Raw genomic sequence first — 138,437 nt, 5'->3', positions numbered from 1 at the left:
ACAGATACGTCACGGTGGGCCCACCTACAGAACTGCCCGCTATACACGGCGTGCAGACTGCAGCATGTCATGCACGAAAGTTCCTCCATTGCTGCGATTATGTTAGGTGGGTCTTATCATAGAACGTGTGTTATATCCAAACCGTCCATCCATTTGGCGAGGTAGTTTTAAGGCCTGAGACAAAAAAATAAGGTAGATCTAACCATCAAGTGGACCACACTGAAAAAAGCAGTGGGGATTTAACGTCTACCATTGAAAGCTTTTTTGGGGTCAGAAGCCTCACAGAAGTTTGAAATAAAAATACAATAAAATAAAGGGTGATGTTTGGTTCATAATACAACTAAACTCAAATCCATGACGTGGACAGTTAGTTTGAACTACTTATGTGCCAGATGATGTTGTATTTTGTTTTAAAATAGCATTAAAATTTGAATTTTCAAATTTTCAATAATTTCCTTCCAATTTTGAAAAGTTGTAGTACTTTTGTGTTGTGGGTTTTGTCCCACATCGGATTTGAAAAAGTAAACTATCTTGTTTATAAGATAGTCTTTTTGCCTAGGGCTTGAGCCCCTTTCAGGGGGCATGTGACTTTGGGAGTGGGGCTATGCCAATAACTCTAATATATGCCATTGACCACGCGGGCCGAGCCGAGTCCGAGTCCGAGTCCGAGTCCGTGCGCGCTGCGCGACGGACGGACGGACGGGCCGCGGACGGGCTGGCGCGTGTGCAAAGTGCGGTGTGTGTATACTGCGTGGGTATGTGTATGGGTACTCGCAGGATCAGTATGTGCGGGAGTGTACTCGCACTTGCGCCTTTTCGTTTTAAACCAGAGATGCGTCCCTTCCGGTTGGTCGCACCTGTTGAGTTTAAACCCAACGGACCTAACCTTTTGTAAAGGGTGCTTATGCACCACTTCGGAGTCTATATAAAGACTACCGATTCTAGTTTTAAAATACGAAAAAAATTCTTCTCTTAGAAAACGCTCTCTGATATTCGGTTTTAAGCATTTTCTACTGAGTTCATCGCTGAGTCAACTCAGCACTTTCGGATTAAACTGCAAGTGGTTCGAGCCCGTGTACAGTGAGTGCACCGCTGGGACCGGGTCATAGTCGTTGTATCCTGGAGGTCGATTGCTCTGGAAACCTGTTGCACTTGGGACGCTGTCCAAGGGGAGCAAATTCGATTTCAAGCCGAGTGACTCAGTCACGCCTCGACTCAATTCAATAAGTTCTTCTTTCTCAAAATTTATTTTCCTTTTTTGGTTCTCGATTTTTAATAGTCTATTTAATTCAACCAAATATTCCAACAATCTTGAAATCGAAATTGTTGAATTACATAGACTATGGCTACAGTAACAGTAAATGCTTCTACTGAGTTAGCCAAAATCGAACCGTTCGCTGGACAATCATTTAAACGGTGGAAACAGAAACTGATGTTCGCTCTGACCACCCTGAAAGTTTCATACATTTTATCTGAATCATTTACTATAGATCCAGCAAATCAAACTGAAGTAACAGATGAAAATAATTGTAAAAATTATATTCTAAATTCTTTATCCAACGAACTATATGACGTGCATGCTTCTTACGTGTCTGCTAAAGATATATGGACTGCTTGGGAAAAGAAATACAGATTAGTAGATGCAGCGCTAAGAAACATGCAATTGCTAATTTCCTTCATTATGAAATGACAGACGATATAACTGTCACAAATCAAATTCATGATTTTCAAAGTTTAGTTCATGAACTATCGTAAGGAATTAAGTTGGATGAAGTGTTTATATTAGGAGCGCTAATAGAAAAGTTACCACCTTCCCGGAAAGAATATAAGAATAGAATGAAACATAAAAAGAACGGTGTTTCTTTGAAACCACTATCGTACACATACGAATCGAGGAGGCAATAGAATCAGTGACCAAAAAGAAAATAAAATGAGATAGATTCAAAGGCGAATCTTGTGGAATCAAGTCGCAAATAATAAGAAAAAGGGCAATCAAATCCAATCAGGCAAACCTGGACATTATGCAAATGAATGCAGCTCAAAAAGAAGAATACAAACAATCAATTCAAGAAAAAGGGAAACTATTACAATTGCGGAAAACCTGAGCATCATGTCAAAACCTGCAGGCTTAAGAAAAATAAAGATAAGCCGCAGACTAATCTTACAGAAAACAGGCAATGAGTCTAACATGATAGTAGCTGTGGTGTCGAAGTCTTCCTTTTAAACAACTTGAAGTGGATGCTAGACACTGGTACAACTAGGCACGTGTGCAAGGATCGTAACATGTGTACCTCCTACCAAGTATCAGAAGATGATGAATGGGTGTTCATGGGTAATGGTAGCACGTCTCCAGTTGTAGGGAAAGGAAAAGTACTTATGAAACTTACTTTTGGAAAGACTCTAATGTTGAATGATGTCCTACATGTGCCTGACATTAGAAGAAACGTGGTCTCTGGTTCACTCCTTAGTAAGGCTGGTTTTAAGTTAGTATTTGATTCAGATAAGCTTGTAATGACTAAGAATGGAACCTTTGTTGGTAAGGGGTACTGTAGCGATGGTTTATTCATTATAAATGTATCCAATGATAATAATAAGAAGACATTCAGTTCTGTTTATATCGTTAAACCTTTTTATCTATGGCATAGTAGATTAGGTCATGTGAATGTAGTATCTTTAAAGAAAATGAAAAGATTAGGTTTATTACCTAATATATCTAATGAAGGATTCGATAAATGTGAAACATGTGTAGAATCAAAATTCATTAGAAAACCCTTTAAACGAATAGAAAGATCATCTGTTCTATTAGAGTTGATACATAATGACTTATGTGATTTTAGAAATCACATGTCTAGAGGTGGAAAAAGATATTACATAACTTTTGTAGATGACTACTCTAGGTTCACTAGAGTTTATCTGTTAAGGAACAAAGATGACGCTTTAGATGCTTTTTCTAAATACAAAATTGAAGTTGAAAATTAGTTAAATATAAAAATTAAAAGACTTAGAATAGATAGATGAGGTGAATATGAATCTTCTCAATTTAGAGAATTATGTAAAAAGAATGGAATAGTTCACGAAACTACAGCTCCTTATACACCAGAACAGAATGGAATAGCAGAACGTAAGAATAGAACTCTAAAAGAGATGATGAATGCTATGTTAAATAGTTCTGGCTTACCCTCAAATATGTGGGGAGAAGCAATTCTATCTGCTTGTTATATTCTAAATAGGATTCCTTCTAAATCTTCTGAACAAACACCATATGAACTATGGAAGAATCATATTCCTAGTTACAAATATATTAAAGTGTGGGGGTGTCTTGCTAAAGTAGGATTACCTGAAACTAAGAAAAGAAAGTTAGGTCCTAAAACAACTGACTGTGCATTTATAGGTTACGCACAAAATAGTGCGGCCTATAGGTTTCTAGTTTTAAAAACTAAGGATAATATTCTAGATCCTAATACAATTATAGAAGCTAGGGATGCAGAGTTCTTTGAGAACATATTCCCTATGAAATCTAAATCTATAGGAATAGAGAAAGTCAATGAATCAGATATTGCATCTACTAGTAAAAATGCATACGAGAAAGTAGTAGAAGAGATACAACCAAGAAAAAGTACTAGGGTTAGAAGAGAAACTAACCTAGGAGATGATTTTTTCACTTTCTTAGTAGAAGATGATCCTACAACCTATATAGAAGCAATTAACTCTCCAGATGCAACCTTTTGGAAGGAAGCAATAAATGATGAGTTAGAATCTATTATATCTAATAACACTTGGAAAATTGTAGACCTACCACCTGGAAATAAACCAATAGGTTGTAAATGGGTGTTTAGAAAGAAACTAAAACCAGATGGGACTATTGATAAGTTTAAGGCTAGGTTGGTAGCGAAAGGCTTTAAACAAAAAGAAGGAATAGATTACTTTGATACATACTCTCCTGTAACTAGAATTACAACTATCAGGGTCTTAATAGCGATAGCCTCCATATATAAACTGGTGGTACACCAGATGGACGTTAAGACAACTTTCCTAAATGGAGACTTAGAAGAAAAAATATATATGGAACAATCTGAGGGTTATAAGATATCAGGAAAAGAAAAAATAAATTATGTAAACTAATTAAATCATTATATGGTTTAAAACAGACTCCTAAACAATGGCATGAAAATTTTAATGGTGTTTTAAAATCAAATGGTTATCATATAAATGATGTAGATAAATGTGTATATAGTAAAAGTTCTGGAAATGAATATGTTATTATATGTCTTTATGTTGATGACATGCTTATTTTTGGAACTAATATTAAATTAGTTAATACAACTAAGAAATTCTTGTCATCTAAGTTTGACATGAAAGACTTAGGAGAGGCTAGTGTACTCTTGGGTATTGAAGTAACCAGAAAAAATGGTGTTATTATATTATCTCAATCTCATTACATTGAGAAGATATTGAGAAAGTTTAACCATTTTGATTGTGTCAGGACTCCTTATGATTATAGTGTGACTCTCATGAAGAATACGAAAAAATAGTGTGTCTCAATTGGAGTATTCTAATAATTGGTAGCCTTATGTATCTAACAAACTGCACTAGACCAGACATTGCTTTTGCAGTAAGTAGGCTAAGTAGATATACACATAACCCTGGAAAAGAGCATTGGAATGCTTTGTCTAGGATTTTGAGATACCTAAAAGGCAGTATAGCCTATGGTTTACATTATAATGGTTTTCCTGCTGTATTAGAAGGATACAGTGATGCTAACTGGATTAGTGATTCAGATGAGACAAAGTCCACGAGTGGATATGTCTTCACTTTAGGTGGAGGAGCAGTCTCTTGGAAGTCTACCAAGCAGACATGTATCGCTCGGTCTACTATGGAATCCGAGTTTATTGCCTTAAAAAAGGCTGGATCAGAAGATGAGTGGCTTAGAAATCTCTTAGTCTACCTTGTTTAGACCTTCAAGTATGTTGGAATATTTAGTTGAATTAAATAGACTATTAAAAATCGAGAACCAAAAAAGGAAAATAAAATTTTTGAGAAAGAGGATTTCTTGAATTGAGTCGAGGCGTGACTAAGTCACTCGGCTTGAAATCGAATTTGCTCCCTTTGAACAACATCCTAAGTGCAACAGGTTTCCAGAGCAATCGACCTCCAGGATACAACGACTATGACCCGGTCCCAGCGGTGCACTCACTGTACACGGGCTCGAACCACTTGCAATTTAATCCGAAAGTGCTGAGTTGACTCAGCGATGAACTCAGTAGAAAATACTTAAAACCGAATATCAGAGAGCGTTTTATAAGAGAAGAATTTTCGTATGTTTAAAACTGGAATCGGTTGTCTTTATATAGACTCCGAAGTGGTGCATAAGCACCCTTTTCAAAAGGTTAGGTCCGTTGGGTTTAAACCCAACAGAGGCAACCAACCGGAAGGGACGCATCTCTCTGGTTTAAAACGAAAAGGCGCAAATGCGAGTACACTCCCGCACATACAGTCCTGCGAGTACCCATACACACACCCACGCGAGTATACACACACCGCACCCGCGCCCACGCCCAGCCCAGCCTGTCCCGTCCCGTCCCGTCGCGTCGCGCACGCGGACACGGACTCAGACTCGAACTCGGCTCGGCTCGGCTCGGCTCGGCACGGCACGACACGGGTCGGCTCGGCTCGGCGCGCGCCCGCGTGTGGTCAATGACATAGATTAGAGCTATTGACATAGCCCCCCCACAGGACCAAATTCACATGCCCCCTGAAAGGGGCTCAAGCCCTAAGCAAAAATACTATCTTATATACAAGATAGTTAACTTTGTCAAATCCGATGTGGGACAAAACCCCCAACTCAAAAGTACTACAACTTTTCAAAAATGGAGGAAAATTACCGAAAATTTGAAAATTCAAATTTTAATACTATTTTAAAACAAAATATAACAATCCCCCACATGTTTTAAAATAAAACCCTTTCGGATTAAAGCGTAATAGTTGTGCAATGGTACCGGTGTCACCATAGACTTGAACCGACATTAGAGTAAGCAAGACAGGTCTACAGGAATCAGGTGACACCATAGTCTTGAACCTGAATCCTTTTAATGTAGATCGCAAGTACATGCTACTCACACAACTCTTCCTTTGCAAGTGATTCTGCGGTTCAGTACGTTTCGGCCATATACCATTACCCGGATTTCATGAGTGCTCTAGAGAATTCGCCTAGATTCTCATAGGAAGCGGCCTCCACCTCCACACCCATATAGGTGAATTCCATCAAATGTATGCAACAACTGTATACACCACTAAATATATGGCTATGGATTCATTAAGAGTTCTAACAACTCATCCTTCTGCGTTGCTGCTCGTACTGTACATCATAGAAGGGGCTCATACAACTCAATGCAATCGTCTACCTCATGTCTTGTTGTTTACCTATTGAACCTATCTCATGGGATCTCCACTTGTATAGGTTGGGTTGCCGACACTGGCAGCTCATATATTAGGCTCAGCCTCATTCCCTTCGATATATCACTGACTAATCTTTTAGATAGTCCTTTAGTCAAGGGATCTGCTAGATTCTTTTCTGACCTCACACATTAAATAGATATGACTCCATCACGCAACATGTGTTTCACTATGTTGTGTCTAAGTCTAATATGTCTGCTCTTTCCATTATATATTTTACTCTTTGCTTTCACTATAGCTACTTGACAATCACAATGAATAGACACGGCCGATACAGGCTTTGGCCACAATGGTATATCAGCTATAAGATTTTTAAGTCACTCGACTTCTGATCCAGCCTTTTCTAAGGTAATAAACTCGGATTTCATAATAGACCGAGTGATACATGTCTGTTTGGTAGACTTCCAAGAGACTGCTCCTCCACCCAAAGTGAAAACATATCTACTCGTGAATTTTGTCTCATCTAAATCACTAATCCAGTTAGCATCACTGTATCCTTCTAATACAGCAGAAAAATATTATAATGTAAACCATAGGCTATATTGCCTTTTAGGTATTTCAAAATCCTAGACAAAGCATTCCAATGCTCTTTTTCAGGGATATGTGTATATCTACTTAGCCTTCCTACTGCAAAAGCTATGTCTGGTTTAGTGCAGTTTGTTAGATACATGAGGCTACCAATTATTCTGGAATACTCCAATAGAGACACTATTTTCTGTATTCTTCATGAGAATCACACTATAATCATAAGGAGTACTGATAGGTAAACAGTCAAAATGGTTAAACTTTATCAATATCTTCTCAATGTAATGAGATTGTAATAATATAATAACACCATTTTTCCTAGTTACTTCAATACCTAAGATTACACTAGCATATCCTAAGTCTTTCATGTCAAACTTAGATGACAAGAAATTCTTAGTTGTATTGACTAATTTAATATTTGTTCCAAAAATAAGTATGTCATCAACATAAAGGCATATAATAACATAATCAATTTTAGAAATTTTACTATATACACATCTATTTACATCATTTATATGATAACCATTTGATTTTAAAACACCATCAAATTTTTCATGCCATTGTTTAGGAGCCTGTTTTAAACCATATAATGATTTAATTAGTCTACATACTTTATTTTCTTTTCCTGATATCTTATAACCCTCCGGTTGTTCCATATATATTTCTTCTTCTAAGTCTCCATTTAGGAAAGCTGTCTTTACGTCCATCTGATGTACCACCAGTTTATATATGGAGGCTATCGCTATTAAGACCCTGATAGTTGTAATTCTAGTTACAGGAGAGTAAGTATCAAAGTAATCTATTCCTTCTTTTTGTTTAAAGCCTTTCGCTACCAACCTAGCCTTAAACTTATCAATAGTCCCATTTGATTTTAGTTTCTTTCTAAACACCCATTTACAACCTATTGGTTTATTTCCAGGTGGTAGGTCTACAATTTTCCATGTGTTATTAGATATAATAGATTCTAACTCATCATTTATTGCTTCCTTCCAAAAAGTTGCATCTGGAGAGTTAATTACTTCTATATAAGTTGTAGGATCATCTTCTACTAAGAAAGTGAAAAACCATCTCCTAGGTTAGTTTCTCTTCTAACCCTAGTACTTTTTCTTGGTTGTATCTCTTCTACTACTTTCTCGTATGCATTTTTACTAGTAGACGCAATATCTGATTCTTTGACTTCCTCTATTCCTATAGATTTAAATTTCATAGGGAATACATTCTCAAAGAACTCTGCATCCCGAGCTTCTATAATTGTATTAGGATCTAGAATATTATCCTTAGTTTTTAAAACTAAAAATCTATAGGCCGCACTATTTTGTGCGTAACCTATAAATACACAGTCGGTTGTTTTAGGACCTAACTTTCTTTTCTTAGTTTCAGGTAATCCTACTTTAGCAAGACACCCCCACACTTTAATATATTTGTAACTAGGAACATGATTCTTCCAAAGTTCATATGGTGTTTGTTCAAAAGATTTAGAAGGAATTCTATTTAGAATATAACAGGCAGATAGAATTGCTTCTCCCCACATATTTGAGGGTAAGCCTGAACTATTTAACATAGCATTCATCATTTCTTTTAAAGTTCTATTCTTACGTTCTGTTATTCCATTCTGTTTTGGTGTATAAGGAGCTGTAGTTTCGTGAACTATTCCATTCTTTTCACATAATTCTCTAAATTGAGAAGATTCATATTCACCTCCTCTATCTGTTCTAAGTCTTTTAATTTTTATATTTAACTGATTTTTAACTTTAATTTTGTATTTAGAAAAAACATCTGAAGCTTCATCTTTGTTTCTTAGTAGGTATACTTTATTGTATCTAGAGTAATCATTTACAAACGTTACATAATACCTTTTACTGCCTTTATATATGTGATTTCTAAAATCACCTAAGTCACTTCATATTAATACTAGAACAGATGATCTTTCTATTTGTTTAAAGGGTTTTCTAATGAATTTTGATTCGACACATGTTTCACATTTGTTAAATTCTTCATTAGATATATTAGGTAATAAACCTAATCTTTTCATTTTCTTTAAAGATGCTATATTCACATGACCTAATCTACTATGCCATAGATAAAAAGGTTCAACGATATAAACAGAACTGAATGTCTTCTTATTATTATCATTGGATACATTTATAATGAATAAACCATCGCTACAGTACCCCTTACCAACAAAGGTTCCATTCTTAGTCATTACAAGCTTATCTGAATCAAATACTAACTTAATACCAGCCTTATTGAGGAGTGAACCAGAGACCAAGTTTCTTCTAATGTCGGGCACATGTAGGACATCATTCAACATCAGAGTCTTTCCAGAAGTGAGTTTCAGAAGTACTTTCCCTTTCCCTACAACTGGAGACGTTCTAGCATTACCCATGAACACCTGTTCATCATCTCCTGATACTTGATAGGAGGTAAACATGCTACGATCCTTGCATACGTGCCTAGTTGCACCAGTGTCTAGTACCCACTCCAAGTTGTTTACAAGGAAGACTTCTGACACCACAGCTACTATCATGTCAGACTCATTGCCTGTTTCTGTAAGATTAGCCTGCGGCTTATCTTTGTTTTTCTTAAGCCTGCAGGTTTTGACATGATGCCCAGGCTTTCCACAGTTGTAGCAGTTTCCCTTTTTCTTGAATTGATTGTTTGTATTCTTCTTTTTGAGCCTGCATTCATTTGCATAATGTCCAGGTTTGCCACAGTTATGACAGTTGCCCTTTTTCTTATTATTTGCCCGACTTGATTCCACAAGATTCGCCTTTGAATCTATCTCATTTTTATTTTCTTTTTGGTCCCTGATTCTATTGGCCTCCTCTATTCGTATGTGTACGATAGTGGTTTCCAAAGAAATACCGTTCTTTTTATGTTTCATTCTATTCTTATATTCTTTCCAGGAGGGCGGTAACTTTTCTATTAGTGCTCCTGACAGAAACACTTCATCCAACTTAATTCCTTCTGTCGATAGTTCATGAACTAGACTTTGAAAATCATGAATCTGATTTGTGACAGGTATATCGTCTGTCATTTCATAATGAAGGAAATTAGCAATTGCATGTTTCTTAGCGCTTGCATCTTCTAATATGTATTTCTTTTCTAAAGCAGTCCATATGTTTTTAGCAGACACGTAAGAAACATACACGTCATATAGTTCGTTGGATAAAGAGTTTAGAATATAATTTTTACAATTATTTTCATCTGTTACTTCAGTTTGATTTGCTGGATCTATAGTAAATGATTCAGATAAAATGTATGAAACTTTCAGGGTGGTCAGAGCGAACATCAGTTTCTGTTTCCACCGTTTAAATGATTGTCCAGCGAACGGTTCGATTTTGGCTAACTCAGTAGAAGCATTTACTGTTACTGTAGCCATAGTCTATGTAATTCAACAATTTTCGATTTCAAGATTGTTGGAATATTTAGTTGAATTAAATAGACTATAAAAAATCGAGAACCAAAAAAGGAAAATAATTTTGAGAAAGAAGAACTTATTGAATGAGTCGAGGGAGGCACTCGGCTTGAAATCGAATTTGCTCCCCTTGCACAGCGTCCCAAGGCAAGTTTCCAGAGCAATCGACCTCCAGATACAACGACTATGACCGGTCCCAGCAGTTGTGAACCTCGAACCACTTGCAATTTAATCCGAAAGTGTTGATGAACTAAGTAGGAAAATGCTTAAAACCGAATATCCGAGAGCGTTTTATAAGAGAAGAATTTTTTTCGTATTTTAAAATTGGAATCGGTAGTCTTTATATAGACTCAAGTGGTGCATAAGCACCCTTTACAAAGGTTTAAGTCCGTTGGGTTTAAACACAACGAACCAAAACCTCTCTCTGGTTTAAAACGAAAGGCGCAAGTGCGAGTACCCCACATAAAGTCCCGCGAGTACCCATATACACACCCACGCGAGTATACACACACCGCACCCGCACTCCCTTCCCGTCCCGTCCCGTCGCCTCGCGTCGCGTCGCGTCGCGTCGCGTCGCGTCGCGCACATGGACACAGACTCGGACTCGACTCGGACTCGACTCGACGTGTGCACGTGTGTGGTCAATGGCATAAATTATAGCTATTGGTATAGCCCCCACAAGACCAAATTCACATGCCCCCTAAATGGGGCTTAAGTCCAAGGCAAAAAGCCTATCTAATATACAAGAGGATTTACTTTGTCAAGTCTGATGTGGGACAAAACCCACAATTCAAAAATACTACAACTTTTCAAAATTGGAGGAAAATTACCGAAAATTTGAAAATTCAAATTTTAATGCTATGTATCGGCCGTATCTATTCATTGTGACTGTCAAGCAGCTATAGCGAAAGCAAAGAGTAAAATATATAATGGAAAGAGCAGGCATATTAGACTCAGACACAACATAGTGAAACATATGTTGCGTGATAGAGTCATATCTGTTGACTATATGAGGTCAGAAAAGAATTTAGCAGATCCTCTGACCAAAGGACTATCTAAAAGGTTAGTCAATGATACATCGAAGGGAATGGGGCTGAGCCTAATATATGAGCTGCCAGTGTCGGCAACCCAACCTATACAAGTGGAGATCCCATGAGATAGGTTCAATGGGTAAACAACAAGACACGAGGTAGACGATTGCACTGAGTTGTATGAGCCCCTTCTATGGTGTACAGTGCGAGCAGCAACGCAGAAGGATGAGTTGTTAGAACTCTTAATGAATCCATAGCCATATATTTGGTGGTGTATACAGTTGCTGCATACACTTGATGAAATTTACCTATATGGGTGCGGAGGTGGAGGCCACTTCATATAAGAATTTAGGCGAATTCTCTACAACACTCATGAAATTCAGGTATTTGTATATGGTCGAAACGCACCAAACCGCAGAATCACTTGTAGAGGAAGAGTTGTATGAGTAGCATGTACTTGCAATCTACATTAAAAGGATTCAGGTTCAAGACTATGGTGTCACCTGATTCCTGTAGACCTGTCTTGCTTACTCTAATGTTGGTTCAAGTCTATGGTGACACCGGCACCATTGCACAACTATTACGCTTTAATCCGAAAGGGTTTATTTTAAAACATGTGAGGGATTGTTGTATTTTGTTTTAAAATAGCATTAAAATTTGAATTTTTAAATTTTCGATAATTTTCCTCCAATTTTAAAAAGTTGTAGTACTTTTGAGTTGTGGATTTTATCCCACATCGAATTTAACATAGTAAACTATCTTGTATATAAGATAATTTTTTTGCCTAGGGCTTGAGCCCCTTTTAGGGGGCATGTGAATTTGTTCCTGTGGGGGGGCTATGCCAATAGCTCTAATCTATGCCATTGACCACACGCGCAGTCGGCCGAGCCGAGCCGAGCCGTGCCGTGCCCGAGCCAAGCCGAGTCCGAGTCCGAGTCCGAGTCCGAGTCCGTGTCCGTGCGCGACGCGACGCGCGACGGGCTGGGCTGGGCTGTGCGCGGGTGCGGTGCGGGTGCGGTGTGTGTATACTCGCGTGGGTGTGTGTATGGGTACTCGCAGGATCAGTATGTGCGGGAGTGTACTCGCACTTGCGCCTTTTCGTTTTAAACCAGAGAGATCCCTTTCGGTTGGCCACACCTGTGGGTTTAAACCCAACGGACCTAACCTTTTGTAAAGGGTGCTTATGCACCACTTGAGTCTATATAAAGACTACCGATTCCAATTTTAAAATACGAAAAATTCTTCTCTTATAAAACGCCCTCTGATATTCGGTTTAAGCATTTTCTACTGAGTTCATCGCGAGTCAACTCAGCACTTTGATTAAACCGCAAGTGGTTCGAGCCCGTGCATAGACCACTGGGACCGGTCATAGTCGTTGTATCCTGGAGGTCGATTGCTCTGGAAACTGTTGCACTTGGGACGCCGTCCAAGGGGAGCAATTCGATTTCAAGCCGAGTGACTCACCTCCCCGACTCAATTCAATAAGTTCTTCTTTCTCAAAATTTATTTTCTTTTTTGGTTCTCGATTTTTAATAGTCTATTTAATTCAACCAAATATTCCAACATTCTTGAAATCGAATTGTTGAATTAAGCTCTAAAATGGCCTCGAAAATTGGATGAACGGTGTGGATATGATAAATACGTTATTGTGGGGCCATGTGACTTTGTTCTCCTTTGAGCCGTTCGTACAACGGGGAGCTCGTGGAGCGTGAGCGCTCGTCTTCGCATGACACGTAACCACACTGGCTATATCGCTGGTGTGTGGTACACCAGCCAATCCGCTTCCGTCGATTGACTGGAGAGGAGTTTGTACCAGATCCAGGTCCAAATCGCTCGTGATGCCAGTCGCTTCTTCTAATCACCGTCAGGTGGCCGACACCAACGACCTATTTCAGTCAACTGACTTATATCCTCTACGATTCCTGACCCCACCATGCAGCGTGTTGACGTAGAAATCTGGCTCACCCCATTGAGCTCCAGGCACTTGTCCTGGATCCCGTAAGTGTGCACAGGAGGACAAGAAAGCATACTCTGGCTATAGAGCAAGAGACCTTGTGATGCAGATTAGAAATGTAGGTTTGGGTAGTGTAAATAGGTTTTGGATGAGAAATCTTACATATATGTTTCCATAGATAAGTCTCTTATTTATGCCATTTGATTGGAGTGAATGTGTCCGTCATTTTCGGCACGATCTCTTTCATTAAGTAAGAACTACGCGTGTATTAATGTCGTCGGTTACTCTATGATCGTGGTGCATCAATTAATGCCATCATGAGTTACTAGATAAAGCTTGGCTCAACAGTACTATTTCGATTGGTCATTTGGACTCAAGCAGGACAGACGAGCTGAGCACTGCTAACCCTGTCAATGCTTGGATCATGCCAGACCAATTGCAGACGAGCATGCCCCAACCACTGGCAATCAATTCGACCTAGATAGTCTGAGCCCATATCCCGCCGCGGGTGGGAACTTTTTAGCTTCACTATCTTATCTAATGAAGTATTTGATACGGCCGCTCGTTTGGCTGAGCAAACCTTGAATGAAGCTTGGTTGAACCATCCAAAGATATGACCGAGACAAGTTGACTTCAATTGGGGTTGGCTCAGATTTTCCGTAATCATGCACATGCAACCAAACTCATGTCCTGTAACCACAAAAACATTTCTTGTAGATATTCCTTTGGATGGGGGGTCCATGCCCAATGTCACGATACCATTGGGTCCTATCAGTTTTTTTTATTCAATTCTCATTGGCCATGATAAATCATCTAGCTGCAGCTTCCATTAAAGCCTGTTTTTTTCACCAATCACGTCTTTAAACTAAACAAAATGAGTAAAGATTATTAAATTGCTTTACTTATTTAGTGATATTAGTGGCATTCTATTACAATTACGGTATTGCTTACTTTATTTATTTTATTTAAATAAAATTATAAAGAATAAATTCTTTCATCAGTTTTCTGTTGCATTTTTATATGACCATTGATTTATATACCAAAATGCTTAAACAAGCATAGTAATATGGTAATGATGGCTTATTTACTTCATGTTACCATAGAAGTCGGCTAAAAAGACAGTCCTTAGATGATGTCCCTTTTACTGGCCTATACTGCTGCGTCCAAGTAGGCAACAGGCTCACACACTATCATAACCACAGAAATTTTTAGGCACAATGCAGCTTACATCAAATGCATGGTCCTCAGGGTTGCATATGACAGTTCATGTTATTAATCCGTACAGTCTCATCCTGTGATTTTGTGATCCAAGATGCTTACGAGTGGCTCATGTATAATTCACCCAATGCTCCCCAAAATCAGAAGATGACTATCAAAGGAGGCCCGGGGTCCACATCAAAGGTAGGGCCTATATGGCGCATGGACGATCCACACATCAAAGGTGGGACCCACACTATGGATGGTCCACATCAAAAGTGGGCCTCACATTATGGATAACCCCACACCCATGTGAGCCCACGTAATGGATTATCCCTGTCAAAGGTAAGCTCCTGATGATGAATGGTCTACATCCAAAGTAGGCTTTACATGATGGATGACCTTTCGCATCAAACGTTGGCCCCTAATTATGAATGGCTCATAACCAAGTGGGCCCCTCATGATGGATGGCCCACACAATGGACACTCGGCATCAAATATCATGATGGATGACCCACATAATGAACGGTCCACATCAAAGGTGTCAACAATGAATGGCTCTTGTCTAGAGGTGGGCATATTGGACCCGATCCGGTGGATCTGACCCGACTCGGTACTGTTCCGAACAGAACCGACGGCCTAGATCGGCCTTGATCGAGTTTGCCAATTCAGATCCGATCATTTTCGGGTCAGGTTTGGATAGAGGTGTATTCGGACAGAACCGATCCGAAAACTCGAACCGAAATGGTAAAAGATGACCCATATCAAGGTGGGCCCTTTCATGAGGACATTAATATCAGTGGTCGCCCTATGAAGATGGATGACCCACATCCAAGGCAAGCCCCTCTTCGAACTTGGGTCCTACATGATTGATGATCCTCGTTAAAGGTTGGTCCACATGATGGATAACTCACATCCAAGGTGTCCCATATGATGGATAGCCCACATCAAAGGTGGGCCTTGCAAGGTAGATGGTATATGTTGAAGGTAGGCCCCACACGATGACTAGGTCAAATTGAAGACATCGCTAAGGTGGGCCCAACATAATGAATGGTCCACATCAAAGGTTGGGGCACATGATGGATGATAGATATTAAGGGTGGATGAAATAAACTTGAGAAATAAGTACTTATGTAATGTTAGAAATTAAACATATGTTTCTACTTTTTGACAAGTAATTACATTGTTTAGCAAATATACTTATCTACTAGTTAAATATAAACTTTTAATAAGTTACTTAAGGCATAAGTAGCCAATGTAAAGCAGTTAGGCATCTTCATTAATAAAGAGCTTATTTGCTTATTTTAATAAAATAAGCTCTATGTATAAAATAAATTATTTGGTAAAACTCTAACTATACACAGATTTTAAGTAAATAGTCAAAAGATATTATATTTTAAGTAACTAGTCAAATGGTTCTTAAAAATTAAGTGATGGAGATCCACTTATTTTTTAAGGGCTTACTTGGTTTAGTATCATTTAGATGGGAGTAAATGAAGATAAATGGTAATTGATATGTGTTTTGATGGAAGTAAATATATGTAAATGAAATGAAATCGTTTCCAGAGACGAAATTTGAAATTAAATGGGATTAATTGCATTCTTGAGCTCCTTGGAGGGACACACGTGTAAACAAATGTGCTATTACGCACATGTCCACTACACATGTGTGGTGCTAGTAATAGTGAGAAATAATTCAATGATCAAGTACATCACCAAAATCACATTAAAAAAAATGATCCAAACCATTGAAAGGATAACCATATAAGTGAACAGTAAAAAAGTTGGTAAGTTGCTTGTTTGTGATCCTTATATTTGTAGTTTACTCGGGGCTTGAAATTTGCCATATGTAGCTTACCTAGACTTATTACAATCATCTTATTAATTATTGTACATGTACATTGATATTAAAATTGATTGGGGATGTTGAATATATTCCTACAAATATGTTAAAAAATTCTTATATATTTCAATTCCTCCTACTTGCTTCTATTCAAACTCAATTTTTGGATTTCAAATGCATTTCATTTACCACCATTCAAACATAACTCATATAAAAACATTTACTCCTAATTAATTTACCTCAAAATTTATTTCCCATCTGATTCAAATTACAAGTTCCCAAACAAGCTCAACTGGGTCGATATTTTTGACTAATTTTTAAATAAATTTGTCCGTAAACTTTTTAAATAATTACCGCTATGCTTTTAAAAAAAAAAAAAAAAACAACTTTTAAGGCGTATCCAAACCAGCCGTATCCAAACAGCAATTTGTTTGACAGAACACTTGCGTATTTTCATGATAGAACACGTGCGAGGTCCAGCCCGAGCCCGAACCCGAACCCGAGCCGGCGACCGAGCACGCGGGTTGCCACCCCTTTAACGATCCATTCAAAAGGGAAACCCTAACAAGGCGAACGCCTGAGTTGAGCTGCAGCACACCTTTCTTTGTCAAAGGAAAGAAAGAGGTGAAGATGGTGTGGTTTCAGTGCGAGGACTGTGGAGAGAACTTGAAGAAGCCAAAGCTGCAAGGCCATTTCAGGATTTGCTCTGCTTACAAGGTCTCATGCCATTCTCTCTCTCTCTCTCTTCTCTCTCTCTCTCTCTCCCTACATCAGGCTGCTTCGTTTGGATGCCATATCGAATCGCATTGCAATAACTAGTCTAATGAAGTGGAACATAACCAAGTTTTGGTTGAATTGCAAATCAATTCAGTTGTGCTTCTGCATTCATTTCTTTCTAATAGAATTATCTTATTTCTCCTTTTAACTCTCCATTTCTCTCTTTCCTCCTCTTTCATCATCTCCTGGCCATGTTAGCATCTCTGTTAAAATCTTATTTCTAGGTGCTTAGTTTGAGATTTATTTATGGTGTTCGTTTCTCATGGTGTTTTGTTTTACAGAGTCAACTGATAGAATTCTTTTCCATCTTGTAGCTATCGTGCATTGACTGCGGAGAAACATTCAACCAACAAAGTGTTCAAGGCCACACACAGTGCATCTCGGAAGCGGTTTGTTATTCAGACTAATACAAATCATACTGCACCCTTTCTGTATATTTGTGTTTTCACTAGTAAACAACTTCTCAAAGCTTATGATTATTTCATCATCGAATTGGATTCTTTCTTTCGTTGAATTTGATTTATTAGCTAATATTGCTTGCAAAAATGAATGCATGTTTAGGCAATAACGGAACTTCTTTCACCACTAAATCTTCTTCCAAATGTTTACTGCGAGGACCAGTATCATATCTATTAAACAACCAGTTACTCTAAAAGCTTGAGCCGTTAGAGGATGGTGTATCAATGTATATCAAGGGACTTTAACACTCCTGTGGGAGAATATATTAGGGAGACATGTTTGCTGCTTCCGAGATTCAATTGCAAGACCTTCCTCTCTAATACCATGTATCTACACCGTCCATCAGTTTTTTCAGATCATTTAAGGAGTTGATACTAAATTTTAAGTGAATTCAATAATCAAATAGATCGTACCATACAAAACATTAATATAATGATTTTCATGTCGTTGGAAAAAATGAATGATTCAAGCTTTCCCCAATCTGATCCGACTCGGTTTTCTTGACCGGGTCGGACCCGGATCGATTCAGGTCAAAAGACGTTTGAATCTGTTCGAATTAGATGATCCAGACTCAGTCCCTGATCGGAACGAGTTCGGATCAGGTTCTACAAATTTCGAATCTGGTCAGGTTGGGCCGAATCCGATCCGACTCAGTCCGATGCCCACCTTTACTCTTGTCCAATGTGGGCCCCACATGATGGATGACTCATGTCATGGTGGGCCCCACACAATGGATGGTACACATCAAAAGTGTTGATGATGAATGACCCACATCTAAGGTGGGCCCCACATGATGGATGGCTCACATCGAAGGTGGATCTACATGATAGATGGTCCACATCAAAGGTGGGTTTTATATGATGGGTGGTGGATATTAAAGTTGGGGCCCATATGATGGACAATAACATAGATGGTAAAAGATGACCCATATTAAGGTGGGCCCCTTGTGAGGACATTAATATCAATGGTTGCCCTTTGAAGATGGATGACCCACATCCAAGGCACGCCCCACTTCAAACTTGGGTCCTACATGATGGATGATCCTCATTAAAGGTTGGCCCGCATGATGGATAACCCACATCCAAGGTGTCCCACATGATGGATAGCCCACATCAAAGGTAGGCGCCGCAAGGTAGATGGTATATATTGAAGGTAGGCCCCACATGATGAATTGGGTCAAATTGAATACATGGCTAAGGTGGGCCCAACATAATGAACAGTTCACTTCAAAGGCTGGGGCACATGATGGATGATAGATATTAAGGGTGGATGAAACAAACTTGAGAAATAAGTACTTATGTAATGTTGGAAATTAAACATATGTGTCTACTTTTTGACAAGCAATTACATTGTTTTCTAAACATACTTATCTACTGGTTAAGTATAAACTTTTAATAAGTTACTTAAGGCATAAGTAACCAGTGTAAAGAGTGGTTAGGCATCTTCATTAATAAAGAGCTTATTTGCTCATTTTAATAAAATAAGCTCTATGTTTAAAATAAATTATTTGGTAAAACTCTAACTATACACAAATTTTAAGTAAATAGTCAAAAAACTATTATATATTAAGTAACTAGTCAAATGGTTTTTGAAAATTAAGTGGTAGAGATCCACTTATTTTTTAAGAGCTTACTTGGCTTAGTGTCATTTAGATGGGAGTAAATGAAGGTAAATGGTAATTGATACGTGTATTAATGGAAGTAAATATATGTAAATGGAATGAAATGTGAATAAATGTGCATGCAAATGAAATCCTCTCTAATGGACGGAATTTGAAATTAAATGGGGTGAAATGCATCCGTGAGCTCCTTGGAGGGTTGCACATGTAAACAAATGTGCTATTACGCACATGTCCACTACACATGTGTGGTGCTAGTAATACTTCGATATAATTCAATGATCGGGTACATCACCAAAATCACATAAAAAAAAATGATGTAAACCATTGAAAGGATAACCATATAAATGAAAAAAAAGTTGGTGAGTTGCTTCATCGTGATCCTTATATTTATAGCTTACTCGAGGCTTGAAATTTCGCATATGTATCTTACCTAGACTTATTACAATCATCCTATTAATTATTGTATATGTACACTGATATTAAAATTGATTTGGGATGTTGAATATATTCCTACCAAATATGTTAAAAAATTCCTATATATTTCATTTCCTCCTACTTGCTTCTATTCAAACTCATTTTTTGGATTTCAAATGCATTTCATTTACCACCATTCAAACATAACTCATATAAAAACATTTACTCCTAATTAATTAACCTCTAATTTTATTTCCCATCTTATTCAAATTACAAGTTCCCAAACAAGCTCAACTGGGTCGATATTTTTGGCTAATTTTAAAATAAATTTGTCCATAAACTTTTTAAATAATTACCGCTATGCTATTAAAAAAAAAAAAAAACACTGCTTATAAGGCGTATCCAAACCAGCCGTATCCAAACGGCAATTTGTTTGAGAGAACACGTGCGTATTTGCATGATAGAACACGTGCGTGGGAATTGCCGTTGGGTCGGACGAAACTAGCCCGAGCCCGAACCCGAGCCGGCGCCCGAACCCGCGGTTTGCCACCCCTTTAACGATGATCCATTCAAAAGGGAAGCCCTAACAAGGCGAACGCCTGAGTTGAGCTGCAGCACATCTCTCTTTGTTAAAGGAAAGAAAGAGGCGAAGATGGTGTGGTTTCAGTGCGAGGACTGTGGAGAGAACTTGAAGAAGCCAAAGCTGCAAGGCCATTTCAGGATTTGCTCTGCTTACAAGGTCTCATGCCATTCTCTCTCTCTCTCTCTCTCCCTACATCAGTCTCTCTCTCTCTCTCTCTCTCTCTCCCTACATCAGTCTCTCTCTCTCTCTCTCTCTCTCTCTCTCTCTCTCTCTCCCTACATCAGGCTGCTTCGTTTGGATGCCATATCGAATCGCATTGCAATAACTAGTCTAATGAAGTGGAAAATAACCAAGTTTTGGTTGAATTGCAAATCAATTCAGTTGTGCTTCTGCATTCATTTCTCTCTAATAGAATTATCTTATTTCTCCTTTTAACTCTCCATTTCTCTCTTTCCTCCTCTTCCATCATCTCCTAGCCATGTTAGCATCTCCGTTAAAATCTTATTTCTAGGTGCTTAGTTTGAGATTTATTTATAGTGCTCGTTTCTCATGGTGTTTTGTTTTACAGAGTCAACTGATACAATTCTTTTCCCTCTTGTAGCTATCGTGCATTGACTGCGGAGAAACATTCAACCAACAAAGTGTTCAAGGCCACACACAGTGCATCTCGGAAGCGGTTTGTTATTCAGACTAATACAAATCATACTGCACCCTTTCTGTATATTTGTGTTTTCACTAGTAAACAACTTCTCAAAGCTTATGATTATTTCATCATCGAATTGGATTCTTTCTTTCGTTGAATTTGATTTATTAGTTAATATTGCTTGCAAAAATGAATGCATGTATAGGCAATAACGGAACTTCTTTCACCGCTAAATCTTCTTCCAAATGTTTACTGCAAGGACCAGTATCATATTCATATCTATTAAACAACCAGTTACTCTAAAAGCTTGAGCCGTTAGAGGATGGTGTATCAATGTATATCAAGGGACTTTAACACTCTTGTGGGAGAATATATTAGGGAGACATGTTTGCTGCCTCTGAGATTCAAACGCAAGACCTTCCTCTCTAATACCATGTCAAACAACCAATTACTCTAAAAGCTCGAACTGTTAGAGGATGGTGTATCAATGTATATCAAGGGACTTTAACAATATCTTTAACTTGATGAAATGTTCTTTTCAGGAGAAATATGGTCCCAAAGGTCAAGGGAAGACTTCAAATGCTACACCAGCTAAGCCCAAAAACGAGTCTAAGAAAAATTTAGATATTGATATAAATGTTGGGTTATCTTCACATCCCCCCTGGTTCTGTAGGTGAGTTATAATTTGACCACTTGTGAGTTCTGTTACTATGTTCATTTTCATTTTTTGTTTATTTAAGCAAGTACACCAGTTGTTCATGAGCCACCAGTTGTCTATAAGGGTTAGGGACAAAAGATATTGCCCTAAAGATTTTGTGTAGCATCTGTGGTAGCTCAACCATTGATTTGAGCGTTTACTATTTCTACAGTGTAAAAGTTAAACAGAATCATCAAAATCTTAAGCCTTCCACCTAGCTGTTTTGGGTTGGCTTTTAAATGGTAGATTGGCAGAAGTTTTACGGTCTGCAAAAATTAACAGTGAATATGCATAAAAAAGGTGGAGAATAACATGGTTGCTATTTAAAATTTGGGTATTAAAATGGTGACTTTGAAATGTTCTTGCGATCAATCTTTCCCAATAGAAGATGCTTTCGGAAATGTGAAATGTATTTTTTTTTTTTTTTTTTTTAAAAGGTGACACTATCAGGAATCAAACCCTAGATCACTCACACACGCTACACTGTCTCCACCAGATCATCTAATGAGTGGGAAACAAATGTGAAACGTATTCAGACAGGTGATTAAGTGAATCCGTATCAAACATTATAAAAAAGATGGAGAATAAAATGGTAGCTTTTGAAATGTTCTTGCTTTCAATCTGATCCCAACAGAAGTGAAGATGCTTTCATTGGAAACACTAAATACATACACAACTACACATGAGATGAACTTTCTGACCTTTCCCAGCATATTTTCACGAACATGTCTTGAAGAAAAGATATACTTAAACATTAAAAGAAAATGCAATATGTAAGGGATCTCTAATTTGAGTGACAAACCCATCTGTTTCTGATGCAACGTTCTATAGGCTGCTGGTAAGGCTTGGTTAGTGTCATTGGGGACAGAATCTTAGGTCAAGTTAGCTGGAAGCACCCTCACTTGTGCCTAATCAAATGAGTAAGAGAATAACCAGCCTTCCAAGAGACCTACATTGAGCAACCAAATCAGTTGTTCAGTGTAGGATTCTAGGGTAACAAGAGTGCTGAATGCTTATAACATATCTCATTTTTACACTTATATTATAAGAAAAGGAACTACCGGATGTCCAGAAACTTAACATTGGAGGTCTTAGTGCCTTGGCGGTTATTAGGAGCATGGAAGACGATGAGTTGCAGGGTGGCAGTCCTCTTGTGCATCAAGGAGCTGGATTTCACACAATGATCTTGTGTCAGCATGGAGTCTAAATTGATGAATTTGCCCCCCTAATTTATGAAGCAACCTGGATGTTCTTAATTTTATTTTTATGTTTTGATATTATTTTTTTAAAATTTTTTTTAATCCTTTGCCCTTTTTTTATCGATAAGGTGGAATAGGTGCAAATTTTCTCCACTTTATTGACATATTCATACGCTACCTTCTTTCTCAAAAAGGTGGCGAAAGTTTTGTTTTTTGTTTTTTGTTTTTTTTTTTAATAAATATATTTTTAAGGTAACACTAACAAGGATTGAACCCTAGATCGCTCACACATGCTGCAATATCTCTACCAGCTCATCTAATGAGCTGGATACTAGGTGGTGAAAGTGTGAAGATCGAGAGAAGAAAATTATAGTACTCGTTACGTTATGGGAAACTGTGCCCCAAATAGGATATGGTCTAATTTTCTTATATAGGTTTCGTTTGGCACATGTCATACAACTGTGTGGACAGCATTGCTTGATAAGTTTATTTTATGATGATAAAAGTTGCCAGGACAGAGGATATATGGAGTTAGGCAATAACATTAGCCATCTGTATAATCATATGTGGATAGTGCAAAGCGTTTGCTGGATACTTTCTCATGTCGCCACTTGTGTGAAAGGCTGAGTGCAACTTCTTGGTCATACTCCATGCATAATTGATTCAGCAACTTGGACAATTTGGATTGTCTTATAATCATGACACATGCAATTTCTAGGTCCATGTGCATCATCCATCATACTCGAAGAAGATTTTTTTTTAATTTTTTTTTTAAAGATTCCCTTTTACCAGTTCACACCGGTAGCACAATTTTTTTAAATGGTTTTGGAAATGCAGAAAATCTCCCAAAATCAGTTCAAACATGTGGTGTCTCCAACCCGTTCCTTGCTATCCTCGATGCTTGATCATATGCATTAGTTGATCTACTCATTGGCATAGATCTTGGATTTCTTGCTTCATATTTGCTTGTTCAACTTTACCTGCTTTCACATCTTGGTCTTGAAAACCTACAGATCATTTGTCACCCATTGTGAATCAGAAGTCATCTCTCAATGCCATAAAACAAGCTTTACTGGGTGGATCATGAATCCAACACACCCAATTGGCAAGAAGAAAGACGGTTGTTTGAAGAAATTGGATAGAGGGGCAAAGCAACTCTAAATGGGGTTTTCTCCATTTTGGAGTAAAACCAGTCTAAAATTCAAGAACATAACTAAGAACTCCATTACAATAACTAAGAATTCCATTACAATAATTCCAATAGAAGCTTCTGTTCAAAAACATAAACCCCAAGCTAATCTAAATCATTAATCTTAAACCCAAGCTAATCTAAACCATTAATCTTATTCAATAACTTCGAATCTGAACCATCAAACGGTTTATAACGACCAAGCAACCTTTAAAATTACACAAAAAATAGAAATTCTTCATTAATTCCTTGCTACTTGTTGGGGTCAAATTTGATGCCTCAAAAGATCAAAACTTGCAGAATATACAGAAATAGCCATGTAGTTCTGGAAGAGGCCTTTGAAACAAGCTATTGATCGCTCCAAATCAGCAAGTGCGCACAAAGTTATGCCTCCTGGAAACTGTCGGATACACACATTTGTTGGATGGTGTCCATGTTCTCTTTCAGTCCAATTTTTTCTCAATTACGCGTTCATCGTTTGAGCTCTTCAATGACCTCAGTTGTCTCTTTTTCCAATTCTTTGATGAGCATAGACTTTATTTTATGTTGACCAGGTTTGAGTAACGGCAGAATGTGGTAAACTTTTTAAGATTTACTTTCTGGTGGCTCTTCAAAATTATATCCCGTCTTTCAAACAAATGGCGGAACAGGATTCATGTATCTGACCCCAATTAATTTGACAAGGCTTAGATGATGATGATAATCTTTCAAACCAATATTTGTTTAGTTATAGGTTTATTTCAGCTTCGACCCTTGCATTTTAGGCTTGGAGGACTAGTTTCACTTGTTGTTGATCACTTTTGGCCTTTTTTTTAATGTTGTCAGTTAAGTTGCATTTTATTAAACGAACCCCCAAAAGAACAACAAGCTAGCTAGACAAAGTCACTAAAGCAGACAAAAACTGGAAAACTACTAACTACTAAGGACAGCCAGACACCACAACGCCAGTAAAAAGAAAAAAAACAGGGCTGGGATTTCAACTATCTGAGATCATCCAGCCTTTTATCTTCACTAAGCAGAGATGATCTGGAACCTCCCTCCTTCGCCAACTTTTTACTAGGTTTTTGTAGCCATGTTGTGAAGATTCTTAATTTTGTTGACATCAATAGGAAAGATGTAATGCAGGGGCATTTTCACACTGGGCTCGAGTGAGGTCGTTTGTGGGATGCAGGGGCACACTCGGGGTGGGCATGGCCCACGGGGGATGTCTCGTGTTTGAGACTCCTCACTGGGGGTGATTAATGCGCATTTCACACAGGGCTCGAGCGGGGTAGCCCGTGGGACGTAGGGATACACTTGGGGTGGGCGGCCCATGTGAGGTGGTACCCATGTGATTTGGGGCCCACGAGGGGGGTTCGGCCAAGGTCCTAACCCATGAGATGTGGGGCTTGGGCTATGAGATAAAGGGATTAATTCACTATGCTCTAACAGTTCGAGCTTTTAGAGCAAGTGGTTAATTGTCCTGCATCAAATTGGTATCAAAGTAAATGTTAACCTTTAATGATAGTCCAAATTTCACACACACACACACACACAATATATATATATATATATATATATATATATATATATATATATATATATATATATATATATATATATATTATGTGAGGTGTTTTCAGCAGGTCCTTGCTGTCTGTTGCATCATTTGTCATTTTCATCCTGTTCAATAAATCTGCGTGCATTAACAAGAAACATAACGCCCAAAGTGAATCAGTTGAAGGCCAACCAATAATCTGGAATTTCCTGTTTAGTTTTTCTTTTTCTTTTTTCGATTGATGTGATCACATGATAAAAAAATGTTGTACTTTGATTTCTTTGGGAATTGAAGCCTCTTGGTGGACTTGTTTCTACACAGCCTCTGTAATACCAACACTACGAGTAAGCAAACCTTGCTGCTCCATGCTGAAGGAAAGAAACACAGAGCAAAAGCCCGAGCCTTCCATGCTTCCCAGCAAAAATCCAGCCAAACAGAAGAATCCACTGCAAATGAGAAGGATGCCGTTAATGTCCATTCGAGGGAATACTCAACCGAAGAACAAGGAATCGAGACCATAGATGAAAAAAAAGGAAGCGACCCTCCAAAAGCCACTGCTGTATCTAGCCTGGAAGCAGAAAAAGAAAGTCTGTTGATGAAAAAGAGAAAATTCGATACATCTGGACATGGGGGTAATGGAGATACTGAGGGCAGAAGTGATTTGAACAATGGTGAAGTGATTCAAGCAGAAAGAGAAGAAGCAGAACCACGTAAGAAAAACAAACACACTAATTCAATGTTGCAGAATGAAGATCAGACAGGCATTGTTGGCTCTCCCAAGGAAGCTACCCATCAGAAAATAAAGTGGAAGAAGTTAATTACTTCAATATTAAAATCGGTATGCATATTCCAGTCAAACAGCTACTTATTGTTCCTTATTCAATGTATGTATAGTACTATAGGGGAAGTGATAGGCTGATTTCTTTCTTTCGTTCTTTCTTGTATATTTTTTTTTTTTTAGAGATAAGTGATAGGCTGATTTCTGCAATGGAGATTGAATAGGCTATCCACAGTGCAGCCAACGTGGCACACTTGCGTGAGATCCAACCATTCATCAGCTGGTGATCAATGTCAACATGCCCCAGTCCAAAAATCAGTCCAGTCATGCATATGAAGATAATCAATGGTTAGAAAAGATATTACCAATGCACCGTATTCAACATTTATTTGTGGGCCATCTGATGATTGGACTGTCTCGATTTTTGTTCTAGGGCATGTCAAAGGTAACCCTGTGGCCTGGATCCGATATGCTGCATATACCATGTCTGGGATGTCTCTCGAGGATTGCCTCTTCAACCCTCATTATGTTGCTTTGGCATTAAACATTTTGTTTCATTTGAGGATGCCTGAGATGCTCCTGAGTTCAAGTGTTTCATCAGTCCCATGCCATCTTTTAAAATAATGAAACCACCATTTAGGTTATCGGATGCATGTAAAATGCTTTTGGAAATCCAAGTGCATCTGCTAGGAGATTTTTGTAATGCAAACCAATTGATTCTACGGAAAATTGGAATTTGTTTCTGTAGGTTTGCAGATACTAAAGATTATTGCAGTCTTGAGCAAGGTGTTCCATAACGGTAATGGTGGCCATAATGGCCACTGCTGTTACTACTTTTTTTTCAAAGAAAATCTGTTTTGGCCTTGCAGCGGGACTTTACGGGCTATTTTTTCTGTAACAGCAGTTTCGGCTCCGTAATGTGTAACTATTGCCACTGTTACCATTACATTACTGTTTTGGCATACCTTAGTCTTGAGATCTCCAAATTGTCGTTATTTAAATTCGGATCTTGTGTTAGTGGCTTATAGTTTTTTCTATTCTTAGAGAAATCTAATTCTTGGCATTTCAAGAGTATCCCAAGTTCTACATATTCCATTTCCAGTGTTTTCTTTTGCTAATTCTACAAACATTTCTTGCTCACATTCATATGTTGGTGCACATGCCAACATGTGCCACGTGTTAGATCCAAGCTGCTTTACAGATGGGTTGTACTCGGTAAATGCTGTGGCCCAAAAATCAGGCTGCTCACCACTCATCAGGTGGACCATCTCCACATCAAATATCGACTGGGTGGACCACGCATCTACACTTGATGTGGAGTATTGGCAATTAATTTTCACTGTCCATTGTTTTTGTACATCACCCACCTGACAGTTGATGCCCTGATTCTTGGGTCACGGCTACACGGTGGGCCCTTCCTAAGGATCAGTTTGGATCTTACACATAAGGTGCAAGTTGGCACGTGGTCCTGCATGTGCCAAATTTCATCTTCTGTCATGTGTTTTTTTTTTTTTTTTGAGAATGAAATGTGCATGTTTGATATGAAATTCTTGTGCCGGTGTTTGCAAGGCAGAGTCCAGATGGAGCCATGAAGATTAGAAAGCTGCGAAAGCTCGTATCAAAGGCCCTCCAGGAGTCTGGAATCACCCAAGATGAGGCCCAGTTCCAGGACATGCTCATGCACAAGGTATGTTGAGTTGTTGCCAGTTTCTTGCCCTGTCATTTTTGCCAAAAAGTGTTAAAACTAATCCAGCCATCACCAAACTGCTTCTTCATTGGAACAGATTAATTCGAGTTCCCGATTTATGCTTGATAACAAGCTTGTTCAGTTGGCGCCCAAAAGCAGATCCTGGTTTCAGGATGCTACGGTCTGAAATTTCAGCAGAAACAAAATTGACCATTGTGAGCAACCAACAACCATTTACTGTTTATTTTTTTTCACCTTTGGATAGATTCGGAGTCTCACTTCAAGATCGTCATATCAGGATTGGGAGGTTTGTTATCTTGAAATGCATGTATGGTCCATCTATACACCTGCACTGGTTTCCAAGCTTGTGTTATCTATCAGGTGGACCCCACTTTGTAGATGCCCCTGCCAAAAATCAGGCCAGTCCACTTATCAAGTGAACCAGTGTATTGAACAAATGCACAACTCTTTTCTTCTCTTTTCTTTTCTTTATCCATCCATCTGTTCAGTGTGCATTTGATGAATGGACTGGCCTGGTTTGTGGGCCAGGACATCCACATGGTGGGAGCTGGGAACCACAGTGGGTGGCGTGGGTTTTCACAACACATCATGGCACATGTGCTGGTATGTTGATGGGATATGTGCATGTGTGTTAGCAAACATGTAGAATTAAGATATGCTATTATTATCATTGTTGTAAAACTCGGTGACTTAACTCGAAACTGGGCTGAGTCAACTTGACTTGGCAAGATTTTGAGCTGTGTCACTAGGAAACTCACTTTTGTGCGTGACTCGGTCCTGACTCGATAAGACTTGTGGTTTCTACTCTCTAACTCTGCCAACTCGACATGACTCTCATTGACTCAAGTTGAGACAATCACCTGGTGAAAAGCTAAAAGTTATAAGGTCAAGTTTGTGATTCGAATCCACAACCCCACTTTCAAAGATTATTTTCTCTGAACAACAGATAACAAGTAAGGCTGTTGATCTTGTATGTCATGGCCCTAGCACTTCCCCCAAGCATAGATAGCAAGCACTCATCTTATGGTCCTGTTGTAAATGAGCTAGCCTTCCCCAAATGCACATCCCAAGTGCTAAGCCCCAAATCTCATTAAGAAGCAAGAGAGACACAGGGGTATGGACGACCACCTTATATTTCACTGGAGCTCTCAAAACAACTACTCTTTACTTGGTTACAAATGATGGTTTCACTCCCTTATATAGATCTAAGAAGCTACTAGAACCCATGCATGTATGGCTAGGATTGTGCCACATGACACTCATCCAACGGTCAAGAACTCTTTAGAACCTTTTTAGAATATTTCACACTTTTCTGCAAGCCTCCTCTGGAGTTTTGTAAAAACTACTAAAGATCTACACAACTCTAGACCTTTTCCACACAACTCTAGAACTTTCTACAATTCGTTGCATCTTTCTACCATTCTCTACAACTCTCCATTCACTTTTTCACTATTCTAGAATTCTCTACATGTACAAAACCTCTCTAATGTCCAAGTGAGCATAAATTTGCTGCGTCATGACTTAAGCCCATGAGAATGATCGGTCTGTCACAACATCTCCCCCGCCCATTGCTTTGACGCCCTCGTCGACCACTCGTTGATGAAGCTCTATATTGGTTCCTCGAATTGTCCCGCTGCATTATCTCATCTGATGCAGGCCCATTATAGTGCCCAACAATGATGTAAGCCCACAGCCCATCGTACGGCCCAACATGTGCTGATTTTGAACGATTTATTTATAGATTTGGGAGCTTAAATCAAGAATTGCAATTTACTATTTTTGGAAGATATGAAGGCTGAATTAAAGATGTAATTGGAGATATAAGGGGGATTTGATTGAAGATATGAGATTGATTTAGAGATGTAATTATGATTATTTTCTATATTTGCTTTTACCATTATTAAGCTTTTACCATCTTAAGTAGATTAGATTGATTTGAAGTCAACTATTGTGATTTGAAATTAATCATTTAGTTGGGGGATTCACATCACATTAGAGATTCACTTATAGTTGATAAAAAAGAGTAATGGTGTAGGAACTAGGCATTCTAATATTTTTTTAAGGTGAGCATTATAAGAGAAGTATGATATCAATAAAGTTCTCCCCCTCTCTACTCAAATATTCTTGTGGGTGTACTCTTGTGGACATATGAAGAACTTTTGCTCGTGGGTTGGACACATCCTATCTATCCTTGTCATCCTTTCATCCTTTCTTCCTATCTATCTATCCCATGGGTCAGGTCCTCGGTCGAACTCCCCTCGTGCCCGCCCCACCCCGCCCCCAAGTGTATCCCTGCATCCCAGGGGCCACTGCACTCAAGCTCTTTGTGAAAATACCCCTGCATTAATCACCCCCGGTGAGGAGTCTCGAATACGAGACCTCTCGCTTTGATACCACTTTGATGCAAGACAACAACCTAGGGGCCGCCCACCCCGAGTGTACCCTTGCATCCCATAGGCCACTCCACTCGAGCCCGGTGTGAAAATGTCCCTACATTACATAGAATCCTGATTCAGCAAGTGCCCCTATGTGTGGAAACGGAATCATGTGAGAGTTCTACACTTATGGCACACATGTCAGAGATCCTAGCCATTCGTCAAGTAGGGGGCCAAACATCATGTTAGTACCTCATCAAATGACCATACGTGTATGTTGACTTTTTAATTGCTAGATCTTTTTTTCTTTTTTCTCCAACAGCCTATTTTTTCCATACATGTTTGACCTGTCTAGTTAGCCTGCCAACTTTATTTTGGTCCATCCATGCTTACCTTGTACCATACCTGATGAATGGTTCAATTCTCTAAAACTTGTTCCGCACGTCTGCAATGCTCCCCTAGTAATCAACACTTGTCTCGTTACATTTGCATTTTCGATGCCAGAATAGAGTCGTGATTCAGCGAGTGCTCCTTCATGTGTGGATATGGAATCGTGTGAGAGTTCTGCAATTACGGCACAAATGTCAGAGATCCTGGGCATTCATCAGGTAGGGGGCCGAAAATCGTGGTAGTACGCTTGCCTCATTAAGTGGCCACACACATATGCTTACTTTTTAACTGCTACATCATTTTTTTTCTCCAACAGCCTATTTTTATCATACATATTTGATCCAAGTTCATTTTGGTCGATGGCATGCTTACCATGTACCTTGATGAATGGGTCAAAAACTTAAGACATGTTCTTCCGCCCCTGAGTGCAATGACTTGAAGAGGAACCTGCCTCTCAAGTCCTTGTACAACATACTCATTCTACAAGGGTCGACCGCAGGGCCCACTTTGATGTGTGTATGTGGGCATACAACCTGTCCAGAGGGTTCACTCACCGTAAAGGTTGGACATGCCAAAAATCAGGTCAATCCAACCATCATGTGGGCCGCCACATGAATTTGGAGGTTTTTGGTGGTCCCATTTTTTCATGGTGTAGCCCACCTAGTCACTGAATAACCCTAAATTTTGGGGCATCCCTTCCAAGGTATTCCACAACATTAACGGTGGTCGTCCGTTAGTTACCGTTATGATACGGGTTGTAACAGCCATTACAGCGCCCAGTTACCGTTATGATACGGGTTGTAACAGCCATTACAGCCACTCCCACCCCCCCGCTTTTTATTGAAAAAAAAAATCTGTTTCAGCCCTGTTATGGACTGTTACAGGCTGTTTTCTGTAACAGCTATTTTGGCCTCGTAAAACGTAACAGTTACCACTGTTATGTAATGTTACGGCCGTTGTGTAACCATTTTGCCATACCTTGATCCCATGATCATGATGGTTTTTGGCATCTCATCATCTTGATGAACACACTTACTTGATTTTTGGAATTTGGCATGTTAAAAGTGCGACCCATGAATGCCCCAGATCTCTGACACGTGCACCATACTCTTATCTCTGACACATATTCCCACCTGTCACATGAGGGATGCTTGACTGAATCACAACTTGGAAGGAAAAGGGTACTGATTTTGGCACTGCTATCTTGTGTGATATGCAATCAATACATCATGTTACACTTGTGGGGCCACGTACTCAGATGATGATCAAACTCATCTAAAACGTGGGCCCAAACTTGAAATTTATGTAGCTAGAAGGTTATGTAGATCCGATGATCAGGTAGATTGCAATGTACAATGTAAACTGACAGTTAAAACTATCATTTCTTTTTGTCCTTTCGTTTTGTATGATTTGATCCACCTGAGATGTAAAATAGACTGATTTTTGGTTCAGAAAGATTTGAACAGTTAAACACATGATGGAAAGCCCCAGATGTGACATATGTGCTCCACATTGGCTTGTGTTTTAGTACGTGGGTTTACCATGATGCACACAAGCGGGATCTTGCCAAAGCGTCCCTTGCATCAAGGGAATCGGGAGAGGGATGGAAAAGTACCTTTCCGGGGGGATAGCATTTAAGCAGTTTTTTTTTCCCTACTTTTAACATTAGATAACTATTTTTAATACTTATTACCTCATTAAATATGTTTAGTTTTAAGTATTATAAATGCTGAGTCAAATCAAGTCATTAGTTTCTTGAGTCTTTGAGTTGGCCTGAACCGAGTAAACATACAATCGAGTTTTTGAACTAAGATGATTATGGATTAGCTTGCTCAAAGTTATTTTTCCATTGCCATTGCCATTGCTGTGATAACATGAACATCTGGATTTTATTTCAGGAAGTTCAAGAAGTCAATGCGAGCATGAATGAGCAAACTTCGTCAGCTGGGACCTTGAAAAGCTGGGAAATGGCAGATTTACAATTTTTGGAGGATTCCAAGGGGAATCCGTGTGAGTTTTGCCGGAATTCTTTATTCAACTTTTTGGAGACTTGCAGATGTTGGAGCTGGATTTGTGAGGATTATCATCATGTCCAAGTGCAATGTCGATTAAGTGGGTGTACTTGTTCATTAGTGCTTTTACTGTTTTGACTATGCAATGCAAAACCCATCATGGTTTTAAACTCGCTGATTCTAAAATCAGCTGAGCCTACTCGAGTCTGACCAAGTTTTAGCTGAGTCACATGTCGGCTTGGCAGACTGCTGTCTTGATTAGTCCATTTGGAGTTTTGGACACTTTTCTTGCTCCTTCCCAACCATCTCTCTCCAAATTGCATGGCTGTTATTGTTGCGATCATAAAGGTGGGCATCATTCAGCCAGGGATTGTAAACATGGAGTGTTTGGCTTGCATGTGGGCTTTTGACAACTAAAATCAACCTGTAACAGAAGTTTTTTTTTTTTTTTTGTGGGGGGGGGGGGAGTTTGCAAAAGCTATTCAAAATGCGGCAACATGATGGGATGAGCGTAATATCAATGGAGGGTTCCTGAGATCATAGGCTCCTCTGGGCTTTAATGCCAACTCTCTGATGTTTGTTGGCTGGTGGGTCTGTATCATTAAATTTCAGGAGGCATGCTAACCTGTGGGACTATGACCCTGCCCATCCACATGCAGGTGTATTTCATTTGGTTAGCCACAATGACCTCCTGCCCATCCACATACAGGTGTATTTCATTTGGTTAGCCACAATGACCTGAGTTCTGCCTCAAAATTCAGGCTGTCAAATGGATTTTCTTCAAGATCAGTTAGAACTTCATTGGGGGCCCATCTATGAGCGGAGCTGCTTGATCTGCACCCCTGAAATTCAGGCTGTTTTACTCCTTTTGTTGTCCACAACCAAAAAATAAACTGAAATGATTTGTTAAAGAATCTTTTCAAGACGCCTAAATATTTTGTAGAGTTAAATGGCTTGGATCTTTTAATAGGTCCTAAGATGAAGCATTGTAGTCCATGTGATAGGAAAGCTTTGATGGATGTAAGAGGTTCCTACTAATAGATTTCATAAGAGATGAGAGAGGGAGAATAGATGGATGATTTTATCAATGTTCAATCTTCGACAAGTACATAGCTTATATACATCTTACAGGAATTTTGGGATTGGATTTATTCCTTTACGCGGTTTTAATATACTGATTTTTATCTAAAATCTGAAACAGATATACAACACGATCCTTCGGTAATCACATGGCCATTAAATGAACTTTACATATTCAAGACCAAAAAAATGGATGAGGCTATGCATGTGCAGAACCAAGTTGAATGGGTCCAAGCCCTGTCAGAAGCTGGGTTGGGTTCGTTGGGCCTGGTCTGTTGCGGAGTATGCCCTTGCCTGGGAAGACTCGAATGACCTATTTTGAGTCAACCCTCTGCTTTTGTTGTATTTCTCCACGTAAAAATAGAAGAGTAGTTGGATATGGGCAGTGCATGTGAAAAGAAGAAAGTGGAAGAAGTAAAGAGTTTATTTGGTACTTTGAAATTGTCCATATGGTATACATAACAAGTTGTGATATTTGAATTATTTTCATTTGGATTTGGTTGTCCATTAACTATCCAACAAGCAGGCAATCAAATAAATTCTTTTTAATCACTTCGGTTCCAAAATATCGGAATCCAGGTGGGAGAATTATTTGATACTCGGGTCACAGATGAGCTTGGCGGGTAGGTGGATCCCTGACTGTGGGGCCCACTGTGATGTATGTGGCTTACATCCATGCCATTTTGACAGCTCATTTTAGGCATGGTCCCATAAATTAAGCAGATCCAAATCTCAGGTGGACCACACCATATGAAACAGTGATGATTGACCATTAAAAGCTTCTTGTGGGCCACAGAAGTTTTGGATCAAGCTGATATTTGTGTGGTCCCTTCATCCAGGTATTTGTGACCTTATCAATAGGTTGGATGGAAAATAAACATTCCGGTGGCCTGGTTCCCAAGAAGTTTTTAATAGTGGGTATTCAACCACCACTGTTTCCTGAAGTGTGGTCCGCGTCCACTTAAGATTTGGATCTGCTTCATTTTTGGGATCATGCCCTAAAATGATCTGTCAAAAGAGATGGACGGCATGGATGTAAGGTACATACATCATGGTGGGCCCACAGTCAGGGATCCACCGAAGCAGAAATGGAATCCATCTGTCGCAAGGGGATACAGTGCCAAAATCTTATTGGTTGAGCAATCCTAACCATTGATTCATGGACACTTGTTTGTTGAAATGGGACCTTGTGATCATTTGCATATTTAACTGTCGCATCAATGTCCTAGTCAGATAATCCAGTAAGGCCTCCGGATCCTCTGATTGCCAAAAGCATGACTTTTCTGCTTTCCTGTATCGTCATTGGTCCAAGCCAGTCAGCAATGACGGTGTGTAATGATACCGTCCAATTAGATTGCAACAATCATTCAATTATTGTTTCATGATACATCTAAGCTGGGACCCATAATTTGGGTGGATGGATTGTATGCCACGTATGCAATTTCAAAGTAGTATCCAGTGTGTGGGTCCCATTCGAAACAGAGAAACAAATAGTCAGAGAGAATGCAAATGGAGTGATAGGAAGGAGAATGAAGGGAATTCCAAACGAGGAGGAGTTCCTACTCCCAAGCGGCAGCTCCAGCCAAAGCAGAAATGGAGGAGTTGGAGTACTAGTTCTTGTCTCCACCCTCATAGTCGCCTTGGCCCAACTTCAGTTCGGTTTCACTGTATGTTTTTTTTTTTTAAATCAAAATTCTCACTTCTCCTCTTTTTTTTTTCACTCCTCTCTTAGTTAATTATTTGATGCAGCAAGGCTACTCTTCGCCTGCCCAAGAATCCATCATTGCCGATCTCCATCTCTCCCTCTCCCAGGTCTCTCTCTCTCTCTCTCTCTCTCTCTCTCTCTCCTCTTAATGAGGTCGGTCTAATTTATTGTTCCTTATTTAGTGCAGACTTACTTGATAAGCACCAAATTACATATTTTCTTCTGAGGGATGGTTTGGATAAGAGATTTTCATGGAAAATCAATTCACATTTGAGGTCACGTTTGGATGCCTATAAGTTTTTTAAGTTGTAAGTAAGTTATGGCTAATTTACTTACAGGTGAAAGAAAGTTATAGGTAATCTTGTTTGGGTGTAAGCTGTAATTTACTTCCAGGTAACTTAGTTTATGTGTTTGGATAACTTGTAAGTTAGTTACATGTAAGATATTGTGCACTCACACCAACCTGAGTTTGAAGTATGGAGTCATTTAAAAGTCAGATTGACATGTAGAAAAACTTGGATAAAAGTATGTAATTTTATTGAGCCCATCTATATGAATAGTTGGATCGATTTTTAAGTTAAGCTAATCATTAGGTGGCTCCTAAAAGTGGACTCACATATTCAAGATGATATTTATGTGGTCTCTTCATCCAAGTCTTTACTACCTTATCAACAGGTTGGATGGCAAATAAAAATTCCAGTGGACTCTATGAAATTTTTAATAGTGGGGATTCAGTCAAGTTTGTTTCTTGTGGTATGGTCCACTTGAGCTTTGGATTTGCTTCAATTTTTTGGATCATATCCTAAAATGAACTTTCAATACGGATGGATGGTGCAGATGTAAGGAAAGTACATCACAGTGGGCCCTGCCGTCAGGGATCCGTGATGGGGACATCACGCATGCACGCACGCATACGCACGCCGCCCCCCTACGTATGTACGCAAGGAGGAGGGCCCCACCATCGATCAGGATCGATAACGACATCTAGGGAGGGCCTCCTATTTAGAAGACGGAGTTTTGGTTCGTTGGAGTGGGCCCGATAGTCAAGTAAAGCTCAATATAAGATCTTATGATTGTGGTCCACTAGTATGATTAATCTCATATTTTAGGTTTTGCTTATTAATGTTATTTAGAATATCATGGATGCTTTAGATTTATTTGATTAGTTTTTATTTTGGTTTACTTCATCGCCAAGTAATAGGTTACGCACATGGCGCGAATTTTGTGGTATAGGGTTTTCTTATAAATATGCACCCCTTGTAGCTTTTTTGGATGGATTGAAGCTTAATAAAAATTATGCATTTTTCTACTCCTCTGAGTTCTCGAGTTGCGGAAATCCAATTAGGTGTGAAGCCCTCCCTTCATCGAAGCGAAGCCACATCGATCCCGATTCGCGTCCATCTTCTACATCTCTATTTCTCATCTCCTACCACCATCCGTGCTTCAAATCTGTCCTTTATTGCAACAGTTTTCCTCTTTACAGTAGAATTCCAGATTCCGGCCCTGCATGAGGGCTGAAACTTTGGCGGAGCACCACGCACAGACCTCACATCCGATCGACATGAAACTTGGGGGTTTTGAAGCCCTCCCCTGGCCGACCAGAGCCAAGGAGGCGCTTTCTGCGTTTGGCGCCCCCTCGCACGTGCGGCCAAACCCCTGCGCACGTGAGACAGGCCTGACCCACTGTCTGGGCGCGGGGACTATCTCCAAGTTCAGATTTTCACCTATTTTACTTCTCTCATACCTATTCTCCCTAACCCTAAACCTAGATTGCATTACTTTCAATTTATTTGCCCATTTTCTTACCCTAGGGTTCTCTGAATTGGAATTGGTGAATCCCTTGGATCAGGGACTAATTGTTGTGCATATGTGGATGATTTTTTACTTCCCTTTGAGTATCGTTTGGTCCATAATTTTATTGATCTAGCCCTAACCTGTGTAGGCTTGGACCTGCACAGATTCCCCTTGCTTGAATGTTTGAACTTTTGTGTGGGATGTGGAATTTTATGTGATTGTTTCTAAATTAGTATAATCTAAAGCCTGAGATCTTGCATATCATATTTAATTTTCATTTCTTGCATCAATCCGAAACGGCCCCCTGGCCAAACTGTGCCTATTCTGCCCTGACGCAAAAGAAAAAAAAATGATGAAGAGGAAAAGAAAAAAATAAAAACAAAGGGCTTACCTTGCTAGAGCCGAGAGAGAGAGAGAGAGAGAGAGAGAGAGCAAGGGGGTGCACTTTCAATGCAGCTACGTTTCCACCTCCCTCTCCCAAATTCGAAATGGATAGTCATTGCCTGTAACAAAGTATCATTGCAGAATCAAATTCTTTTACCATGAAACTCTCTTATACAAATGAGTAACCAGCCTGAATAAAGAGATTTCTGTGGTAAATCAAATCACAAGTGATAAGATTAAATTTCTCCTCCATTTGGATTGCAAGCAATACACTGGATTCGAGGAAAAATGAATCCAACTCATTTCCTACATGATGGAAAAGGAAATTGTAATAATTACAAAATTGATTTCTTTTACTATGGAATTCTCTTATCCAAACTGGCCCTAAGGGAAACATGGGGAAAAGAAATTGGATTCCCTTGCTGCTTGGATAGACAAAACTGTGGATTCCGCCAAATAATTATTGCACTCATCCACAGTAGCAGTTCCCTGGCTCAATGCATGAGGTTACTGTTGTCTAATGAAATCTGGATTCTGCATGTATCTAAATACAATCCCCAATTCTGGAATCTACATTAAAGATGGAAATATCATTGTGTAATCATTGCAATTTCCATTTCCAAACCTTGGATTCCTTGTATCCAAGAATTCTAAATTTTAATTAGTTGCCTTCTGTATCCTAATTGAAGGGATTTTAGGAGTTGTGGGCTTGGGTTTTCTTCATTATTATTATTTTTTTTTCCAAATTCAACCCGTCAAATGTTGCGAGTGCAAGAAAGGTGGACAATTGAGGAAAATTGTTGTATGTTTTGACGTAATCTCTGGTCTAAAGGTGAACATAAGTAAGTGTGAAGTGTCGGGGACCCATTTATCTGACTGTGAATTGGAGGAATATGCAAATATCTTTGGGTGCCGGGCAGGTTCTTTCTGATTTAGGTCTTCCATTTTGTATAGGAAAGCTTGCTAAGCATCTGTGGGAGAAGTTGGTGAGGAGATTTGAAAGGAAATTATTGAGTTAGAAAAGAAGGCGCCTGTCTTTAGGGGGAAGATTGACGTTAATAAAACTGGCAATACGAAATCTTCTGGTTTACTTTATGTCCTTATTTAGGTGTCCAAAATCGTTTTTGGATCGCTTGGACAAAATCTAAGGGTTTTTCTTTTGCAAGATGCAGAAGCGAAGTATAAATTTTATTTAATGAAATGGGAAGAGGTGTGCAAGTCAATGCAAGAGGGCGGTGCAGGGATAAGGAGTTTGGGGCTGATGAATTTTGCAATTATGTGGAAATGGCTTTGGTGTTTTGGATTCGAGATAGAAAATCTTTGATATCAAGTGATAGTAAAGAAATACAGGCTAGAGGAGGGGGAAAGATGGATTAAAGCGTCCTCTTTCTATAAATTATTGGGGTTTGGAAAGCAATATCTAGAATGTGGGATAAGTTCAAAGAGGGGATAGGACTTTCGTTGGGGGGATGGACAGGGTATTCACCTTTGGGAGGATGTCTAGTTGGGAGATAAACCACTTTAAGATATTTTTCCTCGATTGGCTGAAAGATCGGTGGAGCCAAACATGTTAGCTGCTCATTGCGTCTCTATAGGAGGGGATGTGGTGACTTGGACCCCTTTTATGTAGAAAGAACCTGTTGGAAGAAGAACAACAACAAGAGATGCTCAATCTGTTGGGATTGCTTCAAAAGGCTTCTTATAATAATATCGTTGCCCACCCCCAATAAATAAAGGAAAAAAGAACTGGGGGAAGGACGGTCAACTTTGAGAAGTTATAGACATGAACTTTTTTATAATTGGGATGGTGTTTTGGACTTGGACCCAATCTGATGTTTCAATTTCAAATCCAAGCCCATTTATTACCAGATTGGCTCAAATGACCCATTGGGTTGGCTCAATCCATTTGTACCCATATTCAACTCACATGTGTGTGAGATTCCGTCAATCATCATGGGGGTTTTGGCCTGAACATTCCACTTATCATTTAGGCACATGGATACAAGAAAATTAGGTAGTTAGGAAAAGATGCAACCATTTTATATGTACATTTTTTTGCCCACTTAATGATGGGCCCGGATCCTGCACATGCTCTAGTTTGGCTCATGTACTGGGAATCATCACTTCAATCTTTCTTCATGGAAATCATCTCAACATTTTTTTTAAAAAAAAACATGGTGGTGACTAGTGTTTAGAGTATCAATATTGTTACATGTATCAATGACCAGGTACATGAAAACATGTGCTGATATCACCAAAGTTATCATCAATACTCGGAAAAATATTGCTGACTAAGGGAAATATTGGGGAAATATTGGGAAAAAGGTGGCATTTCAAAAGACACATGTTTACACATTTTGGAATCAAAATATTGCAAAATACACACACACACACACACACACACACACACACACACACAAGTAAAAAGTGTCCATTTTATAGGGGCCTAAACCATATGCTATGAGAAAAAAGCAGTGCAATTACACCCAAAAATGAGTTCATATCATTCAAATATCACATAATGCAAGTAATAAAATATCCATTCTCAATTTGAGGGGTAAAATGGAGGAAATTTTTGGGATAGAGGAAGAGAGTTTCTAGCGTTGTATAGTTGCTAGCAAGTATGGGCTGCAAGAGGGTGGTTGGGAGACCAGGTGGTCTTCGTTATACAGGGTTTCGTATGTTTGGAGGTCGGTCGCTGGTGTGAGACCTTCATTTCACAGAAACATCCGTTTTTCAGTCGGAGATGGGTCCAAAATTGATTTCTGGTGTGGCAACTCCATTTTCCAAAACGATTATCCTCTTCTTGCTTGTTTGGCCCCTTTCGAAGGAGTTAAAATGGTAAATTGCTTCTCTTCCCATGACTCTTCTGTTTCTTGGTCTCCGTTGAGTAGAAGGGGCCTGTCGGATATCGAGATGAATGAGTTTATCTCGCTTTTATACCAGTTGCAAATGGTTGTCCCAGCTGGGGAGGCTGACTCCATGGTTTGGAAATGCCATAACTTCGGTTTGTTCTTGGTTAAGTCTTTTTACAAACTTCTTTGTGAAAATTTGAGTGAGACACCTGACGTGCATGCTTATCATTTTTGGCATTATGGCGTGCCCCCCAAGGTTGCAGCTTTTATCTGGTTGGTTGGGAGGAAGAGAGTGCTCACAATAGATAATCTCCAAAAGAGGTCCTTGCCCATTCCTAATATATGTTGCATGTGTAATCAAGATGTAGAGACCATTGATCATTTGTTTATAACTTGCCCTTGGCACCACGTTTTAGGGAAGTTCGACATCCATTAGGTCCTTTCAGGTTTGGTCGAGGATTTTCTTTGGGCCTAGCATGGGGGCACCGGGCGATCCAAGGACCATACCATCTGGCTCCTCTCACTTCTGGCTGTTTGGCGGTCAATTTGGTTGGAAAGAAATAGAAGGAGGTTTCGGGATTCTTCTCGCTCGATGGCGTTTGTGGCAGTAGATGCTTTGATGTTGGTGGCCGATTGGAAATCTTTTTGTTAATTTGGGTGCTTTTTCTGTTCGGTGGCCTTTGTTTCGGGTTTTTTGTTTTTTACTCTTTGTATTCTTTGCTGCCTGCTTTTGTAGGCGGTCTGCTGAATAATATTTATCACCCTTCAATAAAAAAGGAAGAAATTAGGATTTTCCCAATTTCCCGCATTCGCCCACTCAAGTGTTGATTTATTTGCCACAAATCCATGTCAATGCATGGAAAGCATTCATAGACATTGTAATCCATGCTAACATTTGGAAAAAAAGATACATGAAGTTCTCATGGATTTTTTGTTACCTTTAAGTTCTGCCCGTCTCTACTTCGAGTCAAGATTTTTCCTCTAAATCCAAGCTTTGATTCAACAAAAACCAAAAGAAGTCTAAATCACTTGAGGAACCAAAGGAATTTTTTTTTTTTCCCACAATAACAATTATTTTTCGATTTCAAATTTCAAAAATTTTACCAAAGTATCCCTGGTATCGGGGATAGTATCATTGGTATCGCCGATATTAGGGAAATTTTATACTGTCCAGAGACCAAAATATCCCTGGTATTGCCAAATATTGCTGATAATACCAAAATTATTAGTGATATTTAGATTTTTCTATATTACTTGGGGTTTCGGTATCATTGACCCGACAATACTGATAATATCATTTGATATTTGGAACATTGGTGGTGACTCATCCACCATGCACTTTGTAGGCATGTATGGCCTGTTGTCGATGGAGCACCACCAGAAAGTCACACTGATTGGATGACCTTATCTGGCAGATATCTCCAGTTGAATTTGGACTTTTGACCACAACTTTTTAAGCTATCAATTGGTACCCGCCAATTGGTTGGTTAAGAATGTTTCATCAATGTGATTATTAGACTTTGCTCCATTCAAAATGGACCCCATGATTTGGACAATCTGGATTCCGGTATATACATGCCACGTGTATGGTAGATGAGTCAGTACCTTTTTAGAATTGTGGTGAACTATCATCCTTGTCTAACTAAAAAAGCAATCTATTGTTAACTCCTTTTTCCTATTGAATTGCAGTTCTCCATCTTTGGCTCCTTGTCGAACATTGGCGCAATGCTTGGGGCCTTGGCTAGTGGTCAGATTTCAGAGTACTTTGGTAGAAAACGGGTATGGTAATCAATCAAGTTTAAAAAAGAAAAAAAAAAAGAAAAAAAGAAAAACCAAGGCTGATGCAATGTATTTAATCGTGAAAAATCCATTCTTATTAAGAGGAAATTGCAGGTTGATAATTTTTCCTACTATTCATAATAACTAGCTCTCAAATTTAAGTTTTGTTCCTTCCAAGACCAGCTTGGAAATAACAAATTGAAATATGAATGCCAAGAAATTGCCATTTGGTTTTTTCCACTTTATTAGAGTAGTATTTTCAAATTTCAACTAAATTTTGTAATGTATTCAAACACAACCTTAAACTGTAAACCAAATGTCTGCATCCATGTTTATATTTCTACAACTGATCCACAACTGACCCTGTTGTTTCCATGCTCACAGTCTCTAATGATTGCTTCCATTCCCAACATTATTGGATGGCTAACTATCTCATTCTCTGAAGTAAGTTTGATAGCAACATATACATTGTTTCTTATTTGAAGGCCTTCCTCATGACATTGACAGGTTCATACTTCATATTGCTACTTCTCGACAGGGTCCATCCTTGTTGTTCATTGGCAGGTTGTTGGAAGGATTTGGAGTGGGAGTAATCTCCTACACGGTAATAATGCTCCTTAGCGACTCCCTATTTGCACCTTCGCACATGGCCAAAGTGCCAACCTGGCACACATGTGGGATGTCTAACCCATGGATAAGGTGGTCCCTACCAAGCGGATGACTTGAAGTAGAAAGAAGGTTGGTCAGGTCCATAGATCAAGTAGGTGACATGTGTACCTGGAATGTGGACCAATGGCCAGCTTTCCTGAACATTCAATTGTTTTTGTAGGACTGTGGTCTGCCCTAGCAATGTACAAATGGGGCCCATCTCATGCACGGTTTAGATGTACCACAGATGTGTGATGACACAAGTGGAGGGGGTGCTTGTGGGCTAGCAAACTTCCTTCAGGCTACTCTGATAACAGTTCACTACCATTTTGAAAATGGTGCTGAGTCATCCTCCCACACATGGCACTTGTGTACGACTATCGAAACCAGCCAAATTGTAGGGCACAATATGGATGGAGCATATCTCTGATATCACAGTACTCAAGAATTTCTAATAATCCAATTGGTGGCGATCAAATGGACGGTTAAAAGTAAAATAGTGAGTGGTCCAAATTGCAAATTGCAAAAATCAGATGGTTACTATCATTGTTTTTGTGTACTTTTTTGGTTATGCTCCATCTACAATTGGGCTTGCTACTTGGATGGTTTGGATTGCCTAGCTGCAAGGCAATCTTGAATCACCACTTTAAATTATTTGGGGTTTGTTGGATCCTTAAGAAATCCATTCAAGAGGTTTTAGTGGATGGGTTAATGGCAACTTGTCTCCATGAGGGGAGTCATTTGGAGCATGACCCCCTTATGGAGGATTCGGAAAGTGAGGAACAAAATTTTTAAAGGGTGTCCATATTGAGTTGCTTCAAAGAAGTATGCAATTTATGATTTTTAAGTGAGTCACTTCCAATCTAACCTTCGAAGGGAAGGGGTTTCATTTTTCAATCTCAAATTGGGTATCTAACGTATAAAGGGGATCCTTGTTCTCGTTGTTAATCAGATGAATTCGGTTTGAGTTTAATTGCACTGCTTTTTTTCTTCCTCTTCTTTTTTTTTTCCCCCAATAGCACATGGTTTAGGCCCCTACAAAATGGAAACTTATTATATGTAGTTGTTTTTTGCAATATTTTGATTCCTAATGTGTAAACATGTCTTTTACATCTCCTAAAGTTTCACTGGAAAATTCTACCTTTTCCTAATGTTTTCCTAAATTTTCCTTTAGCAATATTTATTGTTTCTTCTTCTTTTTTTCAGTATCAACGGTGATATCAGTGATATCGTTACATGTTTCCATATCCTCAATCGTTGATACATTGATACTGATACTCCAAACGGTAATTGCCGTTAGAAAAAGAAAGATCTTTAGAATCTTCCAAGAGACTCAAGATGCCTGTATCAATAGAAAAAGAACATGATAAACCTATTAATTCCATATCTTTGTATTAATTTCATTCATTAAATGTAGAAACAATTCCCAAGCTTCAAGGTTCTTGTTCATGCTATCAGAGAGGAATGTCTTGTCCATTCTCATTCTAATTCAAGAGGGCCAGCAAGCTAATCCCTCCATCCTCTAGCATTCAAGATTTTCTGATCTCCAATCACATGGTCTACCGATCTTGTCCCCATAGTTCCTTTTCCGTCTGAGTATTGTAATGTTGCTGGGGCCTCACTGTAGCTCATTCTCACTTGGGCTGCCTTGAGTTATGTTGTTAATGTAATGGGTTAGTTTAGGCATTGACCTACTTGCCCTGTTTTAATCTTGTAAAGCATATTTGTTTGTGAAATGCACTCTTTCTCATGGAATTCACACTCATTTGAGTTCCTCTCTCCTTCACTGCATTCTCTGAAGCCAGTTGGGTTGGAATGTCTGATGGCTGATTGTCCACTTTTGGCTACTGTTTATTTCTTGAGCACATTGTTGTCTCAGCGTGCCAACCAAGTAACAGTCCACTGTTTCTCATTCTATTTCTGAAGCTGAATATCATGCTACTGAGTTGACTTGGCTATAGTTTCTACTATGGGATCTTCATAGTCCATTGTCTGGTCCTTATTTCGTTTGTTGTGATAACCTTAGTGCAGCATATATGCTGACAAATTTGGTCTTTCATGCTTGCACAAAATACATTTGGGCTAGACTATCATTTTGTTCGTGAGAAAGTTGCTTTGGGACATTCAAACCATGTTTATTCCTTCTCAAGAGGCTGGTTGATATTTGTACCAAGTCACTTCCTCAAGATCATTATCACTGGATATGTAGCAAATAGGTGTTTAGCCTTCGCCCAGATAGTTTGTGGGGGAGTGTTAAGAAATACAGGTGCATGTCCAGATATTATGGTGTAATTCATATCAGGGCATTCTTTGTAATTTCTATATACTATGAGGATATTCTTGTAAACTTTTTAAACCTTTTAGATGGGATTGGGAAAATATCCAGGATCTCTTTCAATAAGCTTGAGAAGATTTCTACAAATTTCCTGGAAAGATTTGAGAATTCCTATAATTGGTAGGGTGTCGAGGCCATTGCCTCATCTAACAGTATGGAAAGAGACTCGAATCCAGCATGGTTATAAGACTCAGATGAATGGGATGCGACTTGTCTCGATCGACTCGAACTTAGTCGGACCTGATCCATTTCGACACCATGAGCTACCCCAACGATTCACCCCTGACTCAGGTGAGTCGGGTTGATTTGCCCTTGACTTGGGTGAGTCGCGACATGACTCGATATCTGATAGGTCGATCCAAGTCGCTGAGTCTTTTAACCATGGGGCCATGCCACCGGACACTGGGTACACCCACCAACTCAACTTATGGAGCTGGGTGTAAAAAAATTCTATACCTATGTATTCTTTCCATTCATTCAACAGAGAACAATTCCCAAGCTTCAATGTTCTTTTCATGTATGACTGTCTAATCCATTATAATAAATAGAGAACAATTCCCATTCTTTCCATGTATTCCCAAGCCCCAAACCCGTCCATTCTTGCCTCCAACTGTTTCTCCTTTGTAGCGGGAGTAGTAGTTTGGGAACCTCCTTGCAGAAGACATCTGAGGGATGAGGAGATGGAAGAGTTCGTGGCCCTTGTGAATCACATTCATCTTTGTCGTCCGGACATCTCATCCACAGACAATATGATTTGGCACTGTCACAAATCAATCTCTTTCTCAGTTCGCTCCTTTTACGACTGTATTACCAAGACTGATCCAGTAACTGAAGAATCAATCACCAAGCATGTTTGGCATTATCCTGTCAAAATAAGGTTTTGACAGTCGATAATCTCTGGAAATAAGCAATGGTTCTTCCGAATGTTTGATTGTGTTGCATGGGCGATGAGGAAATGGTAGATCATCTGTTTGTTCATTGGGACAATCTGGTCATACTTACTGTGTGATTTCAGCGTGTCGTGGTCTCTTCCAGCAACTGCGGGCGACCTTTTGAGAGCTTGGCATGGAATGAGTTTGGGTAGAGAAAGGACGATGATATGGAGGATGTCCCTCCTTGCCATTTGGTGGTCAGTTTGGGAGGAAAAGAATGCCAGATGTTTTTGCAATGAGAGCCAACCGGCGGAAATCATTTCCCAAAGGGCGAGATTCCTAATTACTGAGTGGGCCTCTAACCTTGAGAAGCTCAAGGGCTGTAACTTTTCTTTTCTGGGGTCGTAGCTGGATCGCCACCTCGGCATTTCAGCGTTGTTTTCCTTCTGTTTTGCTTTGCTGTTTGCTTTAATAAAATTTCAGTAACGTTTCAAAAAAAATAAAAATCCATATATGATTGATGAGTGACCACTGTTTTAAATAGTAGCGAACTATAATAGGAGTCTCTTTCCTTTATTAATGCCTGCTCATTGGAAGGACTCTTGTACGTGAATTCCATACGTTTTTCATGTGCTGCTAGGTACCAGTCTATGTGGCAGAGATAGCTCCAAAGGATTTGAGAGGTTCGCTTGGATCTGCAATGCAGGTAAGATCCATGCTAATTGAGATAGTGGTTACTGCAGCAAGTAGCTGTTGCAGACTGTGTTTGAGTTCAAGATTCACAATGAACCTCTCTCTTTTATGCTGTGTGTAGCTCTCCGTCACAATTGGCATAATGCTGGTTTATCTACTGGGAATATTTTTTCGATGGAGAATCCTGGCTTTACTAGGTACGGCCACGACCGTTCTTGATATTTTAACATGAGTAATTTGAAAGGTTGGGAATGGGCCATATATGGAAGAATTGGCACAACTGTGATGAAACCCAATTGCCAATTTCCCAGCATAGCCATTTGAATTCTACGATGATGGTCAGCTAAAGTGACAATCCTCAATCAGTTTGATACTCATGGCTTCAGCTTATGATTTCGTCAGCACAGTTAAATAGATCGAGACTACCATGGGTACTTTTTTCCCTTCTTAAACGGTGATGGTTTGTCCACTTTATATGTCACAAACCAAGTCAATCCAAACAGTTGAAACTCAAAAATGTTGGCCCCATCGTGGTGGAGCATATTCTGAAAGTCACATTGATCAGATGATCTTAACCATCTGATCCAAAAGTTCCATATTGTTTATTGTTGAAGGTGTTCTGTTCTAGTCAATTATACTTCTGGATCTCAAGAGGTCTGGGTGCTTGGAGTCAACAAATGACAAAATAGCTTATTCTCTACTTGTTATTTTGCTTCTCTACTCATGGTAGTGCTGCTTCTGGTAATTTCTTTGCACACCAGAAACCACACATAAAAAGTCCATGTTAGCTATGCAAATTGGAAGAGGAAACCACCTGAACCTTGCATGCCAAGAAAAGAACAAACACACCTTCAGAACTGTCTAATGAATCCAGAAATAAATTGAACATCTTTAGCTGAAGGTGGTTTGAACCACATTCTTCTTTTTTTCCCAGTTTGTATAAGTGGGGCCCATTGGTCAGTGATCCAAACTGTTGATATGATGGACCTCTGCAAGGATGGTTGTTGTGCCAAGGATATACCAGGTTGGAAGATCCTAGCCGTTGAATATTTGGATCTTTCATGGCTGAATCTAGACTGTTGCTTTATTTCTTGCTTAACTGTGTATATGTTGACCCTAACTGAAGGAATTAGATTTTTCCCACCTGGGGGACTTTGGTTCATGGGCAACAGTGGGGCCCATGAAGTAAAAGGCTTGGATCGTGAACCATGGTCACTCCTTTGCAAACTAAAAAAGTGAAGAATATTTAGAAACTACCAGAGTGGAATTAGTTAAATGAAAGAATCTGTAAATGAAACTGAAGAAGCCATAGACAATATTGAATCATCTCTATGAGAACCAAAATTCAACAGTTTTCAGCAACATGCAGTTTATCCTTCTCAGTTGGAGTTTGAATATTTCTCTACTATCTGCTTAGTTTTGGAAAGTTTACATTATAGCCTGCATTTTTGTAGATGAAGGGTACAAAAGTAGTGATCCACTCAACTATCAGTCTTCTCTTGTTGTAGGTATCTTCCCTTGTGCAATTTTGATTCCTGGTCTTTTTTTCATCCCTGAATCCCCAAGGTGGCTGGTAAGATAAAATTAGCATTTCTGTCTTATCACGAGTTTGAAGTTGTGCTCTAGTTTTATTACTTCCGTTTTGTTCTCTTTGAAATCTCACAGGCAAAAATAGGTAGGATGGAAGATTTTGAAGCTTCTTTAAAAGCTTTGCGGGGATTGAATGTTGACATTTCCCTTGAAGCTGATGAAATTAAGGTTTGCATGTAACTACCTTTGCGGATAACATTTTTCCTCAGTTGATCTTGCAACTATCTTTAGACCCCTTCCCAAGACACCTATAAAAGGATAGGGTCCTTGGCTGCATCTATTAGGTCAGTTTGGAGGCAAGAAATTCTGTCGCTCCCCATCCCTTTGTCCCAAAAGCAAGTGGGCCCTGCTGACGGCAATTCAATGTTTGCTTGTCGTCTAGTGAAATAACGTTGCTTTGTACTTGTTTTCAGGAATTCACACATTTCAAAGAAAGTAGAATGCCCGTGTTCTGAAACAAGAGACCCGCTCCCTCTAGACAACAACCGAATGCTGAGTTGTCATCAACAACACCTGTTTGCTTTTGGAACCAGAAGGAATGGAAACAAGGGGTTTCCCACTCAAAACAGTTCCTTTCCTCAAGTAATTGCTAAATTAGAGGTTTGTAGGAACATGTAGAGGCCAAGTTCACAGTTGGCTCCTTTTATGAGGCTATTCGTTTTCAGGAAGGCAGGTTGGTGGAGGTTCCCACAAAATTCATTTGGTTTATGATGGACCACCGAAGGTAGTGGTGTTTGCTTGGTTGGTGGGCAGAAATAAGGTTCTCATGGTGGACTACCTCCGAAAGAGGCAAATGATCATTCCCAATGGTTGCATTATGTGCTTGCGGGATGCCTAGACCATTGACCATCTCTTTATGCATTGTGCATTCACAAAGGAAATCTGGGATAAAATATTCAGTCTGCTTCAGGTTCATTGGGCGATGCCCAAAGGTATTAGTGAGATGTTCCTTGCTTGGCATGGTAGCAGTGTTGGCAACCATGGGAGGAAAATGTGGAGGCTCACTTTTCTTGCTTGTCTCTCTGGGCCATATGGGCATAAAGGAATAATAGATGCTTTCACAGGTGAAAGTAGATAGAGGCAGTCTTCAGTAGAGCAAAAATGGACGTTATGTGGTGGGCTGGTTATGTCAAGTCTTCTAAGTTTGGCTCTTAGTTTCCTTGGTCATTTTGTCCCTCTTTGTTTTTTCTTTTTTTACTGTAATATCAAATCTTTCAAAAAAAAAAGAAAAGATAGAGGTGAAGTTAAAATCAATGGTGAAGAAATCCTCAAAGCGATTTGAATCAGTATCTTGGCTCTAATATTCAAGAAGATGTTGAAATTGATGAGGATTTTTCTAATAGAATTAGAGCTGAATGGATGACATGGAGATGTGCCTTTGGATTGTTGATCACTGCACGAACTTGTTGATTGTAATCAACCTATGTAATAGACTATTAGATAGCACTTGATTTTAATCAACCTATGTAATAGTCTATTACATTGCGCCTATGGGAGTTTTGTGCTCTCATTGCTGGTCCCCAACCTGCATAAAGGAGGGCTACATCAGGTTTGCACATGTCTTCAAACTTAGGGCCTGTTTGGTTTTCCATAATCCAGGTAAATCGCTGTAAATCGCTGTAAAGAAGTAATTATTACATTTTTTCACTTGTTTGGAAATGAGTGAGTAATTTCACCTAGAAAACCGGTCCAAAAATGTTGACTTAAATCCGTGGGCCCCACCATAATGTATATAATATATCCGTGTCGTCCATCTGTTTTATTAGAATATTTTGAGGCTTGATCCGAAAAAATTAGGAAGATCTAATATTCAATTGGCCCACATGAAAGGAAACAATGGACTTAATTTGTCCACCGTTGAAAGTTGATTCTTTTAATGGGCCCACATTGAGGTTTATTCACCATCTAACCTGTTCATAGGGTCACAAGGACATGGATAAGTGGAAAATATAAATATAAGCCTGATCTAAAATTTCTAAGGGCCTCAACAAGTTTTTAATGGTAGGCATTCAATTCTCATAATTTCGTGTGGTGTGGTCCACTTGACCTGTGGATTTGCCTAATTTTTGGGCTCATGCCTTAAATTCATTTGGCACAATGAATGGGCGGTGTGGATAAGCCACACACATTAAGGTGGGCCCCATATTTATTTTACAAATTTCTCGATTTAAGTGCTTAAAAAGTAACTGGTCAAGTCAGCATTGGGAAAGATGAAGGTAATTACCTTGGTAAATAATGATTACTCATTTACAACGTAATTACTCTTGACCCAAAAAACCAAACAGGCCCTTATGCCATAACTTTCATCATGACTCCGAACAATATGACATTTCAAAGACCCTTGATAGAGTGGAATGGCGGACAGGATTCATGTAGCTGACCCGAATTAATTGGGATAAGGCTTTGATGATGACGATGACGACAACGATTACTGCATGCCTATATGGGTAGTGTTGGGCAGTTCAAAGGAAACAGATGTATGTAGAAATTGAGTATTCCAGAAATCAGGATGATGTTAAGGTAGATGTATGGGGAGACTAGGAAGGTTAGAATTAAGAATTAGGTTGTTTGAAGCAATCTAGTAGTAGCCCTAATAAGAGGTCAAATGATTGACAGAGGTTTGGGCCTACTAAATGGTGAGATTGAGGATGTAGAAACACTTTTGGGCCTTCTAAAAAGATGTCTATATTGATGACAGTGAAGTGATTGGAAATTTTGGATGTGGTCTATGGATGGTATAATTTTCCTTGAAGGTCTTTTTCATCGTAATCATGAGAGTGAAAAAGGTGATATCCCCCCTTGTGCAGTAGTGTGGGTAATCTTCTTCTTACAACAGTGGAAGTGTGTTGTTAGCTACACTAGATACGATCTTAATTCTTGATAACTTGTTGAGGTGACACCAAAGCATTCATGAGCATCTGTTTCTTAAGTTAGGATGAAGATGAAACTGTTGATCACAATTTTATTCACAATGGCAGAGAGGTGATGAATCACTCTTTGGTATGAGTGGATCCTAAATGGATCTTTGGGTGATTTGATTAAATTTGGGATGGGGGGCCTTCTGGCATTAGAAGTAGGATCCTTTGGAAGATGGTGCCCTTTGCGATCATGTGGAAGAGAATCGTCAAAACTAAGTTGGCATCCATGGAATGTGTTAAAACCAAGTTGCAGGCGATACTCATGAGTTGGGCAGTGTAACTTGGAATTTAGAGATGTTTCTAACATTGACCTAGCAGGATTGGAAGATTAATTGGTGGTGGAAGATCAAAAGAAAATCTAAACCTTGGGGGAAGCCACCAACAGAGGTTTCTATAACTTAATTTTTATTGGTGTTTCATTGGGAACATTGGTGGCATGTTGAGGAATGAAAGTGTGTGGAGTATTGATGGCTTTCCTTGGCCCCTGCGTGGCGGTGGGATCTAATGAGGTGGAAGTCTTGGCACTTCAGGAGGGTTTGCTCATCCACAAGAATTCCTACTCAAGTAGCTTCATCATCAACAGTGATTCTAGTAACACTATTAAGTGGGTGAAGGCCTCAATCCCGAGGCCCTAGAAAGTAAATTTTGTGATTTTGGGACTTAGGAGTTCATCCTTTAGTGAAAGTATACTCACAGATGTTTCAAGGGATGCGAATGAGGTAGCTGATTCCTTAGCAAAGGAGTGATGAGAGGGTCAATTTTGATCAGCATATCTATTCCACTACCTTATTATTGTAGCATGTTATGTGCTTTTAATAAAATGTAGTAATCTTTCAAGAGAAAATAATATAAAATGATGAAGAGCCAATTGAGATAGTTTGCTAATGCGCAACAAAGACTGAGTGTCTTGGATAAGGAGGGGAATATTGATGGGGGTTGAAAGAGCTTGAAAAGGGGACAAGAGGAAGCCCTACAAGGACTTGGACTGAGGTGGTGACAAGTGATATGAAGGCTTGTTCACATAGTAAAGGTAGGGTCTTAGATAGGATTGAAGATTGAAACCGAACTTGTAAAGCTAAACCCAAATAGCTGGGACAAGGCTACAATGATGATGGTGTATTCTTTGTAGATTTCTCATCTTTGAATCAATTTTCATTTTGCAGGATTTTGTAGCTATGACGCGCACAAGAACAACTGAATTTTCTGACATAAAGCAGAGAAGATATTTGTTTCCTCTGTTGGTATTGTTGCTTATTATGCCTTATTTTTCACCACACTTTATGGGATATAAATACGTGAATGGGAATATATGGGAATGGCTTTTGTAGAATTTCGATTCTTTGCTATTTTACAGGTGGGAATTGGATTGCTCATACTTCAGCAACTGGGTGGAATCAATGGCATTATATTTTATACTAGCAACATCTTTAAAGCTGCCGGTAAGTTTAGCTTCTAAAATACCCCTTAAGATGGAACAGAAACCTTGCAATTTACATCATATAATGGTGGCTGAATTCCCTTGGTTCCATAGTCATCTTGGTTCTAGTCAGCTACTATTTAAGAAGCATACTCCAAAGAGAATTGCAATGTTGGGCACATGGGCTAGATGTTTGTCAAGGACACCATCATTATCGTCATTGTCATCAGCAATATCATCTGCCCATTTCTTCTATTTCAGTTTGGTTTATTTTCATGTTATCTTGTCAAAAACTCGATAACTGCCCACCTAGCATCAAGTTAAGAACAAAAACGTACTTTTTATATCAAAAATTTGAAATTAAGTTACTATTACCTTGGTTCTACTGCAGATCACACACAAGTTCTTGTAAAGCTGATATTATATAAATAAATATGTGCCCTAACTTGTACATGAGCCTTGCTCCATTCTGCAATAACAGTTGTTGGAGCCTTTGAGCACTTTTGGATGGGTGGAGAAGTTGTTGTATTAGCAAATGAGGTTTTAGATATATGCTGCAAAAACAATAAATAGATGGGTTTAGGACTAATCTTAGACAAACACAATGATTACCCAAGTCATGAATATCCTAATGAAGTTGCTTATTCCACCTCTTAGCTATGATATTTCAGATTAGTGTGAAACATGTCAATTATCAAAACATTGTACGCTGCCTTTGCCATCTAGCAGCATTAAGAGTTTTAGCCCCTTTCATGTTATTCTTTTTTTATGTGTGGGAGCCTTATCCTGTTGTTCTGTGTTTTGTTATCCATATTTTATTCCTGTTTACCAATAGGTACTCTCATTTTACATAGAGTTATCTCATGAAGAGTAGAGATGAAGTTGTACACCTAATGTTGGGCACACAGGCATGGAGAGCAATAATCTCATGCTTTGTGACAATATAACTTCATCAATTATTGTGTTTCAAACCTAATTTTGAGTTTGTGTTATTTAAAATGATGGCTGTTTCTTTTTTGCTTTAAATGTTGGACAGGAATTTTGTCTAGTAATGTTGCAACTTTTGGAGTTGGGGCTATTCAGGTGGCAATCATAACTCTTTTGCCACATCTGAAAAATTCTCCTCCACTCATGAATGTTCTTATTCTGTGCATGTTACTGAAGTCTGGTCATACTAATGCAAGGTGATACATATTTTTGTTTAGGTTGTTGTCACTGTAATTACTACTTACTTGGTGGACAAAGCTGGTAGACGTCTTCTTCTTATTGTGAGTTTTTGGAAGGATGGTTGATTCTACTTCCTGTTGGAGTTATGTATCTGTTCAACTTTAAGAACTGAGAGCCAATCCTGGCTGTTGTTATAGGTCTCCTCTTCTGGAATGACACTCTCTCTTCTCTTTGTTGCTGTTGCATTTTACTTAGAGGTTAGTTTGACAAACCATTCCTACCAAAAAATTTACTTTATGAAGTCCATTATTTTCACTTATTCTGAGTATGTGCTTGCTTACTACATTAAAATGTACCCAGTAGCTCTTGGCACATATTTTAGAGGACTTTATTTTCTCTTGCAATTTTCTTGTTCTTTTCTTTTTTCAAAGATTTATCTTCTCTTATGATTTTGTTTTTACTAAATTGTTGTAATAATGTGGATGCATAGGATTTTATATCTGAAGATGCTCGTGTCCACAGTCTACTCAGCCTAGTTTCACTGGTGGGAATTCCGGTATGTCTTGAATGTTGACTCTCCATGGTCTCATTCATATGCTCCATTTCTTGTAGAGCATTGTCTGATTGATTCCTTAGTTTCAGGCATTTATAGTTTCATACTCTCTTGGAATGGGAGCCCTTCCATGGGTTATAATGTCTGAGGTACCTTCACAATCCCATTTTGCCTTTCGATTTTTAGTAACAACTATGAAGTTTGGTCACACATCAATGTAGTATGCCAATTTCTATTTCTTTATCCTTTCCCCCCCTTTTAAAGAGACTGAAATGGTTCTTAACATCTGGAGAGCTTATATGCAGATATGGCTAGTATTGCCCATTCTAAACAGCCTAGTCACAGGATCACAGTTCCTATGGGGTGATGCTGTGTTTCATGAGGTTTGTCTTGGGCCACAACCTTAGTAGACTCGTGACTTGCACCCTCAAAAAATTAGGTTACAGCTGTATATATTCTAAATATAAATTATTCTTCTCCTAGAAGAAACAGAGAAAAAAAGGGTTAAATGAAGTATACAATGAATAGTACTCTCTCATAGTATGGGGAACTGTAGGAGTACTCTCTAACAACTCCATTGGAGATTTCCTAAAAGCCCATTAATATTCTTTTTACTTATAAAAGTAAAATTTTTTGTTGGATTTTTAGCTTTTGTTGATCTTATGGGATTCCATGTGGCTCTGCTAGGGCAACCCTGCTGTAGAAGAGCCGTGCGAGGGTTTGTTTAATTGTTGTCTTTTATTGCATCATGATGGCATGTTCCTTGTCGTGATCGAGAGTGGGTCATGTTCTTATTGCATTTCACTACATGTTTTTGGTGTGGATTACTGGATTTCTACTGCACAGAAACACAAGCCGTTTAGTTGTAGCTTCTTTGGCAACTTCAAAGGGTTCAAAAGAAAACATGGGCAGAGATGCAAAAACGCTCTGGACAAGCTGGTGACTTGGGCACATGTTTCTATCCCAGAATGTAAATGTCAAAGGAAATCACTATCACCCTAGAGTTTCATATTAAGGTTGGTTACAAGTTAGCTTTTGAATCCTCTAATCAGTAACACTGAATTGTATGTGTAGATATAACAATGTGATGTCATCCTCAAGGTTGGATTGAAACTGTTATGTATTGGCTAATTCTGCTGACCCATCCTTACTGTTGGCAATCTTGTGATCATACAGACTCTTCCAATGAATATGAAGGGCCTTGTTGGTAGTACAGCTACATTTGTCAACTGGTTTACATCCTGGGTGATTACAATGACTGCAGATTTACTTTTGAATTGGAGCTCTGGAGGTGAAACTCTATTTCCCTCTTCATTGTGCCAGTGATTTACACCCATCTTCAAAATGGTGGTGATTTGTACACTATACATGTTGCGTATTCATACAGCATTCTTGACCATCCACATTGCCAGCCTCATTTTGGATGGAGCATAGCCTGAAATCACACCGATCAGACAATCCTATTCATCTGATTTGTCGGTTGAATTAGTACCATTAAGCATGTTATATTTAACCATCCATTTGATGGCGACCAGTTGGATGGTTAGGATAGTTCAATCAATGTCATCAATGGGGCATGCTCATTCCACAACGACGCCAAATAATTTGGACATTCCTTGATTACTGTATATGTATGCCGTGTGCGGATAAGCCAGCCACCATTTTTATCCCTATCTGTCAAAAATTCCTATATACTACATATAAATGTGGTGGTGCATGTTTAGCTTAATTCAAGCACCCGAAACTTGGTGTTTGAATGGAGGAAGCTACAAAAACCAAAAAACATAAAAAAAAAACATTGCAAGGTCAGTCAGCATTTTGGACATGATGGAGTGCATTTATGCATTGCTCAAGGACACTGGACTTTTTCCTTACTTGATATGAAGCTTTGGATATGAGCATGCTCATCATAATCTAAGTCTTGTCCCAACTAATCAGGATTTAAGCATGCATGGGTTGAGATTATTGGTTGTGATTTCTTTTGGATGCTCTCATGACTGCAGGGGTGTTTACGCTTTACACGGCTATGAATGCTTTCGCCATTCTATTTGTGATATTGTGGGTGCCCGAGACCAAGGGGCGTACTCTAGAGGAAATTCAATCCACTTTCGAATGAGGTGCGTGGAAACTCGAATGTCTGGTTGTTGGTTCTGCTCAACTAATTCAGGCAGAGATGGCATGACATGCACGTTATCCATCCGATCTGTCCGTCCATCCCACAACCATGTGAGTTAACAAATGGCTGTCACTCAGTGGTTTTGATTTGAATGGTCACCAGAATATTGGATCTTCTTGCAATTGGAAGAAATGAAACCTGGGATATCCATCTATTGTTCGTTTGATGCTGTATTTCTTACTTTCATGATACTCATATATGTGAAGTTCGTAATCTATTGTACCTGGTAACTTTCCAAGTTCAAATCTCATTCCAATATGGTAATCCATGCCTACTTAGTATGGTAGTAAGTAGCCCCCCTCCGTTGCCCCATGACTTTTATTATTAAAATGTAAGCCATCAATAGTTCTGTAGTTCAGACCATTGGTCTGATTTATTCGACTGTGGATGGATCGTGACTTAAAAACCAAAAAAATAATTTTAAAAAAAATCCAGAGGGCATCCTCAACCGCTTCAAGCTGGGGTCATCATATGGTTAAATGGAGAAATAGAACGATTCACATTCAAATAAAGAGGGGATAAGATTAGTTAATATGATATTTTTTGGGAACGCTCTATCGATGGTATGAAATAATGAACCGTGGCCCTGCTTTTCAGAAAACAAACCCTGATTGAATATTCTTCTTTAAACTTTGCACATCAACCATTGTATTAATCTCCACCAATTCAGTGCAACTTCTGGGAAGCGGATTGCGTACTGAGTAAACTCTGTGGGGTCCACAGTGATTGATGTATTTTATCCACTCCGTCCATTCATTTTACCAGGTAATTTTAGGGCTTGAGCCTAAGGTTGAAGTATATTCAACCCTCAATTGGACCACACCACAGGAAACAGTGTGAATTGAACATCTACCTTTGAAAATTTCTTGGGGGCCACAGAAGTTTTGGATCAAGCTTGTATTTGTGTTTTCCCTTCATCCATGTTTGTGTGATCTCATGAACTGGTTGGGTGAGAAATAAACATCACTGTGGGCCCTATCAAGGTTTCAACGGTGGAAATCATTATTCTAACTATTTCTTATGGTATGGTACGCTTGATCTTTGGGTATGCTTAAATTTTCGTCTCAACCACTAAAATAAGATGGAAAAATGGATGGAGGGCGTGGATAGACCAGATACATTCACGGTGGGCCCAACCAAGTTTACTCAGTACGATCAGAGCCTACTGAGTAACTCAGTACGCAATCCGATTTCCAACTTGTGATACTGGAGACATGATTTGGATTATCTCATTCGCACACGTACACAAGGGTGTCTATCTACACCAATCATGAGAAGAATCCTACAACGATGGATTCCACTGACCAAAGATTGGCCCTGCCCACTGATCAGTGGAGCTATGGTCCATGAAACAAATGCCCAGCTTTCCATATCTAGCATTGTGGATTGGCTTGATTTTCAGGCAGGGGCATCACGTGAGACCCACTAAATGGACGGCTTGGATCTCAAACATATCTGCTGCAATGGTACATTATTGAGTGTTGCAGACACAAAAGACACTTAGGCTCCTAAAACATGGAATAAATCACTGCCTTTTAGCCTACCCAAATACACCCAGGTTTTTAAGTATTCCTAAATAAAACCCTATCAAAAGGTAGTAATAGAAAATACTAGGGCTGAAAGTCGGGTGAGTTGGGTTGGGTTGGTGCTCAACCCTAGCCCAACCCAAGGTTCCTATACCTGAACCCTAACCCAATCCAACCCAACCTCGGGTTAGGAATTCTCGACCCAAGTCCAATCCAAGCGGGCTCAGTAGGGTTAGTCAGGTGGATACATGCTAATATTTTTGTTAATACATTGGTATATTATATTTCAATACCACTTAGTTTTTGTACCTATGATTTTATTAATTATATATGTAATTATTTCTTGTAAAGAACTTCATTTTTCTAAATAAATAAGCTAAAATATAGGACAACACTCCTTCAAAAGTCATGTTGTGTACCATGCAATCTATTTGGGAGAGATCTTGTTAGCTTGAGTTATCAGAAATAACGTGGACTAATGAGACTCGAGGGCGCTGGAATTTCATGTGCCTTCAACACAGACGGTCCACACACAGTTATACATCGATCGGGTTCAGGTTGGGTCAGGCAACCCGAGACCTCAACCCAAGCTTGACCCAAGTTTTATCGGGTTGGTGTTTGTATAGCCCAAGCCTGAGACCAAACCTAATACATCCTGCCTGAGCCTAACCCAATGTCAGGTTGGTCACGGGTCGGTCGGGTTGCACCCGTCCGACTTTCAGCCCTAGAATATACCCATCATCGATAAAACATATACAATTACGTATTTTTTAAAAAAATTCCAAAATTGCCCTTGTATTTGCTTATGAGATCATTACCGTTATCACGTCTTTACACTAGTTACCCACTCCATTTGCTAGTGCCAGAGGCATGTGCGGGCATATCCATCCATATTGGAAATATGTAAATCCTTCTTTCTACCCGCTACTAATGGTTACTTTGCCCTTTCAATCAAGCCAGTGTAGGTAGGGACTACATGGGGTGAGGGATTTTTGGTAAGGATTGGTAAAAATTCAAGAATTTCAACCCTCCCCTGTTTGCCAAATCCATGGATTTCCCAAATTCACACCTCCATAAATCCATGGATTAGGTGCACATTCAAATCCCCTGAAAAGCCTAAAAAGACTTAGATCAAGAGCCAAAAAAGCATCTCGTTCAAAGTTAATGCTCTACAACAACATAGATGTGGGGCAGGGGTTTTATACGTAAAAAGCCTTAAAATAAATAATAAACATTTACTCAGCAAGCATCTGTTAGAACTGAGTAACCGTCACTTGGGTTCTACTCTTAATAGCACAGTTTTATGTTACAAATTTTTTTTTTTAAAATAAAAATAAAAATCGGCATATTATAATTATAATATTAACATTAACCAGATGCTAGGCATGTGTAGCTGACCCGTCCCAATTGTCATGCACGTCTAATTTGTGGGCCCCACTTTGGTCGAGTTATAAGCCAAATATCAGGTTAACTGACAGCCTAGCTGGTTGATTGGTGCACATCCAATGGGCAGATATAATTAAAAATATCAAACAGAAAATCTAAAAAAAGAAAATTCATTAATCAGAGGTTACAATCATTCAATCAGTCAGAATTTTGTGGTTATAAACTATTTAAGGGCTGGGTTTGGATGTCCCAAGTATCATGACATTTCATGATTAATCAGTCTAGTTTGGTGCAAAACATCATGATATTTGGGGGAACCAAACACAGCCTACATGTGCCCAAGAATTTCAATTGATGTTAAGATACTTGTGACCTCGTGGATTCGCAACCCCCAGGATTGGAAACCCCAGGATTGGCAATCCTCTCGGTGTGTTTGATACCCTTGAGTGTGAATCAACTTTAATTCAAAAATACCTATACATGATATATTCACGGGGGTTTGAATTTAATTACTAAATCAACTTTAATATCCCCAATTAGTGAGATATATAATTTTTAACACTATGGTTGTGATAAGCCCGCTAAAATATATGTTTTGTCTAAAAGTGATGAAATTCCAAGTCTTAGATGGACCGCAAGCACAAGATCATGTCTGAGTGACTAACCAACGATTTTTAATCGTTGATTGATATGGATAATGTTTGGACGGTGCTGGACAATATTTGGACCGTGCTGATCTACATGAACAATGTTTGGATGGTGCTGATCATCTTTAGTGGGCCATGTGCCCAGAAGAATGATAGTGTACAGTGACATACATTTATACATGCAACTATTCAAATGATTTTAAGTGTAATCCAAGCTCTCACCTTGGATTACAAACCCTTTGAGGGGATTGGAAACCCCTTGGATTGGCAATCCCAGTTGCTTTATGCTGCCAAACAACCATGTGGGGGAACCAAACACAGCCTACATGTGCCCAAGAATTTCAATTGATGTTAAGAAACTTGTGACCTCGTGCACAATTCCCAAGTGCATGCATATGAACCATCGCGCTATCAAACTATTAAAATAATTCCCTTAGGTTGTGTATGAATGGAGGAGAATTAAGATGCAGATGCCAAAAGAAAAAAAAAAGGTCAACGATTTCTCAGAAAATGGGCAACCACAGATTCCAGCAGACGCTTCGCTGTTTATTTTGTAGCGCAATTTTCCGTGGAAATAGAGTTTCACTTTCTTCACCACAATTGGGATTTTATTTTTATTTTTTTTAACCTTTCAAGTAGATATACCTTCTAATATAAGCACTGCACTATCATATACATACATGCATCCAACCACATCAGCAACATAAACTAGACAACCTGCTGCAACAGACTCACCTGTAAAAGAGAGTAGATTGCATGTGCCCCCGGGCACAGGTATAGCTGTGTGGGGCCCACAGATATCCGTGACAAATCCACTCCGTCCATCTGTTTTTGAAGACCGCAATAGGATAGGAATCTAAAAATCAGGCATATCCAAAACCCATGTGGGCCATACCACACGAAACAGTGGGGATTGAATGCCTGGAGGTAACAGAAGTTTTGTATCAGGATGATATTTGTTCCTACAGTTTATCTGAGTGGTAATAATCATATGAACGGTTTGCATGGCATAAAAACATCATGGTCAGGCCCACGTGAATTTTGGATCTGCCTGATTTTTAGAATCCTATCCTATTGTGGTCTTTAAAAACAGATGGACAGAGGCCCGGGGACACGCAAACTGCTCTCCCTGTAAAAACCCATATACACACATCATAAATACAATAACGCTTTGTTGCACTAATCGTCGTTGGTGAATCAACTTCACTTGCTACAACAGCCATGCCTACTGTATGCATTTGCTTGCAACAGCCATAGCTGCTACATGCATTCACTTGCCACAGTTGCTGCAACAGCTTTACCTGCACCCACTGCAGCTTTACCTACAAGCATTCATGTATTTGCCGCATAAAAATGAACAAAACAAACATATTTGAATTCTCCCAGTGTGACAATCCTACCCAAAGTGCAACAAGAAGCAAGTCGACAGCAGCTGTCTTGGGGCTTTGAAGAACAAAAATGGAAAGAAAAAAAAAAACCCATTTCATGGAACAACAACCCATTTCAAATAAGAAAGAAGAAGAAGAAGAAAACCATTACTTACAGGAACTCAAAGAAAAGCCAAGAGGCCTCAAATACTCGGGCACTAGAAAATAGAAATAAAGCAGAAGATTTTGGGGCAGAAATAACCAAAAGCTTCAAACTCAAGCCAAGAGGCCTCAAATACTCAGGCACTAGAAATAACGCAGAAGATTTTAGATGCAGAAATAACCCAAAGCTTCACAAGAAGAAACCACAGCCCTACACAAATCATCAAGCAGTCATTCCAAAATCTTCACAAACAAGAACAAATGCCATTATCACTTCCAAAAAATCCCCCCACTAAATTTTCATTGAAGCTTTAGAAGAGCCCAAACCCACTTCCTGCAACAAACTTTTTCAAAGAAAAATGGGGGGAAATTTCTCATGTAGAAAACCAAGGAGGCACAAGAGATCCAAAGATCATAATCATCATCTCAGCCTTATCACAAGAGATCCAAAGAGTCCAAACCCACTTCTTCCAAAAAAAAATTGTTGTTTTTCTTTCTCGTCTGTCTTTTCTTTTGCCATTCTGGCTCAATAAATTCAGTATCTTTCAGGGGAAAAAAGAAGAAGAAGAAGAAGAAGAAGAAGAAGAAGAAGAAAAACCATCTCAGCCTTATCACGACAAATTGGGGTTGACAAATGACAACACAAATCCTGTTCTGCGATTCCATACTTTCAAAGACCATAGCCTTCATTAAACAATAGGTCATCAAATCTTTTACTATAGACTTGTTAAGGACAATAAATGGGCAAAACAATGTCATTAAGTTTTCTATTTTTTCATAAGAAAGCCATCAGATGGGCAACACAACATCATCACATCACTTTTAAGTTTCCTCATTCTTGAAAAGCCATCATCTGTATCTAAATGAATAGATTTCGGTAGTCCGAATAGATCAAAATCCATAGACTGTAGATTTTGCAGCCTATTTTGCATAGCAAATAAAACTGGAGAAGATGAAACTATAGTGAAACATTAAGAAGTGAGTCAATTAAGAAAAAGTATATAATAAGCCTATTAAGAAACTATGACTTGCAACAACCATTAGTCAAACTTACAGCATTAAAAAGAAAATAATTAACTGAAAATTAAGAAAAACACCTTATTTACTGGGAAACACCATCTGCATTCACTGGATGGCCAGAGTTGTCTTTGCTAGAATACACAACAGCATCCTCCAACAACAAACGGCTCAGTTGTTTATCTTCCAAATGTTGCTGTGACAAACAACAAAGTTACCATTCACATTCATCATTTTTTCAAAGGCTCCAATTTAAAATTACTCTAATCCATCAAGACAACTTTAGCCACGCTACCATCAGCAAGACAACAGAACTTTCAGTGGCCATTTGGATGCACATAAAGTTGTTTGCCATACATACTATCTTGCACATACTATGTATGTCATGCATTGTTGGACTGCCTATATTATACCCTGTTTGTCAAGCACCCAGGACAAGGAGTGGAGAAACATGTAACATTATGGTGCATGTGCTTAGTGATTGTCACATGTGGCACATATGAGATGCTTGAAGATTGATGATGTCACATGTGGCACATGTGAGATGCACATATGAGATGCTTGAAGATTGATGGTGTCACATCTAGCACATGTGAGGTGCTTGAAGATTGATGGTGTAACATGTGGCACACGTGAGTGCTTAAACATGGATGGTCGCAAATGTCAAACATTTGGTACATGTGATGCACGTGCACAAAACATTATGTTCCTGCATGTGCACAAAACATCCATATCTACTGTAGATGTTGTAACCATTTTTCCTCGTTCTGTGTGAAAAGGGGGATTGATAAATCACATAAGTGCTGTCCAATGCACATAGCATGTGCAGTACATGACTTTGCATGCATCCAAACAGCCCCTCAAGTCAAGGCAGAATCATGCAATGTCAACTCAGATAGTACATAGACGTGGCACACATGCATGATCCTGCCATTCATCAGTTGGGCCCCACCTAGTAGATGATGTGGCCTGAAAATCGGACCAGTATAGTCATCAACTGGGCCATGCATTGCAATGGCATAAATCCTACTATTGCAAGTAGTAACAATATGGCTCTCTTCTCTTATTTCCATTTTCATTATTTTATGGCTCTTCATTTAAGTAAATCAGTAAAGAGTGGTCAATCCAACTTTTCCATTCCACTCAATCAAGGGCTAGACCTTCGATTAGACCATAGGTCATCAAGTCTTTTCTTACTACTTCCATCCACTTCCTTTTGGGCTTTCCCCTTGCACTTTTAGAGCCACCTACTTGTACCAACTCACACCTTACCAGCAGGGTTCTTGGTCTCCGTTGCACATGACCAAACCATCTAAGTCTAATTTCCTTCATCTTATTACCTATTGGTACTACTCCTAAGTTCCCTCAAACGCATTCATTTCTAATTCTCTCATTCCTCATCTTGCCACTCATCCATCTCAACATCCTCATGTTAGCTACACACATGTTGTTTGCCCAACAATCTGTCCCATAAAGCATGGTTGGTCTTATAGCTATCCTATAAAATTTCCCTCTCAGTTTGAGTGGTACACGACAATCACATAAAACACTAGAGCCACATCTCCATTTCTTACACCCATCTTGAATTCCATGAGCAACATCCTTTTCAATCTCTCCACTCTCATGAATTATTGACCCAGGGTATCGAAAGTGGTCATTTTATGAAACTTATTGGTCAGCAATCTTAACTAATTCCTCTTTTTGCTCCTAGTATTACTAAAATTGAACTCCGTGTTCTCTTTTGTAGTCCAACTAATTTTAAATTCTTTATATTCTAAAACATCCTTCTATAAATCTAGCTTTGTGTTTATGCCCTCCCTCACCTTATCAAAGCTTCTGTCAGCCTATGCCACAAAAGAAATTGAGTTTTTGAGTCTTTGACCTTGAAATTTGGGGTTAAAAGTATTTTGGAATTAGAAATCCTTTGGCAGATCGTCAATTCTTATTATAATGGATTCCACTACACATTTGAGGTTTCAATCAAACATCACAAGAATAACCATAGATTATCCAAAATTAAATTATTTATGATTACAATCATTGTTGTCAAAAGCGATCACATACACGCATGTGCGATCGCATATGCGCATATCGTGGATCATATCGTATATGACATCATGGCATATGCGATCCTGGCAAATATGCCATGGCATACTCTGATATGCGACTAATATACTATTGCATATGTGAGTATGCGATTGCATATGCATATTGCATATGCGAGTATGCGATCGCATACTGCATATGCGATCGCATATTTCCCAATGGTCATAAGAGTCATTTTTATTTTTTATTTTTTTCAATTTGGGACACTCAAATCCCCTCCATTTTCACTATTCTTTACTCCAAAGCTATAAATCTCTAACTCCTTTTTTACACCTCTTTTTCTCTTACTCTAACATCTCTACAACTATTTCAAATATGTTTATGTTTTATATTTTGTAAGTTGTGCTTCTTCTTTTTTGTAAATTGTATTTGCAAATTAAGTTGTAAGTTGTAACTTGTAAGTTGTTTCAAGTTATCCACTTATCAATAAAAATTTTGTGTTCAAAGTTTTTATTAAATTAATTCTCTCTTAATGTAGCTTGTTGATTGTTTTGTTAAAATTTATGTAAGTATTATATGAGCAATTAAATATGTAACTTAATGAAACACTCAAACTATAATGAAATAAGTAAAATAACCCAATCCAATCATGTGTACTAATTAGGCAAGTTTTCCCTATTTTTGTCAATTTTTTCAAATTTTTTATTTTATTAAAAAAAAAGGTTATGCAATCGCATATGCGAACAACATATGCTAATCGCATGCAATCGCATATGCGATTTGACAACATTGATTACAATTACAAATATCGGTAACTATGGTGAACAACATACCACTTATAAGTAATTATGTTCATGTTACAATGTAAAAAATCACAATTAATCAATTTAATATGAACAATTCTAATTGGTCAAAAAATGGTTAACACGTGAAAATTTGGGGAAAATCATCCAAATATGTCCTAATTAAACACAAACCGAGCATGATTTGGTGGATTAAGGCCTATTGAGTTCAAATACTGCATAAAAGGAAGAAAAAAACAAAACAAAGTGATGGTTCTCTTTTCATATTTTCCCAAAGTGGTCCACTCTGCTTCGATTCATGGATTTCCCCTTCTAAAATTGTGTTCTAGTCTCCAAAATATGCCTAATCCAATTGAAAACGGGTTTCTAAACTTCCTCTAAGGTTGACATGAAGGGGGAAAAAAAAAGGAGAAAAAAGAGAGAAAAAATAATGAAAAGGGGCTTTATAAAATTATATGCGTCTTGGTGCAACCAATACACCCAACCGCATTAGGCCAATACAACCAAGAATTTTCAAGGAACCCCATCACGCCCTCATAAGTATTGGCTGCGGCCAAATACTAATCCGATATAGTTGTATCGGGTAATCTGAGGCCGATATTTGTAACCGTGGACCATGATACGTGTCCAAAACTCATCTCTCTCTCTCTCTCTCTCTCTCTCTCTCTCTCTCTCTCTCTCTCTCTCTCTCTCTCTCTCTCTCTCTCTCTCTCTATATTATAAAATATATATATATATATATATATGAGAGAGAGAAATGGTCTTTTGCGAGCAACTGCGGCCTCTGGTGGACCCACTGTGATGCATATGTGGAATCCACTCCAACCATCAGGTGCATCACCCCATGGTAGGTCCAAAGACTAAAACTCCTGGCAAGGTGTTCCACATCCATTACAATATGACCGTAAATGCCGATACGTATAGGTAACGGCTGTGATCGTTACGTGATACGAGGGTGAAATAGGACAGTTGGTTTTTTTGACCGTATCAACCATTACAGGGCAAAACAACCATTACCCCATAACGGTAAAAATATGACCATTTTTTTTTTCTGTTTAAAATTTTAAATCCATTTTCCACTTTTCTCATTCTAAAAACTGTCCTATATTATTCTATAACAGATTTTGACCACCCCTATAGATTTTAGGATTAAAACTATATATTAAAGTGATTTGGGTGAATAGAAGCTTAGTGGGCCATTTTTCAAAAAAAAAAAAAGAGAGTAGTATTTAGGCCTTTTTCCGATTTCTAGTTATAATGCTTGATTGTGATGTGTACTAGACACGCATAACCATGTTCATAAATTCGCCAAAAAACCATATACAACACTCTCACCAAATAGTGGACCATTATGCTACCATAAACATGTTTTAAAAATTTAATACATATTTGGGATATTTACATTATTCTAAATTTTCTAAATATATTTTTTTTAATTTTCCGCGCAAATTTTTTTTTAAAATAAATCAACCGTTACGAGGATCGTAACAGTCGTTACGCCCCCATATTGGCCGTTATGGCTGATACTCGTATCAATAATAGTAGTGCCTATTACGGCCATGATTATCGATACGAAATATCATGTCTCCTGGTCCTTTGGAATTGTAGAAAGCCTCGTGGACCTCTTACTCATCGTCTTATAAAAATGGATCAAGCACTGCATATGGGTCCCACCAAGTGTGCCAAAGAAGGTGTTTAGCACAAAATTCGGTCGTGCGTGAGTGTGTAGTCCCGAGGATACCAGAGCTTTTTACAACTCAATCCAAACCAAACGCCTTAACCCCAAGCGCCAAGATAGATGGAGGGATTGAACAATTGCCAATGACTGAGAACTGAAGAAGTTCGGTCATCTATTTAGCCAATCATATGCGTAATCAAGCAATTTGTGAAGGGGAGGGTTCATCTTTCTAATGAGTTATTTTTGTCTTTCAAATGAAAGGACATTCTCTCACCGTGATAGTAGAGATGATCCAATACGTACAATATGTGAGTAAAAAGAACTCAAATGTATTAACAAGATAAGAGAGCACCCACAAAGGATATTTCCTGTATGATCTAGCATTTGCAGCGTAGATGACGAGGTCTTAGATCTAAGTCTTCCTTGGTCCAACGGTTGGGGCGTAGATGAAGGGAATTACACTACCGGGAAGAGAAAAGGAAAAAGTATTCCTTGTAATCCAGCACTTGGCGTAGATGGAAGGGAATTACACCACTCTTAGTTTAAGTTAGTCCAGCGTAGTAGCTTAGACGGATGATATTACATTGCCCCTAGCCTAAGACTGGCCCAATGTAGCAATGTAGACAGGTTGTGCTAAGATAAGATAAAAGATAAAAGAATAAAATTGATAGACAATGTTGCGTTGTTGATTTGATTTGATATATGTTGGGTTGGCAAGGGCTTGGAACTCTTCAATCGTCCTCCTATTTATAGAACCCTGAGGAATATTGTGAGGAGAGATCTTCATAGTCACTTCTCATGTCTGTTGATGTGGAGATAACCATCTGGACCCATAGACAGTTGTGGCCTATCAAACGACGACGCGTAGGGTAGTCGTTTGTCATGGGTTGTCCATTGGTTGCATGCACATCGTATCCCCACTACGTGGACGAGAGTCTCTCTCGAGCCGCCGCTTATGGTGATAATTATCTACTTATTCGCATGAATGTGAATAATGTGCCGTAATATGAGGCCATGTTAGCGTAATCGCTATTTTGTGCCCTAGATATCTTCGGCCGTAGGGACCACACAATCCATCGTGGCGGATTGGCCGAACCTGTCACTAGTCATGACCATGTTTCGGTTGAAAACCAACCTTGGTCATGAGGCCTTTATGATGAGCGGTTGGCTTTACCACATGAATTGGATATGCAACATGTGCATCCTCATCGTAGCCAGCTAGGTTACCCTTTCTAGACTACTTGTGACTTCTCAAATTCTAATTTCTCTCGGTCATCAGAGCAGCCAAAGAAATCTTTGACTTGACTCTTACAGAGATCTTGCTGCCATGTGGCATCATCTAGGTCATTGGATCTGACGCGGTCATATCTGGCATAAACAAATAGTATATAAGAGGTATTGTACAATGCTCAGCCCAACTTACTGTTGTTTCCATTCCAGCCAAGCACAATGATGTTGCTTATGAGGTGGGACGCAGCCATTGACATGTGCTAGACATGAAACCACTGCACACAAGAGGTGGGTTTTAGCTATGTTGTTGTTGTCAACCGTCCATTTGCAGGCCAACCATCAGATGGCTATGGTTGTCACATGGGAGCTTCGATTACCTTTTTGCACCCTAAAAAACATCGAGTTTAGGTGAAATACATGTCTTCAATATTTTTAGCAACCCCTAAAGAAAACAGCTGAAAAGAATCAAAAGAAACCTGTTTCTTTGACCGAATTGGGTGCCTGGGGGAATTATATTAAGGGTTAGAAAGACTTGGCATCTGCACAGAATACTGGCATGCGTGAAAAAATGAGTAATTCTATTTAAGCATCGTTATATTTCCACAATTTGGCATAAAACCTAGAAATATAAAAACATGAAAAACTTGCAATAGAGATTAACTACTGGGATACTAGTCATTGCTTCATAAAAATGTCGGGAAAATAAAAAGAAAACGGGAAAAAGAAAATGAAGGAGGAGAACATACAATAAGGCAAGCTCTGTATTTGTCCCACTCAGAGATACATTCCTCTTTGTCCCACTGACCCTTGGTGAACTTCTCAGCGTACCACCTGCCACAATTTCCATCATCAACAGTCCCAAACCTACAGAGACAGACAGAGAAAGGGTGAGGGAAAGGGAACCACCTGTTAAAGCAGTCATTGTATGCAGCTCTGAGATGAGCACATGGAGAAGCATTGGCTGTAGTAGAAGAACTCCTCTTCTTAAACCCCATTCATGCATTCAATCAAACAGCTGGAAATCGAAGCCCAACACCACCAACCTCTCTCTCTCTCTCTCTCTCTCTCTCTCTACTTTCTTCTCCTCTTTCGGTCACGCCCGGCTGTCCGAACAGTAACAACAGCTCCCTCTCTTCACCTCTGCCCCAGAATTTCCAAAGTAGACCGATTTTAACGCGACGAGAAAAGGACCTCCTAAAAACATACACTGATACTCTGCAGACTCTGATGAATGATACGCAGGCAGGCACCTAAATTTTAGTGAGAAATTTCATGCCTTGCAAACAGGTAATTCAAAATAAACCGTCTAACATATGGACACTTGTTTAGATGTATCGTGACCAACGATTACTTTTGTTGGAAATTCAACTATTAGATTAATATATATTTATTGTACTGTTAATAATCACAACTACAATCTGACTTTTGGAACCAATCTACAGCGGATTCCACAATTAGTCCGTTTAATTTAAGTTCATTTTTCATTTTCACGGCTTTTTCATGTGCCTGCAAGTGCCATGCATAGCCTGAGTATCGAATCACTCCCCTATCCATGGTCCCTTGGATATATATATAAAAGGTTCTATACAGTCGAGCTCATAGGGAGTCGCCATGAGGTTGAGCTGTGTGGGCCCCACCATTATGTACGTCAAACATCAATATTGCGCATTTGATGCGTCCCTTTAAACTATAGGATATGCCAAAAATCAGCCGTATAAGAAACTCAGGTGGGTCATACCATCTAAAATCATGTGAAAACATGCCTAAAATATATAAAAACACTTGGTGGAGCCCATCCGAAATTTGGATGCATCTGAAACTTGGCCTGACCTCTCATCCAAGTGGAACACACATGATGGATGAGCTGGATTTGTGAACCACATCTTAGTGGGCCCAAAAAATGATTATGAATGTCTTAATGGAGGATAACCTCTCTCAACTTTTGTATGTGGTGTGGCCCACAAAAGTCACTGATTGACTTGATTTTTAAACCCTAGGCTCACAATGGAATGATCCATCTGACTGATGAGGTAGATGTTCGACATACAGCGTAGTGGGGCCTACACACCTTGACCTCATGAGAAGTTCCCATGAGCTGCATAGAACCATTGCCCTATATATATATATATATAGAGAGAGAGAGAGAGGTTCACCTGTGCACACGTGTGCACCTTTAAACAGGTGTCATGGGCGTCTAATTCGAATGGTACATGTGATATGACATCCCATGAAACCCTAATAGACCAATATTCACAATGATCTAAAACTCTAGTTGGCCATAGTAAAGAGAGATGCAAATTAATGGAGGAAATTAATTTCATTTTTTGTGGCCTACCAAAGTTTTGAATTAAATTAAAGTTGGGCCCTTAAGGTTTTATAGAGTGGTGCATCTATGGACCATTTAGATTTTGGACTCACATAACGTATGATAAGTTATCAAAAAGTTCACATGAGTTTCGTGGGAATTAGTGTGCAGCTAAGCATTATATATAGGCACACAAGAAATTAAGCTAACTAAATTGTGGAAAACATTGTTGCCAAGTACAATATAAAAATAAGTTGCTCAACAAGTATCAACTCTTATGCTTTTATACAGTTGTTTTTTGAAATAAAATCACTGGATATTTTAAGTTTGTGACCTTTTAATGAATGTTCAACCATCTAAGTAATTTGTAACCAAGTGGGAATAATTTTTACCAGGCATCTAAATTAGTGCCCATAATTTGGATGGTTTAGTTGAGCAGCTCAAGGAAACAAAATTACATAGTAAAATGATTGTCCACCTATAACAGTAAAATGCCCTCACCTTCATAGATTTTTTACTTTTTCTTTCAATAAAATGTAGTAAGGTATTTAAAATTAAAAGTAAATACAGCATGCTTTTCAATGGAGTATCCCAATTAATGTCACTGAATTGGTGGGCTAGCTTTTATGAGGTGTAGTGAAGCACTTAAAGAACTGATACCATAGATTGGGCACAGTCCAATAGCAACCCCAAGTAGCGGGGGCAGTATAAATGATAAAATAGACTTCTTGCAAATCATGAGCAATATCTTATGACAAGCCATTTACACTATCACAATGGATGGGCTTTCAATTAAGAATAGTGTAATTATATCCACCATGTTATTACATTAGACTTAAATAAATTATGAGCAGTATAATTTCCTTCCATCTATAATTAGGCCAACTGTTAGGTAATAAGGAATAATTTTTTCCCCTTTTAATAGGAAAATTCTCTTTGTTTACACCTAAGTTGTTGACCTAAAAAAACCATCAGGTATGTTAGATCGTCGATGAATATTATTCTAAGCTTTTATCTTTAATTTTTATTCAATATATATGAATTTATTCTATTTTTATATTTTATAAATTAAATTGTTTTTACTATTATGATAAGAAAAAATTTATACAACACAAAAAAAAAAACCTAAAAAAAAACTCACTAAATAGATGAATCATTGGTTTTTATTTATAGGTGATTGAATTAAGAGTGGAATTATTTTAGTTCTCACTATTTCTTTACCTATCTCAACGCCTGGGGTTATAAGCGTTTGAGCCAAATCATGTGTCTCACAATAAACAATGGCAATTGAACAAATGTCATTAAAAACCTTTTAGATTCCACTGAAATGTTTATTTGCCATCTTACCACTGTTGATTAGGAAAAGCAAAAATATCAGCTAATTCAAAACTTTTGCTGGGCCCACAAGTTTTTAACGGTGGCAGTTCAATGAGTAGTGTTTCCCATGGTGTGGTCCGGCTGGGATATGGATCTACCTCACTTGTGGGTTCACGCCCTGGAATGAGCCTTGGAAAAATGAATGGGCGGCGCAGATCAAACGCATACACCATGGTGGGGCCCACAGAGCTTTTCCCAGCACCGACCGACGCGGGGACCGGAGGGGTCACTAGCGAATACGAGTCCATTTTTACGCGGCTGCGCAAAACAGGCGCTGAAGAGGATTCCGATCCGAGAAAACAAAATTGGATCAGAGAGAGAGAGAGAGAGAGAGAGAGAGAGATTTCGCTGTGGAGAAAAAGAAAACGTAGAACATCGGATCTCAGAGAGAGAGAGAGAGAGAGAGAGAGAGAGATGGAAGGTGGGAAAAGAGATGCTAGGCGAAGGAGGCTTTCAGATAGCGGAGCGGATCGCATGGCTTTCATAACCGGAAAGATCCAAGCACTCCCAGAGAATGAGAAACCAATCCCAATTCCTGCCCCAAAGCTCACTCGACGCGATGCCATCAGCGGTCCGTTTTCCATCTTCTTCTCTAATTCAATTCATTTGTTAAGTTTCTTCTCTTGCTTTCCTCGAATTCCTTCTTTCTTTCCTTTCTCTATTGCATTTGTTTTTTGGAATTGGCTCAATTCCTGATCTTAACTCATTTATGATTCTTTCTGAAAAAGCTGGCTTGCTAATTCATTGGAATTGAATTCCGATTTCAGGCTTCCGGTAATGACTGGCAGCACGAATTTTTCAAGAACACAATTCCTGGAATTGGATTCTTAGGGCCTGTTTAGATAGTGGGAAAAGAAATGTGCAATGATTATCCAATGGTGGATTCCCATGGATTCCATTTTTGGGGGTCTTGTTTGGATAGCAATCAGAAATCTCATTTTCCTCTGACAAAAAAGAAAGAAAAAAAAAAAACATTGTATCTTGTGCCTAAGAAATTTTACTATGGTGTTTGGATAATATTGCTGTGCAGAATCCACTATTACTTTGGTATCCAAACATAGGAAAAGTGCTTCATTTTTTCCCCTTTTCTTTTCCCACAATCCAAACAGGCCCTCAAGTAAGCTTCAAATTCCAGGTTGCTGAACTACCTCTCATTTTGCTTCTGTTGGGCTGCATTTTGTTTTCCAAATTGGGATACATCTGGTCCCTCCATTTCTCTAAATGGTTGCCACTTGTCCACCATTCGCATGGCATGTTATTTATTTCTGATCAGTGCATGCACTTTCTCACTTTCCAGCCCATCCATATCATCGGCCCTGGTTTAGACCTTTTGCCTGTTTATTCTTTGGCTGCAGTTGGATGGCTAGGATCACTCAACCAGGGCAATTTTCACGATATGCTTCATTGGTGGTGGATCCCACAATTTGGACAGTTTCAATTGGTACACAATCTCAATTGGTATACATGCATACCAATGTGTCCTGATTATTAGGCCACTGAATTTGGACCTCCGTCCTGTTGGTTTTTAGGATGTACATTTGATTGTTTTTTTGGATGTACATTTGATCGACACTAGTTGTATGGCTAGGATCACTCAGTCACTGTAAATATCAGGATACTCCTCACTGATATCAGGCCCCACAATCTGGATAGTTTGGATTGATCTGTGCATACTACATTAATGCCGATTAGCCCGAATTATTCAGGATGTAAAACTGCAGGCCCAAGAAAGAGGCCTGACCTGTTCAGCACTTCTATCTGCACAAAGCCCCAACTATGGGTCCTTTTTTCTATTTTCAACAATTCTTTTTAATTTTCAGTTCTGAAGGCACTTTTAGGAAGGAGAGGTGATGCAACCAAATGGCCACACAAGTCCATTGATCAAGATTGGAAGAAAATGCCCACATATCACACATGCACGCTCCGCACGTGTGTATAAGAAAAGGACCACCTTCCTTTTTTAGCCCATCATCACTTCCCATTTCTTTCAAATCTCTAGATTAGGAAATCTGCTATTTCATTCATATCTTTATTTTAGGCGGGGAATAATTTTAAATATTTTCTCATCTAAGTATCTTCTTATTTTAGGCATTTTCTTAATTAGAATGCTTTGTATTTAGGTGCTTTCCTATTTTCACAGATTTTTAAATTACTTATCCTTTATTACAGATTGTAAGGTTGATTTTAAATAGGACCTATGGCTGATGGAATAGAAAAAGCTGATTAATATTCTATTTATGAAATTCTCTTATTTTCTCTATGGTGCTGTTGAAGGGAGAGAGAGTGGTCTCTAGTTCTAATGTAGAGGACTGTTGAGCTTGCTCACAGTCTTGCATCTATGATCTCTAGCATTCGGCTAGAGATCAGTTGGGTCTTTTCCCTCAATCTCTTTCTTTTCTTATTGATTTATTTGATTTTCCTTTCAGTTTTACTTCAAAAGGTGCACAATGTGCTAAGGGCACACACAAATATGTTCCTTCTTTTTATTGTTTGTTGAATAAAATTTCTTTTTTCCCGCTGCTTATGCCTTGTGATTAGGACATAGAAGATAGGGTCTTCTTTAGCATGCGTGATCCTACCTAAGAGGCTAAGACACCTGATTCAAAGGGATTTATCATGGCAAGGTTCATAATAATAACAATTTCATTGATAGAAAAAGAAGATAACGAGAGGCATGCAAACCCAATGTTCAAGGGCGAACATTGATAAGGGGTGGTTTTCTAGAGCCTCTTCTGATCTTTTTTGTCTTCTTCTTCTTCTTCTTCTTCTTTTAAAGGTGGCATTTTTAATTAAAAAAGAAAAGAGGGCGAAGATGAGGAAGGAAAACACCAAAATATTACAATAAATCAGCCAAAAAAAGAATCAAAAGACTCGAGGGAAAAAGGCTTGAGCATGGTTCTGAATTTTATGTATTTCTTTCTTTTTTAAGGGTGGGCAGGGGATGGGGTAATTATGTTCCCCGAGAGGGCCATGTTCATTAATTTCAATTCTCTCATGCCAGCGCTGCCTTTGGTAATTGGTTTGCATACTTCGTTCCATTTCATGACATGGAACTTATGCTCATGTTTTGTCTCTCTACAGAAACCCCTCCCTAAACTTTTCCAACCAACTAAGAACACACTAGCTGGGCATTGAAAAAATAGCATGAAATATAAATGCATGTTAGATATAGCTGCCCTTATTAGGTTGATTCTACCTATAAGAGACAAGTACTTGTTATTGCAACTAGTCGGTTTTTGTTCTATGCTTTTGATTACCTTGGCCTGCAAGTGTCTTGGAGGCTTATCAATATACAAAGGAAGGTTGCTTGCCTTACAACTGAATACCTTTACTAATCTGACAACTTCCTTTGGATTCAGTTTGCAATCCAAGATCTCACTTTCTTTGATATTGATCTTCAGACCAAAATAACTTAAAAGCATTGCGTGTTTTCTTATTCAGTCCTTGGGGTGGTTTGGGCGAAAAGAAATAACCGGTTTTTTAGGAGCATTTCTACTTTGTCAGCTGCAGTGTTTTCCAGGACGCTTGTTTTGTTTAGAGATTGGGCGCCTTGATCTTTGGGTTTGCCCTGGGTTGGGCCTTTGTATTTTCTTTTCTTTTCAGTTTTTCTGTAGCTTTCTTTTTCTCTGTTTTTTGTTTTGTTTTTGTTTTTGTTTTGTTTTTTTTGTTTTGTTTTGTTTTTTTGTTTTGTTTTTTGTTTTGTTTTGTTTTGTTTTTTGTTTTTTGTTTTTTGTTTTTTGTTTTGTTTTTTTGTTTTTTGTTTTTTCTGTTGCTGTTGCTGCTTTTGGCTTTTTAATAAATGTTCTCATCTTGCAAAAAAACAAAAAACTTAAAAGCATGGCAAAACATAATTCATGGTATCTTGATTGACGAAAGAAGGGTGATGGAAACAGAGGACATTTGCAATACATATGTAGAGCTATATTCTGAGCTTCGTACTGATAAAGGGTGGAATCAACCCAAGTTTGACAAAAGTTTATTTGATTAGATAGGCGCAGAGGAGGCCGATTGGCTAGAACACCATATTGGGGAGGGGGAGGTAAAAAGAGCAGTCGTTGGGCTTGGCAGAGATAAGGATCCACGCCCCCGTCATGTTTTTTTTTTTCCCAAGTATTTCGGGAGGTTAAAGAAGACCTCATGGAGTTTATAGTGGAATTCCACGTAAGAGGGAAGCTTTCCAAGGAGATGGTGGCTTCTTAAAAGTAAGGGAAGGAGGAGTTGAGGGATTTCAGACTGATTAGCCTCATAGGCAGTCCCTATAAAATTCTGGCTATGTTCCGCAAGAGGGCTATTTTAATTAATTTCAAATCTCCCATGCCAGCGCTGTCTTTGCTAATTTGTTTGCATACTTCATTCCACTTCATGAGATGAAACTAATGCTTATGCTTTGTCTCTGTACAGAAACCCCTCCCTAAACTTTTGCAACCAAGAACACTAGCTGGGCATTAAAAACCGACACAAAATATAAAGGCATGGTAGACATAGCTGCCTTGATTATGTTGATTCTACTTATAAGAAACAAGTACTTGTTATTGCAACTAGATGGTTTCTGTGCTATGCTCTTGATCACCTTGGCCGACAAGTGTATTGCTGGCTTATCAATATAGAAAGGAAGGTTACTTGCCTTACAACTGAATACCCTTACTAATTTGCCAACTTCTTTTGGATTCAGTTTGACACCCAAGATCTCACTTTCTTCAATACTGATCTTTAGATGAAAATAACTTAAAAGCATGGCAAAACATAATTCATAGTATCTTGATTGATGAAAGAAGGGTGATGGAAAAGGAGGGCATTTGTAATACATAGGAAGAACTATCTTCTGAGCTTTTTACTGATAAAGGGTGGATCCAGCCCAAGTTTGACAAATGTTAGTGTGACTAAATAGGTGCAGAAGAGGCTGATTGGCTGGAACACGAGGAGGTTAAAAGAGCAGTCAGTGGGATTGGCAGGGATAAAGATTCATGCCCTAACGGTTTCCCTATCGTGTTTTTTTCCAAGTATTTTGGGAGGCTGTTAAAGAAGACCGTATGGAGTTTATAGTGGAATTCCATGTAAGATGGAAGCTTTCCAAGGAGGTGGTGCCTTCTTAAAAGTAAGGGGAGGAGTTGAGGAATTTAAGGCCGATTAGCCTCATAGGCAGCCCCTATAAAATTTTGGCTAAAACTCTTGCTGAAAGAGTGCATGTGGTGCTAGGAGTTTTCTCCAAATCATAGGGCCCGTTTCTTCATGGCAACTGGATTAATAACAATGCACTGGTTGCACATTAGTGTATTGATTCAAAACACAAGGAATTTTATTTTTTTATTTTTTTTAAATTTTATTTTTCTGTGGATTATCTACTTGTTGGGTATGAAAAGGGTGTATGATCTTGTATTTATTGGGAGGTTCTCCAACATGTTCTTAGAAGAATGGGTTTTGTAATTAGATGGGGACAATGGATTTTTAAATGCCCGGCTGTTGTGCATTGCTTAGGTTTCATTAATGGTTTCCCTGAAGGCTTCTTTCAAGGATCAAGAAGCATGAGTCAAGCTGACCCCTCTCCTTGTTGTTGAAGCTCTTCAGTAGGATGATTGACATTGTCACTAAGAGAGGTTTGGAGTATCTTGGGGATTCGGGAAAGATAGATTCTTTCAACTAGGCCTGGCATGTTGGTTGTTTTGTGCATGAGGAGGAAGGTTCTATTGCTTATTGCTTTGATGACTGGGCTATGGTTTATAGGGAAGACTGGAAAAAAAACGTGCAGTGCAACAACAAATGCCAATTGTAGTCGACTCGTATTTGACAAGGCTCAAAGGGAAGTTCTTAATTGGGCTGTGGAATTAAGGGCCTTTCCCGAATGTGGTTAGGATCAAATTGGGAATTGTTCTTTTCTTTTCCTTGTGTATGTGAGTGCTTGCATGCGCGTGTGTGTTGGGGGGAGTGTCTGCCTTGAGTGGTTCTTGATAATCCCTCGTCATCAGCCCCTTCTCTCAGACACCCTAACTTTGCTTTGTTGGATTCTTTTGCCTTATCTTTTAATAAAATTTGGTTATAAAAAGAAGCATCATTCTACTTAATTGTAGACTTAATATACCTCTATTTATAGTCCTTAACCATAGAAGTCTACGTGTTCCCCCTTCAACTTAGCCATGTTGTTGGAAGTGTGGCTGGTCGGTCCTAGAGTTTGTAAGGGTAGATCACTTTGGACCTTTGCTTATAGCACTTCTAGGGTTGGTATGGAAAGATAGAGATGCCAAGATGTTTAACAACAAATGCATAACTGTTGCCCAAGTAATTATAGAGTGAGGAGTGATGTTGGTTTCTAGATGGGGTCTTTGAAGGAATTTCTTAAAATAGGAGAAGATTTTATACAGATTGGGCAGGCATTGTTATGTAACATGGGAGTGTTGTGATGCCCGTTGTGGGTTGTAATTCTTTTCCCTTTTGGGCCACTTAGTTAATGCAATCTATAACAATCTATACAAAAGTACTTAACCAACAAGCCCACCACTAATCACACTACTAGCCAACATTCTAGAGTTAGAAACCCAATAAATACACAAAAGAACAAAGCCACTAATAGAGACCCATGACAGGCCTGATTGTGTAGGTGGTCCACCTGATTGGAAAGTCAGAACTGTCCATAAGGCTTGACTGGAATGATCATATGGTCAGATCTGATCCTTTGGTGGCTACCCTGGGATCTGCATCTGTATCTCCAGATTGAGGTGGGCCACACCATATACTCTCTCTGGCTTGAAATAACTCGACTTCTGTGAATAAATGGACATGCATTGCTCATAACCTCATAAAGGTCTGGGTTGATGCAGTGAAAGTTTTCCTAGTAATTCATTTGCAATCTGACAACAAACTGTTCTTCCAATCAATGAGATACTTGTGATATCGGCCACAACTAGCCAAAACGATCTAATCATCAAGTCAATTCAGCACTTGTGGATATCATCATCATGTATTTCATGATACCATGATAAATGGCCGACTCCTCCACGGTGAAGATAGGGCTTATATACAGATCTAGTGTAAACTCCAACTAGTAAGCACTAAGCACTAGATCCCAACCCTTTTTTCACTTGATATGTCCTGATCCTTTCACAATGCAGCTTCAGATAACACCCTTGAAAACCACTCCTGCTTCAACTGAATCATCACTGTTTCACCTTCCTTGAACTCAATAAACCGGCAATGCACATTGGCCTGTTCATTGTATTGCTTATTACTGTCAGTGATCTTCCTTCGGGCGCTTTTGTGGATCTCTCAAACATGTTGCAGGAACAACTCAGCGTCCTCACTCAAGAGGTAAGAAATAGGCAATGAAGTTAGATTGATTGGTTGCTTTCGAGGTGATGTCATAGGTGATTTTACACTGTGATTGGCCTGTAGTTCTGTTAAGGGAGCTATTATATGCAAACTCCATGTATGGCAACAATAGACCCCGTGCGGTGACATGCTTTCAAACAAAACAGTGTAAAACTGTCCTCAAATTTCTATTCACAACCTCTGTTTGCTAATTAGGTTGAGGAAGATAATCTGTTAGAACTTCAATTGAGTCTTTGCCCATATGATCTTCTTAAGCTAGCTCACAAGCTTCCCATCACAGTTGGAAATGGTGATTTGGGGATGTTGTGTGGTTCAATGACCTCCCTGATGAATATGATAGCGAATACAAAGTGTTAGAGGTCTTCTAACACAGAATGGAGCGTGCCATCTTTGAAAAACAATTTACCACCACAGAAATAGAATTGCAGCCTTGGTGAGTCCTTGGTAACCTCAGGAAAGTCTATTTTAACGTCCTTCCACTATGCCTCTGGTACAGGTAATTCCTAACAGAACACTTTCCCTAGCTGACAGACATGACACTTCCCCAGATTATGCTTCACCCTATACCTATATAAATGATCATCCACATGTGTGATCATCTCATGTCAACAGAAGCATCCACCTAAAGCTGTTGAATGCAACTCGTGTATAATGTGCTTTTGTTTTTGTTACAGTCGCTTCACGTCATGTCTCCTAGGTGGAGCCACATCACTTGTAGAATAATCTCTCTTCCATATTGCAATCAAAGGACACAAGTAGTGAGAAAAGAACTATTCAATACTAATGACAATAATGCTTACATGGTGGATATTTATAGGATTGGTACTTGACTGGTATAATTCATTTAACTTTCCTAAGTAAACTGAATTCGATATTTAAGTAGACATTAGACTAGACTTTGATTTGTATTTTCTAAACAAAATTAGACATCCACCAAACTTGCTGAAGCAAAACGGTTGAAAATCGAAAAAGGACCAAAAGTTGGGGCTTTATGGATCCATATGACCATTGAACAGATTGTGAGTGGGCTAAGTTTATGGAAACCTTGTCATGCACATAGTTGCATTTGGACCTGTTGGCATCTGGATCACATATTTGGACTGTCCATTAGGTCCAGTCCACTCTTCATAGGCTCCCTTCACAAAATCATACTGGTTGGATGATCCAAACCTTCCAATCAGTGGCATACAAATGGATGAATGAGATCTTTCTTAAAAGATATGTTCAATTGTGGATGTTTATTACTGTCTGATTGCTGTTATTTATGCCCAGTAGCTGTAGAATAGTGGACTGGACCTAATGGACAGTCCAGGTTGGTGATGTGATTGCCAACAAATTGAAGTAGTCCAGCGTGCATTGGAAGTATTCCATACACAATGTTCTGGATCGTTTCTCAAAAATAAGAATTTCCGAAGAAGTATCCTGGTTTTTGGTTTGGCATGCATTGAAATTGGTACCCATGTTGGATCTTGTTGTTGGAGGACTTGAGAAATGTGGAAGAGGGATGTTTATCACTGGGCGAGTGGATAGCCTTAATAAAGTATTTTGGCTAGTTTCTAACATGTTACAATTGTTTAAAATATCTGTAGTTTAAGTGGAAATAGTTTTAGAAGCTTAAAAGGGATTTCCATATGTTACAAAGAAGTGCGGGCACAAATCTCACCTTATCAAGTGAAAGAATGTTAAAAAATCCAAAATGTGAGGAAGTATTTTGAGTGGGAAGATCGAGGATAAAAAATTGGGCCTTGCTTGTGATGTGGTGGTGAAGTTCTAGGAACGAGCTTATGCTTCATGGAATCCTCATGAAAAATTATGGAGCTAAACGTAGAGGGTTGGTTTTAGATAAGGCTTATGAAGGGAGTAGGTTGAGTAGACAGGTCTTTAGCAAGGTCAGGGACGTAAAAAGAGGTGGGGGGGCTTAGCTAGGCATGGGTGTGATTTTTCAGAAGGTATAGGTTCAACTTAGGGTATTACAATAGATATCTTGAGTCTGGGAATCGTGGCTTGGCAATAGGTGTTGTAGATTATGCAGTCTTATCTGAAGAAAGGAGGTGTTGGTCTAGTAGTGTTATGAGATCCTAGAGGTGGTTTGGTTTAAAATATTGTGTTTAAAGCATTTGTAATATTTGGATTAACCTCTCTAAAGATCCGTTAAGCATTCTTGCTAAAAGTTTCCTGGTCCTGTTCTAGATTGATGACCGAGTGGTCCATCTCCTCTTCTTGGTAGTTCATTTTGAAGTCCGTTTCCAACTCTCAATCCTTTAGGGATGTTGAGGTGTCCTTGTGTTGGAAGGTTTTGTAGGATTTATTTAAGGGTTGGGGCCTTTTGTTGGATGTCTCTATTATGAGAAGCTTCACCTTGGATCTCCACTGCAGAAATGAAAGCTTTCACAACATATACATTTGAGTTGGTAAGTGTACGGAATACTACTGGACCCACATTTTCCCTTCACCACAAGGTGGCTTGCTTTGGGGTGGCTAACAGTGAAGTGTGAACTAACAGCGGGGTGTACTAACAAGCTAACACACACAAAAAAAAATAAAATGAAGGTGGCTTGCTTTGTCTATAATTTTGTTTTGGTTAGCTTTGAAATATGTTGGGTTCTTCGAAACATGGTTACCGAAGTGGTATCTGGAGGGTCAAGGGGGCTTACAAATTAGAGAGAATCTTGTGAAAATTTTACCTTCTGCCGTGGTGCAGGCATATGGAAGGAAAGGAACATGTGGATTTTTTGAAGAGGAAAGAACTCCAAAGGAGAAAACACCGGAGAAGATCAAAGGTCTTCTAATTGGTAGTGTAATAAAACGCTAGGCGCAGTGAAGCCTTAAGATCCCTGAGGTGCTAGGTGACACCTAGTTGCAAGACTGAGCCGTTGGATGCAATTTTTAGTGTATTTTACATGATAGATACATTATACGTAAAGACATATATATTGCTAGTTTTAAAGTTAAAACTGATTAAAAGAAGGTAATATTGTTAGTTTTAAAGTTACTATGTATATTAGAAATTGTAGACACCCCCTGACATTAGGAATTTATAAAAACCTTTTGATTGGATTGGATAAGGAGGATTGGCTTCCTCAACTCCTCTTCACAAGGGATCATACTATAGGATCAAACCACACCCAATCCCTTCCTTTTTCGATTCTTAGGCCTTATAGGAAAATGTCACGTATCTCCCTTACGATAATGCCATACGTCTGCCTTTGACTTTTTGCCATGTCTCCCCCTAGGAAAATGCCATGGGTTGTACCCATTGACTTTTTGCCAAGTGTTCTCCTAAGGAAAATGTCATGTATCTCCCTTCTAACTATTTGCCATGTGCCCCCTTTGTTTTTTTGGCTTGTGTTTCTAATGGAAAATGCTCACATTCCCATTTCATATATAGCCATGAGTCTTTCTTTTGTCTTGTTGTCGTGTTCTAATGTCTTTTTGCCATGTCTCTCCCTTTTGTCTTTTTATGCATGGGTCTCCTTTTGTCTTTTTTCGCATAAGTCTCTTTATGTCTTTTTGTGCCACGAGCAAGGTAGTCAATAATGGTAATGGCCAACTTAACGGTTGGGTGTTCATTACATTATCGGCCGTAACGGTTGATTTTTTAAAGAAAAAATATGAAAAATATTAGACGAGGAAGAAGAAGAAGAACATGTTTGTATACAAGTCCATAAAATGTTAATGCATGAAGTATGTGAATTTGCAAGTGTTGTAGATCTAAACTCTATACACATGTTTGAACAGTCTACACCTTAAGTATTTTATAAAAAAATAATACTAAAAATTATACAAAAATCAGCAAAATACAAAAAATTGAAAATTTATACAAATATGGCTAAATCAAACACAAATCTAGCAAGAATTGGTCGATTTGGTAATATATTGCTGAATTAATAAATTCGCAGCAAGTTTTTTTTTTTTTTTTTTAACCTATATATATATATATATTCCCAAATTAGGCCCTAGATTGTCGATTCTTTGAAAACGGCTTAAATTTTGTGTATTATTCTTCAATGATTGTACAAATCTAGTTGAAATTGGGTTTTAAATGGTCAAAGAAGCAAAAATGTCAAAAAGTGGAGGAGAAATGGGGAAAATTTGCAAAAACAACCCTGAAAAGGGAACTTTTGTTGTCATAACAGACCGTTATGAGCTAACGCATAGCGGCTTGAGCCATTTCCATTATGTAACAAGCGTTACATAACTGTGTTTGAATAACTTGGCCACAAGTCTCTTTTTGTGTTTTTGTGCCACAGGTCTCCTTTTGTCCCTTTGCCATGTGTCTCCCTTGGAGGAGGAAAATGTCACATGTCCACCATTTATGTTTTTGCCCCAAAGCAAATACCTAGGAACCTCCCCATTTATTTCCACATTTTTTGAGAAAATGACATGCATCACCCTTGTACCTTTATTTTCGAGAGAGTCCCCAAGGTCACATGGGAATGTACCGTCTCCCTTTGCACTCAAAAGTCTCATGGGATTTGCCATGTGTCCCTTGTACCTTTTTACCTTCAAGTTCCCTCAAATTTACCAAAACCCATCTCTCACATCCAATATTCATAATATCAGTATCATTACATGTATTGATAACTGGGGATATAGAAACATGTATTGATATTGTCGATAATATCACCGATACTTGGAAAAATATTGCTGGCTGAGGGAAGCATCAGAGAAATATGGAGAAAAGGGTGAAAGTTTTCAATGAAACTTTAGGAGATGCTAAAAGACTCATGTTTACATATTCTGAATCAAAAAAAAAAAAAAAAACATAGCTGCCAAAATGAATTCATATCATACAAATGCAGGTAATAAACAATAAGACATCCAAACCAAGGGAATGAAAAGGATAACCCATCTGACAATCCCTTTAACCCACATGGAGTTACGTGTTGGCTTGAAGTCATCATTCCTTAAACTCATCAATCCATGCACACATTACATACATATATACATGCATCCAGCCATCCATCCATGCCTACATACAATGATACAAACATACATAGATACATCATCCATCCAACCATTTATTCATCCATCCATCCATGCACGCACACATATACATAATTACATTCATGCATTCATAAACATATATCAATCCATTCATGCCTGATACTTTCATACATGCATAACACATCCATTCATCCATTTTTGGATCACTCGTCCATTCGGTCCCGTGCGGGATTTCTGGTGGATTGTGAAATCCAGTACATCTGTGGGCTCCACATTGATGCATGTGTTTTATCCATGCGGTCCATCGATATGCATCCTTTACACTTGACATTTGAGTTGTATATGCGTGCAAGTGACCGACATCAGTTATGAATCTGGTCCGTTGATTATAATCCATTGTCCGCCGAATAGGGTTTTGCTTAATACAATGTTTTTGCTCGAGGAAGAATCTAGTCCCAAACATGGGGATTGGATGGTCAAAATACCATGTTATTTCCAGACATGCAATCATCGTGCAATAATGGTGTTAATCCAATCTAATGCAATTCCATACCATTTAATCCCGCGGGCTAAACAGGCCCTTAGAGGATCTACCTGGTGAAAAAGAAGAGAACATCTAAGCCTTAGGAAAGAGACAATTTTTCAAATAGCTTATGCTATGTTCCATGTAGCTTACGATATGTAGTATAGCGTGCCTTCGTGCTAGTAGCGCATGCATGAAAATAACTTAAATGGCACGTCGCAAATGCCACACCTATGTAGTATGCTATTGTACTACACGCTACATAGCTTACGCTGCATGTTATTTTTCTCGAAATGGTATAATCAATTAACTTTGTCAAATTTATTTATTTTTATTATTTTCACTAAAAATTAGTTCTTCATGAGTTTGGAATGCCATGTTATTCAGATTTATAATGAAAGTTATGGCATAAGTTAGATGATGGCTCCCAATCTGGCACAGCCCTCCTTTATCAGGTTTGGGGATCAGAAATGAGAGCACAAAACTCCTGTAGGTGTAATGTAATAGACCATTGCATAGCTTGATTACAATCAAGCACTCTCTAATAGTCTATTACATAGGTGGATTACAGTCAACAAGTTTTTCACTAAGAATTAGTTAATATTTTAAATGATTTTAGTGAAATAATATGACCAACAGTGTTAAATCAATGATTTTAGTGAAACAATATGAGCGATAGTATTTTAGTTCCTAACACCTACTCCATAACTAGGTCCCTTACGCATTGGAAAACTAGACCATAGTAGAATCATTCAAACAGAATCATCATTCTTAACCCTTGGTTTATTTTGTCCTGCGGATTCTAGCCTTCTTAGATTCTGAGTTTTTTTAGGCTAGTGGCGACTCCTTTTCATTTTGCCAAAGTTTTGCTGGGTGTTTACAGGTTTGTTCCACAAAAACAGACATTGAAAATCATATCCCTCTTAACACTTTCCAATGAATCAATTAATCATTTCAATTAAATCACAAAAATTCGTTTTTTGAAAGATTAAACCATTTAAATTCTACAAAACAGTTAACAGGAATCAAATCATAATGCAAAATCATTAAAGTGAATAAAGTTGTGATTATGAGTTTATGACCATGCAAATAAATTCAATCATTTGCAGCCATTCAAATATTGTAGAGATCCAAAACTGAAAGCTAAGGCAAATAAGCCAATTATGCGTCAAACCACCATTTCATAAAACTATCAATCAAACCACTCTTCAACCTATCCAAGGTACTGATGTCACAGCACTAGTGGAAGAGAGAAATCAAGAAGACCTTTTCTTTTCTTTTCTTTTTTTTCTTTTTTTTGAATTTATGAAAATATTAGAAAATTTGGAAAAGGAGGTAGTTTCCGTAGACCTATCTTTGGTTCAAGAGGAAGGGGGAGAAGTGTTTACAGGGGGTTTATATGATCATCGTAAGTGGTTCCAACCTCTGCTGGGTGTTAAAATGTCCAAAATTCAACTTATTTGTGTCTTTTCTCATTTTGTACCCTGGCACATGCCTGGGAGACTTGCGCCTAGGTTCACCTCAGGCCCATGAGAGGTGCATAGGGACTAAATGCTTGAAGCATGTGCCTAGCTTGCCTTTAACAACACTGCTGAATAGCGGGGCCTCCTTTAACAATTTGTGGTTTCAAACTGGATCGGGTCCCATTGAGTGTGAGTTGACTTTGATGACTCTTGAAACCATGATCTACACACACCTCTAAACACTTTTTTGCACGCAGCATAGTGGTAGGGACATTTAGTGGGTCTAATTAATTCAAGTTTGCTAGATTTGGCAGAAGGTTTGAAGGCCTGTGCTTTTGGCAGGATTGTGGCTTTGTGGGGGGAGAAATAATCGGTGTTTCTGAAAGAGGAGCGGGATTGTGAAGTATTTAGAAGGGCCAACTCTGATATCTTGGATTGGGCTTCTTGTATAATGTCCCTCAAGTTTTCTTTCTCCTCCTTGGTTTGGCCATCACAGTTGTATTTTGCCTTGGAGTTTCTCTTTGGCCTAACAAAACTCGTTACCTTGCCCAAAGAAAAAGAAAAAAAAAGAAGAAAAAAGAGAGTTTTGCTAGCTCCAAACCCACCTCTCTCTACACGCACTTCTACATGCAGCACACATGCTAACATTGCAAAGTAAATCTGAGCAGTGCATTTGGGGATCTCAGTGTGAGGACAAGCATCCATGAAAATCAGGCTGGTCCATCGATCTCATGCCTAAATTGGATGTGGACTGTTGGCAAGTCCTTTTGAAGCGCCCACTGTGTACGGTTGTGGACCACCTTAATACTCAGATGTCCTACAAATGTGCCAGGTTGGATGTGGGCTGCATCTTGGGGATGGCTATGTGTGGGGCTAGCAAGCCTTCATTCAATGATGCTTCTTTTTTGAAGCAACGACAAAGCTGGTGCAGGTGGATGAACTATACTTTTATAGTATAATCATTTTTTAGACCATCCCTTTCTCTGGCCATCAATATGACGATTAGGATGCAGCCCAAAAAAGTTATTCAAAAAGCAGCATTATTGACTGAATGATCTGATCAAGTGAATATTAGAAGTTACAGATAATCAAAGGAAGAGCAGACATAATAGTTAGGTCCAGATCAATGATAACACGCTGTTGTTATAATTAATTAAGAGTGCCCACCATGTGGACCTCACTGTATGGATGCTACTGCAAAATACTAAAAGTCGTCCACTCAGTAGGGCATGCTTAGAAATAAGTGGACGGGTTGGAAAACTCTGTTTTTCTCACAACCGTACGTCTGTTCAGTTAAATGTGGCCCACCTGATTAGTGGGCAGACATGATTCTTGGGATAAGGAATCTACATACCTTCTGATGAATGGCTTGGATCTTGCACCTGTCTGCCACGGTGGCATATGTGGTGGCATTTGCATTAGCTGACTTGAACACACATGTAGGCTTCTTACAGCTCAGGCCTCCAAATGATTAAAGAAAAGGGAAAGACCAACAGTCCACTTGCAATGGTGAAAGGCCAAAAATTGAATGGCCAGAATCTTCCAAACTCGGGATCACTAGTGGCATTATAACCAATGTTTGAATTATCTCCGATATTATCGAAATATCTCCGATATTATCTTTATCTCCAGCTCAGCGATACCGATAACACTGGTAGCGTTATCGATAACGCTGGTAGTATCAGAAATTCCAAGTATTAGTAATTTATCTCTTAAGTATCGCCAACGTATCAATATCGCTAATGTAATCGCCAATATTTTCAACTATGTAAATTTTAGGTGTCGCTTGTATTGCCAATGCATCAATATTGCAAATATTTTCGACTATGTAAATTCTAGTTAATGCTTGTATCGTAAGTGTATCGACAACATTTTAATAATATAGCCAACATATTGATAACATCAAAATTTTGTTTATTAGAAAAAAATTATTTCAATTTTTTTTTTCATGGGCACATGGTCGTATGTAATGTTCAATTTGTCATTGATAATATTGATAATATCTTTATATTATCGATATCGCAACATGCACAATATTGAGACCACAATCTTTCATTTCCTTTCGAATTGTTGATGATTTCTTAGTGAAATATCATGTGTTGTTGATATTTTGCAATATTAATGGATGTTTGGATGGAAGGGTAGACGGTTAAATAGGCCGGATGGGCTGGTTGGATTGAGTCCTTACAACAACACATGCTTTTAAGGTCCCATTAAATGGAAACTTGTTATGTATGCATTCTTTTTTATTTTTAAATATGCAAATATGTACATTTTTACATCTCCTAAAGTTTTATTGAAAATTCCACCGTTTTTCACATGTTTCCTTGCATTTCCGGTTATCAACAAAATTATCGGCGATATCGATATTGTTTCTGTATCCTTGGCCAGCGAAATATATAACGATACTGATACTTCGAACACTGATTATAACAGTGGTCCGGATCACCAATTCATTGGTCCCACATGTACATAATCAGTTGCAAATTGGATCCTGCAGTAGTTATTGATAGCGGTTCTGCCTCTTTATCCATCTCATGATTTTTAATTTTAATTTTAATTTTTTCTTATCAATCCTATTGGTGCTGCAGTTGGTCGCCACAGAGAGGATGAGGCTGATGATTCTGAAGCTGTGACGAATTCCTTGGTCAACGGCTCCGAAGTACATCCTTTGTTGGTTCCAAAATCAATCTCCCTCCCTACAACAGTTCAAAAATCTTTCTCACTCCCTCTGGAGGCTCTAAAATCACCCTCGCTCTCCTTGGTAGGTCCGAACTCATCCAATTCCACTTCTCATACTGAGTCACATGTACAACCACTGCCTGCCTTTCGTAGGATTTTCACTGCCCGCCAAATCACATCCTCCATCTCAGCTTCTGAGAACATCCGCCTGCTTTGTGCCGCCGTCATTGCTCTGTGGGCCGTTATATGGTATCGCAGTTATGATTCAGGTGCAACAGCTTCTAGGCCATTGTATCTGCTCTCACTGACAGATGTCACTGTTGTGATTGGGCTACTACTGGCGGGACATGGCGGTGCTCATGCGAGGGCTGAAGTAGGACCAAGAAACTCAGGTCAAGATGCTGATGATTGGGCAGAGAAAGCTGGTAGGGCTTTGGAGCTTGGGCTGGTGTTGCAGAAGGCCGTGACTGCTTTTCTCATGGATTTCAGTGTCTATGCCGTGCTTCTCATCTCCGGCTTTTCTCTGATGCAATACTGGTAGTTTATTTCTTTTTAGGGTTAATATGATTGATGGGTTTTCATCGCTTGATCTGGTTTCGATGAGTATTCTTCATGAGGTGAGTAGTCTGGTGGGCCGCCTTACCTGAGTCGACTTGGGAGTTTCTGATTTTGACCAATGTGAACACTTATGATCTGATTGTATATTGTCACTGCAGTTATTTGCTGCGCAGTGGCGTTGAAGCACATAAAAATTCTTGTTTTGCATCATGAGCATGATTTTGGAGCATATCTCATTTATGGTAGTAAGGAGAAGAGTGGACGGTTGAGATCATCAGACCGTCTCCCAAGATTTGTGTTGGGCATGGGTAAGGCTAGCCCAACAGAGGGTGGGTTAGGTGTGGCCCGGCCTCACCCAAGATGGTGCGACGTGCCCACCTTGATGTCATCCAACCATTTTTCCAAATCATTTTAGGGGATGGGCCCCAAAAAGGAAGCAGATCCAAATCTCAGGTAGAACATACTATACAAAACAGTGGACCATTCAATCACCATTGTTTAGTATAGTATGATCCACCTGAGATTTGGATCTGCTTCATTTTTAGTCTCATGCCATAAAGTGAGCTGGAAAAAAGTATAAACTACGTGGATATAGAATAGATACAAAACAGTGGACCATTCAATCACCATTTTTAGCTTCCTAGCTTAATTTTTGTTACTATCAAGCATGCTGCTATAGTACATCAATAAGTTGGAATAAATTTCCACGATCTTGTTGTTGAACTCTCGTATTATTGAGTTCTTATTTAGTAATCCTTCAGTCACAACTTGTTGAGTCATATTCCATGACAAGATCTCAAGCTCGTCTGATAAATTTTACAACTGTTTCATGGTTCTCTGATATTTTCTACGAACCATCTTACGAGTGTTCAGGCTCAAAGTACCATAAAGATCATAGTTGTTTTACAAGCACAAACCTTTGTCGATAGTCACTTTTGCTTATATGCTTTTCTTTTGCTGATTGTATTACATTCGTATTCAAATTAATAAAAATGACAAATAATTCATTATTGTTAGTTTTTCTATTTTTTTTTTTTTTTTTAAAGAAATACAATTTAAGCTATTATTATTGAAAGAAAAGTTATTATCTGCAGGGTAAAAAAGATTAATTTAGAAACACTAACTCTCTCTTTTGTAAATCGTTTGAGCAGTATAAAGATTAAAATAGTTAGGCCAATCTCCATAATTCTTATCATAATTAAACTAATTCCGCCAAAGGTTACAAGCTTTTAATTTGATTTGAGTGGACAACAGGGCCCACACTTAGGGCCCGTTTGGCCAGGCGGATTGGAAGGGATTGAATGGTACTAGGTGGATGGCATGGATTTCTAGGTAATGATGGTGTTGTCAGTGGATTGTCTTGGGATCCATGGGATTGCTCTATCCCTGGATTGCTATATCCAGTCTGTTTGGCATGCCCGGCCAATCCCGGGATTAAACCTTCCCATCCCTTCCAATCCCTCGAACCAAACACGTCCCAGGCAAATTTGAACAGATTAGGGTGGATTGGATGGGATTTAAAGGTAATGATGGTGTTGTCAGTGGATTGTCTTAAGATCCATGGGATTGGGATCAGATCACCGACTCTGTTTGGCACGCCCGGCCAATTCCGGGATTTAACTTCCAATCACTTCAAATACCATCCAATCCCTTCCAATCCGACCGGCCAAACGGGCCCTTAATCTATTCACACACGTTTAACCAGTTCATTACACAAGTGACCGTTTGGCCAGATTAAACAACAACTCCCACGTTGAATTGTCTTTGGTCTCAAAATAATTACCACGATGGGTCAAGAAACGACGTATCTGGTTTGTTGAATGTGGACCATTGGTTATATTTCCTTTCGAAAATCCTTTTGTAGGGTCTTGATGAGATGATCAAGATCATGTAATAAGAAATCTGTACTCCACCGATCTAACTGTCTATTTCGATCAAGGTGTAGCCCACCTAACCAACAGATTGTGGTTCACACCATAACATGGTCCACACCCTTTTAGATTACTTTTCCTTTAAATGCCTTCCATCCATCTAAAAAAATATATATGTAAGCTGAACCTCTCCATGCCTACCCCGTGATCTCCTCTCGTGTATCATGCTTGCTGCCCGACCGATTATAATAAACGAATTGCATGGCTGTCAAGGTACAAAACGTTGCACACGACTAAGGGTGTACTCGCATGCACTATATTTTAGAAGAGTAGCGATTACATGCTTTATGGTAATTATTAAATGCTCGAGCTGTGTGGACCCTACTCTTGATGTGCATGAAGAATCCAAACCGTGAATCTGGTGAGCCTCCTCATTTTCACTGTGCATGTCAAGAATCAGATGATACGAAGAACTCAGGTGGGACATGCTGCAGGGAAAATGTATTATCACACCTGAAACCTATATGTTCATGTTATTTGGCCCACCTGAGTTTGGGAATGGCCTGAGTTTGGGCTCATCCCCTTATCCTGGTGGAATTCACCTGATGAATGGGTTGGATGGCATATCTACGGCTTTGTGGACCCCACATTCCATCTGGAAGTTTTTCGATGGATGAGGCTGGATTTTGGGATCAAGACCTAACATTGGATGGCACTCACACATCATGGTGGGCCCCACACAGGTAATTACCATACATTGGAACGTATGTGATCATTCCCTCGTTTTAGAGGCCACCTGAACAGTATCCTTCCTAATGCACTACTCCGTGAATTTGGTGGCCATGTTTGATCCAAATCGTTGCTTTAATGGGACATGATCATTGACGTCGATACACCAAATTAAAATCTCCGAGGTTGAAAAATCCTGACCCTCCAATCAGTGGCCTAGAGATAGACGGTTAGATATAAATCTACCAACACAGGGAAATTGGATAAATATTGGGTGGCTAGGATCTTCTAATTTGGAAGGTTTTTGGGCCATCCTGCATCTTCAGTTGGCACTATCATGTCGATGGTTTACGATCGTAGGGTCAAGTTGCCCTGCCCCCAAAACCAGATTGGCCACTAGCGGGGCGACCATCCATGCCATGCATTCTTCTCATAAACATCGCTCACTTGATGATCAATGGTAAAAATTGTATGGTCCACCTGATGGATGATCACAACCTCACACTCAAAAGACCCAAAAAAAAATTTAAAAAAATCAAAGGTAATTAGTTGAACCACTGAAGCGTTATTATTGGAGTATAGCTCATTTATGGTAGTACGGAGAAGATGGATGGTTGAGATCATCAGACCGTGTCCCCATGTACTTATAATTCAAAGCCCAAATTTCCAATACATAAAAATGACAACATCTTCCGAAACATTTGGAATGTTCATTTCCAAAGTCATATCTAAAAGACAATAATTTCAGACAAGAAAAGGGTACCCCACCCAATTAAGAAAGAGGAGAAGAACATAGCTAGGGTGTCTTTGATCATTTTCTAGATTTCATTTTTCTAATAATTATTATTTTTTTAAAATAGGAAAAGAAAAAAACTGGAGAGTTTTGTTTTTCAAAATTTTTTATTATATGATTTTAATTTCTTTTATTGATTGAAAAAATACAAGCAACTGAGACTTACGGCCCTTGATAGAGTGGAATGGTAGAGTAAGATTCATACAGCAGACTCACTTAGCTGAGATAAGGCTCAGATGATGAGGATGATAGCCAGAGTGATTTTCAAAACTTTAATAAAAATAAAAAATAAAAAAGATTTGTTTTCAATGACCTAGTTCACTCATAGTCAACTATATGACCTGACCTATGATGGACTAGTGCCCAACTGGTCTTGGTTCTAAAAACTATAATTCTAACTTTGTAATTATTCAAAAAATTAAGGAGACCATCTATATTCAAAGAAAAAGAGTTAAATGTTTATCAGTCACTTGGGAGCTTTTATTATTTCTATTATCCTCTAAGTGAAGCCCGATCATTAAAAGATGGTCCCGATATATATATATATATATTCTTCTAATGTCTCGGCTTGTGTACCAGCTGAAACTGAAAGTATTTTTGTCGATTAAAATACCAAAAATGTTCATTGCCTCTAAAAAATGGTGATCCTAAATGGTCCCAAACGCGGGATGAGCACTAAGGATGATCTGGAAATATTGGCGGTAGCAGCATTTCTGGCAATGGTGGTGATGGTGGCGATGTTGGCCAGCAACCATAAGCATCATCACAGTCTATCGGTGGCGGTGGCGATGTTGGCCAGCACCCATAGGGATCATCACAGTCTATCGACGGCGGTGGCGGCATTGGCAATGGTGGAAATGGATGCGGCGGCATCAGAAATGGTGGGAACGGATGCGGCGGCATCTCCAAACACTCCAAACCAATACAATATACTGGCGATGGTGGCGGAGGTGGTTGCCCCAAACATCCAAACACATCACCACAGCCTGTCGGTGTCGGAGACTGTGGCGTCGCACAACCAAATGCGGTGCAGCTAATTGGAATCGACAGAAAAGAATCACATTCAGCTTTCGCCCTCTGCATAGGCCGGCCAGCGATACAATTCTTCCGATCATCCTTATTAGGGATTCCAAAACAAACAGATGGCTCCACGTTGAAATAGTTATAAGAGAATGTGAAATTCTCCAATCTCGGCAATGAACAAACACTCGCTGGAATACTGCCGGAGAGCTGGTTATGCGCGACATTCAGCTGCTCTAAGCTGATCATATTACCCACCGTCTCCGGCAACGGACCCACCAGCTTATTAAACCCGACATCGAAGACAGTAACTCCTCCCAATGCTCCAATCTCCGGCGGCAAGCACGACGTAAGCCCGTCATTCAAGAGAATAATCTCATTCAAAGTTCCCGCCATTTTTCCCAAACTCGACGGCAAGCAACCGTTAAGGTAGTTATTAGCTGCAACAAGAACTGAAACCGGCGAGTTACCGATATTCGCTGGTAAGGCGGACTGGAACTTGTTGTTGTTGATGAAGATAGCATCGAGATCGAGATCGAAGAGCTGGGATGGGATTTCACCTCCGAACTCGTTGTAACGGATATCTAGATATTTCAATGAAGGGAGAGAGAGGAGCACGTGCGGAAATGGGCCTGCGAAGTGGTTGTTGCTGAGGTCGATTTCGAAGAGGAGGAGAAGGTGGGAAAAGCTTTCTGGGATTGTCCCACAGAAGCGATTGGAGTTGAGGTGGAGGAGTGCAAGATCGGTGAGGAGGCCGAGTTCTTCTGGGAGGGAGCCGGCGATGTCGGCATGGTTGAGGTCGATGCCGGCGACGACAGTGATGAAAGGGTTGTGAATGGACGGTGCACAGAAGACGCCGGTGTAGGAGCAGACGTTGGGGCCATTCCAGTTGGAAGTTAGGTTTTTGGGATCTGAGAAGATGAGAGATTTCCATGCAAGGAGAGCTACGTAGGCTTGTTGGAGATTAGGGTTTTGTATGGGTTGGGAGTGATTGAGTGAGAGTATGGAGAAGAAGAAGATGATTATGATGATCGGGATCATAGATGGATTGGGATATGGAGATTTCCATCTGATCATTGAGTGGTATATAGGTAGAGAAACGGTTTCTAGTTTTTGGGTTTGATTTGGGTGAGAGGAAGATGAGGAAGTAGGTATATATGGGTGTGGATGGATGAATGTATTCATGCATGCATGCAAACATAGAAACTACGTATGTTTATATGCTTTCGAGGTGGTGAGGCCCATTCATGACGTGTATGTGGAATCCAAACCGTGCATCTGGTGAATCTCCACATGTTCGCTGTACGTCCTGAGAATCAGCCCCACCATAAACTCTGGTGGGATACACCGCATGAAGGTGAGGAAGAAAGGTTTATATGGGTGTGGATGGATCGATGGATGCATGCATGCAACCGTACATCTGAAAACAGCGTACAATTCAATCAATTGAATCTGGACCGTCGGTTAGAATAGTGACAAATATCGCCTGGGATTTTAAAAATATCAGGAGAATTTCAAAATATCATTGTTTTTTTATTTCTCACAAATTTATCATGAAATTATCAACAAAAAAATATTTAGAAGTTAAAATTATGAGTGTGGATTGTCTGTGTTGAATGCATACGAAAATTCAGCGCTAACAAGATATGCTGGATTGTGTGCTACGCAACGTGACTTTTAACGCATGAAACTTTTCTAGTCTCCACCCTAATTTATGTCCCAGATCCACACTGATACATCAACTTTTACGGATCATTCTAAAGCATCAATTAAAAAATTAGGCACATCCAAATATTAAGTAGAACACGTTACAAAAGCAACAGGAATTGAATTACTAGCACTGAAACCTTCCTAAAGTCCACCGTAAAGTTTATTTGACATTTAACCTCACTGTAAGGTCACAAAGACTTCCATAAAGGGAAAACACAAATATCAGATTGATCAAAGCCTTCTATGGCCCCAAGTAGTTTTCAACTGAAGACGTCCAATTTCTACTATTTATGTAGTGTGGCCCACTTGAGCCTTTGATTTCCCTCGTTTTTTGTCTTATTCCATAAAATGGTATGAAAAAAAATGATGAACGGTGTGGATCAAATGCACATGTCGTGATGGCCAATGGAAGTTTCACGTGTCGATACTTCCAATTTTTTTTCCTCTCTCCAATGTGCTACATTATCTAAAAAATAAGCAGAGCTTACATGAACTTATCAATAGATTGGATGGCAAATTAAAACTACGAAAACATAATTGACCGTTACTATCATGGTAGGAAAAAGTCCTCTAGGCTAAAAAGGTAAAAAGAACTCTTTAGAATAACGAACTTTTTCCTTCGCAAGTTGGCAGAATAGATGGCCAAACCAATGAGTTCTCAATCTCTCAATTTATCTCAAAGCTTTGGGTCAAAGTTATTTGGTTCAAATTGAGTCACATCACGCTCTGGCATGCCATGCACTACGCACACATATCACATGACTAAATTCAAGCCAAATTGATAGAGAGCCATAATTGATGTTTCTCCAAAACTTTAATTCTTCATTATATATAAATCTAACCCAGAAAGAAAGTGAGATTGAGAGAGATAGAGAGGCAGAGTTTTGGATGTATATATTCACCTACTAGGTGTCGCCTGCAAGGGAAGAAGAACAGGGAATTCTCATATCTCTTTCTCCATCAAATTACAAGTTTCACATGGGGGGAAGAAGAACGGAGAATTCTCATCTCTCTCCCCTCTATCAAATTACAACTTTCATACAGGGAAAGAAGAACAAAGAATTCTCATCTCTCTTTCCTCCATCAAATTACAAGTTTCACACTTATGGGGTCTATTGCATGAATGGCTTTAAATCTCCCTTACGTTCTGCCAAGTATTGACATGTTGATGTAGAGTGGGTCGCGGACATTTTCGTGGCTAAGATAGATCAGAAAAGGCTCAGTCGATAACAGAAGTGATCCTGTCAGACTTTAAATCGGGCGTATTTCGCGATCCGAAATGAGTTATCTGACATAAAGTATATGATTTTGGGGTAGAACAGGCTACTTTAGCCACCCAACCTTGCGCAACCCGGAATTGTGAGATACTATCAGATTGACAGTCATTTCTCTTTTTTAATTCCATTTTTACTATAAATAGTAAGTTTTAGTTTGATTATAACTTTTCATCCGTTGGGCTTTAGGAGTCACGCCCAATGTGAAAAGTTCTTAGAATAATTAGGAGAACAGCTTGGTGAAGCCAAATAGGACATTTACTATTTTTGGCTGAAAACCTTGCGCATTAGTAGACATCACGACCGTTTATAAATAGTAAGTTTACTATTTATAGTAAGTTGTGAATTCTAAGAGTTTTAGTTGTAGTTTGATTATGAAATTTCTCCCATTGCCTAGTTTTCCTATTTGAAGGGTTGTGAACTCATTTATTACATTCATCAATCAAATTACAAATTTTATAGAATTTATTTCTATTTTGCTTCTTCTTCCCCTGTGGATTTGAGAAGTCTCTGTAAGGAGTCTAGAGAAGCTTTGTGGGTTCAGAGTAGTTATCCTTGAGTAAAACGGTGATCAACCTCAATACGTTCATCCCTACATCCTCTCTTATAAATGGTACAGATCATGGAGAAACATATTTGAAAGAATGACATCAAGAAATCGATGACTTATAAACACTAAATAGATAAATTCTAACAGTAGAATTTTGAATTTTCTTTGTTAGAAACCCCAAAATATCAAAATGAGGATCTGTATGTAATTATAAAATTAAAATATAAATCTTAAAAATTTTCATTTCCCCTAAGTTTTGAAAATTCGAATAGGTGTGCCGTGATATTAGAATAATTTGGATGGGTTGAAAAACTTTAGCCCGTTTTTTTACAACTATGCATTGCTCAGTGGATTGTGGCCCCCTTACTAGTGGACTGACCTAGTTCTAGGAATAGGGAATTTAAGTAGTACTGGAATCCTTCCCAGGACTGTCTGCCGTGCTGACACATGTGCATTAATTTGACTTGTATGCATGAGTAGTTTTTTTTTTTTTTTTTTTAATCACCCATTCAACAAATGTTTCTTAGGATGGCCCACTAGCTAGCACAGAGTCCAGAACATATACGCTTCAGATCATCTTTAAGATGCACTCGGAGGTGGAAGCCTCCCCATGCGTATGCATGTGTGTGCGAATCTCTTGTCCACGAGAATCGAGTGCTTGGCTCTTAATTTATTGGCTATATTAAGGAGTCGTCATTTTATACTCTTTTTTTTCTTTCGGGTTAGCTTGTTAGTACACACCCATGTCGGTACACACACACACACCCTCCATGTCGTCATTTTATACACCGGCAGGTGTGATGCATGATATGCAGGCACTGGAAAATTGTACAAGTGGCACACGCTAACTCAAATGAAACTGACTAAATTTTGTAACTTTCTATGGCTAAAGTCACGGTCCCAGAATAAGATTGGTTGAAGAATCCGAATCTCTGATTGATGGACGTTTGTTTGTTGAAATAGAGCCATTGGATATCGTTCGTTTTAAGCCATCCAATAAATGTCCACTAATTCGATAGTCAAATAATCAACTAAGTATAATTTTTTTTTTCTTAATTTAAATTACTGGTATTCTACTCTACAATTTTATTAAATTCCTAAGCCCGTGTATCATCCATTACACCATCAGAGCATTGAAAATTTTCTACTACAAATTATACTCTACCATAGGCGTTTGGCTAAGCCCACAGGCGTGTATCTGGTCATCCATCAGGTGGACCCCACCAAATAGATGTTGCTACCCTTTAGAGAAAGGTGGTCCATCCAATAACTATGCCGTGATATTACAAATAAATTCGGTGGATTAGAAAATTTAGTATGATTTTTTTAGATATTGCACCTGTCCACCATGCTGGCATACGTGGCAGCGTGTGCATTAGCTGACTTGTACACACGTGTGGGCATAGCAAAGCTTCTACAGCAGAAAGGAAAAAGCAAACACGTGCTACACGTGTTAGGGAGTAGTTAGGAAGATAACACCTGTTTTCATCAAAATCACGACACCCAGACTTTGATTATTCATATTAATAAAATACACTTGTTGCACATGGGAGGCTCAATGGAGCATGATTGTCCAACCCTGGTCGGACCTTTAAACGTACGACCAGAGCTGTGTGAACCTACGGTGATGTATTTGTTTATCCAAGCTGTTCATACATTTTCTAAGACCATAATAAGGTATGGGCTCAAAAATAAAATAGATCCGATGATTTAGTGGACCACATCCCAAATGACTTTGGCATTTAATGCAACTAACATTTAATGCTTGAAAAGGTATGGGTTGAAAATTGAGATACATCCAATGATCCAGTGGACCACAACGAAGATGACTTTGCCGTTTAATGCAACTTACATTAAATTTGTGCATTTAAGGTGCATTTAATGCAACATAAGCTTACTAGTTAGTGTAATCTATCAAGGAGCATTGGTTCTGCCTCATTTTTAAGCCCCCACCTTAACACGATGTTAGAAAAGGAGTGAAAGGGTGAGACGGTTAAAGCATTGGTTCTGCCTCATTTTTAAGCCCCCACCTTAAACAGATATATCGTGGTGAGCCCCATATAGATATAGATCTGGTGAGACGGTTAAAGGTCCTATCAGGGTCAGACGAATCTAAATCATCTGCCACTTGCATGTCATGTCTAATAAATATGAGATCAATGTCAGGAGGCACGCATTTCTATGAAGTTCGATTATTGGGACGTTATTATAAGATATTCAATATGCTTTTTAAGTTTTACACAAGCATGCAGGTGTATGTACCATCCACCCCACTTGTCTTTAGGTGCCGTGATTGGGTTGTAATTGTAGTCCATTATTTTAGTAGGCCCATATGAGTGTGATGGGCCACGTTTGTATTTTGAGTCAAGCCATCGGTTGCCCATTTGGGCCATTGGATAAGCTAGCTGAGTTGATATTTTTATTCCGAGTGATTTTCACGAGGGAGCCTATCATTTCTATGGTACAAATGTCCTGCACGAGTTTTTACATTTGGAAATACAAAAATTACAAATATGTACGATCATCATGTTACTTAATGTATAAAAAATAAGGTGCCATTATCAATAAAGTGGATGTACATATCAACTGCCTCAATACCAAATACCCCACATGAATCTTTCCTCTTCCCAATTAAATCAAAGTTATTTTTTTTTTTTTGGGAAGTTAATGCTAAAAGAAACTTCTTCTACAAATAAATAAATAAGAAGTAAAAGACCAAACTCTACTTGTTTTATAAATTCAACCAAATCCAAACCATCCAAACAAAATAAAAGGGAAATAAAAAAAAGTATACATATTCATGTTTCATGACCTCTCTCATCTTTTTCCATTTTTGTGCCATGATCATCAATTTTCTTCTTCTATTTCTTTTTTTAAATCATGACTCTTTTCTTAACTGAGCTATATGACTTAAGCTAACTTGCTAAAAATAGGCCATCAATCAAATACAAAGTTGACATGACAAGCCAAGGCTAAGTTAGGGATTGACCAAGGCTTGCCTGATTTCCAAACCCGGTTACCACAGCCATGACTTAATTGTTTAGATTGACTTGCCCCGTTTTCAAACCAGGAGTTCCCCATATCTAATTCAAACCTAACTCATTGCAAGCTCCATACAACATTAATTGATTGGTTTTCTAATTTTTTAGAAAATGCAAAGTCATTGTCATCATTTTTAGGTGTTTGTGTGAGTATGAATTATCGTTCATAAATTGGAAGTCAAATATACTTGTAAAAGAAATAGATAAAGTAAATTGTAATTATTATATTTCACATTATAAAATTAATATTTTTACCATAATTTCTAAGTAAAACAAATAATATAACAAAACCTATCACTGTACTAAAATTTAATTGAAGCCACCATACGATAGCACGAGTAAATTATACACTAGATTGAAAAGACACATGAAAAACCTCAACTTGGTTAGTTTGGCATGGGTATTACATGACCCAATCAATTCCAACCCTTTGAGAGTCCCCTGGTCAGTTGTGCCAATGTAGCATATGATTATACCTATTTTTGACAAACCTATATGGACCAATGAAATGTTGTCACGTGTTGGCACTATGTGCTAAATGATGAGTGAAATTCTACTCACGGACTCAGAACATTGTTTAAACATGATGTGGCGCACCCAAATCAAACGATCAATGAGATGCCATGTGATAACCTTACCTCATGTGGTGTAGATAATTTTAGGGTGTGTTTGGGCAGTGGGATTAGAAGGGATTAGGTGAGATGAGATTCATATGGTCCTATGCCAATTCCACTCCATGTTTGGGAAGATTGGAAAAGCTTGGAATTAGATTAGATGGAATTGCATTGGGTCCCGTGCCAATTTCACTCAATGTTAGCAAGTTGTGTAGGTCCCACCATGATGTGTGGGCTATATCCACATCGTCCACCCATTTTTCAAGATTATTTTAGAGCATGGGCCAAAAAATCAGGTAAATCTAAAGCTCAAGTGGACCCCACCATAGAAAGCAACAGGGATTGAATACTTACCATTGAAAACTTCTTTGGGGCCACATAAGTTTTGGATCTACCTCATTTTTAAGCCCATGCCATAAAATGAGGTTACAAAACAAATGAACAGTTTAGATATAACACATGTGTGTTATTCTCAGTAATTTCAAATGATGGTGGGTATATTCATTCAATGTACCACCGTATTATCAACAAAGCATGGCATTAATCTTATCTCATGGCAACAGGGGACAATCCCTGCCATGGGTAATAATTATGTATTTTGAATCCCATCCCACCTAATCGCTTCCAATCTCACTGCCCAAACACGCCCTTAGGGAGTGTTTGGCGCATGGGATTAAAAAAAAATATATAATCATTGCATGTGACAGGAATTGTCCCCTATTATCATGGGATATCATGAGACAAACACAACTCCCCAAATACTAGATGAAATTTACACGGGACCTAATGTACTTACATCCCACCTAATCCCATCTAATACCGTGAGTCAAACGCTCCCTTAAAGAGGAGTAAGAAACGTACATATGAAAGAACATTAAATACTAGATTCCTATCAAAAGTACTCTTTATCAAAAACAAGAGTCTCATTCAAGCAACTCTCTCTCTCTCTCTCTCTCTCTCGCTCTCTCTCTCTCTCTCCAAGCATTAAATGTTAATATTTTATCAAAGAATATTTCTATATAGCATTAAATGTTAAAGCCACGTCAAAAGTAATTCCTTAAAGATTACAAATCCAAGTGATGTAAAGACTCCAACAACTTTCTACTATGGGAGTCCAAAAACATGAGGACTCACGAGTCTCTCTTATACACATGACCATACACGATAAGCTAACTTGTCGTAGAAGAACCAATAAGATTTGCACCGTCGAACGTTCGGATCTTTCCTATGCTACTACGCAAGGTTACCGCATCTCGGAAGCCTATAAAAGCAGCAGTTGAAGAAGAGCTTAATGCCTTATGCCAATACAATCAAACATGTCTTTACTTTCCTATCCAACATAGATATTTATCTTTTTATTTTAGTTCAGTTTCTTCCCATCGTTACTCATAGCATGGGACCCTTAGTTTTTAACCCTTAATTTAGCTCTCCACCATTCATCCACAACATCTCGCTGGATCGGTCCACGACAGTCTTTCTACGTGTTTGGTTCTGATCAAGACCACGAATAGGCTTTCAACAGTCATCTCACCACAAATCCTGGTTCCAATAAAGCAATAAACAAATTGACAAATATCTACCCCCCATCAGTCGTCTCACCATGACGTCCAGTTTTGATCGAGCAATGAATAGACACCTATCCCATACATCATGATTGTCCTGCTACAAAGTTTAGTCCTAATTGGGCAACGAACGAATCATCACTAGGGATCCGAGCGCCACTGAGGGGCCACCGTGATGTATGAACTCTATCCACACTGTCCATTCATTTTTTCATATTATTATAGAATATTATTTCAAATATAGCGAAGATAAAAGTTTTAAATAGGCCATACATTGGTGATTAAATTCCTACCGTTGAAATTTTCTTAGGGACCACAAAAGTTTTAGATCAAGGTGTTTTTTCACTTCATCCAGGTGTATATGAGCATATCAAGGGGTTGGATGGAAAATAAACGACACATTGGGCCTAAGGAAGGTTTCAACGGTAGGCGTCCTTAACACCGCTGCTTCCTATGGTGTGGTCCACTTGAGAATTGTATATTCCTTGTTTTTGGTATAGTACTCTATATGAAAAAAGGGATGGACGGTGTTGATAAGATTCATACACCACGGTGGCCCCTTAGTAGCCCTCAAAGCCTCCGCCTGTCCCGAGCTCCAAACAGGCTGGGGTAGTACCTAATCCGCGCCCCTCCCTTGTCTAATGTATATGTAACATCCCGAATTTTTGTGGCCCAAATATATACTCGTGCCCGAGAATTCTGGATGTTAATGATGTAAAAATTGGATGCTTTAAAATCGCACTTTTTTTTTTCCATTTATATCACATCCAGTTACATTCACAAGAGTAAAATCAACTGTATTTATTATTGACTAAAAAGTGTTCAACTAATTTTCAAACACCCTCTCAATGTGAGCTTATTACATTATATTAATGTAAACAATAGAAAACATATAAATAAATAAATTTCAGTGTCATTCTTCTTCATTATTGAAACATATCTTCCATAGAATGATTATCATCCGTATCGTCAACCTGTAATTCACCTGCAACATCTGTATGGTTGGAGAGGGTTAATTCCCTACCCATAGTGATGGTTATCCTTCAATATTAACGATAATTCAAGAGATTGATAAGAATAATGTGAGGGTTCTGATACGTCTCGTACTCCACCACTACGAGTGGTATTAGTATGCGCAATCAATATATATATATATACCTAGCAAAATGTGTGCGGTCCATCATATGTAGTGATCATCACAATGTGGAATATAATTCATAGAAGACCCGGCTTACCCCGTATCCCATACCATGGAGATTCGTCGGTGTGTCCAATGCTACCGTGGATTTACGTGAACACCTCAAGACGGCATAACACATGGATCAGATGAATTACGTAATACGATTTGTTCACGGAGCGACTATTTACGACATTCAATTCCAAAAGTGATGTAACACACATTGCGAATTACTTACATCGATTTGTGCACCACTACCAAAATTCATGAAATTATGTGTCGACCAAGAGAGTCATTATCCAGAGCACATTACATCCACGATAAAATATACGAACCACTATATATGAGGCATATAACACATCACTTGCATCAATAAAGAAACAAGTCGAACCACGAGGGTTTTGAAATTCCAAGACAAATGCCCAAGCTATAAAGGGATGTAACACAAGGTTGACTTAATAAAGGAGAAAAGTAGTATTAAGTTATCTTAATAAAAGATATGAGTAGCAAATAGGCTAACTCAACAAGATTAAGGGGACAGGAGCAAAAGGCCAACTCAATATAAAGTAGAAGCACACATTGCTATCAAAATTGGCAAAGGGCAAGGCTTGTATCCATCACACCCAATAAATTCATAAAAATCACGCATAATTAAAATCATACCTTAATGATAATTTTTTAAAAAATAAATATTTGATAATGGTAAATCAATCAATTGCATGAAAAATCACAGTAATATGAAATTATGCAAAAATAAGATAAATCATACTGACTCAAATTAGTGTAAGCTTTAAAGGAATCCCTCACATTTGCCTTAGATCTAAACCCTAAATCTCGATATAGGAAAAAAATTTTACATGAACCACGACATCGCTTGAGCAAGAAGGAGACAACATCCATGTGGAGAAGGAAGATGATGATGACGTCTAGGCTCTCTCTCTCTCTCTCTCTCTCTCTCTCTCTCTCTCTATATATATATATATATATATATATATATATATATCTCTTCTTCCTTGGATATTGGGAAATTGGGCGTATGAGTGGAGAAGGGATGCACACTCCTTTTATAAAGGAGTGGGCATGTAAGAGGGGATGTGTTTCACATCCCACTAGGATTGAGTTTCTCCAATTTAACTTTTTCTAGCGATTTTTCTTTAAATCTAATTTGTCCAGTGTGTCGGGGTTATTGAATAGATTTGGGCTATATAATTTTCTTGGTAACCCGAAATTTAGATTGACCTATCTTAAAAATTCTCCTAACGGGTGCCAAAACGAACTTAATCTCAATTAACAGTACACACTTAATAATCAGGGACCAAATTTGGGAGAAATGTGTAGTCATAATAGAAAAACAGTTGGACAAAAGTTGGTGGTTGATCAATGGTAGAAAAGACATCTGAAATTTCATCTTTTCCACCAAAAGGAAGGAATTAGAGTTAAGTCAGTCATCATTCAACAGTGTAAGATTATAGATCGATCGGGGTCTGAATTTTGTATGATATTATAGTCATGCGAGGCTAAAGTGTGGTCCAAATTTGAGTTGTGATTGATGGTGTAAAGTGGGTTAATGGGAAGCTCCAGATTTAAAAAGAGTTGGTAAGCATAAAACTGATAACTTCGGGCCTAACGAAAAAGCCTACCTCATATTTTACACTTGGTTTATATGATGGAAAATCCAAGTCATTCATACGAAGGGAAATATTCTACTACGACTGCCTACGAGCTTTCTTCACTCGATGGATACTAAAATCATTGGTTGAGGGGCTAATGATTCAATTAGGCCACTTTTACAATGATCTAAGCGATGAAATTCAACGTGTATGGTTAATTTATGATAAATAGGCATATTATAAAATTTTACATGAAATGGATAATGGGAATCATGTGATCTAAAATTCAAGGCTACAGGTTAATGACATCTTTTATTTTTCCAACTTCCATCGTCTGTAACGTCGGACTATACTATTTAAATGTATTAAAATTTCACAGATATTCTTTATTTTTCATTCTCTTTCCATCGCACTATTTTGAGCCTTGATTGCTTATAGATGACCAAGATGCCTTTTTAATGGGCTATACCACCCCGAGGTCTAAATCAACGCTTTCATATATCTAATAGAGAAGTCAACCGGTAGTTGTGGCGTATACGTTATGATCTTCGAACTGAGCTGTTCATTCTAATATTTAGGTAGCCTGTTAGGTGGATCCAAATATGATGAACAGTTAGATGACATGTTAAAAATAGAAAAACTTGATGGTTAGTACTCTGATCATGTATGTAGGTAATTATACAGTCAATTTTATAAACGGATAAATACAAGTAGGTTTTTTGAGTGATCAAGAGGTAGAACATATATACCGTTAGATTTAAGTGACTTGTTTACATGTGTAAGTTCCTTAAATTATAGTTTTGATGATGGGTTAAGCATATTCATAGGTGGTGAACAAGATGAACGGATTAACATCTCGATTCAATACATGTACGAGCGATGTAGAGATCAGGTAGTTAGTTTACCATGATCGGGTGGTCCAAACTCAAAATGGACGGTCAGATATCTTTACCCAGCAGTGAATAGTTGATTGAATAGTTGGTATAATGAAAAAGTGAGAATACTTGGATATATAATAATCTTGTCCTAAAAATCAACGGTTGGATGACTTGATTTATGGATGAAGATTATTCCCAACGGTCAAATTTAGGTCAGAGAATAGATGTAAGGTTAGGATAAGCTAAATTTGTGACATATATATGTATATATTAAATTAAATTTCATGGTAACACTTAAAACTTTCAATACTCCAGTATTGAAAAGTTTGAGGAGTTACCGTATATGTGCAAAAATAAGCACCTAATGTTCTAGTACATACCACATACCAATGCGTATTGTGTCCTACCCGATGGAGCGGGAAGGAGCTTTGAGTGGCCACCCTAATGCATGAGTCATATCCATCCCACTTATCTATTTTTTTTCAATCAATTTAGGATATAAGCCCAAAAATGAGAAAGATCCAAGGCTCAAGTGGACATAATATTTTTGTTTTCATTTCAACCAGGTATAGGTGACTTCATGAATACGTTGGATGGAAAATAAATATCACGATGGGCCTTAAAGAAGCTTCAATAGTGAAAATCATTATCACTAATGCTTCCGGTGGTGTGGTCCACTTGAGCCTAGGATCTGCCTCATTTTTAGGTTAAAAAAATGGATGGATGGTGTGGATAAGACCCATACGTAAAGGTGGCCACTCACATATCCAGCCGTTCCTAGCTGGAGACAGGGTAGGACGCATTCTGCCTCCACCACATATAAATCTTACATTTAATGCAAATTTTTATTTTTATTTTTTACACGCACAAACACACCCCCACACGCTCAGGCCGTAGTGGGATTTCACCACCTAAGGATGCTCAAACCCCTGACCGGGTATTGAAACTCCTGAGAGTCTACCACCCGAGCAAGAGTAAGGGGTCGTTTGGCACCGTGGATTGGAGGGGATTGGAGGGGGAAACCCCCTTGGTTGTTTGGAGGGGATTGGGGGATTATATTGCCAATCTAGGGGGTTTCCAATCCCCTCTTTGAGGGGGTTTGTAATCCATGGTGAGAGCTTGGATTACACCTAAAATCATTTCAATAGTTGCAGGTGTAACATGTATGTCACTGTGCACTATCATTCTATTGGGTACATGGGCCACTAATGATGATCAACACCATCCAAACATTGTCCATGTAAATCAACACCGTCCAAACATTGTCCAGCACCAACCAAACATTGTCCATATTAATCAATGATTAAAAATTGTTGGTTAGTCACTCAGACATGATCTTGTGCTTGTGATCCATCCGAGACTTGGAATTTCATCATTTTATCACAACCATAGCGTCAAAAATTATATATCTCACTAATTAGGAATATTATAGTTGATTTAGTAATTAAATTCAAACTCCTCTATATATACCATGCATATGTATCTTTGAATTAAAGTTGATTCACACTCCTCTAGGGTGCCAAACACAGGGGAGGATTGCCAATCCTAGGGGTTTCCAATCCTGGCGGTTCCGAATCTAAGGGGCTCGGATTCCACGCTCCCAAACAGGCACTAAGGATCCTACATTTAATGCAACCTGCATTTAATGTTTTCTACATTTAATACAATATATTAAATATGGTGTGTTTCAGTTGAGCATTGGATCCACCTCATTTTAATGCACATACCTTAAAACAATCTAAAAGAAGGGATGGACGTACTGGATAAACAGATACATCAAGGTGGGGCCCATTCGTGGCCAGAGACGGGCAGGGTACGTTCTCCCTTCCACTGGTGGGCCCCACAGGACTAAATGAAGATTCCCACAGATTCTCTGCTGGCGAAGTTCTCCCTATATTTTTATTTTATCCACGCGTCACTATGTCAGCACGTTTTTCTCCAACAAACCTCTTGCACCCAGCGGCCCGGTTCCCAGATCTCCTCAAACTGTCAGGCAGCAAGGCTCGCCCCATAGAAGCTCGTTCATCTATTTGCTCCTTTCGCACACTTCTTGATGATCCAAACCGTTCATCTAGAGGGACTCATCTCATATATCCTAATCATTAAAATTTAAATTTCACATCCTCACGATAAAAATAAAGATGAATTAAGAAATGCTTGTTTAACCATTATTCCAAAATCTCTTATCCATGTTATCTTATATCTATGATAAGAGAGATTTTCCCATGCCCATTAACATTGTAAAGATGCAGACCAACGATCTGGATCATGAGTTAGTGTAGCAAAAGGCAGCAAGCAGATTGAGTGAGCCTCCCTTAGAAATGCTCTATCTTAAAGGGCCGTCGTACTTTCTCTTATCCTATTTATATTTCGTTCCAAACGTCTCTCTCAATCGAATCTAATCCTCTACGACGACCGAAGCCACCATTTTTCTTGCCATTTTCTTCTTTCTTCAATTCTCATCTCCTTCCTTGCCTGCGTGTCTACTCTTTCTAGGTACTCCGCTCTGATCAAAGAACAATGTGGGCCCTAACGTACGGAAAAACCGGCGACGTTGAGACCGGTGCTCGACTCCTCCAACCGATGATGCTCGAGAGCCAAGAGCTGCGGTGGGCCTTCATTAGGAAGATATACTCCATCATCATCGTCCAGATGCTGCTGACCATTGCCGTCGCTGCAATAGTCGTCACCGTCCGCCCCATCTCGAACTTCGTCTTGTCGAGGCCTGGGCTGGGCCTCTACATCTTCATCATCATCCTGCCGTTCATCGGTAATCTTCTCTTTTCCTCTCTCTCTCTCTCTCTCTCTCTCTCTCTTCATTCGATTCTATTGTGTGATTCTTCTTCTTGTTCTTCTTTGGCAGTTCTATGTCCTCTGTATTACTATTCTCAGCGGCATCCTGTGAATTTTCTTCTCCTTGGCCTGTTTACAGTGTCTATTAGCTTCACCGTCGGGCTGTCGTGTGCATTCACCGTCGGTATGTGACTCAAACTGTAAAACCCTAATCTTGTTTTTTTTTTCTTTTTTAATGGTATTATGGATAGATGGAATTAAACGAAAACCCCTAACTCTAGCTATAAATTGGAGAAGAGAATCTAGTATATATGATTTTGGGTTGTTTATGACTGAAAGAATGATTGAATTATGGAATTGAATTGAAATTCTGCAGTTTGGGGTTTAATGTGTGTTTGGTAATTGGTTACTGCGAGAGTGCTGTTCGGTGGAATCAATTTAACAGTTAACCTTGTTTGATCAATGTGGCCCACCAGATGATCAGACCCATCTAGAATTCTGGATGTTGTTGAGATTTATCCCAGAATTAACATAGATGGCATAGATGGGATCTGATGCATCCGATGATCCATCAAAGAACCAAGCATACGATTCAGATCGAATTGGAATTTGGGACCTTGGTATGTTTTGGCCTTAGGAATCATATAATTCGTACAGATCTGACAAAATCATATAGTCCTGAATCAATCTCTAGGACGAGATTTTGCATGGGATCTTAGTTGTAGCATAGATCCGACAAAAATAAGTTGACTGCACAAAGGAAAAAAAGAAAAGAAAAAAAGAAGAAGAAAAAAAAAAGAACAGAAAAGAAAAGGGAATCCCATTCCTTTCTTACCAGAGTGGCAAGAATTGATCCTTCAACCTCTCCCATAACTAGGGTTGTACATTGAGCTGAGTCGAGTCGAGTCGAGGTGGGCCGAGCTTGTGGCTTGACTTGTTCGTGCTCTCCTCGAGCTCGGCTTCGAGCTTACCATTGGAGCTTGGCTTGTTTACCAAATCTTTTGAGTTGAGCTCGAGGTGAGCTGGTGAATCGAGTCAAGGCAAACTTACCTCTAGTCGAGCCTGCTCCCAACCCAACTCAACCTAGCAACCCGACCCAACCTACACCCGATTCAACTCAGTCAGTTGACTCAATGGACCCAACCCGCACCTAACTCAACTCCCAAATCAAATATTCAATTATATATATATATATATATATATATATATATATATATATATATATCAAATAAAGCCATATAAGTACCTTGTTGTTGGTGCTAAGAGAGAAAGAGCTCAGGTGAGTGGCCGAGTGCAGGCCATATGGCTGAGACCGGTTAGGCGAACGTTGAGTCGAGCTTAGGCGAGTGGCAGGCGCGCACACACACACACACAGAGAGAGAGAGAGAGAGAGAGAGAGAGAGTGTGTGTGTGTGTGTGTGTGTGTGTGGAGCTCACAACGAGTTGGGTTAAGGGAAATGGTAAGAAAGGGACGAACGGGTAGAGTAGTTTTTAAATTTTAACTTTTATATATATATGTATGTATGTATGTATGCATGTATGAGTCAAGCCGAGCGAGCTTTTTGAGATAGCTTGGCTCGTGTACAACCCTTTTCATAATTAAGAGAGCCTTTGCCATGCATCTTAACAGTCAATCTCGTTTATTCATGACAAAATAAAATATTTAATTTAGTTTAAGAGTTTAAGTGGGGAGTGCCTGTGTGTACTACCTATGTCAAATTTTGGGGTTGTTGCATACAGCCTTGTACCATGAATGTGTCTCACCATCACTGTTATGTAACAACCATCATGACCATTACGTAACTGTTTTCTAATACCTTGTTGCAAATGGACGGCTAAGAAGAGAGATGCGAAAAGAGTCTGCATTCAAAATTTTAAAAAATGCCGGGTCCACGTAAGACCAGTTCCAGTTTGGAGATTTTTGGGGCATGGACCCTATCCGTTGCTGGTTCAACAGCCCAATGGTCTGGTGTATCCTCATGTGGAGGATCGTATAATTCCTCAGTTGTCATACAAGTCCATATCCCCTATTTGAAACCATGTCCTGCATTTAGCCTAAACTTACTGCACGTTTATGTTTATGTACCAGAAACCATGTGATCTTGGACTCCTGATTTGGGTCTGCATTATTCTATTCAATGTTCTTTGTGACCTTGAGATCTGATTAGAATTGAATCGTTTTCATTGCAAACAGGGAAGGTTATTTTAGAATCTGTTATTTTAACGACTGTGGTGGTCATAAGCCTCACACTCTACACGTTCTGGGCTGCTAGGAGAGGCCAAGATTTCAACTTCCTTAGAACGCTCGTGTTTTCTACCATATCGGTGCTGATGTTGTTCATCGTCATCCAGGTATGCGACATCTTTAGCTCATCAAACCCCATACGTTATTGGTGTTAGGTATGGTTGCAACTCGGCTGCATATGGTCCATGAGCTATGTTCTGAGCATGGTTAAAATACTCGGAATGACTTGCCCTAGTGGGGTGATCATCTGGGTTATTGATGGTGTTGAACTAGAACTCAGATCGATCTAGTCCAAGCAGCTGACCGAGCCGAGTTGAGTTTTCGATTTGTGGGAGTCTTAAAACCATGGATCTGAGTCCATGACTCCCATGTCCAAACCTAGAACAAGAATCAAGGAGATGGGTGATACCCATCTGGAACCCTGGCTAGTCGAAGAGGAACTACTATGGTTCTAAGTTCCAAAACCTTTTGAATCTTGTGGGAGTGTTGTATTCTTGTACTGAATTAAGGCATGACACTCCTGATTCTGATTTTGCAGATCTTCTTCCCAATGGGTAAACTATCAGTGATGATATATAGCGGCCTGATGAAGCACTACAAATATGATGAGTATATATGGGCCTCTGTCACTTTGTATCTCGACATCCTTAACCTTTTCTTGGCACTGCTTTCACTCTTCAGAGCTAAGAGTAGATGATACTTGAATTAGACAAAAGCAAGGTACTTTGGTGTGCCTCTTTGATGCAAGCCCAATTCAAGGCGAACGCCCAACCCATCAACTAGGCGCAAGCCTCAGTATTCAACCATTATTTCTAGCCCAAGTGCATTCATGATGCATGGCTTTGGGACTATGTTGTATGCTTGGAAAATAAAAAGTTTGAAATTGAAGTACGAATTGGAAATGTATCTGGAATTATTTTGGAAGTTTTTTTTTTTTTTTGAAAATATGTAATAATGCATTGAAACTGATCATGGTTGTTATTAATGTATTTATGAGGGGTGGTTGTATTTGGTCTATAAAAGGACCTATTTTGTAATGAAAATGGATCAAATCTTTGAGTTATTTTCTACAAACTTTGTATTTGTGAGTGAGTGATTCCTTTCTTGTTAGGTGAGTGAGTCCCCAAGCTATACCTTGTTGGGTGAGTGATTTCCTAACCCTTGGGTGAGTGAGTTCCCAAGCCAACCCCTTGAAGCTGGATCACTCAGTCTGGGCAAAACCTCGTAGGGCTGCAAGTGAGTCTTTAAGGTTAAACAATGTTCCGATGGCTCTATTAATCATTATAAGGCTCGCCTCATTGTGAAACGCTTTCATCAGCAACTTGGTATTGATTATGGTGATACATTCAGTCCTGTTGTCAAGAATATTATGGTTCAGTTGATTCTCTCTCTTGCCCTTCATTATGGTTGGGCTATATGCCTACTTAATGCAAAATGCGTTCTTTCATGACATTCTTATTGAGGAAGTGGACATGACACAACCCCAAGGGTTTGTGGATATATCTAATCCTCATTATGTTTGTCGCTTCAGCAAAGCCTTATATAGTTTTAAACAGGCTCTACGTGTGTGGTATCTTCGCCTTACAAATTATCTTCAGGTTTGGGATTTGTTGGATCTTCTGCCGATACTTCTCTCTTTGTTTGTCATTCTGTACAAGAATTTACTATTTTACTTGTATATGTGGATGATATATCACTACTAATCATGGCTGGTCCAAAGCTGCCACTTCTTCTAATGTCATATAGGGCCACGTGTTACATGGGTCTTTTCCTAGCTTGATCACGTCTTGCTACTCTTAAGTCAATGGTTCATCCTCAGTCACATCTGTAAAGTTTTACATCAATACATGGTAAGTTGGCTAGGCCTAGTGAGAAGTCCCAACATAGTTCTTCGTATCAAATTAAAATAGAGTAACAACAATTAATCATATATAATATAAGTTCATAATTGTAAATGTTGTGCATATGTATTAATGTGTGTGGATGCATTAAGTAGGAATCTGTCCACTTTGCTTGAGTTGCAAACCCATTAACTTACAACTGCCTTTTGGTAGGTATGGGCAAGTCTCGCATCTACTTCATGAGTAGGCTTCCACTAGTATAATAGGCATCTAGTAACGATTTTACTAGGAATGTCATTCAGGGAAGTCTCCCATGAACTCAGGCACGAATTGTGGATGCAGTAAATGGATGCAGAATTATAGCAAAGTAGTTATAAACCTTGAATTGTAAAAATCGTTATAATTCTTAGATTATAATCAACACAATTTTTATGTCATTTGATTATGTCATTATAGACATCAATTCATAGTTATATCCACTCAACCAATCAAATCACAAGATGCATTTATACAGTAAAATCATATTAATACATCAAAGCAAATGATGTAACTAATCATCGTTATCAATGTAGTAATCAAATCAAGTAAGAGAACATAAACACAATATCAAAGTAAACATACAAACATATCAACAATGAATCTATTTTAACTTCATAGAGGAAAAACATATCGGGATCACTTACCTTGATTCAGTAGAGATGATTTCGTAAAGCAATCAGTTTAATTTGAATTAGAACTTCTTCAAACCACATAAATGAGATTACTGACTGATCCTATTGGTTCACTTGGTGGGGACCACCTTTGATTAATCTAGTTTCCATAACAAGGTCAAAAAATGTATCAATCAATTGGATTAATTCCTTTGGACCCAACCCTTAACATATTGTTCTCGATTCTCATAGGTTGTTGTGGGACCCACTTGATCAATTAAAAGTGTTTGACCACCTTAAAACAACCTATTAATGGTCGATTGTAAACTATATTATATGTATCATGAATTTATTGAACCAATTATCAAAGCTAGGAAGTTAACAAAATTGTCTAGATATCCGTCAATCGAATTGACAAAGCTATGAATCGAATCGACGGGACTTTTCGATATAATCGACTTCGATCGAATCAAACATACTTAGATCGAATAAAAAAAAAAATCGAATTTCACATAGTTTGGTTGCTGGACTATTTTCGACACCTTTAATTGAATCAAAGCTCGTATTGAAGAAAGTCATATTATGACATATTTAATCGAAAATTTGAGGATTTATTTACTTTAATGAGCATCCAAATTATGTTTGATAGATGGATCAAGACCAACCACTAATCACCTCTTAATTATTTTTAAGGGACAACTGTTGATCAACTTGATCCGAACCATCCATACACCATTTATAAACAATTATAATGATTAACATTGATTGATCAATTCGGCTCATCAGATGGTTAGATTAATAATCAAACTTGTTTGTCAGCATAATCTGATGTTCGGATTTTGATTGTCGATCCACATCAAATCGGATCTCAACCATCCAATGGTTCACCATAGGAAATTAGCGCATGATTCTTAGCCTAAGATTGTCTTAGATTGGTATAACCCATCCAATGGTCTATTCAACTTAAGACTTAGGGTTCTGATAAAATTAAAATTTTAAATAATAATAATAATAATAAAAACCTTAAGACTTAGGGTTCTGACAAATTTAAGTCTTAAATATTCAACGAGCAGTATGCATCTAACCATACATCTAATTTAGGTCATTTCTTCGATTGAGATTAGTTTTGGACTTAATTAGGTAAGTTGACGGGGTTGTTGGTTGAGTAGGCTGACCGGGTGAGTTGACTCAATGAGTTGACTTATCGAATTGATGCTCTAGGGTTTTGGGTTCCTAAGGTTTCGGATTAGGCTAATCGGATTGACTGAGTTAGCTGGGTTGGATGAGCTGATTTTAGAATTTTAGGATTGACTTTCTTAAGATTTAAACTTCTGAGTTTAGGGTTTATGATCAGAGTGTAATTGTCCACCTGCCTGTTCAAACTCTATCAGCTTATCAACATGGGGTGAAGTGTTTTCGAGATCATGCCCAACAATGACCTATTAGAATGGATGGACGGCATGGATTTATAACACACACAACAAGGTGGGCCCCACGGTCACGGCCTCACGGAAGTCGTGTTTGTTTTCCGGCCACACCGAATCCGCGTTCTCTTTCCCCGGATTCCTGTAATAATTCTCATGCATGGATAACGCTTGATACGCATACACTTGAGTAGTCATACACGTGGTGCAAACTTACTCAAATAACAGCTACTAAATCTTCAACTCAAACATGTCTAAGTCAATATCAGAATATTAGATTGCTAGAACGTTCCTAACATCTGATAGCGAACACTTGCTCATGGAAATAGAACCATTGGATAATTTCATTGTTAACCGTCCAATAAATGTCCACCAATATGATAGTCAGGTAACCGTATATGCGTAATTTTTCACTCAATGATATATCTACATGAAAAAAATCACATTTAAAGTTTAAATATTGACTTATTGTATATAATATATTCATTTTCCAGGGCCTGATTATCATCCACCGTGTTCTCCAGAGTATCAAAACTTTTACCTTACTTAGAAGCGAATCCAACGAGAAGAAGCGGTTTGCGTCGTACCCCCGCCCGAACGATTCCGTCCGTGCAGGGCTCTGTGAAGGCCATCATGATGTAATGGTTTTATCCACGCGGTCCATACATATTTACAGATATCATTTTAGTATTTAAAGCCAAAAACAATGCAGAATAACGCTTAAGTGGACCATAAAGTAGGGATTGAATACCCACCATTAAAATCTTCTTGGGATCTGTAGAAGTTTTGGATCAAGCTGATATTTTTTTTTTCATTCATTCAAGTCTACATGACCTTATGAATAGGTTGGATGGTTAAAAAACATCATGGTGGCCCATAGAAAGTTTCAACTGTTGGTGTCATTATCACCTCTTCTTCCTTTTGTGTGGTCCACTTTATCTGTGGACCTCCATAATTTCTCGGATTATAACTCAAAATAGTCTTATAAAAAGTATTAACGGTGTGGATAAAACATTTACATCATGGTGGGCCCCACAGATCCCTGCCCCCCCGGACCACGCAATCCGCTTCCGAAGAAACGAGAGAGGCGTAGAAGGGTACGTATGGAATCACCAGGGCCACAGGACGAGAGAAGCCTAGAAGCATCATTCGCGGTTGGAAATGATATGGTGCAGCACGAAGAACCGTAACATGGTAGAGCAATATCTATCTGTACAGGACACTTGGAAGTATAAATTATCAATCTTGTCCATCCATATATATCTATCTAGCCAGGATGGTTTATATATCAAAAATCAAACAGTTCGAAGATCTTTCAATCTGTTCTAAGGAAAATAAATTGACAGTTGAAATAGAAAAATATCAACCGTCGAATATGATGATCATGAGTGTAAAATTGACAAACAGATAGGATTTTCTCATGTTTTTAATTTTTAAAATAAGTAATCGGTCCTTTTCCCTTCATATGGGTGGACCCGATTGATGCATCACCTTACCACGTGTTCTATGAAGATTGCTCTACCATATTTCCGGTATTCCTCCTATACCGCATGATGTCCTTTGATGGTTTGTCCCGAACGCGAGAGCTCCCTGCGCCTGGACGTCATACACATGCGGAAATTCGAAGGCGACGCGCGGCAGTTCTCGCCACACGCGCGCGTAACTGACACGCGTCTAATGTCCAGTGCCATTCCTCAGGTTGGCCGAAAATCAGGCGGATCTGGTCATCAGGATGGCCACACGTCTAGATTAAATATAAAATGGATGGATCTGATTTATTGGGGAATGATCACATAGCACGTGCGATCTATGTGGTCCAGCAGGTGATGTCTGTGTAGAATCCAAACCGTAAATCTGATTGAACTCCTCATATCCACCGCACATGAAAAGAATCATAGCGATCCAAGATCAGTCCAATCCTCTACATGTTCGAGCAATGCACAATCACTCCTAATACATACGTATTGGCCCCATCTCACTTTGTTGGAATGACCCAAATATCACCTTTCTCTTCATTTTGGTGGGGCCCACCTGATGAACGGCATTGATGGCATGTAAACTATACGGTGGACCCCGCATTTCATTTCGAAGTTTATAGCTTCCCTACCCTACATCCCCCAATGTTTCCTTAGGTGTGGCCCAGCTGAGTTATCCACGTGTGGGGTTTCCAGATCGAATCCCAATGTGCGGAGCATCTACTGGACGGATTGGATTGCATTCCCACATTACGGTGGGCCGTAGGTAACTGTACCCTATGGTAATTACTTCTTTTTTTTTTTTCGAATATCCATTCCGGGCTAAGCACGTTCTCGCTTCCACTGGTGGGACCCACCTGATCCTTGTTCCACAGTGGGCCCCACATGGCTACGTGAATATCCCCACTAATTATCCACGCGCGAAGATCTCCCTAAGCTTTTACTTTGTCCACCTGTCAGCACCTTTTCTCTCCCACGAACCTTTTGCAGTAGTTGGTACGGTTCCTAAAACACCTCAAGCGGTTAAGCAGCAAGGCTCGCCACATAGAAACTCGCTCATCTATTCGCTCCTTTCACCGTGATCTAGACCGTTCATCTAGATAGACCCATCTCTTATATCCTAATTACTGAAATTTCAACTGATCATTCGTATTCTCACTATCAAAATGAAGATGATTTCAGAAATGCTAGTCTAACAATTATTTCAAAATCTCTTATCCATGTACTGTGAAATCTATGATGAGCTATATTTTTCCCATGGTCCATCTACATTGGAAAGATGCAAATCAACGGTCTGGATCATGATTTAGTCTAGCAAGAAGTAGCGACCAGATTGCGCAAACCCCCCTTAGAAAATCCTTTTAACTTGAAGGCTCTCGAACTTTTTCTAATCCTTTGGAAAGTTACAAAGGCTCCCTTAGAAGATCCTCCGTCTTAAAGGCTCCCTTACTTTTTCCCGTGACCCATCTACATTGGAAAGATGCAAATCAATGGTCTAGATCATGATTTAGTCTAGCAAAAAGTAGTGATCAGATTGGACGAGCCTCCCTTAGAAAATCCTCTATCTTAAAGGCCATGCAACTTCCTCTAATCCTTTGGAAAGATGTAGAGGCTCCCTTAAAAAAACATCTATCTTAAAGGTTCCCTTACCTTTTTCCATGGCCCATCTACACTGGAAAGATGCAAATAAATGGTCTGAATTATGATTTAGTCTAGCAAAAAGTAGCGCCCAAGCCCTTAGAAAATCCTCTATCTTAACGGCTCTCGAACTTTCTTTAATCCTTTGGAAAGATGCAAAGGCTTCTTTCGAAAATCTCCTGTCTTAAAGGTTCCCTTACTTTTTCCCATAGCCATTTACACTGGAAAGATGCGAATCAACGATCTGGATCATGATTTAATTTATTAAAAAGTAGTGACCAAATTGTGTCAAGCCTCCCTAAGAAAATCCTCTATCTTAAAGGCTCTCGAACTTTCTCTAATCCTTTGGAAAGATGCAAAGGCTTCCTTAGAAAATCATCCATCTTAAGGGCTCCCTTACTTTTTCCCATGGCCCATCTACATTGGAAAGATGCAAATCAACGGTCCAGATCATGATTTAGTCTAGCAAAAAGTAGCGATCAGATTGCGCGAGCCTCCATTAGAAAATCCTCTGTCTTAAAGGCTCTCGAACTTTCTCTAACCCTTTTTATCTCTGCTTCCAAACGTCCGTCTTCTTCACTCGAATTCAATTCTCTGCGACGAACGAATCCAGCATTTTTCTCGCCATTTTCTTCCTTCTTGAATTCTCATTTCCTTCCCTGCTCGCGTGTCTACGCTTTCTCTGTACTCTGCTCTGATCCAGAAACGATGTGGGTCCCAGCGTACGGCAAGACCGGCGACGTCGAGACCGGTGCTCGGCCACTCTATCCGTTGATGCTCGAGAACCCAGAGCTGCGGTGGGCCTTCATTAGGAAGATATACTCCATCCTCACCATCCAGATGCTGCTGACCATTGCCGTTGCTACAACAGTCGTCACCGTCCGCCCTATCTCCCACTTCTTCGTCTCGTCGGGGGTGGGGCTGGGCCTCTACATCTTCATCATCATCCTGCCGTTCATTGGTAATCTTCTCTCTCTCTCTCTCTCTCTCTCTCTCTCTCTCTCTCTTCATTCGATTCTGTTGTGTGATTCTTCATCTTGTTCTTGTTCTTCTTTGGCAGTTATCTGTCCTCTGTATTACTATTATCAATGGCATCCTGTGAACTTCCTTCTCCTTGGTGTGTTTACGGTGTCTCTCAGCTTCGCCGTCGGGCTGACGTGCGCATTCACCAGTGGTATGTGATTGAAACCCTAATCTTGTCTTTTCTTTTTTTCCTTTTTAATGGTATTATGGATAGATGGAAGTAAACGAAAAACCCTAACCCTAGCTATATATTGGAAAAAATAATCTGGTATATCTGATTTTGGGGGGTTTGTTGAGTGAAAGAATGATTGAATTTTGGAATTGAATTGAAATTCTGCAATTTGTGGGTTTTTAATGTGTTTGGTTGGTCGCTGCATGAGTGTCGTTGAGCGGAATCAATTGAGTTGTGGAATTGAAATTCTGTGATTCGGGGATTGTAATGTGTTTGGTTGGTTGTTGCAAGAGTGCGGTTGGGTGGAATCGTGGATTGGAAATATTGGTTTTGGTGTCGCATCCTCAATGGTTATATGGCTGGCATTAGTTGCACCGAACCATTTCCCAAGTTTATAATGATTGGGGTGTGGTTTGGTGACTGGCTTGGGATGAGTCATGGGACCTCGTCTTTTGAAGCGTGCCCTGGAATCTTCTCATAGAAGGCGAACTCAGTATCAGACCCCATGAGAGTGTAGTTGGGTGGAATCATGGATTAAAAACAGTTGTTTTGGTATCATATCCATGATGGCAATGCAACTAGCTTTAGTCACACCAACCTGTTTGTTTGTTTTAGATGCATTCATTTTATAGGTCACAGTTTGGAGGTTGGGAATGACAACATTTAGTACCTGTCTGGACACATTATCAAAACCACTGTTCGTAGATGAAACCCCCATTTCGATCTAAAACGATGGTTTTGTGCCCATTTGGAAACCCACCTGCAATCATCGTTTTCAAGTCAACAGATAAAATAGGCGCTGAAATGCCCACTCGCTGAAAACCGATTGGATTGGCTTTTGGTGTGTTGATGAAAGCCCCACTTTTGTGGAAGTTGCGTTACTTGTGTCCAAACAGGTCCTTGTTGGAGTTTCGAGGGTCCAAATCATGCAAGCTAACTAAGAGTTGTAGTTGCATTAGGCTTTGATATGAACGACTTACTAGATTTCCTGAGCATATCCAATTGACTTATTATTTCAAGTTTTTGTGGGGGCTACAACACTTAGTTTAAGTTTGCTTTTAAGTCAAAATGTTTTAATTCTTGAATTTGGAAAACTGATAAATTCTTTTTTTATAGGTAAGTGGGAAATCTTGGCTCAAACACGAGACGTCAATGTTGAAATGCACCCTGTTTACCATTGAGCTATGGGCTTGAACCCTACTTTGAAAACCAATGCATGCTTGATAGAAAACAAATTCATGTAAAGGGGAGTTAGTTGATACTCCCGCAGAGGTGATGGTTGATACCCAGGCACTCAAATCGTAGATGTGGCATTCACTAACCTGAATTAAACCGTCCAAATTTCGGACCTACCATGGATGGATCATTGCTCAAAACTGGATCAATTGAGCAATTGTAAAATCTAGCCAACAGAAGTTTGCTTGTCAAATTAGGACTGACTATTTTTTTCATTCCAATCGTCCATTACTAGTCCATGTACTGACCACCAAGATTTTTTATTTTTTTTAATTTTTTTTAAAACTTTAATTTTTTTTATTATTATTATTTTTTTCTTTTTGTAGCATGGAATCTTAAACAGAAGTGTTACTAAATAGCACTTGAGCACTTAGTTTATAAACTAATTTAAGGCTACAAAACTTGTTATCAAGAAAAGAAACAATTCTAAAATAACCTGATTAGTTCCCTTTCCTTAATTATTGAATGAAGAACAAGCACTGAAACGGTCGAAACCTGTTACTAAAACAGTCCTTAACTTGAACTGATGACGTCCCAAATTTGGGACTTTTGAAACCTCTCTTGACTCTATCTATTAATGAATCATAAATCCCTAAAACTTCTCATAAATAGAAAGGATGATTTCCTTATCCTCCACAAACTGAGCCTTTTTGGCCCATTATTGACATCAGCATCACCTGATGATAATATTATTGGTCAGCTCCTGAATTTCCTGCCCGTGCTCTTTTCTCTATCATCTTTGGCTTGATTTGTGGGGGGGTTTTTTTTTTTTTTTTCCTTCTCTTGGGTACTGTTATTCCGTCCATTGGTCACATTATGCAGCAATGGAAATTTGTTTGTCGTTGTTAATGAGCCTAGGAATGCTAAACCATCTGTTGGATTGGGTATGCGCTGTGTGTATCCTCTTATATGGTAGAGGTAAATTCTTGATGTTGAGAAATCCTTAGACGTCTGTTTGCTGACTCTGGTATACTCTATCTGCATCATTCTCGGAGATTGTCTCCCAAAGAGTGGTCTCATCCACCTTTACCCGGATCCCAGGTTGCTTCCAAATTCCAATACATGGTATGGGGACCGGTACGTAATATAATAGTTTAAAATACAAAAAAAATCGATTTGGCTTGATACCCAGTCGAGTTGAATCGACTTGAAAACTCTGGCTGTTTTCTCGTCATATTTAAAACCCAAGTTTTTTCAGTATTAATCAATGTATTTAAAATATACGTTTAATATTAAAAAAAATGTTGGGAAGAGTTTTATCTAGTTTTAAAAGGTTTTCATCTAGTTCTGCCATTTTTATTTTTTTTTTGGAGTTGAGTCAAGTGCTTCTTGAGTTTACATGGAGTTGTGACCACGGTTTTTCTTGGGTCTTGGTGAAATCTGGTCAAGTCGTGTCAACTCAGGCAAGTTGAATTGAGTATTTTTTTTCTCCAAGTTTTGAAACTAGTCTGCATCGATATTTCTGAGTTTTTAGAACTGTGTGGGATACTACCTCCAATAACACTTGGGGTAGGATCAAGTGGGTCCCTTCAGTCCATACTAGGTATGTGCAGTAGTAATTTTACACGGATATTGTAATTGATAAGTGTTTTGGGTCCCTCCAGTGCATATGCTGGGTATGTGCAATGGTAATTTTACATTGATATTGTAATTGATAAGTGTACCGGGTTCCTCCAGTACATTAGTATTGTAGTTTATAGATGAAATGATGAATGCTACTAGTCATCATATTATATGCATGCAATTGCATAAACACGGTATAAATCTCTACATTTGAATTCTAATTTTACATTAGTTTAAGCAACACTAGGATTAGAGAACCCTAACTTCATGAATGGCCCATAATTCGGATCATGTGCTTTGGTATGGAAAATGCAGGGGAGCTGGTGATTTGTGTAAGCATCGGTCTCACCTTGACTCTCAATCTTTGTATTGCCTTATGGGTAATTGATGAGATCCACGGTGCTCATATTTAAATGGCTGTAGCTAAATAAAGATGAATCTTTGAGCTTGGCAATTTATCTTTACTATATATACCACGAGATGTTAGTCATCAAGAGAAGTAAACAAAAGGATACCTGATGCCCTGCCCTTCAACTGAGGGTATTTATTTCACATTTTATTTCATGAGAGTGGCCCACACCCTCCTCTCCCCTCTATGAAGTCTGTCCAATAAAAACCACATGGGTCCCACCATGATGTCTTTGTGACATCTGTTATCCATCAGTAGCAGCACCTTATTCTAGGATGGGAGAACAAAACTGAGGTGTATCTAAAACTCAAGTGGGGCAGATGGTATATCTCATGGTGTGCCGTTACAGCCGTTACGGGGCCTAAAGGCTGTTACATAAAGGAAACGGTGGCTACCATCACACGTTACGGGGTTGTAAAGGCCGTAACGGGAAAAATGACTTGTAAAGGCCGTTACAGCCCCCGTAACAGTCTGTTAACGGCCGTTACAGACCGTATTGTAAAGGTAACAGTAGTCGCTGTTACGGCTACCGTTATCGTTCTGAATACCTTGTCACTAGATCTAAAACTCAAGTGGGGCAGAACACTCTAAACAGTTAGATTGGATGCTTACCATTTGAAACTGCTTCAGTGGTTCTCTCTTTCTCAGCTTGCAGCCTGCAACCAACCGCTCTGCCACACCCTACCCTCTGATCTCTCTTCCTTGCTCTCTCTATGTGCATCGCACATGCCACACCCTAGTTGAAGTAAAAGCAGTTTGTCTGATATTTCCAAGGTTCTGCTTGGTCAATTGATGCCTGATTGTGTGATTGCCATTTCTTTAGAGAAGTATGCCTTTCCAACTGTCTATCACTTGAACATATTTTTTTTTTTTGGTTTAGACTTTGTAAAGAATTTTATGAATTAAACAATCTCATGCCCAATCCAGAATGGGACCAAGCTTTCAAAAAAGGACAATTAAAAACTCTGAATGGGTCATTCGTGATTAATTGAATTTCTTCTGATTCTCCCTCTTCGCTTAAACATTTGATATAAGTGATTCTTGACTCGTTTGAAATTTTGCAATTTTTTAAAGAAAGAGGATGTGATCCTTGACTTGAGGATGTGCCCAGTATGCTCTTTTCATTTTGTTAAATTGGAAACACAGTTCAGTGATCCAGACTATACTTTCTACCTTTACAGTCTGTGGTGAATCAAGGCATTAGGCAACGGTAACTATAACTATACCGACCGGCTGTATGACATTATAATATGGGCCTTGCAGCCCTGTAATGATGGGAATTTCTTTTGAAGGGAAAAAAAAATAGTATCGGCCTGTAACGGCTGTTACAGGCATGTTACTCCCACCACCCAGATCGGGCATTACATACAGCCCTGTTACACAATTGGGTCTCACCATTACTGTTATGTAACAATCATCATGACTGTTACGCAGCTGTTTTCTAATACCTTGCTGCAAATGGACAGCTAGGAATGGAAGAGCCTGTGCATTCATTTTATTTTATTTTTTTGAAAGCCCAGTCCACATAGGACCAGTTCCAGTTTGGAGATTTTGGGGCATGGACTCATCTTCATTGGGTTGAATAGCCCAATGATCTGGTGTATCCTCGTGTGGAGGATAGTATAATTCCTCAATTGTCATATGAGTCTGAAACATGTGATCTTGGCTCCTGGTTTGGGTCTGCATTATTCTATTCAATGTTCTTTGTGACCTTGAGATCTGATTAAAATTGAATTGTTTTCACTGCAAACAGGGAAGGTTATTTTAGAATCTGTTATTTTAACGACTGCGGTGGTCGTGAGTCTCACGCTCTACACATTCTGGGCTGCTAGGAGAGGCCATGATTTCAACTTCCTTGGACCATTCTTGTTTTCCGCCATAATAGTGCTGGTGGTGTTCTCCCTCATCCAGGTATGTGACATCTTCACCTCATGAAACCCCATCTGTCATTGGTGTTAGGTATGGCTACAACAAGGCTGCATGGTCCATGAGCTACGATCTGAGCATGGTTAAAAGACTTGGTGATGACTCGTAATGACTTTCCCTGGTGGGGGTGATCATCTGGGTGACCCATCGTGTCGAACTGGATCAGTTCCAACTGAGTCCGAGTTGATTTGTCGGAGTCTTAAAACCATAGTTCTGAGTCCATGACCCCATGTCCAAACCCAGAACAAGAATCAAGGAGATGGGTGATGCCCCACTCAGCCCAACAGTCCTAAATAATTCAGGCTGGGGAAAAGCAGCTTAGGGCAGCAGACCAAAGTGAGCCCGGGTCTGTGGTGGGCTTGGGCCAGGCTAGCCGAAGAGGAACTGTGGTTCTTAGTTCCTAAACCTTTTGAATCTTGTGGGAGTATTGTATTCTTGTACTGAATCAAGGCGTGTCATTCCCAATTCTGATATTGCAGATGCTGTTCCCAATGGGTAAACTAACAATGATGATATATGGTGGCTTGGCGGCAATTGTATTCTCTGGGTACATCATATATGACACGGACAACCTGATAAAGCGCTACTCGTATGATGAGTATATATGGGCCGCCGTATCTTTGTATCTCGACATCATTAACCTTTTCCTGTCACTCCTCACACTCTTCAGAGCAGCTGATAGTTGAAAGGTGTTCCGGCCCATCAATGGCCATCACAACAATGACCATGTAAAAGGTGTTAGTTCCTGTAACCGATCCGTAATGTTCAATCTTGCTTTCAGTTCTCAACGAATTGAATATATGCTTGGCTTTCTTTCAATGTCATTGAGCCTCCCCCTCCCGAATGCTTTGATTCCTTCTGCTGTTTGTATTTTGCCTTCTTTTCCTTGATGAAGGCCCGTTGTAGGATCCTTGTCCCGTGGAAATCGGCAACATGCTGTGTCTCAGTTCGGACAAATGGTCCCAGAGTTCAGTGATCCAGACCGTTGTTGTGGATGGGAGGGACCCCATGCCTCGAAAATCTCTAGCATTTGGGAGGCGACCGGTGTCAGTGATTTTTGAGCAGGCCCTCCCTTGAGAGAGGGTGGGCCATTCGTTTGACAGGAATCCTCTACCGCACCTGCTATAAGCAGTACTTTCAACACCCAAGTTCTGTGATGTAGACGTCTACATTTTCATCTTAATCATCCGGATGGAAAACTAAGGTGGGCCGTCCCTGATCATGTTCACCGTGATCATTTCAATGCCAATGGCAAACCTAGGTGGGCCACATCACGGAGAATAGCCCATACAGTGTCAATTACAGTAGTTTCAGATCAGGCTGATTTTTGGATTGTCCCTTCATATCACGGGCATACCCCCACCTAATGAATAGACACCATGTTAGGCATCACATCCCATTGTTCTTTACCGTGCTTCTCTACAACAGGGAGGGGATTATGGTCCTTTGATGTTAAAACAGAAGATTGGGCTTGAAAACAATCAATTCTTACACGAGGATTGCTCTAGTGCTCTCAGAGCGCATCCATATTCAAGGCTGTTTTGATTGAATGGTTATGTTGTTTTCATGGTAGCCCATAAATCGTGCGGCTGCACCTAATGAAACGGTCGTAAGATCTCAATGGATCAAACCATGCAAGTTTTATCAAAATGCAATTACGAGCACTATTAACTTATACAGCTTTCAGAGCAATTGAAGCAATGAGCATTCCCTTTCGTTTTTTTTTTAACTTTTCACGCACACACTCACGCCCTTGTGGGATTTCACTACCCGTTGACCTACCTTGACCCGGTGTTGAAACTCTTGCGAGTCTACCAGGAGTAGCTTCCTCTGCAAAGAGACCAATACACAAATGATGGGGGCTCAGATTTAGAACATGCTTGGTTTTCACTGTGGACAGTAAACGATCGGATTGTTGGGTTTCTTTCATTTTTTATTTTTTCTGGTAAGAGAAGGCAGGGGGGCAATTCAATTGAAGTAATGTTGAAGCCATAATAGATGGTAAACATCGCAGGGCCCATTATTGGGGTGTTGCAATCTGGTTTTGGCCATTACCATTTATAATGGCCATGGGGAACATACATGGATCTACGCCACTCCGGATACTTGGATTTTTTTGACTCATCAAAATCCAATTCAGGCAGCAGCAGCTGCAGCTGAGTCACAACTCGTGAGTTTGTTCATAAGGTCAGACGAGTCATTAACCCACATGACCCAATTGAAAATCCTTGGCCTGCTCTTGACTCAGCTGCTTTGATGGGGTCTTCACTCCTTACGGGGCCACGTACTGCGGTTTACCCAAGATTGCAGATCATGTAAGAGTCTAGTGGGCCTTTGTTAGATGGACTGCTGCAGTCCTTTCTCTTCTTCCTCGGCCACCTGTTGGTGCAAGTCCATGCATGCAATGTGTAGCTCCCTATATCAACACTTCATATCATTGAATTATGGGGCCCCACCTTCACCAATCTAACGGCTGAATGGAATGTACTAAAAGGTGTTACTAAAAGGTGTTACTGAATTATGGGCCCCCACCTTCACCAATCTAACAAGCTGAATGGAACTTACTAAAAGGTCTAATTACAGTGTAACCCTCAATATTCCCTCTTTTCCCCACTGTTTCCTCTTTCTTTTCATACTCCCAACTCTCTTCAAACACAGCTCAAAAGGTGGTGTGCTGAAACGTGTTCTACAAAAATTCCTGTGCACTTCAGAAACCAAAAAAATCCATTAAAGAACCCTTTGATGATTATACTACTATTTTACAGGAGAGGCGGGGTCCGCCTCAGAGATTACCAACGGGCAAACATATTCTTGCTAAGCTCTGATCTCAGGTGGGCCATCTGATGTTACAAACCTGCCCCTACGGTAACAGGTTTTTCAAAGCTTCCTCTCATTGACAATGCTTAGGAGCCTAGACACACCTTGTGTCCATATCTCATACTCTCTCTGGCTCCGGCACTCGAATTCTATGACCCCACGTGCCACCGTCCTCAGCCCAAAGTAACGCCGCTTCTCTCCTCCTTCCAACAAGTGCCGGCCCGGCCATGCCGGTATCTCCTTGCAAACTTCCAAAACTACACCTGAAAACAACCACACTTGCCACTTTTAACTTTCACAAATGCCAAGGAGAAAAGAAAAGGGAAAAGAGAAAAGAAACCTTGTTGGGCTATTATCAGTGAAAGTAGAGAGGGAGGTCAAAAGTTTCGACTCACTCTTTTTCTTTTTGGTGATGGTTCCTGCAACATGTCTGCTCTTCATCTTCACCATTACCTGCATTAGATGACAGAATCCAAATAAATTCACCATCGTTAAGTTCATGTTAGCGTTTGGATGCACCATCATAATGAATCTCAATTCACAATAAAGTGAGGTGACTAACTAAATTGCAATTGCATCACAAAATTTCATATGGATGATACACAGGAGTAAAGAAATTTCATATACGGCATACACGAGTAATTCAAACTAAACCACCCAGATTACGTGTACTGGTCCAAGAAGTACATGGACATGCCATACATTGTGCCAGCATGGCACTTTGGTGCTTGGATCCAATCCATGATCCATCCATCAGGTTGTTCTGACGTCATACATGCTTTCCCAAAAATAAATCTGGTCCAATCAGCATGTGTGGGCTTCTCAAAGCTCTTAAGATGTATTGTGAACCAAGAGTTCAGCTCAATTGATTATCTGATTATCAGAATAGTGGAAATTTATTGGATAATTGAAAAAAGAAAATTATCTAATGGTCATGTTTCCAAAAAAAACAAAAAAAAAAAGCAAGTGTCCACAAATCAGAGATTGGTGTAGAAACAATCTGATCTTTGGACTGGAACTTCACTACAGTTAAGTTCCACAATTTAGCCAGTTTGCTTTGAGCTAATGTATGCCACTTTTATCGTTTCTAAGTGCCTGCATATCAAGCATCATTCATAACCAGAGCATCAAATAATTCCCCTACTGTAATTGGTGTCACACGCACCTGCCCCAAACGGTTGATGTAAACAGAGACGATCTTCCAGTGAAGGGCACCTGCACATTCACACCAAAAGCAGAACTTATGGCAATTTTCTTTTTTCTCTTGCATGGAGAGATTTAGGCATTTACAGATTTCACTTACCTTTTCTAGTGCGCTTGAGAAGTTCACTGCCCCTTGCAAGGAGCTCTTGGCTACATACACCGAGGAAGTTTTCTTCTGGAACAAGTTCGCCGCTGTAACTACCATTGGGTGTGGTTCCCATGCCTTTTTCTACTGGAATAACTGCAGCGATGTTCCATACTTCCTTTAGCGCCCTTGCCTTGAGCGTGGCAGCCCCTCGAAGAGCTGCAGAAATAATCAACCAAGTTATCAGAATCAGGAAGATAGAGGCAGACAAAACAATAACAATCCAGACAAAACAATAACCAGCATTATGAAAAGGCTAAAATAATCCTCATTAACGAAGCTTCGATACTCTGGCCGAGTATGATGGATGCCATTCGTGATCTATCTTTAACTCATATTAAACTGTTCAGTTAGTAGACCCCAATTCAAATGCCATACTGAGGAAATTCCCCAATCAATTAATTGATACCCAATGGACACCAGACAGGAAACACCAGAACTGCCAGACAGTTTGAATTTAAAACAGGAATTTTGATAAACCAGAGGCTTAATCTTTCTATTAATATTCTTTTTATGTTTATAACTTGTAGTTGGACAGTTCAATTTTAGTTAAATAAGCGTATTCCACATGTACAAATGCAAGTGCCTGCATATCATCCATCATACAACTCGAGGGGGTTGGGTTGGGTCGGGTTTAAGGGTCAACCTGAGCCAACCCTAGGTGCCTAACCCAAACCAAACCTGAATTCCTCTACACTCAACCCTAATCCAACCAACCCAGCCAAATACTCGTGATTATTCCCAACCTGACCTAACACAAGCTGATTTCAATTCAGGTAGGTGTTTTCCAACCCAATGGACCTAAAAATAAACATGAACCCAAGTTGCAGCACTACACCATACTCTGCCAGAGTTGTCTTATATAAATGGGCCTTGCATTACATGAGATTTATTGAAGAAACTTCATCATCATCATCAAAGTCTTATGCCAACTAAATAGGGTTACTCTAATAAGAGTTACACAAATACATTACATTCCTAACAAGCCTATGACTAAGTGGATGGATGGATGATACATATCCGGGTAAGATCTTGTGTCATGTCAGCACGTGTGAGGCAAATAATAACTTTAATCACTCCTCGAGAATGTTTTGCTAGCATTTTTTTTTTCTTTTTTCCCAATACCAAGCAACCAAGCAACCTACTCTGTTACTTGTAAGTAGGGGAAAGAATAAAGAATAAATAAAGAGCAAGAGCAGCACAACATTCACACCACAAGGTCCAACCAGCACCATTTTTTTTTAATCTTTTTTCCTTGACACACGTCCTAGTCATTAAGGGTTATTTACATAATTGAATAACATGTTAGTGTGGTAGATGAATACACGGAGAAATTTCACACATGCACATGGCATACAAGAAATTCAATTTTTACTGGCTAGATTATGGGACTTATTTTATTTTATTTTTTTTAAGATACATCACAAATTAAATTACAATTGCTTGATAATATACTAGGTGATAGGAAAAAATCCCCACGCCTGTCACTCTTGGAGAACATACGAGCCATTCAACATATGGGACGCACCATAAAGACCACCTAGAGCGAAAATAAGACAAATCCACCCACAAGTGTACATGGCCATCAACTGTCTCCCTTTTGGACAGTGTAGCACTCCCAAGTTAGTGAGCCATCATGGATTTCACCCTAGACAGTCTTTATGGTGGTGCAGCTCACATTTTTCATGGCTTGGATGTTCTGCAGAAGTGATTGGTGGTTGGTTTTGCATGAATGGTTATAGGTTTAAGGTGATTACCTGTAGCTGCTGCTGCAGTGAGAGTCATAATATCTCCAGGCGTCCGTACATTAACAGCGGAGCTGACGACAGCTGCAAGGTGCTCTCGCTCAGCCCCCATCGCCTCTGCTGCTTCCACACACTGGGCTGCCACCAATGTTGCCGCTGAAGCCACAGCCATGTCCGTCGCCTTCGACATCTGGTCCTCCTTCCCAGAACCAGTTGATGATGATGAAGCTGCTGTTGCGGCCGCGATGGCAGCCACAGCTGCAGCTACTCCCGCAACCGACACAGCTGCATGGAGCTGGGCATTCTGGGCCCGGGATTCTTCCTTCTTCTTCTCTCTCCGGTCCTTCAACCACCTCCCGACTGTCTTTCCTCCCCCTCCACCAGCACCAGCTCCACCTACTCCAACTACTCCTCCCCGGAATTGGGCTTTTCCAGTGTTGCTCAAACGGCAAAACTGCAACACAGAAAAACAAATGTCAGAAATGCATTATAGAATGCCACACATGTCCACACCCATGGAAAGGACGGTTCTGATACATAGGTGGGCCACCACATTGGACAAATCATAGGATTGGAGATTGAGAAGCTGACTGTTCTCTGCCCATCTTAACTTGGAAATTTGAAGAAGAGATGGCTATAATTATCAATTCGGTGTACCATGAATTCAGCTGGGCCCACCGTATCCATACTCATAGAGCACTGAACCACCTGCATCAAATGCACCCAATCCTGCACCCTCACCAAACTACACAAACACATGTGACCATATGCAAAATGATATTAAACCATCCATCTGGCAAACCCACTTGGATGGACCACCTCTCAAATTTTGCACCTCTTCCTTCCTTTTGGGCCCACCTAATAACCATACTGGCCTGACTTCTGGTCCCCACCTAATAAACATTCTGGCCCACAACAAAAGCAGTGAGCCCTCCTTCAAATGAAAATGCTAGTAGACCATCCATGTAGCAAGCCCCAGTGGGATGGACCACTGCCCAAAAATTGCAGTCCGAAGACAATTATGACCCACCTCCAGGTCTGCAGAGACGTGCAGGATGGGGCACGCCCACACCCACCACCTCTATTGCCAGATCACACACCAAGGAAAATCAGGTTGCTTCCACCGAAAGTGGCACGTGGGGGATCCAGGACATTCATCAAGAGTCTTTCAGATGGCCCACACACTGTATGGATGATTGGTCACACTCCTTAAGTATTCCATTTCTCATGGACGAAGAACAGGGGCCGCCAGAACTACAGCATCCAGCACGTGCACAAGGGTGGGGCGCTTGAGTTGGGAGCGTGGAACGAGGCTGCAACTCGTGCATTCATATAGAGAAAACATGGCGATGCGGGCACGCTCTTCAACCAGCGACATGTTTCTCATAAAAGACTACACTACCCTCATCCCTGCGCAGGTGAGCCGCGGAACCATGTGACATGCGCTCCCAAGGACACATCCGGAAAATTCAACGAAAAGCTGTGGCTAAAAAGGTAATTAAAACAAGCAGAGGTTTCCTGATTTATCGTGTCAAAACAAAGCTTTCCAGGATTCCGTGCCCAATTAATCCTGCTTTCATCAAAACCAAAACCCACGAAAAAAAAGAGTTTTGATTAGGTACGGTGTCACCGTACCACACTCCAGGTTGCATCCTTTGAATGATCTGAACCGTTTAAGGTTCTCGTTAGTAATGGATCGAAGCTATGATCATATAATCATATGCTCCATTGATGATCCTGACCTTTGAATCTTGACGGGAAGACGAGCCATTTAAATATAACTTCTTTATAAACAATCACCAGTTCAACCAATGCTTCTTTTGATAGACGCCGTACTAGACGCCGTACAATAGAGTTTCGAATATGAACGGTTCAGATCATCATTTAAGGTACAATCACGGGTACCTATGAGCTATGCTGACTACCAAAACCCCAAGAAAATAGAACATGTTAAAAGGCACTAGCTGTTGGACTTGGGGATCCTATTGCAGTGATCCAAACCGTTGATACGACTGAGCTAACCATGATCTAAACGCCCCAAAAAAGAAAAAATAAATCTGAGATTGGAGTATTCTAATCCGTCGATCATAGAACGTTTCCTCTAACCGTTGCTTCGTAGGCCAATGACAGGACTATCCATTTTTTTAAAAAAATTTTTTTGGGTGTCACCATCCATAGTGATGCCATCATTTTAATGGTTCGGATCATTGCAAAATGACCCCAGATCCAACGGACACATTTGAATACCAAACAAAAAAGTCACAATTCGTCAGTATGTATTGTAGTAAATCCTAAAAAGGCACACCATAAGTTTGATATCTACACCCACCTCATTGATAGATACACCCACTTAGAAATAGTATTCAATGTTCGAGCCTTCAGTACATAAAAGTACGGCCATGGTTTCAGTGATCCACAACGTTGATGCGTCAGATCACTCCATGCACCCCAAAAAAAAAACTAGATTGTACGACATCTGACGGTGGGGCACAATATCAACGGCTCGGCCCAAAAAAAAACACTAGATTGTACGACATCTGACGGTGGGGCACAATATCAACGGCTCGGATCAGTGAACAGTGGGCCTCGCTTGTGGGAAAGGTAGTGTACAATCGCTCTACCCGAACATCGTAAAAACTAGGAAATCTTCTGAAATCAAAGAGCAGAAGGTCCACTCACCACCATAAGTGCGCGGCATCATTAACATTCCATAGCCTAGAATTCAACTGAGGTCCACTCACCATGTTGACCACACGTGTGCATCGGCTAACGTATGTTAGCTAAGCTACCGTTTATTTTGCCCACGAGCCTGTGGCCCACCTGATGAGTGGACTGGCCTGGTTTTTTAGCTAGCGTACGTACATGATGAGTGGCGCGGATCCTCCACACGTGTACCGTACAGGCCTTTTCAACTACTCGTCCAAGGCACTTTTCCCCATAAGGGGTAACGAGGGCATTTTCGTCCTTTTCATCAGGAGTCCGGGAAGCTGCTAACCAGCCTCTTACAAAATTTAGCCAGCTGGGCATGCAAGGAGTTATATCATACTCGGGCGGCGTATGACACTTGATACGCAGGCACTTGGAACTTGTAAACTTGGCATACATCTAATCAAATGAAACCGGTGAAATTGCTAAAGTCACTGCTGTGAAGTCACAGTCCAAGAATCAGATTGTTACACTGATCCTGACCTCTGCTTCTAGAACCACAGGATATTGTTCATTCTCAACCGTCCAATTAGTGTCCGCCAATCTGATTATCAGGTAAAGAATAAACGAAATTGGTTCCTGATACATCTAGACTGGTAACAATAATTTTGACAAGTAAATATGACGTGTACTCCACGTATGCAATTTCCAAGTGCAGGCGTATCACCTTGCCCACTCAGCCAGAGTAACATTTCCTCGCATGCCAAACCCCCCAGAATTAGAAAAATAGGCTCCAGAGCTCTCAAAATTACAAATTTCATGTCTGGACAGAAAAGGCGAGGCTTTCAGTACTGCATGAATGGATGTCATGGAAGAAGCTCTCTCTCTCTCTCTCTCGATTCCGTGCTGGAGCGTCTAAAATCAGAAAAGCTCCGAATCACCTTTTCGATCCTTTTCTACTTAAATAAGGACGGTCCATCACGCGTCCCATGACTCCGATCAGATCAGATGACAGCAAGAAAACAAACAAACAAAGAAAGAGAAGAAACCAGATAGAGAGAGAGAGAGAGAGAGAGAGAGAGAGAGAGACCTTAGAATCATCGATCTCAGAGGGAGAGACGGGAGGGCTGTCAGTCAGAGACCCGCAGCTCTGGCCACCGTTCAGTGGCCCACTGCTATGAGAGAGCCTTCCTGATGTACGTGGCGACACTTCCTGCTGCATTTTCCACCAAAAATGCAAAAAATAAAAAACAGAGATTTCCATTTTTCAGATTTCATATCTGAAAAAATCACCTTAAAATAGCCAAAGAAAGCCAAATAACAAAAGCAAAAAAGAGAAATTTCACGAAGGAAAACAAACAATGAATAGTAGAAATTTAAATTTAATAATTTTTAAAAAAAGAATGAAACCGGAAACAGAAATCCTAAAAATAAAACAGGATTGCTATAAAAAGAACATGATTTTTTAAGATCAAGTCAAGAAATCTATAGAAAAGACTAGGATCCAATTTCTAGAAGGAAAAAAAAAAAAAACGCCATGCTTTTTCAAAATCCCATTCACGTAAGCAAAAACAGAAAAAAAAAAATAAAATTGAAATTAGAAAAACAAGATTTGAAGAGGAGAGAACCTAATTTGAAAACCCTAAGCTGCTATGAAAACCCCAAGCTGCTGCTTGTTCTTCTTCAACTACTCGATTTTTATTTATTTTTACAGAACTTACCGACTGAGACATTATTCGTTCCATGACGAGCTGTGACGTGACGGAGGAAGCGAAGGAAAAGGGATTTCCAGCGACCATCCCCGCCTCCTCCGCCTCTCCCGCCACATCTTCCAGTATCGCTCCACCGCCACCGCTCGCCGTCTTCAGCAGCAGCGGCGGAGGGTGAGACGGAGCTAGCGCTTTCGAGACCTCGTGGGCGGAGACGCTCCAAGATCGTGAGAGGAACTCCATCGGCTCCATCGGAGTCTCCGGCGGACGAAAACCGGCGAGGGAGAGGGCGTCGCGCCGCCATGAATCGGCCAGCTCTTCCATTGCTGATGAGGTGTGCGCACGATAAGCGAGTGAGGGTGCGCACGATAAGATGCTTGGTTTCTAGAGAGAGTTTACGAGAAGGTGGTGCAGTTTAGCTTTTATAGAACGGAAGGAGAGACACAAAGCGGCTAAGTGTCAGATTTATAAAAGAAAATAAAAAATGAAAAAGAAAAGGAAGGATATATTCACTGTTACGCCCTTCTTCTGTACGCCCGTCTTGTGTAAATATGAAAATATCCTCCATCTAATATGGAATGACAAACATAACCCTGGCGTTTTGAGGAAGAAATATACGACCGGACCCGAGTGTTTGCACGGTGTGCGCAGGCTTTCAGTTTGGAGAAGTGGGACCCTTTTTAACTTAAATCTAGATCGTTTGTATGTCGTACCCAATCATGGATAGTCATTTCAAAAAAGCTAAATTCGATAGTAAAATCATAACCGTTTGTTTGTGGTCAAAGAAATGGACGGTTAAGAGGAGAAAACATCAACCGTGGGTTTTGATGGGGTAAGTGCCCACCGTACGGATTGTATCTTAAATGATTATCTGAACCGTTCATAGCTTCTATAACGCTGTGAGATGAGAACATGAACGGTTCATTTCATGATCTAGGATCCAATCTGAGTGAAGAGTAATGATCTGGTCAGCTATGTCTATAGAATCCTTCTCATGCACATATGAACCGTCCAATGCGTCTAGTCTCCTCTTTTTCTCCAGCTGGGCAAAACTCATAACCATCAGATGGTTCCAAGCATATGTAAATGGGCCTATCTGCCATGAACAATCTTCTACATCCATTTTGCATGCCATTAAATGGACGGTTCGGATCATCTGTTAGTATGATTTTTTATTTTTTATTTTTATTTTTCCAACTCTCTGTGAAGAGGGACTGGACGTAATGGACGGTCCAGATAATTAATGTGGTGAGTTAAGAGTCCGGATGAAACTATGTCCATGGAAAGATTCCCATATACTTAGCTCACTGGATTATGACTCCACAAAGATCCATTTCAGGTGACCTAGCCACCCTTCACCGGACTGTTGCTGTATTTCAAATTTTGACCGTCCATTTTCATGATCTGAGGTGAAAGGTTAGGATTTTCCTATGTGGGAGATTTTGGTTCATGGACCATCCATGGTGGGACCCAACATATCAATGGTCAGGATCACTGAATTATTGGACCCACATGCACAAACGTAAAAGCTGAGTACCCATTAAACTCGATTTCTTTTCCCAAGAGCAGTTTAAAAGCTGTAATCGGTTTAAGAGACAAATCACGGCTTTGTGTCTTTGTGTTTTTATTTGCTAAATTACAGGGCGAGCTTTTACTTTTTGTCACTATATAGTCATTGGTGACACCTCATCCACAATGATGAGCGTGAATCCAAGCCGTCCATATCGTGGGCCCCACTTTGGATAAACATATAATGGAATCTGACGAGAGATGCTCTACTGTTCTCAGAGCACTTATATAGTACTCCTAGTTGCATCGTGACGCTTAAACAGTCTAATCGATTGATCTAAACAGTACATTAGATCCAACACATATTTCAAGGGATGCCATGCCAATATCAAACTGATAGAGTGATCCTAACCATCTGATTCATGGCCTCCAATATGAAGGGTCAAGATCATTTGTAAAAAATACGTCTAACCAACAATTTAATCAATCTATTTGATAGTTCCCATCATGGATTGATTTTGATTCTCAAGAATCGCTTCTGTTAAACAATCCTAACCATCCGATCCATGGACTGGAAAAAGGATGGTTACAAAAAAAAGGCCTAACCTAGGATGGATATGATCATCCGATCAGTCTTGTTTTTGTCTAGTAGCCGTTGAAACATTTTCTATACTTGATGGACAGTTTGGATCGATCTATCGGACTATTAAAGTTACCCGATGAAACGAGTACCATAACTTACGGTGCTCTGGGAGCGTTGGCACATTTCTCTAATATGGAAATCTCACTGGTGGAATGGTTCTGAGCCTTCCTTCAGCTTATGAATCTGGACAACTGCCCACCATTTTCTCAAAAGCATCGATTTGGATGGTTAGGATCATCCGATCAGTTTGATGCTGCAGTGGGCCTCACTCCTGAGGAAATAATGTATCCTCCGGTTCAACTCAGAATATTGCCCTGATGCACCGTTGTATATAAGTGGGCCCAATGATTCGATGATCCAATCCATTAATCTGATTGGACCGACCGTAGATTGGAAGTGACCCCACCCAAAAAAATAAAAATAAAAACAAGTCATGAGATCCTACCCTTCATCAACGGCACGAAATAGATAGTCAACAGATCAACAAAGCAAAAGCCAGGGGAATGGTTAAGATCTTCCATTCAGTAAGGCCGCAACCATTAAGGTGGGTCCCGTCATATCAAAGGTCTGAACTAACGAAGCACTGGCTCCATTTATATGGTTTGGGTGCACTCCAAACAATAATTGGACACGCATCGGTGGGGCCCACCGTGATGTTTCCGGGAAATCCACACCGTCCATCCGGTTTTTCCAGCTCATGATAGGAAATCCTCTCCGTCCAACAATTCATAGTGTCGATTCCACTGGAATGAACTGAAAATACAAAAATATTTGCCTGATCCCAAACTTCTGTAAGCCCCACGAGAGTTTCAACGGTAGGCGTTAAATCCTCAATGTTTCTTATCGCGGGGCCCACTTAGGTTTGTGATCTGTCTCGTTCATATGCCTAGCATGAGCTGGCAAAACGGATGGAGGGGATGGATTTCTCAAAACATCATGGTGGGCCCACCTATCTTCCGACCGCAGCAACATCCTGCCGTCGGGGGTCGC

The 138,437-nt window shown here is 39.4% G+C and overlaps 8 protein-coding genes across 18 annotated transcripts; 5 read left to right on the top strand and 3 right to left on the bottom strand.

The window, feature by feature from the left end:
* The first annotated feature begins 16,951 nt into the window (after window positions 1–16,951).
* LOC131249815 (UBP1-associated proteins 1C-like) lies at window positions 16,952–33,085 on the top strand. Its single transcript, XM_058250571.1, has 9 exons — window positions 16,952–17,138; window positions 17,513–17,587; window positions 20,198–20,431; window positions 20,877–20,951; window positions 21,461–21,591; window positions 25,862–26,378; window positions 27,892–28,005; window positions 28,103–28,220; window positions 32,690–33,085. Exons 1-8 carry the CDS (start codon window positions 17,052–17,054, stop codon window positions 28,190–28,192), a joined length of 1,323 nt encoding a protein of 440 aa, XP_058106554.1. The 5' UTR covers window positions 16,952–17,051; the 3' UTR covers window positions 28,193–28,220; window positions 32,690–33,085.
* Window positions 33,086–35,375: 2,290 nt separating this feature from the next.
* LOC131249408 (sugar transporter ERD6-like 6) lies at window positions 35,376–57,059 on the top strand. Of its 6 annotated transcripts, XR_009172830.1 has the most exons (19): window positions 35,376–35,550; window positions 35,633–35,695; window positions 42,311–42,400; window positions 42,785–42,844; window positions 42,939–43,004; window positions 46,896–46,961; window positions 47,070–47,145; window positions 48,457–48,521; window positions 48,614–48,706; window positions 52,620–52,697; window positions 52,811–52,895; window positions 53,910–53,956; window positions 54,079–54,141; window positions 54,238–54,297; window positions 54,531–54,596; window positions 54,683–54,742; window positions 55,440–55,609; window positions 55,770–55,884; window positions 56,597–56,619. XR_009172830.1 is itself a non-coding variant. In XM_058250168.1 (18 exons), exons 1-18 carry the CDS (start codon window positions 35,413–35,415, stop codon window positions 56,707–56,709), a joined length of 1,404 nt encoding a protein of 467 aa, XP_058106151.1. In that variant the 5' UTR covers window positions 35,384–35,412; the 3' UTR covers window positions 56,710–57,059. The 6 variants fall into 6 exon arrangements, 5 of the variants coding, with proteins under 5 accessions (XP_058106153.1, XP_058106154.1, XP_058106151.1 ...); XM_058250168.1 differs by lacking the exon at window positions 55,440–55,609 and having other exon boundaries at window positions 35,384–35,550; window positions 56,597–57,059; XM_058250170.1 differs by lacking the exons at window positions 42,939–43,004; window positions 55,440–55,609 and having other exon boundaries at window positions 35,383–35,550; window positions 56,597–57,059.
* Window positions 57,060–61,945: 4,886 nt separating this feature from the next.
* LOC131249407 (uncharacterized protein At4g33100) lies at window positions 61,946–69,948 on the bottom strand. Of its 5 annotated transcripts, none has more exons than XM_058250166.1 (4): window positions 69,538–69,948; window positions 69,378–69,462; window positions 62,955–63,070; window positions 61,946–61,970 (listed from the first exon to the last, which is right to left on the bottom strand). In XM_058250166.1, exons 1-3 carry the CDS (start codon window positions 69,624–69,626, stop codon window positions 62,960–62,962), a joined length of 285 nt encoding a protein of 94 aa, XP_058106149.1. In that variant the 5' UTR covers window positions 69,627–69,948; the 3' UTR covers window positions 61,946–61,970; window positions 62,955–62,959. The 5 variants fall into 5 exon arrangements, with proteins under 5 accessions (XP_058106149.1, XP_058106147.1, XP_058106150.1 ...); XM_058250164.1 differs by lacking the exon at window positions 61,946–61,970 and adding an exon at window positions 62,447–62,716; XM_058250167.1 differs by lacking the exon at window positions 61,946–61,970 and adding an exon at window positions 62,447–62,710.
* Window positions 69,949–72,614: 2,666 nt separating this feature from the next.
* On the top strand, window positions 72,615–90,016 carry LOC131249406 (uncharacterized). Its single transcript, XM_058250162.1, has 2 exons — window positions 72,615–72,884; window positions 89,158–90,016. The coding sequence occupies exons 1-2, from the start codon at window positions 72,728–72,730 to the stop codon at window positions 89,787–89,789; spliced, it is 789 nt and encodes a 262-aa protein (XP_058106145.1). The 5' UTR covers window positions 72,615–72,727; the 3' UTR covers window positions 89,790–90,016.
* Window positions 90,017–93,738: 3,722 nt separating this feature from the next.
* LOC131249405 (leucine-rich repeat extensin-like protein 3) lies at window positions 93,739–95,395 on the bottom strand. The gene has a single exon (XM_058250160.1). The coding sequence runs from the start codon at window positions 95,294–95,296 to the stop codon at window positions 93,875–93,877; it is 1,422 nt and encodes a 473-aa protein (XP_058106143.1). The 5' UTR covers window positions 95,297–95,395; the 3' UTR covers window positions 93,739–93,874.
* A 13,366-nt stretch (window positions 95,396–108,761) lies between these two features.
* On the top strand, window positions 108,762–112,592 carry LOC131249404 (protein LIFEGUARD 4-like). Its single transcript, XM_058250159.1, has 4 exons — window positions 108,762–109,405; window positions 109,499–109,612; window positions 111,623–111,780; window positions 112,212–112,592. The coding sequence occupies exons 1-4, from the start codon at window positions 109,156–109,158 to the stop codon at window positions 112,368–112,370; spliced, it is 681 nt and encodes a 226-aa protein (XP_058106142.1). The 5' UTR covers window positions 108,762–109,155; the 3' UTR covers window positions 112,371–112,592.
* A 6,676-nt stretch (window positions 112,593–119,268) lies between these two features.
* LOC131249403 (protein LIFEGUARD 2-like) lies at window positions 119,269–125,849 on the top strand. The gene is made up of 4 exons (XM_058250158.1): window positions 119,269–119,662; window positions 119,762–119,875; window positions 124,858–125,015; window positions 125,510–125,849. The coding sequence occupies exons 1-4, from the start codon at window positions 119,410–119,412 to the stop codon at window positions 125,714–125,716; spliced, it is 732 nt and encodes a 243-aa protein (XP_058106141.1). The 5' UTR covers window positions 119,269–119,409; the 3' UTR covers window positions 125,717–125,849.
* A 1,887-nt stretch (window positions 125,850–127,736) lies between these two features.
* Window positions 127,737–135,763, bottom strand: LOC131249401 (VAN3-binding protein-like). Of its 2 annotated transcripts, none has more exons than XM_058250157.1 (7): window positions 135,308–135,763; window positions 134,677–134,799; window positions 130,953–131,394; window positions 129,151–129,354; window positions 129,013–129,062; window positions 128,243–128,300; window positions 127,737–128,110 (listed from the first exon to the last, which is right to left on the bottom strand). In XM_058250157.1, exons 1-7 carry the CDS (start codon window positions 135,617–135,619, stop codon window positions 127,908–127,910), a joined length of 1,392 nt encoding a protein of 463 aa, XP_058106140.1. In that variant the 5' UTR covers window positions 135,620–135,763; the 3' UTR covers window positions 127,737–127,907. The 2 variants fall into 2 exon arrangements, with proteins under 2 accessions (XP_058106140.1, XP_058106139.1); XM_058250156.1 differs by having other exon boundaries at window positions 134,677–134,802; window positions 135,308–135,762.
* Between the last annotated feature and the right edge of the window lie 2,674 nt (window positions 135,764–138,437).

The sequence above is a fragment of the Magnolia sinica genome, chromosome 6 (assembly GCF_029962835.1).
Source record: "Magnolia sinica isolate HGM2019 chromosome 6, MsV1, whole genome shotgun sequence".
Lineage (NCBI taxonomy): Eukaryota > Viridiplantae > Streptophyta > Magnoliopsida > Magnoliales > Magnoliaceae > Magnolia > Magnolia sinica.
The sequence above is the reverse complement of the archived record's forward strand: the minus strand, read 5'-3'. Positions and strand labels throughout refer to the sequence as shown.

Excerpts from the sequence above, each read along its gene's own strand:
- LOC131249406 (XM_058250162.1), top strand. The coding sequence starts at position 72,728 with ATGGAAGGTGGGAAAAGAGATGCTAGGCGAAGGAGGCTTTCAGATAGC. Across the intron at positions 72,885-89,157 it reads TCGACGCGATGCCATCAGCG|TTGGTCGCCACAGAGAGGAT; the intron begins GTCCGTTTTCCA and ends TTGGTGCTGCAG.
- LOC131249408 (XM_058250168.1), top strand. The coding sequence starts at position 35,413 with ATGAAGGGAATTCCAAACGAGGAGGAGTTCCTACTCCCAAGCGGCAGC. Across the intron at positions 46,962-47,069 it reads CGCTTGGATCTGCAATGCAG|CTCTCCGTCACAATTGGCAT; the intron begins GTAAGATCCATG and ends TGCTGTGTGTAG. Across the intron at positions 52,896-53,909 it reads CAACATCTTTAAAGCTGCCG|GAATTTTGTCTAGTAATGTT; the intron begins GTAAGTTTAGCT and ends AATGTTGGACAG.
- LOC131249401 (XM_058250156.1), bottom strand. The coding sequence starts at position 135,619 with ATGGAAGAGCTGGCCGATTCATGGCGGCGCGACGCCCTCTCCCTCGCC. Across the intron at positions 134,803-135,307 it reads AACGAATAATGTCTCAGTCG|CAGGAAGTGTCGCCACGTAC; the intron begins GTAAGTTCTGTA and ends TGGAAAATGCAG. Across the intron at positions 128,301-129,012 it reads ACATCAACCGTTTGGGGCAG|GTAATGGTGAAGATGAAGAG; the intron begins GTGCGTGTGACA and ends CATCTAATGCAG.
- LOC131249405 (XM_058250160.1), bottom strand. The coding sequence starts at position 95,296 with ATGATCAGATGGAAATCTCCATATCCCAATCCATCTATGATCCCGATC.
- LOC131249815 (XM_058250571.1), top strand. The coding sequence starts at position 17,052 with ATGGTGTGGTTTCAGTGCGAGGACTGTGGAGAGAACTTGAAGAAGCCA. Across the intron at positions 17,588-20,197 it reads CACAGTGCATCTCGGAAGCG|CCCGAGCCCGAACCCGAGCC; the intron begins GTTTGTTATTCA and ends GGACGAAACTAG. Across the intron at positions 20,952-21,460 it reads CACAGTGCATCTCGGAAGCG|GAGAAATATGGTCCCAAAGG; the intron begins GTTTGTTATTCA and ends TGTTCTTTTCAG.
- LOC131249404 (XM_058250159.1), top strand. The coding sequence starts at position 109,156 with ATGTGGGCCCTAACGTACGGAAAAACCGGCGACGTTGAGACCGGTGCT. Across the intron at positions 109,406-109,498 it reads CATCATCCTGCCGTTCATCG|TTCTATGTCCTCTGTATTAC; the intron begins GTAATCTTCTCT and ends CTTCTTTGGCAG. Across the intron at positions 109,613-111,622 it reads GTCGTGTGCATTCACCGTCG|GGAAGGTTATTTTAGAATCT; the intron begins GTATGTGACTCA and ends CATTGCAAACAG.
- LOC131249403 (XM_058250158.1), top strand. The coding sequence starts at position 119,410 with ATGTGGGTCCCAGCGTACGGCAAGACCGGCGACGTCGAGACCGGTGCT. Across the intron at positions 119,663-119,761 it reads CATCATCCTGCCGTTCATTG|TTATCTGTCCTCTGTATTAC; the intron begins GTAATCTTCTCT and ends CTTCTTTGGCAG. Across the intron at positions 125,016-125,509 it reads TGGTGTTCTCCCTCATCCAG|ATGCTGTTCCCAATGGGTAA; the intron begins GTATGTGACATC and ends CTGATATTGCAG.
- LOC131249407 (XM_058250166.1), bottom strand. The coding sequence starts at position 69,626 with ATGGGGTTTAAGAAGAGGAGTTCTTCTACTACAGCCAATGCTTCTCCA. Across the intron at positions 69,463-69,537 it reads TACAATGACTGCTTTAACAG|GTGGTACGCTGAGAAGTTCA; the intron begins GTGGTTCCCTTT and ends AAATTGTGGCAG. Across the intron at positions 63,071-69,377 it reads AATACAGAGCTTGCCTTATT|CAACATTTGGAAGATAAACA; the intron begins GTATGTTCTCCT and ends TGTTTGTCACAG.